At 47.7% G+C, this 144,179-nt stretch overlaps 1 protein-coding gene across 1 annotated transcript; it reads right to left on the bottom strand.

Annotated features, from left to right (window-relative positions):
* Positions 1-38,680: 38,680 nt before the first annotated feature.
* On the bottom strand, positions 38,681-116,291 carry LOC106498558 (gamma-aminobutyric acid type A receptor subunit theta). Its single transcript, XM_013959820.2, has 9 exons — positions 116,212-116,291; positions 112,072-112,160; positions 86,147-86,214; positions 62,754-62,974; positions 49,235-49,317; positions 44,410-44,547; positions 42,626-42,778; positions 39,625-39,869; positions 38,681-39,058 (listed from the first exon to the last, which is right to left on the bottom strand). The coding sequence occupies exons 1-9, from the start codon at positions 116,289-116,291 to the stop codon at positions 38,681-38,683; spliced, it is 1,455 nt and encodes a 484-aa protein (XP_013815274.1).
* Positions 116,292-144,179: the final 27,888 nt, after the last annotated feature.

Raw genomic sequence — 144,179 nt, 5'->3', positions numbered from 1 at the left:
TTCCAGTATTTCTGGAGGTTCCTCACCACCACACACAGCTTTCTACTTTGAGTGGACAGACTCTCCACATTATTACCTGGTGACCTTATTCACAGTCTGGATTTGTTTCCAGCATTTCACCTGTGAAAGCACCATTCATATCAGTGCTATTACCCGTGCACTTATCTTGAATAGGAAAAGAAAAAAAAGAAACACACACACCAAGTGCTATTAAACCTATGTGATCTCAGTAGTTATCTTTGTTTTCCACTGAAAAGAGTATCTGCACTTCACTTCTCCCTGCCCCCACTGAAGAATCCATCTTTCTCCCCCCTCAAAACCCCAACCCACCACACATTTGGCTGCCAGTAATAATTACATAATAATACATCCCTCAGAGCCCCGTGGTTGCAACTGAACAGAGCCACCCTGAATTCTGTGAGCAGCTTAATTTGGTCATCTTGGATAATCTACTTGTTTTCTTAGTGTTATGTAATCTAAATTGATTTTGCTATTATTGTGATCTCTACAGGAAAGAAAATTGGTAAATAACTTTTTTTTAAAATTGTGATAAACATTAACCATCAACAGAGCATCAGCCAATCAAACTACCACCAGCAGAGATCACTCTGTAGGAGGGAAAAGACCACAAGCTCCACAAGCATTCTCAGACCAGGCTCAGGCAGAACTAATACACAGTGAACACCACAAAAGACAGACAGCTCTCCAACTGGTGGCCCCACACCACTATGCAAATTCAGTTTTCCTTTAGTGAAAGGTTATTATTGGCCCATATGATGACAGTGTGTCCTTGCACCTCTGGGACAGTGCAGAGGCACAGGGCATAGCTCCAAGGACAACTCATTCCTCTGCTGCCCAGACCTGCACAGCCAGACGCAGCACCCAGCAAGCTGTATCACTGGGAGATTACACACTGACACCCACTCCCAATACTTGGGAAGTCACTGAGGACACTTCCCTCTGCTGCTGCCACCAAACACCATGCCCAACACAAGGTCCAAAAGCATTTCAGCCCCTGAGCACTGACAGGGAAACACAAGCCTCCCTCAACTCTGAGCTCCAGGCCTGAGACAGCCAAAGCCAACTTTTCTGTACCATGCTGCTCCCCAAGCCACTTCCTACCCTGTCTTTTCTTCTCTGATGCTTTCTCTCCACCTACACAGACTCTCAGGCAAAACCTTAGCGGCAGCTTCACATGTTCAGACCCCCATCTTCACAGCTGGACCCTTCTGCTTCACCCAACAACACCCGACCAAAACACTTACCTAAAAGCCTCTATCAGGAAAATGCACTCCAAAACCCACCACCAGCATAACAGCCCTCCCAAAGCAACTCCCTGCTGCTGGGCTTTTTCCCTTTTAACCGTAACTCAATACAGCTGTGGCAGACAGGGCTGACTGAACAGGGCTGGTGATCAGCAGAGTGATAGGCAGCCCTAGTGTAAGCAAACACCAGTTCTTCTGAGATGAGACACTCCTGAAACATGGAGGGGTGTCAATCAAACACCACCTCTTTTTTTCTTCCAGATATGACACTTTAGGAAGTCAGGGAGAAGCGTGCATCCTATTTAGAAAGCATTATTCATGTAGCAGTACTGTAAGGCTCTATGCAACTCCACAAAATATCTACAAGTATCATACAATAAAGCTCCTATTGTTGCTTGCTCCCAGGATTCAGATAGTTTGGGGGCTAGGACATAACTCTCCTAGCAACAGAGTTCCTTCTCCTTACAATTCCTAATTTGTGAGTTCTCAAAGCCATCTGCCATTTCCTGGGCTTAAGAAAAAATCCACCCTTCATTTCCCTCAAGCCAATCTAGCCATTTCTTCGCTCAGAGTAGCATGCATCCCTTCACTACACTGTTGCAGTCTGCAGCACAGCCGAATGAAGGGCAACACTTCATTTCCCAGCAGACTATATGAAGTCTTTATCCAGGCCAAATACTTTAAACAAACATTTGAAGATATGCTGGGAATTCTTCAACACAAACAGATGGATTGATAGATGCAGTAGATTAGTTTGGGTACAATGTGATCCAACATGATACTCAAGTGATTCGAGCAAGGAAACCACCTGCAATGCGCTGCTTAAAGAAACATAATGTGTTTTCTTGTCAAGACATCAAGACATTCTGATACTAACCTCCCTCATGCACCTCCTATAAAATATGCCCAGCTATCATCCATGACCAGCTGTCAGATGGCCACAAGTCCCTCAGGATTTCTTGAAGTGAGCATAATAGGATAAATTTTGTTCCCACGCACCCTGGATTACAGTGATTCAAGCGGAGACTCTAATGGAGAAATTCTAGTGAGGCCAGCGCGAGGCTGATGGCACAACCAGCCCCGTGGGAGGAGAGATTTGGAAGCCAGGCAGGGAGAAGAAGCAGCAAATAGAGAGGCTCAGTTTTATGTTCAGTCAGGCCTTCACATTTCCTTCTTACTCAGATCCATGTAAGTAACAGACTATTCCTTTCCTAAATATTTATTTGAAAATAGTTCTTGAGTTTACCCTGGGAGCTGGAAAGAGAAATTCAGAGGCTTCTGTATTGAGCAAAGCTGACTGTGCTAACAGCAGCTCAGCTTTGTCTGAAGCCAGCAACTCTCTCTCCTCAAGCAGGCTTTTGAAGAGCCATCATATTGAGATCTCTAACCTCCTTGACATCCAGCCCATGTGCCTTGTTTTTGGACATCAGTCTTTCACCCTTTGTACTCAGTGTTATTTCCCTGTCAGAGCAAGAAGAGCAGCTGCAGAAACCATAGCACTCCCAACTGCTAGGGCTGTGAGCATCCAACCTCTGTGCAAGAGGGAACAGTGACATGGTGCCAGTAAGGTGACCACTCGTGACTCTGGACTGTTTCTCCCGGCATAAGGATCATGTCCTGGCACTGACATTGCAGCTTCCCTACTTTCTAGCCATTTCAGCAAACCTTAGCCTCCTCTTACTACTGATTCCTGCAGTGTTTTGTGGGGAGGGGTAGGATTTGCTTCACCCAAATGCTTGCTCAGTTTTCCCTACCCAGGATGCTGGCAGCATCCTTTCTTTTCTCTTAGTGCTTGTCTTTTTTGTAGCACTTTTATCCCTTGGGAAAATAACTACTTTGCATGGTGGTCAGACTGTCTGATAAAGGAAAAATTACACATTACACCAGAAAGAAAAGTGAAAGTTTGTTTTCAGGGCCCTGTGTACACTAATAAGCTTTAATTGCTGGACCAGCCTTGTCTAGGATGTGATAACTGTTTGTAACAGGTAAATTCAGAAATTAAAGAAATACAAGTCACCTGATGGATGCAGAATACAATGAACTTCCTGCTCTCCCATACACAGCCCTTTAATTGACCTCAGAAAGATGGGGGGGATAGGACCACACTTGTGCGCTTGACTGTGAGTGTGCGGTTGGCTCATGTGCAAAGCTGCATTTCCAGGGTGTAACTCAGCTCTGGTTAAAGCCTCTGGCAAACTTCTACTACTTTCAATAGCGTGCATGGAGAAATCCAGAAACATCAGGTGCTCTGTTGGTGTAGCTTGATGAATTTGTCAAACACATTTTTGCATTTTTACTGTGTTTGTATGTGGTACAGAATCATGAGCTTTTCCCTCTGCGTTTGATACAGCTTAAATGCCCTGAAATGCTTATAATGGAAACCTGACCTTTAGCGTGCTGGTACCATAGCACAGCGTGACGAGGCAGGGAGTTCTGAGGTGACGTGTGTCAAGGCTAGGACTGCAAGGTGCATGTGAGTCTTGACTTGGGAAAGTGTGAGGAGCGGGGTTTTTGGCCTAGCGAGTTATATAGGTGGTATTGCTGACTTTGGGAGGGTGGGAGTGTGCCCCTGAGACTGGCAGAGAATGTCTGCTTTGCAGTTTCACAGGATGGCACAGGGAACTGTTCCTATGCCACGGCAGACTGCACAGGGCCTGTTCGAGCAGCAACAGAGAGGAGAGGACTCCTAGGCAGCATGGGCAGGCAGCAGCAAGGAGGCGGCTGCTCGCACACAGTGAGGGGTTATTGTGTCTTGCTCTGCCAGGTGGTGTAGCCTCAGGGTCTGAAGAGAGGGTAAGTGTCCGCCAAAAATGGGCACCGGAGCACCCTCCCCAGCTTCCGCCAGTAGTGGGCCTGGAGAGGAACACAGGACTTGGGAGAATGGGGATGTGCCCTTAATTCCCCAAAACACTGCCAGCAGAGAAAACAGAAATGCCCGGAAGGTTCTAGAGACTTGTCAAGGAAAACGGGAGTGAGGGGAGACAACCTGCAGTGTTGTCTGCTGGAGATTTCCTCCTGACCATCCCCGTGGCATCACCCGACCTGGGGGGGGTCGGTGCTTGGGGAGCAAGAGTTATGTGGCAGCTCCAAACACCCTTTCCTCCAGCAGCAACTCAAAGTGTAGCACTCAGGCGTCATGTTCACCCTGCTGCTGCCACCGCAGCAGCCTCTCAAGGAACAAGCACCTCTCCATGAGCACACTGGCTGTGGCTTCCTTGGATGCAACCTGCCCTGTGCGGAGCTGCATAACTACCAAGGCCACCTAGGAGGGCACTGGTGAAGCAAGGGGCTGGGGTCAGTGCGGGGAGACTTAAGGGGACAGGGACTGCACGGGTCGCTGCTCTGCTCTGCCAAAGCCCAGGCATGCCCCAGCGACCCCCTCTCTGCTCCTGGGGCATGACCTTTCCCTCCCCTGCCCTCCTTGACTTCTTAGCACTGACCTGCTGAGAGGCTCCTCGGTGAAGAGCAGGAGTTGATGCCTTGTTTAATCAGACCTGGGCTTCTCAGCCCTGCTCCCACTGAGGACACTCCCTTTCTGGAAGGAATAAAAAAGGGGGCACATTCCCCAGGCTAAGTCTCACCGAGGTTTCCTCCTCTCCCCCTTTTCTGTGTGTGAATGGTCTCACTGGCACCCTGCACTGAGGCAGTGACAACCTCCATTTAGAGGATGGAAGTAATACAGGAGACATGATCCGTGCACTGATATTTCAATAGCCAAGTTTTCTGCCCATGAACACAAACAACCTCCTGGATCCCTCTGCAGGACTTGCAGATCCATGGACTTTCAGAGACCTCCAGTGCTGCTGCTGGTCTTTATCGCAGGAGGGGAGCAGCTCTCTACATTTCTCCCTGCCCTTAAATCTATCTCGAGTTTGTGAATGCTAAAAGAAAAGAACAAGAGGGCATTGAGGAAATGTGCTTTCTTTGCACTGATCTTCAAAAGAGTCCCTCTCAGAGCAATTTTAACTTTTTTCCCCCCTTAAGTAAGGCTTTGCTTGTCAGCAGCTGCTTCACTGTCAGCAATGACGAGCAGAGAGGAGTGCAGGCTAAACATGAGGGAAGGAGCATTAATGGAGAGCAGTAACATTGCAACAGCTTGTTAGTTTTGTCATCAGCTGAACAGGAAGTGGGGATCTGGGGGAAGCAGGGTCGGGGAAAGTGAGCAGCAGAGAAGCTGCTGAACATCTCAGGTAAGACTTTGAATGGCTGCTCAGCACCGGCACCGCTGGTGCTGCTGCGAGGGTGTTTCGAGCTGTTGTTAGTCCATGACCCTCGCTAGCCTGGCTGTAGCAGTGGAAACAGGGCACTGGAGATGGGGGTTTCTCCAAGATGTGAATCAAATCCTCTGACTGCTGCCTTCAGGAGTCAGTGGTGCACGGCATTGGGGTCTGGCATGCCTGTAACTGAGGCCAGAGGCTGGCTGAACTCGCCTCTGGGCCGTAACCAAGAATGTTGTGCTGTGTTACAAAAGCAAAGCTGTGTTACATCTCTTGTCCTCACATTGTAACAAGGACATATAAGCTTATGGGGCAAGAAATCATGGCCCCAACTGTGCTTACTGTCCACTTGGACAACACTCTACTCTGCCTTCTTGTCAGGGAACAAATGACGGACTCTTTTGAGTCCATATTCAGATCCATACTGGCCACACAAGCAGATGCCATGAACTACAGAAGGAGCTTGCATGTGTTCACACAGACAGGAATTACCAGCTAGAAACACACAGTGATGCTCCGAAAGACGGAATAGCTCTGCGCTAGAGGCACCTTCCCCATCACACATAAATCCTTGTGACTGGTCCCAGCCAGAGACCACCCATGACCTTGTTAATTCTCAGTGGAAAGCAAAAGAAGTAGATGAGGCCTGGGTGCTCCTCAGGCAGGCTCTTCAGGCTCCTTCGGGAGCTGCAGGACCCCCCCCGCCACGCTCATTTCCAAGGCTAACCCTGGCTCTTGGACTCAGTGCAAAGAGCCTCAGCCATCAGGTACATTAAGAAGTAGGTTTTAATGGTCCTCAGCAGGCAGACGTGGTCCTGCCAGGCCTCCCCCAGCACAGGGAAGAAGATCAAAGCTGCCACACTCAAGTGCCAACCTGACTGATGGCTACACAGGGGAGCAAGAGCAATTAAGCAGGAGGCACAAGGCTCCATGCAGGGGCTCACCTTCTTCTCCTGATGTCAGGGAGAGTTTGTGGGAGTTTGGAGAGCCAGCTGATGTCAGCTTGGCAGCCTGTGCTGGGTAAGGAAGGCAGGGAGGATGAGGAATATGTGGAGGAGGATCTGGTCCCTGGCCTGGTTTCACTTGGTGCTGGGCAGGAGTAATTCAGCTCTCGGCACTGCAGGTCTCCAGCATCGGTGCTTCACCCATCCCTCTGTTCTGGAAACACAGCGCTGCCTCCCACCACTCTGCAGTCCCACTCCGTAACTCAGAGAGTGACTTGGCATGGGGACCTTGGGAGCTGCCCTGCGCTTGGGCCATTTCCAATTCCTCAGCCGGAGCGTGGGAGGGGGATGGGGACTTTCTCCGTCGTGCTTCCAGCTCCGATGGTGACTTTGCAACAGACAGTTACCAGGAATTAATTATGCATTATTAGCATCCATTATTCATTCCTATTATGTGTACATACAAACGTGGCACTGAATAATAAGGGAATTATGCCAGACAATTAAATGGCCCTCCACTGAGAAACAGCCTCAGGAGGAGGGAGTGCATCACAGGCAGAGGGAGGATTTAGTGAGGGGCAGCATCAGCCTGAACAGGGGAAGGAGACGAAGCAACCAGGAAGGAGGGAAGCCAGGGCAGAAGGCAAGAAATGGGATGAGATGTATGAATTACAACTGGGTTAACAGACAGTTTTTCAGTTGAGTGGCTGAACCTAAAGTAATCAGAAGACATTTGGGCCAGGTTTAATCAACTTTTCTGGCAAAACAAAATAAGACCCTAACAGTCATTAGGGTCAAGCCTAAGTGATTCTTCAGCAGTAATAGAAATATTTCATTTATTTTCTAGTCCATTCATTTTTTAATGTTAGCCTGAACAAAATTTGCATCAGTTTTGAAATTTTTTAAAAAGGCTGTTTCAAAACATTTCAGTTTGATATCCAAACAAAAATTTTTCAATATTTTCAAAATGTCCTGCCTGCTTTCAGCTGAAACTATTTGCAGAATTTGACCCAAATTTGCTCATAGATTTGGTCTACCTCAAAATGGCATTTTTCAGCAATTTGGCAAATTTGCTTTGACTATTCATGGCATGGTGGGGAGGAGAGAGGAAGGAATCACCCAGTGCTCAAAGGAGAATGACAGACCACCCAGCACTGCTCAGAGAAGCATTTAGCAGGCAGCCTGGGCAAAACACCGGAGCTGCAGCAAAGCCAGCCAAGAGGAAGCTCAGGTTTTCAAAATCCATCTCAATTGATGGAGATAATTAGAAGTGCCACATTCCCAATTTCTTCTTCCGGGAATTCTCTTCTTTAATAAACTCGTTCTAACAAATTGATCATAGCCTCTCCAGTACTCAGTGCATATCAAAGCCATTTATAAAATTGAAGAGAACACTTCGGGTGAAAAATAGGAACCAGTGCCAGACTCTGTACAGATCTGAATCTACCTTCAGCTGTAATACAATTGAATTAACTTATTCTCCTCACATGCCTGCTATGTAATATGTTCACAGGTCTCTGCTTCCTAGCCTTGGTCAGTGCTGAAACCAAAGAGTCCAAAAAATCTCAAGAGAAGGCCAGGATGAGTGAGACTTGCCCATGGGTGTCCCCTGCAGCATGTACCCAAGCGAACCCCACTGAGCTCCAGTGAGTAACACACAGCAGTCACCTACCCACTGCAGCTCGGAGATAACCCATCTCTGCAGGATAAAGTTGTGCTGGTTTTCCTAAGCACTCACCTCTGGGCTATTCTGGGCTGACTTCAATGGGCTGAGCTCAGCAGGACAGGTACGTTCATGCAAACCTGCTGGAATGGTTTGAGTAGACAACGTATTGGTTGGGTCTGAATGACTTCTCCTGCTCCTTTCCAGTTCTCTTTTCTAGATTCTCATAAAAGTGTTTGTACCAGCATAATTTTAGTGAAATAACTAGACCAAGAGTAACTTTTTCACAGGAGCATCCAACATGCTGAAGACCTTGTTTTCTAAATGAATATAATTAAACCAGCTAAAAAAAAAATCAACAAATGCCTAGATAAGCTTTAAACTTGAGCTTTTAAGTGCATTTCATTAAATTTATGCAAATGCTGTGAGGATGCCCTGATTTCCTATTGCAATTTAGTTTAAGCCCATGGGGAAAATTTAAAATTAACACCCTCCCCCCTCCAATAAACACTTCTTAACCCAAACCAAGAGCACTTGGGCAAGCACTGTTCGGCTTTAATCAGTTACTGGTTCAAGTAATGGGTGCAGACAGAACCTCAGCTACGTGGAGATGGTTGCTCTCTGCACAGAGAGCAATGACCCATCTAGCTAACTTACTTGATCCATATTCTTGTAATAGTCCTGGCCATCAGTTGTTCACATAAAGTAGAAATACAGGGATAGGAGGCTGTCCTGGATTATTTTCCTGGTGTCCAGCTTTTAAGTGCTGGCCATTTTCCAGTGCTCAGTCTTTCATGGGATTCCCCTTCTACTCTGCAAGTAAAGCTGGGGGCAAGAGACTGGTTTTCTTTCTGCAAGGAGACTGCTATTGAGCAGCTGAGGCTTTCAGTGATAGTAACATGTCCCCCAACTCACAAGGAGAGAGAGGACCCAGGAGCAGCATGGCACATTCCTCTGCTGTACCCGCAGCTGGGTTTTTGTTCCAGTCAGGTTCCATAGGGAGTTAAAGTCACCTTTCTGCAGGATGCAAGAGTGTTTTTGCGACTGCTGAAATTCCAGGAGTGTTGAGGACTGAGGCAGCTGTCCCTGCCTCCCCCCTTCTGTGTGCTCCCAAACCTGCATTCCTCATATACCCTTTCTGCCCAGGGGACGTTTTGTCTGCACAGCAAAGCTGCATCAGTTTTACGTAACCTGGTGCTGAAGCCAGCACAGACACCTGCACAAATCTGCCTCTTGGCACCCTTCCTGCAGCTTTCAGTGCCAGAAGCTCCTCCTCCCGCTCCGCGGCAGCAGCCTTACACCTCTGGGGGGGTCTCACAGCCAGCCCCACGATGGGCATGGCAGCCCCATACCTCTCCTTGCAGTCCTACCTCCCTTGGCCACCGGTGTCCCTTGCTCATCAGATCCAGGAGCGCGGCCAGGGGCATCCACCGGCATCCCCTGCCAGGCGGCCTCACGAGGGGCTGTGCAAGCCCACATCCTGGCCAAGGCTGTGACACTGCCTGAACAGCTGGGAAGGGATGTGGAGAGCAGGGCACAGAGCCAGCCGCCAGCGCTGCGGGCAGGCGCAGGCACACGGGAGCCATGGGGAGCAGTGCGCGCTGGCAGCCAAGGAGGACTCGTCAGCAAGATGCTTCTTGGAGCATCCCACTGAGATGTCAGGCCTTTGTGCGAGCAACGGCGGCATTTCACAGTCCTGGAACTGCAGGAATAAGCTGCTGGCAGACTGCTCATTCCCAAAGGGACTTCGCAAAGAGCTGGGTGGGTGGTTGACAGCCTGTGAAAGGAGCCATTCAAAAGCAGAGGGAGATCATTTTTCCCATTCAGGTGTGTTTTTGAGGTTTCGTATGCATTTTTTTCAGCCTAAACTGGGTGAAAATTTCAAATGGGAAAAAAGTTCCAAAATGAACCAAATAAGCATACCTGAGCTTTTGAAACATTATGTCCCGACAATTTTTGTGGTTTATTTTCCTGTTGATCTTTTAAATTCTGTATATCTTGAGCTATAGGTTGACATAGATAAATAAAAGATTTCACCCAGGCACTCACAATCCCTGTCTGGCTACCTGCAAGTAGTATGTAAGGCAAGGCCATGCCTATATTCATATACATGAAGGACCCAGTGGTTCCTATATCTAGACTCCCAGAGGATGAGAAGTCTGAGGTCCACGACATGAGATTTATACTAGATTAGTCAGAAAGTACTTGGTGAATCTAGGCTTAATTTCAGCTTGATAATAAAAGGTGAAGGGAGATAGGCATCAATTGCTGCGTGGAATTTACCCAGCTCTACGGATCGAAGGCAAAAAGAAAGCCTGAAGTGGGTTAAAAGCAAAGCTCCTAAAGCCAATAAAGCCTGAGAAGACCCTTATAATAGCAAAAGAGAAAACTGGTGGAAGAAGAGACAGCACAGTTGTTACAGGGCACCAGGCTGCTTTTGCCCTGCCATCCTGCTGCAGCTCCACGAGAAGCATTAGGGTGGCATCAAGAGACACCAGCCATGAAAAAAGCCAAAATGCTCTAGGTGCTGCATGAGCACCAAGGAGAGAGACTGCCCTGGCTGCAACAGGCTCGCAGCTTTGCAGCTCGCAGGCTGCGATGGTCACTGCTGTGGAGGGATGCACAGGGAGACCCCGCGTCCCCTCGGTCTGGCCACCATGCACCTGCTGTCATCACCTGCTTCCATCAGTGAGAGGTCACTGCTCCCATGCCTTTTTTTTGCTCTCACCATCCCCCAACCCCTTGGCTCCCTTTTTGGGCTCTCCATCCCCCGTTTGCTTGCTGCCACCGTGCGCCAGTCTCCCCTGCTCTTGCACCCATGCACCCATGCACCCTTTCCACCTGAGGCGCTGGGCTGGGCTGGGCTGGGCGAGATGGGGGCAAACACTCTCCAACAAAACCCCGCAGGAGATGGGTGCCTCATGCCTCCGGTGAGGGCGAGTGCCAGGACGCCCAGCTAAGCTGCTGGCCCTCAGACCTTGCCGTGCTCCTCGTTTCTACCTCCGGGCAGATTTCACTTTGTACTCTTATGAGCACCAAGAACATTGCTGCAGTCATTAAAAGTGAGCAGGACACGCTGACGCCTGACATCACCACCACAGAGTGACAAGGCAAGAACCAGCAGTCCTGGGGGAGATCCTGCCTATAAGGGAGGTGACAGGCTGGATACGGAGATAGGGAGCCCCATCATGCCCTGGAGAAAGGGGGGAAAGACAGTACCCTTTCCTGACAGAGAAATAATCAATGCAAGATGCTCACTGGAATGAAAGCACTCCATCCCTTTGGGTTCTTATGCCAGCCCAGGTCCGGCTTGCAGGGGGATTCACACTTCCTCTGCAGCAGGTACATTATATCCGAGATATGGCAAGGTCATGCTGTGCTGGTGGTGGTGGGGGGACAGGCCCAAAATTAGCAGTGTGTTAGCAAAGAGCACTAGCATAAAGAGAGAAAAGTCAAATCTATTTCATTTACTTTTATTTTGACTGAAAACATATTTGCTTTTGACATTAAGAAAAAGAAAAAGAAAAGTTTCTCCTGGGGTTAGCATTTTTGCTTTTTCTGTGAAAAAGCAGACCATTGTTTTCTTGTTTTTCAGAAATATTTTTAGATTTCTTTTCAAGCTCCAGGGGTTTCCAAAGCCAAAAATACAGTTTTGAGTTTGGCTGCTACTGCTGTCAAAAACAAATCAAAACCAAGTCCCCAAAGAAAACCTCCCCATCAGAGGAGGTTTAAAGGTCAGTTTAAAGGCTCCCCATAAGATGGACTATTAGGTTTACACCAGGGGAACCTGGTCTGGAGTTTGACAGGGTCTGGGGAGGTGCAGGTCACCCTTCTTGACATGATACGTTTCCTTGCTCTCAGCGTCCACTCGCCAGAGTCTGAAGCCAGTTGTCACTGGGCAAGAGCAGCAGTGAGGCCAAATTGCAGCATTTCTGAAGCCAAAAACCTCAGTGTCTCGCAGGCCTGAAACTGCTGTTCCCCCCCGGGTGTGCGCTGTCACGGGCGTTTGGGAATGAGGCGTGCAGGGAGACAGGGAGGGAGGAGACGACGGTGCAAATGAGTTGCAGAAGCCGTGGTGGGACATCACAAGTTCCCCCGAACAATCTGGTCTGTGCAGAGAAACTCATGATGAATTCCAAGTCCTGAATTTACATCTTTGAAACTCTCATCATAAGGAAGAAGGTTAGACAATTTTTTGTTTGTTTGTTCATTTTCTTAAGTGGCAGCTCAGATTACAGCTGACACCAGAAGGACAGAGCAATGAATCCTGGGCTAAATATTTCATTTCCACAGATGCTGGCTTGAAGATGGTTACGAAGAAGCTCTTTGGCATTGTTTTTTTTGCTTTGTTTTGTTTGCAGGCCCTTTTTTTTTTTTATACCATCCTCTGCTAAACTGTAGGATGGAAAAGAAAAAAAAAACAAAACACGTTGAGTTCAGAAAAATCAGCTTGGAGCTAGAAGGAGGCAAGTTAAAAAAAACCAAAACACCAAAAAACACTTTCATGCATTCAGCTGATCTGCTTCCTACAAAGATTAAGGAAGGCTTTGCCCTACTTCATAGCAAAAAGGAGATTTTTCCTGAGTAACATAGGAAATTGGGTTTAAATTAATGTGGAAGAGACTGCAGCCAGGGTCATGCTAGGCCTTTCAGTTTGCTGGTCTCTTCACTGTTACATATACTGCTGACGTCAAGGAGCCCACCCAGAATGTGCCGAAAAATCTGAAAGACGTGCTCTTTGGGAACACGGTGCCTCAAACATGCAGATAGCATCTTGCTTCTGGTATACTCAGCAAAGGACAGCTACGGAAAGAAATGGTGCTGAGGTGCCATGCTTCCCCTTTGTTGTATTTCAGAGGATCGCTACAAAACTTCACAAGGGAAATTATGTTTATGCTTCAATGCAGTGAGCAAGAGCATCCCATTTCCCTTCTTTGCCATTCAGGCTAAATTTGGCTCTCCCTGACACTGATATCTTTGGAATACATCCATCGAAGTTATTCTGCATTTCCACAGTGGCAGAACATGGATCCTTATTTATTTAATAAGGCTATATGGGTTTGAGATTTGCTGTTGCAGAAGGAAACTTCCTCAATATTGTTTCTGCTCAGCTGCAGAGGACTCAGTGCTGGGCACAAAACAGCAACATCCAGAGGAACAGAGCCAATTAACAGGGAGAGGGCTGCATCCATCCACATATTGCAGTCCTCTCATGCCACTGCTGAGAGTGCCAGCTTCCATGAAAGCCGACCAGGGTCTTTCCTGTCTGAGGAGCCTTTGACGTCGGTGCTGATGCTGAGGCAAGGGAGACACGGATGGATTAAAATAGCACAGCTATTATCAGCTTCACTCAAAATTCTGGTTCAATTTAAATTGCTTTGTCAGGAGAACAAGGAAACTGACTTTTCTTTGAGCAGCTGCTCTCCCTCCGGACTGCAGAGCCATCTCAGTTCCAGCAACAGCCAAGTCAAAGGTCCCTTGACAGAGGCATCGTTTAGCTCATGGGGATGCTCCCAACTTCTTACCAAACAGAACCAAATGCTGGTGGCTCAAGTTGCATGTCCCATAGGCCAGGAGTGAAATACAAGAGACCAGTCCCATCCTACTGCCCCAATTATGTTCCCAGTAAGGTACCAGCCCACACAAGGGGATGTCCCATGGGGCTGGTGCGACCTACTAGACAGGAAAATATTCTCTGAGCCAGGAACTGGAGTTCCAGTTCCACCTTGGTTTGGGGGCAAGTGGCTCCCTCTCTCTTCCATCCCCAACTGCAACAGCCATTAATAGCACTTCCCACTTTGGAAAAAGCATCAGCTCTGAATGCAATTCTCTCTGCATTCATGCTGGCTGGGGATATTTTCAGGCTCGTTGTCAGGAGCTGGCATGTTAACTTTCTCTTACAAACACCTTTAGATACTTCACATTCCAGAGCTTGGAGACATCATTGGACATCCCACTTGTATGCTGGTCTAGCCCTCAAGAGTGATCCCAGTGTCTCTTCCCTATCCCAGCTCTGCACTCCTGCCCTGACACATTATGTTACTGCAAGGATACTACTTCTCCCCCTTCCCTTGCTGCTCAAAGGACTAGATTAGTATCAAAGCAGGGACCCTCAATACAAACAAGCCTCTGAGAAAGTGGCTGAATTTTCCTTGCTCCTTCTGAAGGGATGGCATCTCTACAGAGCCCAAGGCTATTCTGCTAGCACAGGGTCGGTTGCCTACTCTCCCTGTGGTACTGTGGAAGGTCCCTTCCCCACCCAAGGCTGTGGTCTCCAGCAAGTGACTTGGTAATGCTGCTAACTTCTCCTTCTGTGCTTCCAGCCTGCAGGCTGTTTCTGTTGTTGAGTTTCAGCCATCCCCCCATTCACTGGAAGAGACCTGATGCTCACCCTGTCCTCCTCACAAGTGTGTATGGTCTCTTTGTCAGGCACCTCAGGCTTTGATTGCATGCATGAGGCCCCAGGGTGCCAGCTGCCAAACAACAAAAAGTCTGGAAAGGCTGGACTGAGTGCCCAGCATCTTTTTTTTTCTGAACACAAGAGCATTTGTTCCCCACAATTCCCAAGCAAGGAAAGCAGCAGGGATTTGACTATGTGTCTTGGAGGCAAATGCTCCTTATTCTATCACGAGCCCCATTAATCCCCAGCACTCAGAGGCAGCTGGTTCCAGCTCACAGCACACGGGCAGAACGGGGATGTGCTGACAAGCAGAAATCCAGCCAAAGTAGAGATGTAGCTGGATCCGGTTGTCCCCTGGGGACCTGGTACATGGTTTGGCCATCCCATGCACACATGCCACTGCCCCATCCATGGATGCTTTACCACACAGCCTTTCCCTGCCTCATCTGATGCTCAGCTCTGGGTTCTGGGTAACAAGCTCCCATATGTCACAGGGGTGAGACAAACCATCTGCCCACCTGTGGGGAAAAAGGGACACACATGGGCAACGGAGGAGGAAAAAATGTTGTAAACAACAGCCAGTAGGGTCACATAACCACTGCAGGCTCCCTCCCTTGCCCCCTATCTCTTCCCCCTCCACAATTCTGCTTTTTATTTTCTTCATCCCCCTCCTTTTTTCCCCAGTCATGATCAGAAGATACTTTACTTTCTCATTCCTCCCTTCCCAGTGGTAATCCTTGCAGAATTCATGAAAAAAAGATGAACGCATTTCACACACAGCTGCCCATCTCCAGGGAGCAGCGGAGTGCGAGTGGGAGCTGCGTTGCTGGGTAGGCTGTGGCTGACCGCCCAGCACCCTGCCTCCTCTTCCCCGGGGATGCTCTGGCTATGTGCTTGGCTGGGCGTGAGAAGGCTCGTTACTGACAGACGAGTCCCGCAGGCCCTCGCTCTCCTCCTGGTACAGCCAACTCAGCCACAGTGCATGCTTTGCTCCCTTCTGTGCTGCTCCAATGAGGGATTCGCCTGCTTCCAACCCCTTAAGAACTTCCTCTAGTCTCCTGCCGGCAAAGCCCAACACTTTCTGGTAACCAGGCTTGGTGCTGTGGCGTGATGTGGGTACTCACAGCAGCAAGGAATGCCTTTGCTCTTGCCGGTCCTTCCATCATGTGCAGAACCGCCAATGTCTACCAAGACCTGCAGCATGTGTCCAGGGATGGAGAACTTATGATAGGGAGCCTGGATTTTTATTTATTGCTTTAAGTACTGCTGGGTACAGACACCTCACAGGACCAAGATACTGAGCATGTGAAATACCTGCCCTCCTCCAGAGCCTGTTACACAAGTGTTTGTAGAAGAGCACTACAGCCCTCCAGGACTAATTGTCCTCCTGAGCGGCCGATGGAGCAGGCCTGCAACTCACCAAGTCCCTGGCTTTCACTTTGTCAGTCCTCCCTGGACTCTGCAGACCCCTTGCCTTTGGTGTGACAGGTGTCAGGGTTCTTGCTGGCTTTGCTCCCTGCTGTACCAAAACCACCTTGTTGGATTTCAGATGTGCTCTGAGCCTCGGCTCTCTGCCAAAAAGGAGGGGTAATAGTGTCACTATGTCAGGGGCACAAGCAGAAGGCTACCAAGAAGGACACAGTTGCCCGAAAAAAAGAAAGTGGCAGATGGCAGCAACTTTGCCCAGTTCCTTTCCACCCCTGACTGCAGCTCTCTGCAGAGCAGAGCTGACAGTGCAAATTTTGTGTGAGAATAGCTATGTTTGCCCATGAGGACACTTCACATCGTTCTTTTTGGTGATGCTGGTACCTTAATTATCAACAAAGATGGCCCCCAAGTCCTGACCCCACTGCAGAGCTGGTCCCTGCTGGGTGCTCAAGGGCAGCTGAGGTATAGCTGGAGTCAGAGGCAGGAGAACACACTGGCTGGACTGGTGGACTGGCCCATCACTAACTGCGGAGACACCACTTTCATGACTACACTAAGCTATTCAGGCACCACATTGCACATGAAGAGGTCTCCACACCATGCTCTTTTGCATTTTTGAGACCTGGGACTGTTCCCTTCCACTTTTCACTCAAGCAACCCACGCAGGATTTCTCCCTTCCAGGTGCAGGAAGCTTTCGAACAGCTATGTTGGTGTGGGAATCGCAGCCCTGCATCTACTTCATGAGTGCCAGCCATGGGCTGATAGTTGCTTGTACATGAATATATCTATGAAAAGACTCATGTGATAGCTCTTCAGCTGCCCTTTCCAAAAATTGGGGATCTTATCTTGAAAAGCCACCAAAGTAAAGGGCCCCTGCTTGCTCTCGCTGCCTCCAAGGAGTGGAGTGCCTTTCCCCAGCCTGCACACTAGCTGCAACAACATGCACACTCTTGACCAACCCATCTCATCCAATTAAATCCCAGAGCTGCTGGACCAGAGCTTAAAAAGTAACAGGGATAAGGGAAAGGGAAAGCAGGTTGGTTGCATGCCTTTGGAAAGATTTGCTCCCTAGGCAGGGAAAGCCCAGTTTTTCCTGACCTCCCCAGCTTTGGAGGAATAACCTACATGATTTTGGGTTGGTATTACCCGCCTCTCTCCCCCATTTCAAACCCTTGGGCTTGCCACACCTTTTGCACTGGAAACCAAACCTAAAATAAGTTGCAGAGGAGAAAAGGAAAAGAAAGCACATGGATCCCCGTTTAGCACAGAGTGTTTACGCAGTCAGATCTCTGTGTTTTAACTGTAATCACTACAAACTGAAAAGCAGGAGTGACAAACCCTATGGCTAATTCCTGCTGATTAAGTCATCCCCTTCTCCTCCCCTCTCAACGCTTCTGCACATTTCTTGTTTAATTCTTTGACCTCTAGATACAGCCAGCTGATAAAGGGAGCTCTCCCCCCACCCAACTCAGTTCACTTCACTGAAGTGTATTCCAGAGCCGTCTCCGCACATCCAAGCTCTTTCCCCCGGCCTGGCCTGTGTCCATGGGTCCAGTGGTGTCAGGGACAGCCCTAGCACCAAGGGCTGGCAGCATGGGAGGATGAGGAGAGGAGGAGACAAGGCAGGATCCGAGACTGTTCACAACCCCATGGAGTAATTTAGGTCTGAAGGGAGCTCTGCAGGTCTCTGGTCCAATCCCTGATCAAAGCAGGATGAGCTCTGAAGTCAACTGAGGTTGCTCAGGTTTGTCCATTCAAATTCAGAATATCTCCAAGGGTAGAGATCCCACAGCCTCTCTGGGTCCCTCTTCTGACGTTTGACTGCCCATCCCACAGAAATTTTTTCCTTTTATTAAATCAAAATTGCTTTTGTTGCAAATTGTGTCTATTGTATCTCATCCTATTACTATGAAAATTAATTAGGATCACATTAAACCAGGGAGGGAGCATGTAGGCCCAAGAAGCACTCTCAATCCTCTCTGAAGAAGAGGGTGCACAGCACAGCCTTGGTTTTGAGGGCAGCAAACACAGACCAAGCTGCAGGTACAGACTTCCAAATGTTTAGCTTCAGATTAAGATCTGTATAGATAAGTACATGAATGCATCCGACTCAAGAACCAGCCACACCACAGCCTTCCCCCAAAAGGGGCTGTGTCTCTCCAGTTTTCTGCACAAATACAAAGCTGGACCTTCTGAGATAGTTAGTCTAGAGACTGTCCCAATCCCTTGCACAGCATAGTACCACCACCTACCCTTTTATCACAAGGATTCTCCATTTGGAGCTAATGCCCTCTCTTTCCAGCCACAGACACCCAAGGAAAAATCAGGATGGAGACCAAAAATGATGAAATTTGCCTCTAGTTTAATCAACATCATCAAAGTAGCTCACCAAAAACTCCAGGGCAGATGTTGAGAGGAAGAACAACTAAGAAAGCCACACAAGACTAGCGCAGAGACCTGAAATATATTTATTAATGAAGACAGAGAAGCAGATAGGAGATATAAATTCAACCAGACATTATATGGGAATATCCCTCTGAAGTGAAGTTCAAAGGGCAGAATTACTGGGACCCCAACACTTCATGAGCTGGATGCTGCTCTGGGGTAACTGTGGCCCTGCTCAGGAGGGGCTGGCTGTTGCAGGACCTGGAAAACTGAAGGTCTGCACGACCTGGGCTGGTGCCCATTATTCCTGGTGTCTTAGCACAGGAGCCAGCATGAAATGTCAAGTTGGTCTTCAGAGCTAAGCAGCAGTGAAGTGCCACAGCTGTTATACAGAGCTCATGGAAGGGTTTTATTTGTTTATTGTTGCTTTGTATGTTAGTTCTTTTAATTGAAGGCAGGGGTGTTCTTTACCTAAGAGCAGTTCTCGGAAGCAAAAGTGCAAGTAGATGCAAGGGCTCAGCTGCCCTCAAGCACATGTCCCTTCAGGCCATGCACCCCAGGCTGAGTGATCAGCACAGTAGGGCTCATGACAAATAAGTAAGGGAAAAGCAGGTTCCTCTCTCTGGTCATCTCTACTCCCATAGGAAAAGGGATGCACAGTGTCACCTCAGCAATGCCACTTCCACTTCTGCAGGTGCTCAACCATAGTCAGGATTACATCTTGCATAGTTAAACACGTGCCTCAAAATATATCCCCTTTCTATAGAAACGATGGCTCAGACTCTTCTGTTTAGTACATTGCGTTCAAAAATACCAAAGCCCAAAACTGGGGACAATGCTGAACTTTCATTTCTTCGTGTATGTAGGGCTGTGCTTGCACAACACACTATTTTTTGTCAGTCATACTGAAGAAGCGATTCCCACAGAGGGGCAGGAGCAAGAAGAGTGTGTGGCTATGCACTGAGTCAGACATTTCATTCAGAGGGCTTAATTCTTTTTTTTAAAAACAGAAGAAGAGAAAGGAAGAAACTAAGTAGAATCACAGAACTGGGGCAGGATGAGAAATCCTGAACCCCCCATAGGCTCAGCAGTTACAACATGCAGTCAGGGTGTGGCAGACTCAGCTCCCTCATCTGCCCAGAAGAATTTGAATGTGCAGCTCCCACATCTGCTGGGCAGGCAAGGCTGCTCCCTCCCACCCATTTGAAGGCCTTCCCATTTGCAGAGGTAGCAACGTGATCACTGGCACAGCAGTTGGAGGCCGTGGAGTGCACCCCAGGTCTCTGTCAGGGTGTTTTCTGTCTGACTCTGCCCACACCTTTGTACAAGGGGGACAGCTCTACTGGGAGAGACAGGGCAGGACACAGGGTGTCCAGAAGCCTCTTCTCCTGCAGCAGGTGGAGACTGGATTTGACCCTGCACCGAGGTAAGAACCTGTGAAGGGTAGGAAGCAAGCAGGCTTGAAACCCCCGCTGCTATTCCCTTACCTCCCTTCAAAGCCTTTTTGGCTGTGTTACAGGGCAATTCCTCACCTGAAGGCATATGATCAGGTTTCCCTGTGCACCATAAGGAAAAGGTCCTGATCAGAGGAGCCTGCTGACCAGGGAAAAAAAGAGAAAAGCATCTGCACCCACCCCTACTAGTGGGAACAATTCAATACTTTTGCTCCAGGAGGAGATGGTAGAGTGATATGGCAAAATACATACAGAAGGGTGCCCCAAGAGACCTGGCTGAAATCCTGGCCCAGTAGCTATCAGTGCTAAAAATCCCAGGCAGCACTGGATCCAGGACTTTACTCCAGACTTTTATTTCCTTTTATGCCACTCAGCCGCTCTGTAACTGACAAAGGAAAGAGTATTTTCCCCAGCTGTTGCACTGCTCCTGGGAACGTGTTCACATGGGCCCAGCAAGGTTTATCAGAATTTGCATTTCAATCAAGTTTGTTTAACTGCATTAAATCCTTACGTGGGCATTATTCTTCAGAAAGAAGTCAGCTGTATTTCAGGTTAGCACACTTTGCTCTAAATACAGATGAGAAACAGTGTCCATTTTGAATACCATGTCTCTATAAGGCCTTGCCTAGTTAGGAGAGGGGAAAAACATACACCTCCCCAGGCTAGCACATCACATGTTTTTGACAAGTGGAGAACACAGCTCAGGAAAAGGACTCAGCAGGGTAAATCCCACGCTCAGGAAAAGGCCACAATTACAGCCCAGATTTCTCAATCCACAGACCAGCTGGAACTTGATCAGCAAGTCATGCGTATTTCCAGCATGCCTTGTGAGAAGTAACCACATCCAGGAGACACCTCCTCAGACCTTTCCTCCCAGATCACTAACAGAGCTATCTGGTCTACCAAGAGCCAAGAAGCAACCTTGACACTTGGCAATATCGATTCCCTCCCTTGCCTCCCAGTTAGCCAGCTGGACAGGACTCTGCTGCGAGCACACATGGAGTAATGAAGTCAGTGATCCTTTGGTGATCTAAGGAAGCCCAGCCCCATTTGCTTCAGCTGGTTTTAGCCACATTCCTTCCCACTTGCCACATGCTTACAGAAATAAATAATCTAATTAAGCAATCTTAAAGGAGAAATGCAAACCTTATGCAAGGAATAGATTTTAATTCCAGCTTTGTTCCTAGGGACAGAAATCCAATCACTGGAGCTCACCGTTCATTCATCTACATTAACAACTGTATTTGCTTCCTGTTCCAGGCCCCAACCATGCAGGTACTATTCCTGTAAGAGTTATGCATGGATTTTAACAGCTCGGTGTCACAGTTTTCAGATTTTCCCTGGCTTTGTGAGCAAAAAGACAACAGACCTCAACAGTTGCAGTATTAAGAAACACGCTATGCAAACTCTAAACTCTGGAATATTGAACACCATGAAATACATTTAATACACCTAAAGAAGTCCCTAACACACTTCCAGGAGCAGCAGTTCCAGAATTTTGAAATACTCTAGTACAAAGCAATGGAAACTCACCCTAAAAGACTTTTCCTAGGAGGACATTTGGCATCTCACCCATGCCCCTAGAGCTCACAGTATCTTGCACCCCAGCTACAGAGGGTAGGACTGCTAAGAGATCTGCTCTAGCCTTCTCAGATTTCACCTTTTTAAAGTGAAGAGTTCAGTCCTGATAATCCTGCTACTGACTGTTGCTAAATCCTCTCATGGTTTTGGTGAGCGGCAAGAGTGGGGCTGCTGCATGAGGAGGAGCTGAGGGTGACCACTGCCCCACAGTGCCCAAACAGAGCAGGACTGGCAGCACAATCTGCCAGCAGTCCAGCAATCATCAGACAAACACAACATGCAGAGACAATCAACCCCACAAACAAAGACTTGAACACAGACCCACCAGCAACACAGCTCTTATCAGGACTGGGGCCCAGCCTGAGTGTGACTGGAGGGTGTGGAGGCCCCAGGTGGGGCTGCTCAGGCTAATTAAGACCTATTGGTGCATGCAGGGCCCTGACACAGGATAGTGAACAGGACAGCTCAGGTGTGCTGCTCCGATCCCCCTTCTTCTAAACTGAACTCAGCATTGCACCCTTGTGATGCCCCTTTTGCTTTAGCTCTCTCCAGTCCGCTCTCACTGGGAAGCCTGCTGGTCCTTGCGAATGGACCTGCTGCAAGAGGCAGGTCCTGTTGTGTTTAGCATCTTCTGCAGCTCACTGGGGTAGCAGGGTAGCCTAGACACCTTCCATGGAAAGAGAGAAAAAACACCCTTCTTCCTTTCTCTCTTTGGCTTTAACATCCTTCAAGTTGAGCTCCAGTAGGAATTAAGAGATGCTGGTAAAAGGAGTGGAGAAAAGGCAGGCAGAGCACCATAATGCTCTGCATCGCCTAGCCGCTACAGCTGACAAGGGCAAGATGTGGGGTTGGGTTCACAGAAAGCTTTCCATGTCCCAAAGACAGAGCATGTCTACAAAAGAGAGCAAAGCAAAATCTCCATGGGCAAATGTTTGTGTGCAAGACCTCCGAGACAGTAGGTCTTAAAAAATTCACTGCACATAAAACAGAATGAAGCCATCCACCTTGCTGAGGCATCTTGGCCCCTGTGACCTGGTTGGCTGTACCCAGTTCTTCCAGTTCTTCTTTCTTTCCTTACTAAGTCCTGCAGTTCTTTTCCTCTTCTGATAATTGTGCATCTCCTTCTTTATCTCATTCATAGTCCTAGGAGCCTTTCTCTTCTCTCGTTTTTATTTCTCCTTTATGTTTTAACTTTGTATAATGCATCCTGTCCTCCTCACTTGCCTTCTGGCTGAAACACTTAACCATCCAAGGTTTCCCCTCCTCCTTGAAAGCCTAGAGAAGCACTGAGGCTGCAAACTTTGCCCTCACAGGAATGTACATGGAGCAAGCAGGGTTGCTGTCCTGGAACTGTGGGGGATTCTCAGGTTAATTCGTAAAATTAACTTCAGACTCAGCAGCTGCTGCTGCTGCTGCTGCTGCTGCTGCTATTTCAAGGGGGAACGAAAATGCTGATGGTAACAGCTGCCTCTGTGATTTATGAGCATTCTGCGAACCTCTAGCAAGCTCTGGAGAGCTGCATATCGAAGGGGATTTTCCTGTGAATGACTTGCTTTAAGAAAAGTTACTAGGCACATGTTTGAGGGGAAATTGCCAAAGATCCCCTCAGCAGTGAGCAGCTTCATCCTCCTTTTGTCACCTATCCATCAGCTCCCTCCCTGACACCAAAGATGTTGGTCCAGCCATAAGGAATGATGGGAAAGTGGCGTCCTAAGGACATTTCTAGGGAAGTAATCCTATTCTGTAAAACATTGTCCACTCTCCTCTAAGGTCTATGAAGATGCCTGTCGTTGTTCCCAATACCTCGACATGACTTTGTCTCAGAACTTTGCATGGTGGCAGGGAGCTGAGTGTGTGTACAAACATGTAGGACAGCAAGCAGACGGGTAAAACATCCCCTTCTGTTTTATCCTGCTTGCTACCCTTCTGTGGACAATCTTTATGGGTGACCCAGTGTGCTTCTACCAGTGTAGCACTCACATTGTTATGGGAGTTTCCCCCTAAGTTGTGCAGTGGATGCTTTATCCTGCCTCCAAGGACAGTGCAATACTTGCCCCACTCCAGCTGGCCAGCTCTACCAATAGATAAAATTGGCTGATGGGATGAAACTCCTACCTCCTCTCCCTGAGCCACCACTGGAGTGGGAACAGGCTCTTCTCTGCAGCAGGAATCCTTATAAATTCCCCATGGTGTAACTCAGCCAGACCACAAATTCTCCCTGATTGTGCCATGCTCCAGCAGGTATGGTGATGCACCAGGATGTCTGGAGACCTGAACCCTGCGCTTCTGTTTTTCTTCTTGTTTATAGTGTTCTTGGGGTGAAGTGCTCCCTCGTGCTCTGCTTGCGTACCTCCTGGGGCAGTCACGTGCTCCTCTAGTGTGAATCATCATCAGTGTTTCGTAACATGAAGCCAGGTGGAAACTTCATCCAACAAAAATGAAAAAATGAGGTAACAGTCGTGTATTTCTCTGCCACCTGTACTTCCACTGGCTAAATGGTGGTTATTTCCTTGTCCAGCACAGCTGAGAAGAAGCGTTGTTCTGAGAGAGCTCCAGATGAGAGAGTTAAGCTCTTCGGTGGGGTGTGCATGCCCACATACATATGTATTTTGCAGGGGAGGGGAGCTCAAAAGATTTTGGACTGGACACAGAAATACTGTCACAAACATTCAATAATCATTATTTTCCTTTTCTCTGCCTCCAAAATCTTGATTTTAACCTAAAACGCACTAAGTGATTAATAAACATTTAATGGTAGATTCCTTTCATTTGCCTTCTGATAGCTGGCTTCAGTAGTCATATTTATGAGCTTGTCTCCCTGATTCAAACTTACTTTTTGTTTTTACATGCAAACACAGCCCTGGATATATTCCCATGAATCGAAGAACATGTTGTTGTTTTTTTCTGAAGAAGGACTTAGAACTAGGCTCATGATTAATTCACCAAATTAAATTAAACCAGTTGGCAACTCTGATTTAAAGTTGGCTCATTTTCACTTGTCTAACTTCAAAATGGCAGAATGGATTTTGCTCAAACTTTAGAGAAAAAAGAGCTTGCCTTTGGGAACAGGGATGGAGACTAGAAATAGAAATATGAAATAGTAATAGCATTTGTGTATCTTTCTTGTTCATCCAGTATTAAGCAAAAGAAGTGACTTGTCAGCGGTTCTGCCAGCCGGTGCATGGCAGGGAAGGGATGTCTTTGCCAGATGATGCTGACCAGGTGCAGAGCAGAGACACCACAGCGATTCCTGCCCCAGCAGGAATGCGAATGGCAGTGCTCAGCAGAGTGCTGACTTTCTGCCCCTCTACTAAAAGGAGACTCTAGCTGTATATGCAGTATCCACCTTTAAACTCAGAATTTTAATAAATTGGGCAGCAGCTCTTCTGTGATCTTCACAGCTCCCTAAGGAGGGTATGTCTCTGCATAGCAACTGAAAAATGCATCCCATTGGAAATGTACTCATCATTCATCAATAAACCCACAGAGTGAGAGAATATACAGTGTGAGGCAGTGGGTGGGTGAGGATGGATCTACCCTGTGGGATTGGGTACATGTTAGTTGGGCCATCTCAAAACAGTACCTCTGGGAGCTCTGCATCATGCCATGAAGTGTTTTATTCCCACCAAAATGCTGGCTTTTTCTGCACTGAGTTTTTCCCTGTGTGCCTGTACAGCAGAAATTTTAGACTGGGAACATAAAAACCAAAAGCTCATATCTACCAATATCTGCTGATATTGTTACTTATTTCAGCAAATTATGTTTATTAACTGGGCTTGCCTGTTTATCTGACAACATCTCCTAAGAGAATGGTGCGAAGATAAAGTTGAGCTCTTCTACTGTCATACGAGTGCATGTACAGAGGAAAGGAGTGGGTAGATCGTTTTCCATACAGCGGATACAGGTTGATGTCAGGCCCTTCCTTGACACAACATGAGCTTTAGGGAAGTTCTTTTAAATTGTGATTTAGGATATTTAAGTATACAACACAAGTCAGAGTGATATTTATCATCATAATTTAACATCAGCATTTATCAGAGCTTGCTATCACAATTTGTGCCATTGTTATTGCAAGACCAGACTCCTGCACTGTGCTTAGGTTGATGCTAAAGCTTAAGTGAACCCACTAGCCAAAATGGTGCAGACCCTGACCTCATACTTGTCAGCAGCATGTATCATTGAGTTGCTTGATCCCAAACATGCTAGCAGCCTGGTCCTTTGTAGAAAGCAGGTTTTATGGTTTATTTCTTTGGCCAAGGAGACAAAGACCTCAGCTCTACATGTCTGGGAGGCAGTGGATCCTCAGTGTCATAATCCTTTGGACATGATGAACGGGTGCCTTAGCTGGAGAAGGAGCCTCCAGCAGATGTGTCCTGGGATGTGCCATCAGCTGGAATTACTTTTCTGCTGTGTTAGTGGCAGCCTGCACAAGCAGACCCTGCAGTCATGGAAAAGGCCTGTCTTTCTACACAGCCTTTTTGGTATAAGAAATGGAGTGACAGAGCTGCCTTTGGATGGGTATGTGGGCTATCTCCAGACTGTTCGTGATGGAACACCTCTGTAGGGGGAAAAAAAATCCATGAGAGGTATTCGAGGTTAAATCCTCTGGCTGACACTGCATTTCCAATGGGCTGGTGAGAGCACACGAAACACTTAATATTTAAGCTGTTGACACAGTGCCCGATTTAGACAGCTGCTTCACCGTCACCCTCATTTGGCAAAGTGTATTGTCTAGGGGAAAGCAGCATGATCTAAACATCAAGCACAAAATGTCTAGGCTCCCTCAAACCATGTGGCTGGATCATGCTGAGTCAGCTTGGTTCTTTCTTCTCTCTGAGCAGAAAATGACTTCCAAGGGCTTTTCAGCACGGGGTCTCTTTGATGAGACTTCACGAAAGAACTGGCTGGAAAATGTCAGTGAGTTTTTCTTTTTTCTGTCCAAAATTTGCAGTTTTTAAAAAAGTGTAAAAAAGTGAAATCATGGGTGATTTGAATGAAATGTTTTTCAGCTGCCTTGAAATACAATATTTTATTTCATTTCAGTTTTGGTATCCATTTTGCTTTGACTTTTTCTTGTTCTGAATTTCCCTCCTTCTGCCTTTGCCTGCCCCAAATTAGAGAGTGAAAATTGTGTAGATATAGATCAAAACATAATTCATTTTTGAACATGAGATGCTCCAAAGATATGTCAACAAAAATTTAAATCTTTTGACACCGAAGATTTCAAATACATCGAAGACATTAGACACTTGCTATTTCTCTTTTAAAGTAAACAAAAAACTGTCTTTTACTCTTCCTATGGAGCGAGCAAAGCCTATTTAGCTCGAGTCATTCACCTGTGACTTTAGTGAGAAAGTCACAAAATGCTGAGACCCTCAAGGATTTGGGCACCAAAGACTGGGGACCAGGTGTTTTTCTCATGTGGTTGGTCTCAAAGAGTATATAATATGGGGGCCGGTGGGAAGGATGCCCAGGAGGAGAGTCTGTCAGGTGGGAAAATGCAAGCAGCAACTCTTATGGAGCAGGCAGGGGGGGTGACAGCAGCTGTCCTGGGAAAGGGCAAACTCTCCCCTCGGCAGGATTTCGATGCTTTTCAATAGGAGAGCTTTTCTAATAGCTCATGAAGAAAAGCAAAAGTTTAATTGTCACGGCTGAAGACGGTAAGGTAATGATCTTATATTATAGACTTTGCACTCAGTGAAAAAAAATCCAAAGGCAAAGGAGGAACCATCCTCCCGTCCCCTCCCCAGGATCATGCAGACATTTGCTGTACGGATGCAAGCAGGTCTCAGTCAGTGCTGGAGATGGGAAGGTGACGGGATCTGGGGAGGCTGCAGCTGGGTGGCAGCAGCAAGCGCTGAGCACGCGGCAGCACCCCTCTCCCAACAAATGTGCCTTCTCTGCAGTGGAGGTCCTCGCTTGCACACTACAAAAGAGCAAACCCTACTGTTTCTTGAAGAAGTTTGGGGGCCCAAGACTCAGCCTATTAACAGATCTGAATTAAATACCTCAGTGCCTTGCAACTCTAAGTGCATCAGTCGTTTTTGAAAATGGTACTGTCTAATCTACTTTTGGTCAGCATGGCAAGGTCTAGCAATGCTTGAGTATTTTATTTGCTTGTAGAAATAGGATTTAAGTGCCACTGAGAAGGTAATCTGTGATCTTCTCTCCTCAGAGTCAGGGTAAGTTACTCACCTTTGTGGCAGAAGAATAGCGCTGGAGATTTTTTCAATTTTTTCCCCTCTGCTCTAGGCAATGTCACAGTCTGTATGTATCCCAGCTTTCCACTCTTGGCTCTCAGTTCAGTTTAGCAGAACGGTTAGGCATGCAGATAACAGTCTGCTTAAGTCTTAGCAAAGTCCTCTGGACACACAGTTCAAATGGCATCATTGCAGCTGTATTTAAACTTAAGGACAGGTTTGAGTGCTCTGGAGAGTGAGGATGACTTGCTTCTCAGAGACCAAATATGCAGATTTGGTCTAAAGACAGAGCCTTGAAAACTGAAACCTCTTGCATAAAAACCAGCAAAGAAAAAATGATTGTTTCTCCTTTAAAGGTTGTATTTTAAAAGTGTTACTTTCGTTCTGGGTAGGAAAAAAAAATCAAAACCAAAAGCCTAAGAAAGATTCCTAACCAACTGATAACAGCTTTCAAGTACATTTATGTCCACATACATCATTTGTTAAAAAAGAATTTTTTTTTTAGTGTTTTAATACCTTTTTCAAAAAAAAGGAGAAGAAATTAATGTACACATTGCATTATTTTGGCACTGTTATGGACCATTTTTAAAAACATTTGTTGTTCATGTTCGTCATGGTTTGTACAAAACTGTAAACTATTTTCAAGTTTGTTTTTACTTTTGTTCATCATCACCTTTCAAAAACTGTCACTGCAGAAACAAAAATACCCGAGACAAAACCCCCAAATAAAATCAAGGCCACTCTCCTTGCCCCTTATGGTCCTTCCCCTCGCCCTCCTGGCCACTCTCCCTAGAAGAAGACCAAAGGAGACAGTTTTTGAAAGCGCCCAGGCAGTGACTGGTGACATGCTCTCCTCGGCCTCCACGGAGCCAAGCCTCTCCTGCGCAGGAACCGCCACTCTGAAAGCAGAAACTGCCACCCATCAATCACACTATCCCACCTGTAGAGTAGACAAAGATGGCTCTTTAGGTCATTTTATTTTATTTCTTTGTTTTTTTTCCCTTTTTTTCTTTTTCCCTTTTGTTTTCTTTTTTTACAAAAATTTCTACATCTAAATCACTTTGCTAGAAACATTATTTTTCTTTCCTTTTTTTTACATTAGTTAAAGCAGAATCTGCTTTTGTGAAAAAAGACAAGGATCAAGGTCTCATTTCATGCAGAAAATGCAAATTAAAGATCATAAAAATGGGTGTTTTGTTCTGTTTTTGTTTTTTGTTTGTTTTTTTTTTGTAATGCTGTACAGGATGCAACACAGCCACTCAGAGTATGTTAAGATGGTTCACAGCAGTCCCTTTGATAATATATATCAACATTGCCATTGATCTCCCTGTCCTGTTGTCATTGCTGTTCAGTTGGTTGTTTGTCTGAATTTCTGGCCACATAAGATGTCCCCCAGTCAGAGAAGATGTTGCCACTTCTTTGTATTTGAGAGGAAGATGGATGAGTGCAGTTTGAGAGGATGATGCACTGGCATAAACGGTCCCAGATATTACTGGGAAGGATGCCCTGGCTTTCGAGGTCGAACCTCTTTTGCTTTCTTACCTCTTGGTATAACATCCCTGTGGTGAGCACAGCACGAGTGGGCATTTGTCCTTCAGAAACCAGTTTCACTTCTGAGAAGGGAATTGACTACACACAAAGACCCAATATCATGACATGTCAATCCATGGAAGGAAAAATTCCCGCAGACCAAACAATGGTCATGCCACGAGGGTCACATGTATTTTCCAACTGAGGGGATTTTTCTGGCTAACTTTTGAGGTTCTCCTTTATCCACAGTTATTCAATTATCTTCTCCAGCACCAAGCTATGCATCTTTCCAGATATTAGCAACTCTTCCCTGTGACATCCGCTGAGCCTTTCTAGGCGGTCGCTCACTAAAAATCATCCCTTTTGGTCTGCCAAGGGCACCGACCCCAACCCAGTGAAGCTGTCAGGCCCAGGTGGGATTTTCAGCAGATGAGCAGTTATCAGGGCTGCTCTCATGCTCAGTTAGGCATGGGATGGGGTTTTGCTGGGCTGGGGTGCTGTGCAGGTTTAATCTCACCCTACTTCTCTGCTAGTCCCCTCCACTTCTTGCTTCAGTGCAATAGCAACAGGGCAGGAAAGCTCAGGGTAAGCCCCTGCCCCTGGCCAGCCCCTTCCCTCACCACCACCCAGCCTTGGCAGGGCAGTGGTGATGCTTAGGGTTTCCTTCAAGAGGCTTGGGGACACAGCTCCCCACTCTCACTTTTCCAGGAGCTGGTGAGGGCTGGGGGTGGTGTCTGGCTGTGGCTTGGTAGCACAGGCATCTTGAGGTGAAATACCTTCAAGTGCTGACGCAGCGGAGGGGCAACAGCTTGCAGACAGAGGGATGATGCCTGTGGGCTTCTGGCTGCACATCTCCAGCTCCAAACGCATGGGACACAAGACTGGAGAGAGCTCCAAGGGCAGCCTGGAGCCTGCACTATTTCCTATTTTCCTCGTCAAAACATCCAAAGAATATTTTCCTATTCAGAACATCCTTGATGCGCACCCAGGTGCCCCTGCAGCAGGCCATTGGGTGGTCCTGTGGGCCACCACATCTGGAGAAACCAGATTAAGCATGGCCAGCCCTGCCAGCACCAGCTTCCTCACAAGGCGCACCTCCTCTGACATGTCATGACATTGCATGCTGGGCTGCGGTTGCAGTGAGGAGTTACCCACTCGCCTCTGTGCTCACCGTTTCAGCCCTCCCCACAGGCTCATTAGGAATGGCCATTGCCTTGGCAAGGCTTTGCACCGCCGGCCCCTGCAGCGCTGGGCACAGCCAGGGCACAGCAGTGAGAAAGAAGAGACCAACCCAATGCCCCTACTCTATGGGTAAAAATAAAGAGGATCTGCTCAAGGACTGAGCGGGGTCAACGAGTCCCTGCTGGTGTGGGGCAGAGCAGCTCAGAGAGGGACGAGGCAAAGACAGTCCCCTTCTCCGCAGAGAAGAGCTGAGATCAGCCACGGAGAGAAATGCCTCTGCTAACCTGAGCCACTGAAAAACAGACATGCCCCTTGTCTCAGTCCCCAAGCGATATCTCCATGACACCAAAGGCAATCGCATTTTCCTTCATTCCTTGCGGACCTGGCTTCTCCCAGCCCGTCGTTCTTCAAACTATTCCCCCCACCTCAGTGGCGCCCAGGCCACTTGTGCAGCTGGGCAGCGTGAGCAGCACGGCAGTGCAGTCAGCAAAGCATGCTTCAGTCAAAGACATGTCTGGGAGCGGGGGAGAAAGTCGGGGAAAAGATCTTCGATCCTCCTGCCCAGACACTCTCTCCACGGATGCCTAGCAAGGTCCCCAGAAGAGACCTGGACCTGGAGTCTGAGTATGGAAATTTACCCTGGAGTTAGCACACATCATTCAGCTGGGATAGCATTGAGAGCTAGGAGGGAGTAGCCTTACAGAAGGCAAAACAATACTGATCTACTCTTTGAAACATACTGGAGGAGAAATCATCACCCTCTTTGTAAAATAATGTTGCTCACCACTGTGCCATCTCATCCTTTCTGGGGGAAAAGTCTGCCAGTATAAATGACAAGCTCAGCCTGTGCAAATTATAAAATGTACATCCCTACAACCATAAATGGATCTACCATCTCTTATCTCCCCACTTTCTCATAAACATATTCAATGTTACTCAGTAAGTTTTTTCTACCTGTGGCATTGGAAAGTTCTGGCTATCTTAGATGGGAGCAGGCAGCCCACAGCAGAATGTTGAGAAGAGGAGGTTTGGAATGGCAGGTCCAGCATCTCTGGGATGGGATGGATGAGGGCATAAGCTTCTTGGAGCAGAGACCACATTTTGTTCCAGGTTTTTCTAGTCTATAACACAACATGGTGCAGAGACTTGTGCTCACACAACTTCTCCTGAAAAACCATTCTTGCCTACCCACCAGTCCTGCCTTGGCTGCTCATCAGTAGAAATCACTGAATCAGGGCGGTGTGGCCTGGACCACTATGGGTGCACTGGAGCTGGAGTGGAAGCTGCAGTGGAGAGAAGCTTTAGTGCTGAGAAATGACCATTCCTAAAAGGACTGAGACGTCCCTCCAATCCTGCCTTCCCTGTAAAGTTCTTTTTATCCTCGCTGCAATCAAATGGTACATCCATCAGCCCACCTGCAGAAGCCACACTTCTGCTCCATAGAGACAAGACAGTCCTCTGCTTTTCTAAAGCACTAAACATAAGACAAACAATCCATTTCTTGTATTATTTTTTTACCATTGACACCCGCCTCAGTCCAAACGAAGATGGGATTTTAACATAGAGATCCATAGATCTCAGACCAACTACCATCACCCTCCATCTTCAGCATTCCCCTATCACTCATTTCTGCTAACTGGAAGCTGGCATGGAAATCAGGTGTCCCTCAGGCCAGATCCTGTCAGCGCCCTGCACTTGAGCCCACTCATTTGTACTTCTGACCTTAGGCACTCCATACACCATTGCTGAAGAATTTGTCTCTGCAAGGCCAATGGCCACAAAAACAGACAGGTAAGCTTAATACAAGGTCCCTGCTCTGCATTCTCTCTTCCAAACCCACTCCTTATCATGTCCTCCCAAACTGCCAGCAATCCCAAGCAAAGGTCTACTGAATTGCAAAGGATCTTAAAAAAAATCCTTCCACATGGAGGGCTTCCTTGGTAACTCTTCTGAGAAGCTGGGCATTTCCCAGCACTAGTCACCCTGGAATAAGTCACAAGGCAGAGAGCAGCAGCAGCAGCAACAGCCTTTCAAAGAAAGTTCAGGCTTATACTGCCTTTACTCTATCTGCAGGTTTATGCAAGTGTTTCCTGATGCCACCTTAGTCTCTTCACCACTTTGTCCTCGGATACAGTAAGGGATAGTGCAGAGTGGCTTTCCAGGAAGAGATAACATATTTAAGATATCAGGGTCTAATATACAGTCTCCTCCCATTGGCCTCAAGGATAGAGGGATCAAACAATGAAGCTTCTTGTGTACCATCACTTCTGCCCTCTACTCCCCACCTTTTCTTTACTACACTCAGAGGTGGATCAGGGTGCCAGCCCTAAGGTCACCATCACAGTGGGCTGTGCCTTTGTGCAGGCACATGCACAGGTTTGCTTTCCAACCCCTGTGAGAAAAGTCTGGGGAAATGTGTTATAGTATCAACCTGGAGGACAGTGCTTCTTTATTACACTTGTCACCTTTCAGCTGTTCTTCAGTTTACTTCTGAATGTACAGAACCATTTTTATTTGGTTTACATCAAGACATTAGAAATCAAACATTTTTTTTCAAAAAAGAACAAAAACAAACAAACAAAAAAACAAAAAATAAAACCCAAACCCCAACACTATATACAACTCTTCCTCCCCAGTCTCCACTCCCCTCCCTCCCCCCCCACCCTTCCTCCCTCCCTCCCAGCATCTGCGTTAGGTCCTGCTTCCAACATGTAAGTTTCATATCTCTCGCCCGACCCATGGCCCCAACCCAATTTCCATGCCTACTGTAAAGACATCCCACCCTGCTTGGTAAGCCCAGTCTCATCTCCACAAAAGCATTTGGTAACCCGCATGGCATTTCTTGCCCAGTTGGCTCTGATCTCTGACACCAGGGTAGAGCTCAACCTTTGCTCTAGCTTGGGACGGCTGTGGCTCCACTGCCTATCCCAGCCCAGCTCCTGCAACATTGTCCAGATGCAAATGATTGTCCCTGCTTAAAGGGACTGAGCTCATACTGATGACAGAGCCCTGGCAGTCTTCCCCTACTTTCCTTATTTCCTGACCTCACCATCTCCCAGAGACTGGTCTCTGCCATACAGGTACTGCTGCCATTGCTGGGTTTCCTGGAATGCTGCCTGCAGCTGCACCCAGCCCATTTGGCTCAATGGAAGTTCCCAGTTCTCAGAGCTCTAGTCCCTTCAACCCTATTGCATTGCACATATATTTTCATCACCTCTCTCCTAACTGCCCTGCTTCTGAAGTAACAGCTCTCTCCCACCAACAACCTCTTCCTCATCCTATTTTCTCTTTTAGGATTTCAGTGACCACTTTCCCTAAAGCCACTGTCCTTTGGTCTGCAGCTCCAGAGGTTTCTTTTGCGCCTGACAACAGCTCAGAGATTTAAAAACCCTTCCTCCTCACCACAAAAAGAAATACAAAACCAATACAACCCCCCCACCCCTTATCTCCTCCTGCCAGGGCCTCTGGAGCAGATCTGGTCAAACAGACCAGCCCAATCAGTTCCCTGCATGGCTCTGTTTCTGGGAAGTGGATGTGCTGTCCATTGGACAGAGGAAGTGCCAAGCCTTGGCAGGTTCTCTACTTATTTGCAAGACATAAGCTGCTGGTGTGGTGTCAGATGTGCATGCAAGAAAGCTGGATGCCAGTTAAGACCTACAGTCCTGTTTGTTTCATGCACTGTGAACTTATCCTATATACACTACGGGCTGGTTTATGCTTGAAGACATGAATATAAAGGTATACATTTTCCTTTTATGTTAGTAACCAAAGCTTTACTTTCACCCATGGAATAGCAGGGGTTTGCTACCAGGACTCTTATTTTCCTCTTTCGATCTCTCATTCTCTCTTCAGTTCTTAATACTCAAGGTGAAGGGGGGATAGGAGGGGGACAGGTACGATTAAAGTCCCAAGGTCCTAGTTCCTAAAGGTCCCTGAGTGACAGCAATATACAGTATAAGAAAATGAAGCAATAGGGTTGTGTTGGCCATTTATTTATCCTGAGAGAGATTTCAATTCTATTTCTCTTTTTCCTTCTGCTCCACATTCCTCTCTTAGGCTGTTATGCATGGGAAAATTGGAAAACATTCTCCCCCAGCCCTGCTCCCTCAGGCAACCTGGAGCTTCCATCATGCTCATGTTACAGTCTTTGCCAAAAGAATGACCCAACAAGCAGCAATCCTGCCCCAAGCTGCAAAGAAACCAGGCTGCATTCAGAAGCAGCTTTGCTCCAGCACCACAGGCAAAAGTCAGCAGCTCTGCTGTGGAGAAGCACTCCTTCCTCCCTCTTTCCCCACTACTCTCTGTCTGCCAAGGCGGACAGCAGCTAGCACGCAAGCTGCAACATGGAAAGCCACTCCACCTTTCCAATAATACAAGCTTTGTACCCACGGTATTAGAGAGTCATGACTTTCCTTTCCCTATGTTTATGATGGCTTGGAACCTGTAAGCCTTGAGTTTGATTAAAGCTCCTACTTTTCTCCAGTATTTCCTTTCCGGATCACTGGACCCCAAAATGACACACTGCTTTGTTGTCTCTCTTAGGGGTGGACACAGGCTGTGATGGAGGGGGAAAATGGAGGTGCCACCTTAGTTCTGGAGGAGGGCATTTCTAAAGGCCTTCAGCAATTCTTCCCTCACCCCCATACAAAGACACATTTTCTATTACTCAGCCAACTTACAGGACTCAGTTGTTCTCCAGCATTCTGCCCTGTCACCAAAAATTATAAGGCAGTCCTTGAACTGTGAAAAGTCCTGACCACGCACTCTTTGGCAAAGATTATTGTGTAGGACCAAATAGTCCAGATGCTTGGATATACTAAGACTGACCCTATGAAATAAGCCTGACCTGGTAATGACAGGTCAGAAACATTCAAAGAGAGAAACTAGGACAACTCCTGATAAGAAAGAGAACCCAGTCAACAGAGAACCTGGGCAATAACAAAGGAGCCTGGCTCCAAATTGAACAAGCGAAGTAACCAGCAGAGCAATGCTTTTTCCCTGGAAAGCTTTAGGATTGTCGCTATGAAATTCTGGGCTCAGTCTCCAATTGGAGCCTTGAGTAGTAAATGCAGGACCTCTGTGTCTGATCTCCAGCTGCTGGAGGCCCCAGGTTGTACCTACAGGGCCTGTACTGGGTCAGTTAGTGGCTGGCAGGAGGCCCCTCCGTATGGGCTCAGTGCCCAAACAAAACGCTTAGGCAGGCTGTGCATCATCTGTGTGCCTCTGCCACTGCTAGTCATTGGGACCGTCTGAGAGAGCTCTCAGGCACCTAACTCCTATCACAGATGCATCAGGCTTTAACAAATCTACTAAATTACTGGAGTTCCTGAGTTATCTCCCTCAGTTTCGTCACTACTTTCCATGTGGTCATTTGTTCTCTCTCCAGTCTTAAGAGGTTTCTTATAACCACCTTCCTTTTTTTCCCTTCTATTTTTCTGACCAACCTTTACAATGTAATCATATTTATAAAGGGTAAGTGTTTAGATATTTTTATTCATGATCAAAGAGCTGGTTAGTCTCCCCTTAAAAACTGAATCTGCCAATAGGCAGCCTCCATCTGGGAACTGCAGCCAACCAACATGCATATTTCCATCTACATCATACTGCTGATGTCATAAAATGCAACTTATGACTTCCATTAAAACTTTTAAAGACCATTTCCAAATCAAATCCCAGTAGAAAGCATGACTTTCTTCTTTTGGCCAACCTTTAAACTTTCTGTGCATCAGGTAGACAAAGCTACCCAGTCCAGCACTAGTCCTACAATCAAGCCTGCATTCACTCCTCAGACTCTTATTCCTATCAAGTCCCATCTAGACCATAAACTGTAACAACATTGGGAAAACCCATTCACAACAGCATCTCTCTTGAATGTGAAAACCAGCAAGAGACTGTCCTGCAGGGCAGCTGGGAATCTAAGTCTGATTTAACAATTGTGCTAAAACCTTGGTGAGTCCAGGGAGGCCTGGACTGAATGTGTGCATGTACGTACATGAGAGGGAGACAGACTGGGAATAACTGAGAAGGATGGATCCTCTACTTTTATGCTTAGGGATTCTATTAGTAGAAAATGCATAAGACACATTACTGATATAAAAATAACAATACTTATTACTCTGATGGGCCCTGATCCTGCTTTAGCCAAGTCAAGGCAAAACTTCCCATAACTTCAGTGTTGCTAGGTCAGGCCTATAGTGATTCACATTTTCATTGCACTGTATAGACATAAATTAGTAAATGATGTGCATTAGATGCATCTATCATCTGAAAAACAGGAGTTTCCCTGGTCTCAGAGGATCTCTCTGCTTTCCCAAGAAATGGGAACCAAGGAGAAAGGAAGAGAATGCTACAGGAAAAATAAAGGGATGTTTGGATTCAAGGCAGTGGGGGTGGGCATGTAAAAGCCTCAATTAGGCAAGAACAAAGTTCTCATCATTACTCCAGGAATGGCAGATTGATCCTAGGGTTAAAGTTTTGCACTTGTGAAATTATTATTTTCATGGCTTTTATAAACATTATAAGGGAAATTATCATTCATCAGTGATTGCCAAAGTGGCCAGTAATTCAGTGATTTCCTGAAAGTCTCTGGCTCCTTTGGAAAATGTTGACCTTGCAATCCAAGGCCAAGTTACCCTTCTGTACCCTTTATAACAAGTGCCTGTGAATGGAAGCTACTATAAACTTAGGGACTTCCACAAGCACCAACAAGCTCAGCATTTTCATTGCAACCTTCACCCTGCCCAGTCTTTGAGGACCATCCTTTTCCAGAGGGATGATGCTCCATGGAACTCTACTGTACCCTTAGTTATGTCTTCGACAAGGGACATGGTGTGCTCTTCTCTACACTCTACATGTATTAATGGATATACAACAAGACCTGATAGAAGCAGTCTGCATCAGAGGGTGCCAGCCCTCCACTTGCTTCTGAAGTTCTTAGGAAAGGGGATAGTTATCATTTCCAGATTTTTTCATCCTGAAGCACAACAAATTTAAATGACCTCCATCCTTCCCTGGGCCTTGCAGTTGGCTAGAGTCATTCAGTGGGCTGGAGTGTGAAGTCCCTTGTCTGGCTATGTGCACACAGAGCAGATAGAGAGGGAAACGGTTGAGTTTTCAGAGTTCTCTAACTGCTTTTCTCCCAAAACTCAGCATGTAAGATGCAGGGTGGGAAAGATTAGGAACAAACCCTCCTTTCAGGACTGGATCAGCTTAGTCTACCTGGGATCAGATGCCAGCTGGGGACACTGGCACTGTCCCATGGCTGATACCCAAACCTCTCCCTCTCCTCAGCAAATATATATTTGCATGATCTACAGTCCCCAGCTCTGTGACTCTGATATAGGCTGGGACTCCAATCTCCAACCTCTCAAAGTTGCAATGAGCAAACAAAACCCTGCTATTCCCCCAAAACACTGCCGGTTAAATGTCATCTGTGTTCTCTTTCTACAAAAGACATTACAAAACCCCCCTCCCCTGCTCCCCACCCCAGAAAACATGCTTGCACACACGCATCCATATCTGCATACATACACACACAGATGCGCTGCATACACACACACATTCACACAGGAAAAACAGCTTGCAAACTCCTGAAGGTGGAAAAAGGCAACTTGCAAATGTGCCTTTGTTTTTGATAAGCTCCCTCCTCCCACCCCCCTCCCATATGCCCACATTGCCCCTTCCCTCCCAAATAATTGCCCTGTCCTCCCCCCTTCCCAGATCTTCCAAAATAAATATTCTTTTTATTTGTTGGTTTAAAAGATTCTTTTAGGCTTGTAAGCAAGAGAGAGGGAGAGAGAAAAGGAAAAGAGAAATCTTGTAGCATGAGAATGAAACCCCACCATCTCATGAATCCATGAAGGAATAAACATGAAGGGGTTAAGAGCAGAGATAGAAGAAAGATTAAAAAAATATAATAATACTGAGAAGAGAAAGATGAAATTTGGTAGTGAAATGGAAGTGAGGATAGCGCATTAGTGAGCACAGCCAAAGATAACCTACCCCCCCACACACCAGTTTTTGACTCAATTTCTTTAAATCTCCCCCCCTTTTTATAAACTTTCCTTTTTTGTTGTTTTTTTGTTTTTGTTTTTTGTTTTTGCTTTTTTTCCTTTCTTTTTTGTTTTTTGTTTTTTTTGGTTTTTTTTACAATGGTTTAAGTCCATCGGCAGGAAACCAAAATTGAGACAAACACATCCCTCCCTGAAACCAAAATCCCTCCCTTACACCCTTCTCTCCCTTATCCCCCCCTCACACTCCGCGGTTCTACATGTGCTGAAAAGAGAAGAGTAAGCTTAGAATAAATCTAATGAATCAAAGGAATAAATGGTAATGATAGTAAAGAGTAAAACCCAAACCCAAAAGACCACAACACTCCTGTGTTGTCATTGTCTGAGTGTCTGTCCCTAACTCTCTTGGAGGCTGCAGGCATCAATTTACATAGTACAACCAGTAAACAAGGTTGAAGAATCCAAAGGTGATTGGAAAAATGATTCGTGACCACTTGTCAATGGTGCTGACATCTGTCAGGTCTGGGATTTTGAGCTTCAGCTTAGATGACCGTCGGCGGAGACGGCAGTTGGCACGGTTGCGGGCCGCGGCGTGGTGGGTCAGTGGGACATGGCGGTCTAGGGTTGGGTGGTGACCAAATCCATCCCGAGAGGCCAGCTGCTTGCGGAACTGGATTCCTGAGCCTTCGAAGGACATGACAGAGTTTCGAGAGTCGCCAACGCTGCTCATCATGTCTGTGGCCAGCAGCTCATTGTTCATCTCCAGAGTGCTGAGGAGGATGTTACCATAAGGGTCAACCTAGAACAGGGGAGACAGAGAGAAAGGTAGCAAGGAAGTTCTGTGCATGGTGCACACATGGCCATGCCATCAGACTAAAAGGGATGATTTTGAACTGTTTTTGGTGCAATGATGCCACTGGTTAGGTTATTTGTGGGCACTGCACCTGGACTTCCACCTCTGAAAAGGTTGTCCACTAATGCTGGAACTGAAAGACCAGTTACCTGCACTTGCAGCAAACTTGTGAGTTGGATAATGTGATTCTGCCAACAGAGTAGGACCAAAAGCCACAGCGGTACTTTTGGGTACACCTTCCTCTTGCAAGAGGACAGTCTTGATGAGACTGGGTTCAGGATGATGACCAAATGATAGAGGACAAAAAATTCCTGGTAATCACTGGAAAGAGGTCTTTCTAGGCATTTGCCTGCAAAGTTCAGAAGACCTATGTATACCAGACAAGGGAACTGGAGTTCATCTCTGGTGATGAGGAGAAAGGCTGCTCCACAGCTCACCCAGGGTTGAATGAACAGTGGAGAGTCTGAATTCTCCTGCCACAATGAAAGAAGGAGACAAACCTGCTCTCTCACCCTCTTCTCCTCATAACGGTGGCGCTCATTGTTGGCCTTGCTGATCCGTTCACTCTGTTTCTTCTGCTGCCGGGGGCCTCGCCCGAAGAATATGTAGTTGACAAATGCATACTCCAGGAGTGCCAGGAACACGAAGACAAAGCAGCCCATGAGATAAACATCAATAGCCTTGACGTAAGGGATCTTGGGGAGGGTCTCCCGCAGATGGGTGTTGATGGTAGTCATTGTAAGTACCGTGGTGACCCCTGCAAGGAGAGGGCAGGCGCTCTGTTACCAAGGTTGGGGAGGGGGGGTCCTGAAATGGCACTCTCAGCTTCCCCATCCCTCCTCCCAGCCAGGCTGAACATCACGAGCGATGGGAGCAGCACAACTGGGAAGAAAACTGTAGTTATTCTAAGCCCAGATGTCCACTATAAATCACTGCAGAAAATAAACCAGCTGTCAACAGTGGGAGAAAATGTCCAAGCTGAATATCATCAGGATGATGGGGATCAACCTCCCACCATTCTCTAAGTCCTCCTTAACCCTTCTTCTTTCTCTCAGTGAGCCAGGGAGCATTCAGTTTTGCTCTCAGTCTTTTAACCTCTTCTCCCTTTCTTCCACTTTATGAATTCATCAGGCTTCCCTAGGCACTACTGAATGGCTCAGTACCCTTGGCATGAATTTATAATCTGCTTTTGTCTTTCCAGTGCCATGAATATGAGAAAGAGAGAAGAGATTCCCTCTTCACGGCTTTCTCTTCTTTGCCTGCCTCATAGCCTTCCATCTCTATCCTTGACCATATCAATTCCCACATTCCTTTCATCAGCTTTACCATGCTCTGCTTCAGCTATCTTTACACACGCCTCACATGGCTCTCATTCTCTCCCTTGCAGGTCTGCATCTTGAAACAAACATCTCTTGGTCTCATTGACCACCTTATTTTTTTTCACCTTCTTGGTCTCCAAGAGCATGATGCACCATAGTTATTCTCATGGCCTTCATTCCTCTTCTTGGGCTTCTTCTCAACCTCTCCCTTTCTCTGGTCTCAGGACGGCCCCAAATCTGTCTCTTCTAGTCTTCTGCAAGCTCTGAAAGGATGGCAATGGGTCTTCATGCTTCTTTTGGGGCAGTTGCTGTACCTCTTCAACCTAGTCTTCTCTTCTCTTCTCTCTTTTCTACCTCAGCTGTCCTGCTTTTCTTACTACCTTAATGATCCCCTTTTCTTCTAGTGTCTCTTCTCCTCATCTCCCTGTTGGCAGTTCTTCAGATCATATCATTTGCCTCCAGCTCCCTCAATCGCCATGACTTCATTTGTTCTCCTGGTTTCAGCTCCCACCTCTACAGTGATAGCTCCTAAGTATCTCTCTGCACATCCTGTTTCCCCCTCACCCCTACCATGTATTTACTGTCATTCCTGATAAAAGACTGAAAGAACTGAGAGTTTTCAGTTCAAACAAGAGTAGAGAGAAGGGAGATATGGCAACAGTTTTTAAATATCTAGAAATTTGGTACAAAGAAAGGGGGAATAACCTGTTCTCCATGTCAACTAAGAATAGGACAAAAAGTTCAGTGGTTTAAACTGTAAGGGAGACCTAGAACAGAGATAAATAAGAGCTTTCTAACAGTATGAGCAAGTAAAAGTGCCCAGAGGAGGCTGTTGAGTCTCGTTCTTTGGAGCTTTTTAAGGACAAGTTAGATAGAGAGCTGTCAGGAATGGCTCAGGGAGAGCTGTTTCAGTCCTGATCTTCTACAGTGTTTTTCTTCTGTCTTCTCCTGTGAATCCAGATGTCAGCAGAAATTCAACAGCTGTGCATCTCATCTCCACCCTTCTGTCTGTACTGTCACTGTGCCAGCAATGTCTGCCATGGTCTTTCTTTCTCCCCTCACTGGTAACACTAGCGCCAGTGCGACTTACCTTTATAATTTGCAATGTTCTTGTTGGCCCCTCCCTGTCTCTCTGCTCCAGCCTCTGCAAATGACCACATTCAAATCCTTTCCCTTACCCACCTTTGTACAAACCACCCTTCCTCTGACTCTATCAAAACCTCTGTCTTCTCCTAGAGCTGATTTAAATCCGCAGACCTTCTCTGTAAGACCCAGCCTCCACCTTTGCTCCATTACCTTTTTGAGTCTTTTCCCACTCACAGCTGAAATCCTTATCCCTCCTCCTTTGCCTCTTCTATTCCTCTGAACTTTCTGTAATGTTGCACAGCCTCATTCTTATATGCCAGTCATCCACCCTTTCTACTGTTCCTTCTTCAAAATTCTCATCTGCAATCCACCCCCACTTCCCTTCTGTTGCTTAAAAGACCTCGTTTTTTCTTCATGTAGGAAAACATCCCTATTTAGAGGAGCATGTGTTTAAGAAGAAATTGGACCTTAACTACTGTCCCACATTTGCCTTGATAATGAAGGTCTTCAGATGCAAAAAGTGTCTGTATGGGGCATGAAATATCATGAGAATGTGTAATGCCATTTCAATTATTTTTATCATCTTTCAGCCATTCATTCACCGTCCTTACTGCTCTTTTTCCACCCATTCTCTGAATTTATCATCCAACTAACATACTACCAGCATACCTGTTGATTAAGAGGTGCCCAGACTTTTTTCTTAAGAAAACAGGTACAAACCAGAGTGAGAAAACTAGTGTGCTCACGGCATGTCACAGTATTATATGTCTGAGAAGATGTGACCATTTATGTCTTTGTTAGAGAGTCTAAACTTGTATCCACAGAAATTTACAGTGCAGTTTTTACTGATTCCAGTAATATGGGCTAAAGCTTTGGAGGTACTGACTTTTCTAACAAAGAAGTGTCTCTGCAGGCAGAATATTCCCAGATTTGATCTCAGAAGAAATGTCCTTCCTTTGGGAAGGAATGTCTGACAGAACTATCTGATTCACTGCTACCTCATCCAAAAAAAAAAAAAAAAAGGATATTTTCTTTCCCAGAGCCGTTCTGTTCTAGCTGACTTCTCTCAGAAAACACTTTCTTCAATGTATAATGAAAAGGTACCTACCCAGCGCCACTCGTGCAGCAGAAGCATCGTAATTGATCCAGAAGGAGACCCAGGACAGGATAGTGATGAGGATGGATGGCATGTAAGTCTGGAGGATGAAGTAACCAATGTTCCTCTTAATCCGGAAACTCAAGGATAAGCGGAGATATGAACCTGTCAATGAGATATTAAAGGGAGATGTTGTCTGAGAGGAGGGCAAGGCTGTATTTATGGTAAGAGTCCAGGTTAGAAATTGAAATTTCATTTGGAAAATGTGCTCAAGAGTCAGTGATAGTGAGGAATCTCTCTTCTTTCCTTCCTTTGATTTTGCAGACTCATCAGCTTTAGGGAGAGGCTCTTTAGAGTCTGCTCAATTCGCTCAGAATATTAAGAAGAAAATAAATTCTACCTAAGTAATATTATTATGTCAGACACCATGGGAGAATGTCCGTTCAGTACTCAGATGAAACTGCCATTATGCTACATGCCAATAAGACAGTCTTACATGGGAGACTTTAACCCTATATCTGGATGCAGTGAGATGATTTTCCATTGTTTCATGTGCTAGCTTTTCCTCCGAACAGCAATGAAGATCTGAATCACATATTTCCCATGCTGTTCTAAAAACAGGTTATAGCCAGACTGGGCAAATTCATATGCAAATGGAGCACTTCAAGTTAATCTGCAGGTCTTTTTTTTTTCAAGTTCTTGCAATTTCCTCCTAAACTTTTAGCGAACCTAATGGAGGATAGTAACAACAATAAGTATTTTTACAGCCCTTTCACTGGAGCAAGGTCATTTTAACAGAAACAAACATCACCTCTCTCTTTTCTGTGAAACAGAGTCCAAGCCTTTCCTCCTTCCCACCTTTGTCCCTTCAGCAACATAGCAGGCTGCCCTGAGTATGAGTTTAACTGCTGGTTGGTGGTTAAACTAATAAGAGAACAACAGTCTTTAATGGTCAAAGTAGACTGGGAAGAAACGAGGTTAGGTCCTCTCCCCATTATTTACCTTCTGCATAACTTGAACAAGGTACTTCACCTGTTCATCTTTGTAGGTCTTAGCTATTTAGACTGCAAGCTGCTGTGGGGGCCAGGACTGCCTCTCATTGTGGATCTCCAGAACACCAAGTACAATGGACCCTTCTCCTGGCATGCCCCGCAGGCACTATTGTAACAACAGCACCATCTGCCACTGTCACTGATAGACTTTGGCAGTGATTTCATGGCATTTGGAAAATCATCCTATCTCGCAGGTGTGTAGCACACTGCTTTGGCAGTGAACTGCATGCCAGATCAAAGCGAAGACAGTAACCAAAATCCAAGCCCCTCCAACTATTCAACTGGCAGTATTTCAACCATCCAGGGTATTTTCTCCAGGCCTTTTGACTGTGGTGTGCAGATGGGTTTCTGTCATTCCATAGACCGCTTGCTTTTTAACAGAAATATACTTCTGCTTACTGTTACACCTACCTTGGCTACAAGAACCAGTTGCAAATCACATAAAAATAACACAAAGGCTGAGAACCTTCTGATGAGGTTCTGTTTTGAGCTCAGCTGGTATTTTGCCTAAGAAATGAAAATAACTGCAGGAAAAAAAACCCATCATCCTATAACTCTCTGAAGATAGGCAGTTAAAAAAGGCAAATTTGGCAGGCACAGAAGACACCTCTTTTCCAAAGGAGCAGGATAACAGTTGATGACCTTAAATTAGTGCTTCAGTATCTAAATTAGAGGAGCAAGCAGATTGACTTTGATCAGCACAGGGTTTACATGTTCCATTGCATCCTTTGGGCAGAGACTCACCTGTGGTGAAGACCACTTCCCTGCTGACCAGCCTCTGCTCAATTATGGTGAACTGGGGCAGTTCTAGCACCTCCATCCCCGTGACAGCAGAATCGTTTCCTTGCCAGAAGAACACAATGTCATCAACTGTATAACCATCTGCAGAAAAGCACAAAGAGAGAACTAAGCTGACAAGCTGAAGCAAATGGCATCCCCATTTTTATTCAGTGATCTGAAAGAGGATCCAAAGGAAAGCCCATGCCACCAGATAGCAAGCATAGCCCCTCTCCTGCTGATATTTTGGTTCATCAGCTGAGCTTGGCAGTACGGTCCCCAAGAGAAGAGAAAAAAATGGTCAGAACTCCTACTTTCGGCTAGAATTCAGGAGAAAAAATTGGGAAATGGTCCATCAGCTTTTGACTTGTGCTAGATAATCTTCACGGCTGACATGACAGGGACTTGTGCATCACAAACCTCTGTCAAATGCACCAGCCCAGCATTTTCCTTTTTAAAAACTGCCTCCTTTTACCAGAAGGGGGAGATCACACAATACTTTTTGATGTGGACTCGGTAAACAGTGCCTCTAAGTATTAAAAATTCCCAGAGAGAAAAACATTTACAACAGCAGTGAAAAAAGAAATCTGAGCATTGGAGCATCACCCTCTTCTAAACACTCTCAGTCAAAATTTGGAGCTGGGAAGTGGACAGAGTCTCTGAGATAGGTAGCCGCTTTTAGTAAGTGCCAGCTGAAAAGAGCATTAATTGGAGAAAAAAGCAGGGGGAGTCAGGCTGGCAACAAATGCTTATCTCTTTCATTTCAGGGTAATGAATTCATTCAGAGGTTAACTACACGAAGGGTACAGCCTCTTACTTTAACCCCAAACCATCCCTGCCAGGTAACAAGGGCTAAGCAGGCTGGAAGTGCTGAGGAGCCCAAATACACAGTCCCAGGAGCAGGGCTCAGAAACTCTCCAGTTGGCTCTGGCCTCAGCAGGAGTGAGGCCCATGGCAGCAAATCATGCAGCTCTGCTCTCATTACTGTGATGATCACAGCCCTGCCTGGGTCCCCGAGGACAAAGATTCATCTCCACTTGAAAATTAACACAGGTTCTGGCAAGGTAGGTTTTGAAGCACCATGGCTGTTTCTGGACAAATCCAGGGACAGCCTTTTATTCCAAGCAGTATGCCAGCATGCAGAGCTGAATGGGAGCACCTCTATGCATACACAGCACTAAAATGAGGAATGCACAGGCTTTGGTACCTCACTGTGAAAGGTTTCATTTAGAGTGTGAACTTTACCTATGCCCAGAGACAGCTTTTATTCACAGTCAGCACAGCAGCCTGCCTAGTCCATAAGCCCTTGAAGCAGAGACGCAGTTGGCTAGCAATCCCTGGCAAGGCTTTTTGCAGGCTAACATCCACTACAGAGAGTTGCCACCAAAACCAACACCAGTTTATTAGTGAGGCTGGTGGAACAAAGAGCTGTTCAACGTACCATGGAGGAGGAATTCCTCTCCCTAGACTCAAAGGCACAAGGTTCCCCTGGATCAGAGCTGAACTTTTCAGAATGGTGCCACACTGCAGCTCCCTAGTGGATAGAGTCCTGAGCTACCGGTCTGATCTCAGAGCTGAGCCTGCTTTGAGCAGGGGCCTGGATGAGAGACATCCTGAGGTCCCTTCCAAACTGAAATTATCCTGTGACTCTAGTCTCCAAACCTACATTCTGCCTGCACTCTCAGTCATTACTGCACTTATTCACAGGTGCTAAAAAATAATAACAATCCTCCAAATGCTAAGCCAGATCTGCTCCTGGTGTAGCTCAGCTAAACCAGGCCTCCACCTCCTCCCCACTACTGCCTGCTTCTGCTCCCACTGCAGTAAATGGTAAAACACCCACAGGCGTAAGTCCACAAAGATTCAGAGTTTCAGGCCAGGAAGGACCTGGACCAGGAAGGTCATCTCATCTGTTGCAAGCACTGGGGTGTCACACGCTGTCGGACTGCCTCAATTACCCCAGTTTTGTGCACAGGAACTGATATTTGTGTCTGGCTGAAGTATCTCTCCAAAAGCAAAATATTGAGACCAAGGGTGGAAAGCATCAAGAAGCCATGGAGCCCCCCAGTCCCCCTGGTGGTTGATTCCAGTGGCTTAAACACTTGTAGCTAAAAATGCCGTGTGCAATTTTATATTTGAATTTATCTGGCTCAGACTTTCAGACACTGGTGGCTATTCTGAATTTTTCTGTTAGGTTACTAAGCCCTTTCCACCCAGCATTCACCCTCTGCAGAGGTGCATGCAGCCTGTAAACAAGTCACCTCTCCATCTCCTTTTCAGTAAACAAACCAGATTGAGCTATTTAGGTTTCCTACTGCAAAACATCTGCTCTAGCCTTTGAACCACTTTTCAGCATCTTTTCTCAACCTCTTCTGACTTCTCAACTTCCTTTCTAAATTATGGAAACCAGAATTAGACATGGTCCCTTTCCTAGTCTCACCAGCGACATACACAGAGGCCAATCGATTCCCTGCTCTGACTCACTGCTCCCCTGGTTTACATAACCAAGGCTCACTCCAGCCTTTTTTGTCAGAGCCCTGCTATGAAACCTCCAGCAGTGGTACTCAGCCACTGCGATTCCTTGATCTTTTTCCCTGGTGGATACTCCTCCGGATACAGTCCCTCAGTCTGTCAGTCTGGCCTGTGTTCCCACACCCAGACACAGGGCTCTGCATTTAGCTGTATTCAAATGTATTCTGGATGCATTCAAATTTGGATGTATTCAAATGTGCAGCGAGCAAGCCACGCAGACTGCTATCTTCATCATCCACAAATTTAACAGCAGTGACTTTAAATTTACTTCCTGATCAGCAATGAAAATGTCAAATTACAGTAACTAATTTTAGATCTCTCAGTTAACTAGTTCCTATTCCGTATATTCTATGACCTGCTGATATCAGGTACCTATCTGGTTTTCTGATCATAGCATTATGCAATATGAAATCAAACATGTTTTTCAGGAAACCATTTTTTAAAGTGATTCTAAAGGGAAAGGTTGTTCATTCTAAAAATAAATACTTCACTTTGATTTCCAGCTTTTTAAAGAGAACCAAATTTCCATTTTACTTTTAAAAAGTAAAAGAACGTTCAAAAAGACAAGTCATTTCAAATATAAATACCATAAAGTATTGATATAACATTTTAAAATGTCAGATTAACAGCCTGTTTGTTGCCTACCTCGTCACATTTTTCTGTCTGATCAACAGATCATTGATAGATAAACCTACATTGGCAATGTAGGTTTATCTCCTGGATATACTCTCCTGTGATCCCCTTTTAGCATCATTCACGTCACCTGGCTGTACCGTTGGCCACTGTACCTTTTGCCACAGGCATTTTACAGATTTTGGGGCCAGGGAGAAAAAGGGAAGGTACCAGTGCCAAAGGTAGTGATGGGACGAGGCAGGACACCCAAAACATCCAGAGAGATGAACCACACAGCTCAGGGAGGATTGCCATGCTGCCCTAGGAAGGCCAACTAACTCAGGTCTCTGCTGTTTTGTGAGGGGGGATGGGGTGAGCCAGGCCAATTTGCACAAAAACAGGTCCCACAGCCACATGGGAGCCCTCCGCATTCGCCACTAGCTGCTGTGGAGAAGGAGACTCCTGCCACCCACTGCTGCTTTACAAATCCATCACACCAACACCATTAAAGGGTTATTTTGGTGGATTTTTTTTTCTTTTTTTAAGCAAGCCATGAACAGGACTATTGTTCCAAAGCTGCGTGGACATGGAAACAAACAAAATGGAGCCCTGTGGATTCAAATGTGCCAAGTGTGTAAGAGGCAAAAGCTTTGAGGAAATAAATGTTGAATCTCTTCATCTCTGCATGGATCTTAGAAATATTGTAAGGAAACATAGCTTCAACTAACAAATTGGCTTGACATGTCCCATTAAGAACAAAATCACAACATGGGGAACTGTGGGTAATTCTCTGCCTTCTGTTTTCTTGGTTGTACGGTAAACTATTCTCAAAATACTAAAAAGTGCCAGAAATGACATGTCATTAGTGCCTCCAGCAAGACCTAATTTACATTCCATTACCCACCACGCCAAGTGCTGCAATCGCTGCGCATCCTAAGCAACCCAAAACACGAGCGGGAGCTGGGGCTCCCAGACACAGTCAGGGCTGTGAAGGCAACACAGAGCTTTCTGACTACAGATGCTGTGGGACCTCTTTTATGAAAAAAGCAATTCTCTGATAATCACCACTGAAGCTGCATCATCATTACTGTGAGATCTGCTGTTTTGGACCGCTCCTGTGGGGATACTGCGATGCATTTTTATGAGGGAGAGCTGGACTTCCTTCACCACTGTGGTCTGGAAAGGCTTTTTATAGGAGTCAAAGAAAAATTCACGTGGGAAGGGACCTCAGGAGGTCTCTAGGCCCACCTTCTGCTCAGAGCAGGGTCAGCCACGAGGTCAGGCCAGGTTACCCAGGGCCTCCTCAGCGTCAACAGAGGCTCCTACAGCCCTCTTGAGAACAAGGAGGATTTTAATGCCCAACCCACCGCTGGAGCTCAGTTCTCCTTGGCTTTTCACCCGCAAGGCTCCCTCAAGGGGGAGCTTGGACAAGGGGGCCTGGGTCCCACCCGCAGCCCCTGGAGTGCAGGTCTCCAGCCGCTCTCAGCTGGGATCCACGGGGCTTGGCGCGTGTCCTCGGGGACAGGTGGCCTGTAACGCCCCCGGGGAGGGAACCCCTGGGCAGGCAGCCCTGGCTGAGGGGTGTTTGCACATGGCACTGCATGGCCATCATGGGGTGGTGCAGGAGGAGGGCGCAAAGCATACGCACAGCTCTCAATTTCCAGCGTGCAGTTCTGTTGGTCCAGGGGGTACCTCCTCAGATCCATCATGCAAGCGGCTGTGGTGGTGATTCTGAAAGGGGAAAAATACATATATATTAAAAAAATAAAATAAAAAAAAAAAAGGAGGGACGAAAGGCAGACGTGAAAGGCAGCATTTGGGGCTGCTGTTTCCCTGGTAACCAGGGAGAGCTGTGGTGGGAGGGAGGGAGGTGTGTGGGGTGGGGGGCTGGATGCGGCTCACCCTCAACTGCATAGCTTAAATCTTTCGTGACTCACGTCAGCAAGGCAGAATCTTTATTAACAAGGTGGGGAGGTATTTGTGTTCCTCCTCTGTCTATCCATGAGGGAGACAAAGAAACTGGGAGTAGGCAGGGCTATGGACAGGGGAGAAGAGGAGAGATGTTTCTATTTGTAAAAGAGAGACAGAGGACACATGTCTACAAAACAAAAAATGTGTTGATTAAATTGCTCTGCAGTGAGGTATGCAGAGGAATAATTTATCATGATATCTCCCCCCTTTCCTCCCCAGTTGCCCTGATAACCCAAAGCCAGCCCCCCATCCATACCCTCCCCCCCCAATTACATCCACCTTGCAATCACCGAATGTGGATACCTGGAGCCACCAATGTGGCCCTCCCTTCCCAGTGAAGTGCATCGCTCCTGCTCCGTCAACTCCTGGCTCTGTTAACAGATTCGCTCTTGTGCAAGTGATTTCACGTTCAAGATTTGCCTAAGTTGGGAGGGGTGCACTCCCTTCCCCCCTCCTCCCCAAAATACACAGAGATTGAGAAGGGAGTCCATGCTGCTTTGGGGGTGGACATGAGAGCACACGGGGAGGGCAGAGCCGTGTGGTGCCCACAGCATGGTTTTGCACGGAGCGTACAAAATCAGTGCAAAAATTTTGCGTGTGCCAATGGCCGCACCAGCAAGGAGAATTCACACAAGCACGTTACGCATTGCACACGAAGCAGCATTGTTCTCCAGGCTGGGGTGTTTTTTTGGAGGGGGTTAGATAGGGAATGTGGGTGCGAAGCAGCAATGGAGCGAATCAATAGTTAACTTACCAGCTTGGCCATGCTGCCCTAGAGTTAACAGGCTGCCCCTATTTCTCAAATATACTGCTCCCCTCACCCTTTAATGCAGTCTTCTTCCTGTGCAATGTGTGTGTGTAGCGCTGAAGAGGGGGGAGAGACTGGTGCATTCACCCCCCTCTTTTTTCAATTAACCATCTGGAAGGCATTAATCAAGCTACACATTTTTTACTATGTAGGCATAACCAGTGAACTGTTAACGAGAAAGCTTTGTTATTTTCTGAGCCCTGTGGCCGGGGGGGGGGGGGGGGGGAAGAAAGACAAGAAAGAGCAGAGAGAATGAGATGGTGAACAAGCAAAAAAAAAAAGCGGAGCAAACCAATAAAGGAGGAAGAGACAGATCAGAAAAGGGGGTAGGTGAAGATGGACAGAAAATTGGAAGGGATGGGAGAGGAGCAGGAAAGATAAGCACTCATTTGAAACAGCAATACATTGGGGCAAGGGGAACAGAGGCAAGGAAGGCGAGCGTGCACTGCTGAGCAGCTGTCTCTTTAAGAAATCTCGTGTGCTAAATTTATCTCTCTGCTGTCTGTGAAGACTGTTTGTAGGAGATGAAGCCTTGAGGAGAGCCTTTGCCACTGCCTGCCATGCTATAAATAGATCCGAAGAGACGGAGGGAATTTATATATATTCTCACTGGGTCTAGATACAACATTGCAACTGCCCTCTCTCGGAGCAGGGGGCCTAAGTGAGCTCTTAACCCTTTTATCTGTAATGCAGTTAGGGTGTAGGAGAAAGCACAGAGTGGGAGAAGGATAACAGCATGGGAACCACTTAAAAATTATCACAGTGGCTTTGGGATTGCAAGTATTGGTTTTACAGCCTCCGAATTTGGCATCTCTGGGAGGACTGCTTGAAATACAATACCTGTCCCACCCTAATCCTCCTGGACCAGGGTACCTGGGCACAGGATGCCGTGGTGGAGGAGCAGCTATGAAGGTACACCTGGGGGTAGCTATACCTTGACAGGATAGCCCAAAGTGGCAGGTGCAGAGTCCGCCATGGTCAGGCACCGAGACCAAAGAGTCACGAACAGGTATGACTCATTCCCTCAGTGCCGCACACGGCATATACTGTATATATTATACTACACCCGTGGGAAATAGCAGCTACAAATGCATTCTCCTATTTTCCCTAAAGTGCAAGACGCAAAAATGTATTAAACGAAAAATTTCCACCCCATTTGTGGGACCCCGTGGGCTAAAACTTTTCCATAGTGTCTGTCCCAAGATTGCTGCCTGGCTGGCTAGCTTTGCCACACAAAGGACATTTAGAGGAAGCCTTTTCTGGCATGAGAGGGATCCTCTAGCCTCTCAGCAGGATTTGCTTATCACCTGCAGTGCCTGTTGGAAATGCAGAGCACGACACAGTGAGCTACGGCTACCACACTCCATGCGCCAAATCCTGCTCACACTAACAGCTAGCATAAATCCAGAGCCACTCCACTGATTTTTGCAAGATCACACCAATTTACATCAGCAGAGATTTACATCAGAGCAGAGTTTAGCCCTGTTGATTCAAAACAAAGAGAATCTAGAGACAGTAGAATGGAAAGGAGAAAAACAGATTAAGATGGCATCAACCCCCAGAGAATCAGGTAACATTTCCCCTTTCTCAGTATTAAAGGGTGGGCGTATCTACACTGTATTGTTCAGCATCCTTCAGAGACACTGCAGCTGGCTCCAGGTGCAGAACTTCTACCGATCTTACTGCAACACTGCTTGGGCAAGTGAGAATTGGGAATATCTAGCTTGCGTTTTATTCCAGAGCTTGGGCTAGCACAACTGCGCACTGCTGTCACCTGCTTTTTCAGAGCATTTCTGCTGCAGTGCCATAGCCCACAGTGCAGACGTACCTAGAATGGGACCAGCAGCATGGGAACCACCTGGATCTGGAACTCCCACAGTGTGATAAGATGTGAGGGGCAGCTGGCCTGGGGTGCTGGGTTCAGCTCGCATCCTGCCTCTGGGCTTCCTAAACTTTAATAAACCAGCCCTTCCTGGGTTAAAGCAAATGGTATCCCAAAGAGGAAGGGGATTTTTAGTTCTTCAGGTCTCAGAAGCATCCTAGACACCTATTGCCCTTTGCCATCCCCTGCTCAGGGTCTACAGGTGAACCACAGCATCACAACCCCATTCCCACTCCCCCAAGGCAGGCCTGGCTGTTGCTGCTTCATGCAGCACCCATCAACTTCAGTGAAGCCTGCAGCCTGGCTGTAACCTCACCACCCACTTGTTCCTAAAACACAGGATGTCAGTGCCCTAGAGGGACCAACAAGAGATTTTTCTAGCTCCTTTGGTGGCTGCATAATATGGACTCATGGGACCCAGCAAAAAGATGAGAGGTTCTGTTCACCTCTTACAGCCAAAAAAGGACTAGAGCAAGACTAGGGTACACCAGTGACCCCGCTGGGTCACTGCACATGCCATGCATACCTCGTCCAGAAGGCCATGGGACCAATCTCTACCTAATGCTTTGATGGTTATAAATGTATTATCTTGATATGCTCTAAGTTGTTGCATAAAAAGATGTGTTTGCTTGGCACACATGACAAATACTGCATGGGGAGGACTGACTGGATAGATGTATGAGACGGTGGCTGCACAGTAGGGGACCACAGGGTGGCAAATATATTTAAGGGCTGATAGGAGAGTAAGAGGTGAAAAAATGAGAAGAGGAAAAAAGAGTGATGACAGAGCATTGATAGAGGAGGCAGGAGTAGAGAAGAGAGACAGGAGAGCACATAGTAAAGGACAGGAGGCCACTGGGGTAACAGAACAGAGGAGAGAAGAGGGATGAGGAGAACTAAGGGGAGAACAAGCTGGGGAAAGGAGAGCGGGAGAAGAACAAGAGGTTAAAAGACAGAAAGCAGAGGAGGTGTGAATACTCACTCTGTGAGAAAGCAGATGAAGAGACAAAACAAACCATCCCCCTGTAAACAGTTTCAGACAGGGCACACTGCTTCCAGGAGGAGAGAAAAGAGAGAAAGGGAGAAAGGAGCGTGGGGGGGCAGGTGGGACACCGGGGAATGATGTCATGTTCCCTGTAACATTAAAAACGGGCACTGGAACCTGATCAGGCTGCGTCTTCTCCTTTTTTCTCTTCTCTTGCTTTTATACCCATCTCTATTCCCTTTCATATTTGTGTGGTGTGAAATTTCATCCACTTTGATGGGGATTCACAGAGACACTGCCCATCAGAGGCTTGCCTGCTTTTTGCATGATGCACTCAATGAACTAGTCTGCTTTCCCAGCCTCCCACCAGCTGCTGACCCCAGCCACCACCATCCTCTTCTCCTACCAGCTCCCCTTTACTCCCTCAATCTTTCACCCATTAAGGATTCAGAATCAACCCCCTCGTATGTCACAACCCTTCTACCTCCCCTCCCACAAAAAGGACATACTCATGCTCTTGCCCTAATTACTTCTCCTCAGGTCTTTCAGGCAGTCATGTTATCAAGCAGCCAGGTCATCTCTGCCTTGTTACTCAGCTGCACTGCTGGCAAGGTGGCACAGTTCTTCTGGGGGGAGACAGGGCTATGGAGAAACCACCATGCATCTCAAAAAAAAAACAAAAAACAAAACAACAAAAACACCAACAAAAAATAGCATGCATTCATGGGATATCAAGCAGTTCTGGTAGGCTGGTAGCTGATGAACATCCCCCTTTTGTGTCAGCACCCAGAGGACCTGAGTAGAAGCCTGAGGTAGCCCAGATACCTCACTGTGGAGAATATCCTTCAACCCAACAGACAGATAGGGACCATTTCCAGAAAAGCAGGCACTGAGCCACTGAGTCACACAGCATGGGTGCTGGGTCCCAGCTTGTTACAGCAAGGAAGCAATGCCCACCTGAAGCTTGTGTTGATATAGCAGCTGTCAGCACAGAAGCAGCAACGCAAACTCACCCTCCTATTCCACAACCAGCCTCTGAGAGCTGAGCCAGGCAGTGGGGTGGGACTGTCCCACCACATCTGTAGCTCAAAGAGTGCTCAAATTTCTCCTGCACACCAGTCTACCACAAATATTTCAGTTCCTCGCAGACATGCATACCATCAGCCATTTTATTCCCCCTCTGATTCTCTTCATTGCTGTTTACTTATTAATGGCTTCTGCTGTCTTATTTAGAATGATTATATAAGATCACAGACACAGAGCAGCATAGAGCACAGATCTGCTACTAAAACCTGCCATGGTTGAATCTCTCCTTTCCATCTTCTTTTTAGCCTGTTGCTTACTCCCTTCAGCTTCTCTCTCATATGGATCTGCCTCTAAACTTCTACTGTGAAGGTCCTCAGCCACCATTTCATCCTCCAGATATTCAACAGGCCAGGAGAAACAAACTTGCCAGCAACAAATGTAAAGGGAAAAAAATTGCTTCCCCCAAATACCATCTGATTTCAAAAGCAGCAGGTCTAGACTCTCCAAAGAGGACTGGGGTGGGAGATAGGGAAAGTTACGTACCTTGGAGGGATTCCTAAAGCAAGTGTGGTCCCTTTCTGCTTAAGCTCATCCTTTCAAAGTACAATACTAAAATATGTGCATTATAACTGTGTCTATACTAGCAAACTAAACATGTCTAGGAACGGCTTTTGGTGCCACTGTCAGTTAGTATGGAACAGCCTATGTCTATGCTTTTAAATTCTTACCCTCCACAAAAAGGGTCTGGCTGTATGCAAAATGCATATTGAGAATGGTCACCAGCCTCTGCTCTGCTGTAACTGGGAACTACCTGAGAGACTGTTAGTGGACACAGATCGAAACCATGTGACAATTCAGCAGTGTGGTCCACTGAGGTCCCGTGACCAGGAATGTTCCCTGATACTTAATTTACTAGAATAGATATAAGTCAGCATCATCTGCCGACTGTACCTTTAGCTTCAAAAGGATGCGATCTAAAATTCAGTGTGGATGAGAATAGGAGGAAAATAGCTCATACGCCCCCGCCACACCTCCTTCCTAATTCAAAGGGAGGCACAACCAACAGTTCAGGTCCCTACAGTTTTGTGCAGGTATGGATTAAATTTTAGTATCCAGCAACTAGCACACTCAAACACACCCTTGCAGGTGTGTTTGCAAAATAAATATCAAGGTTCTGGTTGCAACTTTCTGGATTTCAGATTTCCCAAGAAGCTGAACATGCTACTGTCCCACAGGGATACAGACTCCCAAAGCTCACAGCAGTTTGCAGCAGCAGCAAGGACGATATAAGCAAACGGCTTAGGTTTTGCAGGACTTGCATGGGCTAAGCTCATGGAGCAAGTTAGACTCCTAAAGAAATTCCAGTGACTTTAAGAGGAGAGAGAGAGAGAGAGGCAAAATTGCTGTTTTGCTGAATGTGGGGAAAAAAAACAAAATCAAATTCTTACTCCATACATTCTCAAGGTCAGTCATAAAAACATGCTGGTAAGTGTCATCTTCCGGCTAGCAGTAAGCACAAACTTCAAAGGGCCCAGAGGGATTTATAAACCCTTGGTGAATTTTGCCATTCTTTTAACATGATCTGATCTTTGCAAACTCCTGGAGGTCATTTTAGAGCCAAAAGCAAGGAAAGGATATGGACTACTTTTCCTCGAGTCCATTCACCTAAAACTGATTCCATAAGCCTTGGCACAATCCTGTTAAGGTCGTTCCATTTCCAAAAACATCAGTGCTTGCATAGGCATCCTTTGATAAGTAACTGTATACACTGCACTCAAATTAGGTGTGGGAGAAAAAAATAAAAGTTCTTCTAGGCCAGCACACAGGGCACCAATCACCTAAATCAACCAGTTCTTCACGCTGGGAGAATACAAAGGAGAATTGCCGTCGCTGCAAGGTGTGCTTTTCAGCCTCTTTATTCTATTCCACCTGTGCTGTGTCTGGCAAGCTGCTAACAGGAGTGGGGGGCAAGAAACATCCAAGTGGAATATGTTTAGAAAGAGGTTTATCTGCTGCAGTTGCTTCAGATAACAGTGACCTGCACTTAATGGAGCAGAAGGTCCCTTCCTTCAGCAGCACGAGGCTGGGATGAAGTTGAATTAATAGGATGGTAACCCATGATTTAAATCTTAGGGATTTGGCAAGAATAGACAGGGTCCAGCAATGGACTTGGATCAAAAACTGGGATAGGACAGCAAACAGGAAGACTAAGAGGCATTTTCAGAGCTGCTAGGGTGAACTGTGGGTACAGGCCATGTAAGCCCTTCCAGTGGCTTGTGAGGAGACGGTGGGGATCAGCTGCTTCTAGATATGCCTTGCCCTCTATTTTGTTAAGATATGGGAGATGTGGCACACGCAGCAAGTCGAGCCAGGTGCTGGTGAGGCTTGTCTGTTTTTTCAGCATTAAGGGTTGAGGAGCAGCTCTGGCTCAGTTTTAGCTAGCTCCAATTTCTTCCTCAACTTCTAAGATATTATTCTGAAACTTCATATTTTTCTTAAACTTTTTCTTTATTAAGCTTCTTTCCAGTGCTTCCAGCTAAGCACCTCATCCCAACCATGGGGGCCAAAATACACATGGGGATCTGTCCCTAACCCCAAGTGGGGAACCAAGCTCCTAATTAAATTCTCTCATTTCCCCTCACCCTCACCTAATTAACTCTTCTCCCATCCCCACTCCTGTTCCTCCACATCTTTCCACTAAGGCACTGACCCATAGTAGAGCTCCATAGTGAGAACAGTACAAATCTTCAGCACCAGCTCTGAGGGACCAGTTGACTGGACACAAATCCACTTTGTGCCCAAGCTGCCAAAGGAGAGATTTCTGTTGTCTAAACTACTGAAGGGGAGCAGGCAGAACTTCTAGAGGTAGGGTAGAGCCCAAATCACCTCACTCATTTCCAGAGAAGCCTCTCTCATGGAGGGAAGGGAAAGCAAAAAGGGAAGTAGTAGATTTCTTCTCTTCTGGCCTGTAAGATGGGAGCAGAAAATTTCTCAGTGGCCTCGCTGCAGAGAAAGAACAATTCTCCAGTCTTAACCTACCAGGCCTCTACTCTGCAAGAAATCAAACAACATCCATGGGGAGAGCAAGGAGAGAGCTGCAAATAGAAGTGGGAGAAACCAGCCAGAGAACTAGTAAGAGCTTGGGATTTGGGGAATGTAACGCAGACAGAGTCAGGTCCTGATCAAGAGGTGGGTTGGAGCTAGGACCTGTGAAGCAGAAGCCCCCCCAGAGGAGCTCTAGCATGGCTCAACCAAACAGCAGGGTGGCATGGGGCACTCTCATCCCCAAACCAGGAGCTCTGCCAGCCCTACCACCTAAGCAGTCCACATACCTGAGGGACAGAGGGGCTCTCAGATGCTGGCAGCATACCATGTTTTGGAGAAGTGGCTGGGTAGGATGCTAGACATGGCTCTGTTAGCCTGTGTCTATTCGCTATGTAAAGGGAGCTAACGGTAGTGCTCAAGTTGCTGCCTTGCCCAGGAGCTTGATCTTTCCCGTGCGCAGGTCAGCAGTAGCTTGCTGCAAGGCTAGGGCTGGCTTTCCCCAGGAGCCACTGCCTTTCAGGGAGCAGCTGACTGATGTGAACTTACCTCTCTGACAAGCAGAAACCAAGTGCTGCCAAAGCAGATACACTTAGCTTTTCTTATTTTTAAAATGCAAATTTTTAGTTGTCAGAAGTATAACAACTCATTTTCCCCCTTGCTTCAAGCACCGAACATTTACACTGATGAGGATGACAGGGGTCGGCTTTCCCAGGAGAACGCTCATCGGTCTCAGTGCCCTGCTTTGCCTCAGCACCTTTGCATACATCCAAATTGCACTGCTGTTGCCTTGTCTCTAAAACACAGCTCGTTGCAGTGACTATCGTGGGCACGAAAAAAGCAAAACTCACACGCACACCCCCCACCACCACCTTCGCAGGAGATCCCTTATTCTCTCTGCACAGGAGAGAATTTCTCTCCGTCATCAAATTCCTCTGCAGTTTTTCAGTTGCTCAGTTTACATTGTCTGGGCTCCTTGCCAGCCAGGCATCACATCTCACTTGCTGTCCACTCAGCTTCGTGCCTGCTTCCCAGCATCCCAGCCCCTCCACTCCCCCTGTGAGCTGGAGGATGCAGTTGGAGCTCCTCAAAGCACCTGTTTTGCTGGAATTCAGTTCTGTCCCTAAGTAGAATTAAATCAAATAGCTTCAAGAGTACCCTGAAGGATGTTTTTAAGCTCATTTCAGAATGTGGTTTCAGATTACCATATGAGAATTTCAGCATTGTTACAGATTTTCTATTTTTAGGTCTTTGAAAAGAGCAAAATATTGATTACATTAGCATTTGACAAGCATCAACTTGTTTCACCACCATATGAAGGCAACATGGTCTAGAAAAGGAAATAATCTCAGTCCATATTATATACTAGTTGCCTTTAATGACTTCAAATGTAAAAATTCAGAATGTAAAGCTTTTTGAATATTACAGCAGGGGTGGGCTAGACAGTCTCTGGAGGTCCAGAGAAAGTCTTTGATGATTCTGTATGATACTCAAACGACAGCTGTGGTAGTACAGACATCCTGAAATAGTGAGGGAAGTATTGACATAAAAATGAAAAATTCTCTGCATAAAATTAGGAGTGAAATGTCAACATTTTCTGAAACATTTTTTCTTAAATGAAATATTTCTCCCTAATTTTTTCTGTTTAAAATTTGATGAAACCAATGCAATTTCTGACAAAAAGCCATTGGGAGGGAAATACATTAAATTCAACTGGTTCTAGCTGGCCTTTCCTCACTATTTTATCTGCCTAGCTCCACTACCCTAACAACTGATAACTTTGTCTTTGTGGGTAGCTGCTTTAAGCCTCCCTTCATACTGCAGGCTTTTTATATTGCTTTAGCACTTTCCTGCTGTGTGTCACAGGTGACACTTCCCTGTGCTTGACAGGCACTTTTAATTCCAGCAAGGTGTTTGGGGGCTAGACAAGTTCAGACGCAATCATGCCAGGTTATGCTTCCCTAAAGCCCTGACAGCTCAACTGGGTTTGTATCCTCCCATCACAGCCTATACATCCTTGCCGACCGCTTCTTGTTCATGGAGATAAGAGTGCCTTCTCGACTGTATCTGGGCTCAAGGCCCCCATTTGGCCTTCCGGGATTCATGCCATCTGCTAACTCATACAGGAAGGAGCTAGGAAATACCAGTCCCAACTCCCATCCATGCAGCAGCCCCAGAATTGCCTCCCCTGATTCAATCCATTGCTGTTTATGCATCCCTTTTGTTGGAGACCTGGCAACCAGCTTTTAATCCAAGCCCAGTGTGAATTAATTTTGGAGTAAGCTTTTGTATCGCATGCTTTCCTAAGATGTAGTTATATTACATTTGCTGCACTCCCTTCATCCACTTATTTGCTAATTCTGTCAAAAATAAGCATATGCTTCTTCAACACAGAACTTTCACAATGGAGCAAAGTGGAGGAAGAAAGGACTTCATTTACTCATGGAAACAAGTTATCTGAAGCCTGATGTTGTCTCATTGGAGTCAGAAACAAAATACCCGTCAACTTCTGCATGAGCTAACTTGAACTTTGAGGTCTGATCCAGGGTTTGAGGCTGATCCTGCAGGTTGCTGGAACACGTGCTCAGAGCCAGGGCCTGCCAGGGTGTCATCTTCCCAGGTCTCTGACATCAGAGACTGCTGGAAAGAAAAATGACTGTTGTGCCACAAATAGCATGATTGAGTCACTTTGCTACAGGATCAGCTCAAAGGAGGGGGAAGTGACTAGCAAGAAGGTAGCAGGAGAAGAAGCAGAGCTGTGGTATCTTGCTTGCGGAAAAACAAAGAAGCAAACAAATGAGGAGAAACAGAAATTGCCTCCTTTGGCCTTCTTCCATCAGGACAGCTCCATTTTAAGAATCCTTCCAGAGGACGCTAGAGAAGCCAACAAGAACAGGGAGGATCTGCATTTTTCCTCCTGTTTGCAGGACAAGCATAGGTACAGTTTTACAGCAATAAAGGAAACACAGGCGAATATATGGTCACTGTTTTCTTACCTGCTTACACCTGCTGTGCATGTGTCTATGTATTATTGAATATATCACAATTATTTGCACCTGCAAAACTGCTCTTAGGACTCCTATTGTCAGCAAAATCACAGGTGCAGGAGTCAGTGCAGAAAGGAAGCCCTAACGAAAATGTTGCCCATACCCCTACGAATAAAGCTAGAGAGAGTTCTAGCATTCAGGGGGGACCTGGCTTGTCCCTCAAAACCCAGCATGCTTTCAGGATAGGAAATGCAAGCCACCTTGACCTGAGGTACGGCCCCAGGAGCTCCCACTGAAGAGAAGAGTAGCTGAAATTGCTCAGTGCTTGGTTTTTGCAATTGCTGTTTTCTCCAGGGGCAAGAGAGCAGCTTCCAGGAAAAACAGCCAACACAACACAGGCAGCTCTTACTACAGCCATGGAAATAACAGGGACAAAACAGCTGTCATTTTCTTCATTTTGTCCTGAATGCAATTTTCCTCTTGTCACACCTGTCTACACAGGCCATCCAAAGAAGTGCAGAGTTCCCCTCTCAGTGCTGCCGTGACCCCAGGGACTGGTCCTGCCATGGATGGAAGGGAAAGGTACAGGAGGTGCTTGCGCAGGCTTCCTAGCTGGAACTAGCGCGAGTGCAAACTCTCCAAGGACTTCCACTGCTTGTCACCTGTGCTGCAGGTTTCACACCACTCATTATTTGAGCTGACTAAATTGAAGTTGATATTTATATACAAGCGTTTCTGCTTCTTTTGCTGTGCAGGTGTACGCTAAGGCTTCCTGCATGCTAGGGGAGGCAGCTCTTTGCTCAGATGGGCTAACTCAGCAACAGAGAGCAACCTGAGCTTTGGTGAAGCACAAGTTTAACATCTCTTTACCCCTCCACCCTGAGTGGCTGAAGTTAACGTTCCTACCTGCCCCAAGTCAAAGCATTTTCTCGCCCTGCCTTTGCTCTTGTTTTAACACAAAATAGGAAGTCTGTGTTAGTCATCTGGGTGAAGGCTACATGTCTTTTGCTGTGTAAGCAAAGCTTGCTCAGGGCACCTTCGCAGTACAGACCAAACAACATCACTGTGGTGGTCAGGGTAGAGACACCTGGATGCTCCTGTCCCAGGAAGGGAGAGGCAGAGCTGGGACAGAACCATGGAGTTGGGCTTGTCGCACCTTCTGCTGTCTCTGGGCCTGGAGCAATGGGCATCCGCTAATCGGAAGGACAACTAAGGACAAACGTCACCCCATGTACCCCAGCCTGGTCCTCAGCAGCAGGAGCTGCCACTGCTCATTCGGCTTTCCAGAGCTCTGCCATAGGGAAAATATTGAGCACAGCCACCTTGCTGCCCCAGCAGGATGGTGCCCCGGGCAGCCTTCTACTTTGTGATGCCTACATCCAGCCCTACCCTCCCAGAGACAGCCCTGCTAGTTAAAGAGGAGGAAATCATCATAAAATCAGACTTTGCCACAAAACACGAAGCAGCAGAGGAGCTGATACTGTAAATGGGAAGGGTGGGTGTACCCTCTCTGAGAGAGAAAGGTCTTTCCTCCCCCTTTGCTGCACTGGGATGTAAGCCCAGAGCTGCTATCGCAATCATTTGTGAATGTGGAGGCAGGTCTAAAAGCCAGCTGTGAATTTTGGTAGTCGAAAAGGAGAAAAAAAAAAAACAAAACTGTGAGAAGTACAGCTCAAAGCAGACAAATAGGGGATTGAGAAAATCACTGCCTAGATTTCAGCTGTAGGGTCCAAAACCTGCATCTAAATCTTACCTACAGCTGCAAACTTCCCTTTTAGCCCTCTGCTCCTTCCCATTTAACTTTCCTATGTACCCCGGCATTTCACACATCCAGATAATAAAGTAAGGCCAACCTTTGCCACCTCCATTGCACATCAGCACAGCACTTTCAAAGGCTGTGAACTTGGCTACATTAATTTATTCCAGACACCACAAAAAGCCTCCTCACTGAGGATTATTTCCCTACCAAATATCAACTTTCAAGCCTCAATCTTTAGAATTGCTCTGGTAAAGACAAGCGACATTTTTCAATAGTACAAAAACATGCCTCCTATCTCATACTCAAAAATGACTAAAATGATTTGACTCAAATGCTATGAAATTCAGCCCTACATACCAGGCTAATGAAGTCTCATCTCCATAGGCCAAACTTGCAGAAAATTATAAACAACTTAAAATGAGTTTCAAATGGAAGTGTTATGCAACATGAGTGACAGTGACCTGAAATGCACAGAACTGATTATTCCCATTTCCCATACTTGTCTATAGCCGTATGGGGAAACAACCATTTCCAGCTTGGAGAAAGAACAGATGCTAAAAACTGAGTAACATTCGAGTACCTTTTGGTCTTTTTGATCCTTGCCTGTGCTTTAAGAAAATGCCAGAATCTCTTCAGAAATAGGTGAAAATTTAAATGAGATGTCATTGTTCTCAGCCACAACCAACAAAAATTCCCCTCAGACTTACCTCAGGCCATACAGGACAGTCCCATCAGGATGGAGCCGAATCATGCGATTCTTCACTGTCACCCCATGCAGAAAGGACTTCTTGTCGTTCAGGAAATAGGTATCAGGCAGCCACAACTGGTCAGCCACCCTGTTATCCAGGGTCAGGTTGAGAGGAAGGTCGCTATACGCTAGGCGTTTGTCCCGCCAGCTCTGCTGGAAGTACATGGTGATGGTGTAGTCCTGGGAGAAGAAACATGCAAATGTCAGCTTGGCCTCAGGGTAGGAACATAACTCTCAGTCTCTTCACTCCTGCTGCTGCTGAGACCTTTGTAGGTGTGCAAATTCTTTGGCACCCAAATGCTCAAGTCTGCACCTCCATAGGCTATGAGAACTATGCTTTGCTCTGGGGAAAAAAGGAAACAAGCCTTAGCCTTGTAGGGGACAAAATGACATTACATGCCTCCAATTAAGCACACATCCAGTGGAGACCCAGAGGCCCTGAATCAGTTTGTTCAAAGATACAGTATCACAGTACTGTACTACAAGAACAATTATTTCCTCTTGGATATGCTAGTAGGACAGAAAGGGGTTTGGTACACATCAGTGACAGAAAATATTGTCACAACAGGTCTTAAATAGGCTAGGAGTCAAGATTCTTTTGCTACAGGGGAAGCCTGAGTGGCTAAAACAGAGCTAAGAAAATAAGGTTGTAGATTAGGAAGTGTGCAGGGTAAGCAGTGGTCTCAAGTTCTGTAAGGCTTGGCAGCAAAAGTGTCAGTAATTTTGCACAAGTCCTTAAATAAAAAAGCATTCTGCAAATGAACTTGTACAGTAATGCCCTGAGCTAGGGGATACATTATCTCTTCATAAGCAGATACCTACAGTGCCACAGGGCTCCTCCTGACCATGTCAGCCTGTACAGGGGGCAGCAAGCCTTTTTCTGCTCCATGCATGCAAGCTCTGTGCAAGGCACTGGTGAGGACCTCACATGTGCGTCAACAGCTGGGCTGAGCACAGAGCCATGCTGCCTATCTTCTCCCACTGACTTCACTTGAAGCCAGGTTTATTCAGCATCTCCGAAAACAAGCTCAAATAATCCCACAGTATTGGTATGCCAACTTCGGGTATCTAACTGACTCAGAAATCTAGACCCACACGCATATCCAAAAGGTCACAGAGTAAATCCTTGGTGGAGTCTGGATATAAACGCTGTATCTGTCATCTTTTGTATTGTATTGAAAAGAACAAAAACACAGTGACAGCTTTTTGGCCAGGAAATTGTTTTGCTTTGCTTTTTAAACGGCTGTTAAATTCTTGCCTCAGAAGCCTGACAGACCATCTTTCAGAGACCCCAACATTTTCTTGTTTGGTCAAGACCTTGCAAAGGAAAACATCCTCCCCACTACCCCTCCCAAGGGGTTTGGGCCTGCATTGCAGTGAGAGCACAGAGCAGAGCGTAAGTGCTTGAAGCCTCTTACCCTTACCGTACCTGCTCTTCCCTCCTCCAGTGACACTCGGCTCAAAGGCAACCATTTCCATCCTCCCCCTCCAAGAGCTCCACAGCACATTGCAGCAAGCTATATCACTGACCTGCATTTTCTTAATCCCTGACAGAGTTCTGCAACACCTCTGCCCTCAACCAGGCTACCCTCCTGTCATTGCAGGCTCCAGCCAATCCCCAGGAGTGGCAGACAAGAGGTTGCACTGACCTCCAGAGGTCAAAAAAGGGTGAGCTGCTTACAAAGTAGAGGGTCAGCAGCACCCAAGAGATACGCCTTCTAAACTCACTTCTTATAGACTTTCAGGTTTGATGGGAACAAAGTCAGAAGGGTATAGAAGTAAAAGCCTAGATCCGATCCAGTGGGCTAAGGATGCTCCCCAGGTACAGAGACCTTTCTGGGGAACAGCAGCTAGCCAGGCCCTGGGTTGAGCCCTCTCCATTTCTCCGACTGTTCCTGGGCTTCTTTACACAACACATTTCTCTGGACAATGATGAAGTCTGGAGCACTTGATAATCATGGCCCATCTTGTATCCAATGCTGCCCTTCACCCTTTTCTCTCCCCAACCCCTATTTGATGTTCTCCTGCTTACCCTACCCCATCCCTCAGCTCTGTCAAACAGTGTACAGGATTTCTAGGCAGAAGCAAAATAGCTGGGCAAGTGTCCAATACACAGAGGTCAGAGTCCTCCCTGGGAGGAGAGGTGTCACTGATGTACTGACGGGTGCCGCACTAAGTTCAGGGAGGAGGAATGCTCTGCCTCTGAGCCCCTGGAAGTGTCCATACACAGAGCAGGGGACCAAGAGCAGCCCAGAGAAAGGGGTCTCTGGCTGTCTTCAGAAGAGGCAGTTATATGACCCACTACAGTAGGTGAGAGGCACCAGTGCCCAGGAGAGAAAGTGCCCTCCCTTCATCCCCACATAACCTGTTCTGACAAGTACAAAGTACATCTATGCCCCCGCTCCAGCATCACCATCTACTGGCAGGCAGCTCTGTCAGTCCCATTGGTTCTTGCCCTGCATACACATCCATGCCCTTCTCCTCCCCATCACACATAAGTGGCCAGGCTCCACAGCTGATGAGATGATCTTAGTCAAAGCCTCCCTTTCAGAGGCAGATAAAATAGTAATCAAGAGTGACATCGTTCTTTAGGAGCAGAACAGCCAGACAGAGCCAATGCATGCAGTGTTTCACAAGTCCAGGAATCAGAAGTAATAAGCCTGATTTTCCTCCAAGTCCTGAATGATTATCCCTTTGTTCTAGGGTTTTATCTGCCAGTTACGCTAATACGAGGCTTTCCCAAACCTCCCAGTAACCATTGACATTCACAAGCCTACTGTTTCCACCAGTATGCCACAAGCTGGTTCCCAGCCTCACCAGCAGAGAAAAAAAAATCAGCCCCTTTACCAGAAGGCTCAAAGAAAAACTTCAAAACCAAAGAGGCTGGGAGCCCATGGACCCCTCCAGTTCTTTCCTTCCAGCTCAGCATCGAAGCATATTAGTGGGACATCACAGCTAAGCTTCCTCAGCTGCCTGTGCCAGGGATAAGCAGAGGAGGCCTGTCTCTCCAGACATGCATACTCAGTAAGCAGTTTTCTCCACTGGTGCTGCTGCTGGAGAAGTGACCTGGCAGTGGAGACAGAAATAGGAATGTTTCCACACCCCTTCAAACACTGTTATCAGCAAACTAGGCCTTTTCCACACTGCACCAGTGCAGCACTAGTGGCAACAAAAATGCTTCCAGGTTTCCTATTATTGAGCCTATTGGTTCTTTCTAGAGGACTCTAGAGGTGCTCAGGAAGGGCAAGTCTGACTCAGGCCTGTCATTGCTGTGGCAGGGATGGAGAGCTTTCCACTCCAGTTTGCTCTGCTGAGAGCACTGTCTGCTCTCTGCACTGGGGGAGGAAATGAAGGAGCTGCACTAGGAGGGAGCGCACATGTACCAGGCCACCCTGTGCAGCCTCCTACTTCATTTGATGGTTGCTGGGAGGGGAGATGCAGATGAAGGGGGAGACCACTCCTCATCAGATGCTCAGTGCAAGTTGCATTGCAGAGACCTTAGAAAATCATTCATTATGAACTGAAATTTCAGTTTGAAAAAACACTGAGGCTGGGACAAGCGAAGGGGAATGGATCTACTCAGAAGTTACATGCCTCCATACCTGGTCCTTCTGGATTTTCCACCCCCAGGAAAAGTAAGCTTTCCAGAGACACCTGCAACCTTTCTCTAGCCAGGCTTTACTACTGTAGCTTGCCTTGCCATGTCTGCCCACTCTTCCCCTGACCAGCATCCCACTGCAGGAAGCTGAAATGCTGCAGTCAACAGCCTTGCAAAGAGAGCCTCTTTCGGACCCAGATGAGCCTTGCCAAGTCTGTCTGACCTACAAACCCCACTCTGCTTATGCTAAAAGAGCATAAGTTGCTCCTCTCCCCATTTCCACCAGCACCTCCACTCCATGGTGGACAGCTCCCTTGGTTTGCTCCAGAAGCCAGCACACAGTAGCTCACAAGTTGCATGTCTCCCTGCCGCTGCGTCCAGCCCTTTTATTTACCACAGCACTTCTGTGCTCCCTCCCTGCCTCGTAAGGCTGCCTCATGGCCCAGCCGCGTGTGGGGCCGTGCTCAGCAGTACGGCTCCCGTTCAGCCTCTCACAATGCCGAGATGGCACCTGAGCCTGCTGGAAAGGTTGTCAGCATGACTGTCCCAGTGGGATCCCCCCACATTCCTCCATTCAATCTGCTCCAATGAGCAGCTCTGAGTGAGCTGCCAGCTCCAGCCCTCCTCGCCTCCCCCGCTCCCCAGGCTCAGGTTTTGCAAAGGGTTTGCTCTCTCTTTTTCTCTCCGCCTTCTTGCCACGTGTGATGCACGCACAAAACAGAGGTGAGAGCAACACATGGAGCAGGCAGACATTTGTGTACCAGAGCTGCCCCCCTCCGAGGAAGCAGGACAACTGGTTTAGAGACCAGTAAAAGCTCTGGAGAAGGATGAGAAGCTCACTTGGGGGCCTCACATGCTAAAACAACAGTGCATCCTACCAGCTCCTGAGCACAGGGCTGTTAGCATCCATCTCCAGTCAGGGAAAGGAGGCTGATAATTACAGTCCTGTCAGTTACCTCAGTCTTTCCTGAAACTCAGCAGAGATTCCAAATCAAAGATCACATAAGTGAAAGGCTGAGATGTTGACACACAAAAGGCAAAGAGGAAGATGTTTCCTGGAGAACCACAAAGGCAACAAATTCACAGTGAAACATGCACAGGTGTTCTCCAGCTTATCAAGGGACATGGTAGGTATGTCTAAAGGAACAACAGCCGGGGCAAAGCAAGAAGGGAAGTAGGCTGGCACCATCAGTTAGAATTCAAGAATGAGCATCCATCAGTTTATATCCCAAACATCTTTGTTTTCCTCTACCATCCAGGCTCCTTATCTCCTTCATACAGTGCTCCTTTGGGAATTCAATGCTCATCCCTCCTCAGAGAGCAATCTTTGACTTGCCCTGGACCATTCCCCATTTGTGCTGCATGTGCACTTGGGGAGCAGAAACAAGCCCTCCTGCCACAGCAGCCCAAAGCTGCCTATCAGACCAGAGGAGGATGCCAGATCTCAGCCCAAGGAGAACAAACCTGCTTGTGCAAAATCTAAGGAGCCCAAGTCAGTGAGAGGACATAAGCTTCCAGGAATACTTCAGGTTGGGGAAGAGAAGAAAGGGGACTAATAAAGGCGAGCTGGGACACTCCTTGTACTGTGATCACAGCGAGGCCCCACTGAAGTACTGACAAACCAGAGGGCAGGAGGAAGTTGGAGTGCTTGGGGTAGCAGATGCTCTCTGGAGACACCAGGACCCAGGGAAGGTCATGGGCATGTGGCCACTTCCTCCCTGGGCCAGCCACATGCCTTGAGGAATATCCAGGGATGTGTCCAGACCACCAAGAGAAGTGATACCTTGGGGAGTCAGTGGAGAGGTGGAGATCAGAGCTTTCTGATCAATAGACCAGCACAGGACAATGAGGGGTTGAGCAGAAAGAGAGTTAAGGCACCTCAATAACAAAGACAGCACTTTGCAGAGAGCAACTTCAGTCTTCTACTGAAAAGCCACCCAAGGCTCACTGCATCTCCACCAGCCCACAGACATGTGCCATGGAGAGCCTGAACTGCTCTGAGATTAAAACTCAGGGTTAAGTCCAGGTCAGATCCAAGGTCCAGATCTGAGGTCCAGAATGTGAACATTCCATCCTACCTGATGCATAGGGGAATTACAGACTCTTACACTCAGGCAGCTCTTCAGCCATGTCATACCTCCACGTGGCTGTTTCCAGCCTGACAAGTCAGAAGCATTTGCTTTCAGTACCTGAGGGTCCCAGTAAGCAACAGAACCCAGATGGAAATCCTCGCCCTCAGAGCTCCTTGTCCAGGTCAGACAGGCTACTCCAGGTTTGCTCCTACTACTTTAAACACAGTGACACACACAGTCTCCGGGCTCAAGGATGCCTCTTTGGAGGACAGTATCATGTGCATGTTTCTGTTCACTGCAGACAGAGATGGGGACCCAGAATCAAGGGCTTCCTTTTCCCCCTTTTCTCCTGCCTCATCTCATGTGAGCATGCAGACCACAAATACGCCATATGTCCCAAGTGGTTTTCCTCGCAAGAGCACTTGGTCTCATCTTGGAGATACACACAGCTCTACTGTGTCAGACCAAAAGTCCTTCTACATTAGTATCCTGTCACCAGTAACAGTCAAGACAATAGCAGGAAGAAATATAAGCAAAACAGCATGTATGTTTTGATACTTCCTTAGAGTTCTCTCCAGCTATCTGAGGCTTACAGATCTTGCGAGCCAGAGATAGTATTCTCTTAATTGAAGATCCTCAGTTTCTCTTCTGAGAGTGTCTCAACTCTATTCAGCCTTTGGCAGGTGCAATCTTGTGGCAGTGAGTTCCACAGTTTAGCTATTCACTGTATGTACACCACTTTAAAACAGATATATAAATGATATTGACTCTTCCCTGATTCCCTGTAGTGTTCATATTGCAAAATCCAGTAAATAATCCTAACTCTATGCTACTCAAGGTTCTAGAGTTCCACCCTTATTTAGATACTTGAGGGCTACTGAGCAGAGTGGAAATAACTAAATGCATTCTCAAAAGCAGTAGGCAAAGCTTTGATAGAGGCAGGAAGCAGCAAGAAGCAGCAAGATGGGAAAGAACTGTTGTATGGGTTAAATGCAAAATACAGACAGAACCGAATGCCCACGGTATCTGACTTTTTGCAGAACAGACTGAAGACAAGGTAGTGGAAATAATTTTCCACAGAGCCTTTGGAACTGGCTGCTATGAGCACATTGAAGTCAGGAGCTTAGCAGTACCCGGAAGCTCTAGGCACTAAGGTGGAAAACATCATCATCTGAGTTAGAAATGGAAGGGATTAAAAGGAAAGAATAGCTCAAAGACATAGAGCCTCCTGCTGCAAGGCAAAAGCTCCAGCTTCTAACAAAAAGGCACCAGAAGCAACCTTCCTGGGCAGGCTGCTTCACAGAGGCCTCTGCACAGCTCCTTGGAGTCATGGACCGTTGGCAGGTTGGGTCAGACTAGTTTCGTCTGTGCTCTGACTGTGGAGTCCTCAGTACTAAAATAAGCCTCTTGCCCAGAGACAAGAAGTGTGCACACTGATTGGGAGCTACAATAGACTCAGAAGCCAGGATTAGAAATGGAGGGAGTAATGTATATGAAACAGCATGTTGTGTCTTTACTCAGAAGACAGCATTTCTGGCTATACGGATGTCTCCTTTGCTTAGTCCATTTTTGTCCATGACAAATGACTCTGATACCTTCACTTTCAAAGCTTTTCCTAGAAAGGTAGCTACTCCAGGCTGCTAGTGGAGGTTGCATTTCACCAAGCACATTTGTAAGCTACTTGGAAGCAATAACTTTTCTGCAAGGGAGAGCGCACACTACTCTTTTGGTGCTGCATTACTTGGGACACAAGGGAAAAAGGAGATTTTGCAATTTACCTCTCTAGTCAGCTGTGCCATCTGACTTTTCATCCCCCATTTCCCCTCCACCCCGATTTCGATAAAGCACCTCCTTTTTAAGGGAGAAGTCACCAAATAAAAGTCCTACCCCATGCAAGCAAATGATATATGGTCTCCTTGTCCAAGATCATAAAAGAACATTAGGAAAGCCAAGATGCTCTGGAAAGAGGAGAAAAAGATGGAACATCTTTGACTTGGTGAAAACCAAGCTGCCACTGCCAGCCACTAATGAACAGTTTGTTGGCTTCAACTTCTTTGATGATTAAACACCAGCTCCTGTTCCCGTCATTCTTGGGAGAGAAATTAAAGGACAAAGGAGTCCTTAAGTATGTTTCATTTTAAAGAGGGGGTAGGGGAAATAAGAGGAATTATTTTTAAGGGTAGGAGACAGGACATGCTTGCAACCAACTGCAAAGAATCGGAGCAGTGTAATACATACAGGAGAATGCAAGGACAGAGCAAGAGGGCCACAGTTCTTACATGAGCTTGCTAAGTAAGCAATCTGCTTTGTCCTCTTAATGGATTGTCCATTTCTACCCAGACAAGATAAATCAGTGGATTCCAGACCTTAACTAGCACCAGTGAATCTGACATTAGTAAAGACACGATAGAAATCTTTTCAGCTCTAAGACAGTTCAATCTGTTCAGACTCTCACCTTTGCCTAGGGCAGGAGGCAGCAATCCTGGTACTTACTATGTTTTCCTTAGGGAGAGTGTTGCTTTAATTTCTCTTTTGGTGACTGAGTTACAATTCTGAAGTTCTGCATGACAACTGTTATAATATCAGATATTGCTCTTCTCCCTAAGCTTCAGCCCAGCAGGTGAGAAACTCAGACTCTCTTCCTACCTCTCCTCCTTTTTAAGGGTAACCAGATGTCAGTGCTGAGTTGGGGATCACGAAAGGCTTTTGACAATGCAAGGCCCTTCCACCTGCTATCTCTCTGCCATTAATGCAAGGGGACAAATGTACTGGTCTCTAGGATATGCTCTGTGCAGCAGGTCTTTGTGCTCATGAACTGATTTTCTTATAGGACCTGAAAAGTAGTTTTCATGGAGATATTACCCTCACTGATTTGATCTACTTTTGTAGTAATTTGCATGTGTTTAATTGCTGAATGCATGTCCAGAAACTGGGACAGATACCAGCTGTATTCTCAACAGGTATGGGTGTGCAAGTAAACTGTCACTTTGTTGCCCTATTTCTCTCCTGCCCTGTCCCTTCACTGCAGCACCTGGGTTGGTGCTGATCCTGCTGGCGTAAGAGAGAGGACACACCTAACTGGGTCCTAAGCCAAAAACAGGTTGATTTGCCCATGAAAAGGCTTTCAGATTTCTGATTCTGTATATCAAAGCTCCATCTGAGCAGGAGGCAGCACCAGATGTCCCCTGCTTAACAGTCCCAGTCATGTTGGAAACAGAGGTTGAGGAGAAAGCTAGAAGTGACAGGCACAGGGATGAATAGCACCTGCCCCACGAGCACATGCAAAACAGCAATCTCGTTCAGTGTTAGAGGCAGCAATCCCCAAATCACCACCTGCAGTATGCCATGCTATTAGAAAACAATGCCTGGCAGTTTCTATTCTTAAGCTGTAAAATCTGTGAGCTGCTGAATACTAGTTTCTGCTGTTCTGGTTTCCTAGCTCTGCTCCCCATGAAGGCTAGTGGCTGGGCAAATCTCAGAGCCCATTCTATCCCCAAAGCAGGATGGTTTGGCCTTCCCATTCCTGAGTCACCACCTAGCCTTCACTCCAAACCCCACCACAACTTGAGAAAGTGCCCTCTTTTCCAGGTGGGAGCCCCTTAGCTGCTGATCAATCCCATCTTATCTAATATTTGGTGCTAATACCTACCATGCCAAGCCAACATAGCAGAAGGGCATGCTTTGCCCAGACTGCCAGCTGAGATCAAGAAGCAAGGTAATACATTAAGTTCAGTAAAAGGCAAGGCATCAATTTGACTGAATTTCAGCCACAGAGTTGAAGGGACGTGTTTACATGACCTTCTCATTGATAGATGGGCTGGAAACTGGGGTAAGGACTCCCTGTAGTATCTGGGAGACCTAAAAGCAGATAAGATGCCCACTTAAATCAGAAGGTAGTTCAGGCAGCAAGTCACCACCTCAGCAATCCCTTTCAGGGGAAGGGCAAGCTAGAGGGTGGCCTTGGATAGTGAGGGAAGGGGAGCAAGCTGACACTCTCCCTGAGAAGTACAGTGTACTGCTTTTCTCAGGCAAAGTCTATCCAAGGAATGACTTGACCAGCACAGCACACAGACAGCCCCCGTAGCATAGCTCGCTCCACCTCCAGGAGATAAAGGCTCATTACATACATCTTCTAGGTTCTGCTACTGCATCAAATGTCTCAGAATGGCTTCATCAAGTCCTTCCAAATCCCTACGTTAATTCTTATCCTATTTGCTTAAGGCAAAATCTTAACTTAGAACCTTTTCTTAACACACTATCTCTGCGAAGTCTCAGAGAAGTGTTATGATCAACCATTGCATAGCTGCAAAAGGGAGGTTGAAGTCATACTTATATTACAACATGCTTTCTGGCTTGGAGTCCTTGGTAATTTAAAACAGATTATGCTGTGTTAGGCTTCTGCTGCCCTGTAACAGGAAAACACAGTGCTTTCAGAAAGACCATCTTCACCTTTTACTGCTTGCTCATACTACACTAGCATGCTACGTATCTGCCTTCAGCACACCTACAACAAGCTAGAGGATAGTGCTAGTGCCTGTAGCCCACCTCTTCTTCTCCCATCTCCCACCCAGTTTCTCCCAGCCTATCTTCTGGTACTTTGCTCTCCTGCCCACTACCCTTACTGCCTTACAGCATCTCTGTTTCCAGTGGCCAGCTGCATACACATGCAGACATATCTAATAAACAACCATTAAAGCTCAAAAATATGTTTTTAAATAATCACTTTGTATTTAATTAAACATGCAACAACTAGCCTATTAGGCTAAATTAAATTTGAGCAAGACATTTAAACAGTGACTGGGGAAGATATCAGTTTCTAAAGCCTTCAGAAGGGTAAAGAAAGAAAACTGGATGGTACCAATGGAGAGGTGATATAGGAAGATCACTGATGCTACCTACACCCTTTCAAAGAGGCTTCATAGCCTTGGTGCATACCCTCAGAGAATTTTTGCCTTGTAGTTGCTTTCTTATCTCTTGCTTGCTCAGAGATGCTCACTTTAAGTAATCATCAAAAAGCAAATGCTTTCTAGCAGAAGCAACATGGCAAGGAACAAAAGCAATTTCTCTAAAATATTCCCAGAACTCCACTTCCCTGGGCCTATTTTTGTTTGTTTGGCTGGTTTTTAACCGAACATCTTCACTATCTTGCCAATAGTCTTACTGGACACCAATCCTGTCAAACCCTGTCCCAAACAGAATAGGTTCTGCAGTCCTCCCCATAGACACTGACCGCCAGAGAGCATAGGACAGAATACTGCAGGAATGGGACAGTAAAAGGGAGACTTACAAACACTTAAAAGCCCATTGGGATTAGGCACTTTAGAAATCATCATCTCTGGATATCAATTCCAGCACACCCAAAGCTAATTCTCTAGGAGTCCTTGGGCACTTTCACCTGTCTCGTTTTCCATCTGTAAAACTAACACACTGATGCTAACTTTCCCCCATGCAGCACTTTGGGATCCCTAGATCTCAATGCAAGTGCCAAGTGTGTAATGCACATCAGAAACTACTTTTTCTCCATGGGAAAAATATTAACCAGAGCTTGTAATTCACTGTGGCAGTCAAAAAGGCCAAGGCAGTTTTGGGCTGCACAAAATAGCTTGACCAAAAGGTTAGAGAGGATGGTGCTAATTTCCTGTAGAAGACTCAAGAGTACGATCATGGAGAAGGGTTAAGGATAACCGAGGGTAAGCAGACCCAGTGGTGTGGAAGCAGGTGCAGGAAAGGCAGACAGAAGAGTAGAACATCTTTCTGGCAATAAGGTTCATTACATCTAGGGGGAGTCTGAGGAAGAGGATGGCAGCCCCATGGTTTGAAAAACACGGGGCCATTTTTCAACAAGCCCATGCAAACTGCGTCTGCACAACTGTACTGTTAAATATCCCAAAACATCTGCATGCACAGAGACCCAGTCCTATGCCTGGGGTGGCCACTTCTACACACGAACACTGCATAACCATATCTGTGATCTCTAAGTTGACAGACTCAATAAGATTGACTTATTGTTAGAGAAAAGGGGTGGAAATAAAGTGCTTCAGCAGTAGTGCATCTCAACAGTGCACTCTGTAATTATACTAGTATGACTGAAAAAAGGACAAGAATATCAACTGGATAATCTGTTGCAGGGAAAAACTTCTATTATCAAGCGTATTGACCAAATGGTGTAATACAATAGAAATGGTCTCCTTCTGCCTCTGGTTATGGATTAGTCTGCCACCAGCTATGCCAGGATAAAGCCAGTGGAACTGGTCAGGATTTACACCAGCATCAGTGACCACATAATATGTCCTGTGCTACCCGTCTTCCACTTTAGCAATCCAAATCTTGGCTGCAGGAGTGCAAACCTGATGGGCAGGTGCAGTGTGGTTAACTGGCAATAGCATTTGAGATACAGCTGGGTGGGACATTCCTGATTCTGCTGAACAAGTCAAGCTTGTTACAGGATGCATGAAGAAAAGAAGCGGAGACTTCAGCAGGGTCTGGAGGTCCACAAGCAAGCAGACTTTGACTTCACAGCCAACTGGATGGCAGAAAACAAGCTGCAGTCCCTGTCCGTGCTGAGTGAGTGCTCTCTGCAGTACCAGGACCAACAGTCCCGGAGCCAAGGAGCTCTATTTGCAGAGCTGGCTGAAAGTTATTGGCAGAGAGCCCATGTGAGCTCGGTAAATAAAGTATCCAGATAATAAAAATACCCAAAGGCACTGTTTAATTTTTCTGAGGGTTCTGATACAGCCAGCAATACTGAGAGGGAATAGAAATCTTGCAGGCAGGAGCAGGGGGCAGAGCTGCCCTTCCACAAGAGGAACACAAGACACCTGGCAGGTCTGACTGCTCACAGCCTGTACAGCTAGATACTTAGCACTATGACTTGCAGGGAGACAGCTGAAAGGGAAGGAGGTCTCTGTTCAAGAAAGAGACTGGCACTGTAGAAAGCCAGGCTCAGACAAGAGCTGGTGTACTGTAAACCCTCAAGTACCCTTGAACCTCAGGTCCAACTTTGTGATGGACAAAAGGGTCAGTGTTTTGTGCAAGTGTGACCTAGCCTAGAATGCATCAGACCAAGGCAGTGGATGGGCAGATACAAGCCCACAAGCTGTCTTCCTCTGTAGTCACTGTGGTAGCAGTTTGTGGCAATGAAAGGCAGAGATTAGGTTCAACTTGCAAGCTGTGAGCATGTCTTGGGTTTGCTTCCCTCTTTACTAGAGCTTCAGATTGGAGCTCAGTGTTTTGCAAAAAGGGAGGAAGGATGTATAAAAGGGCATACTCCAGCCCAGTGACCCACTGCACCCTAGCATAGACAGTAAGAGGCCAGCTGTATATACCCTGCAAGTAACAACACAGAAGGGGACAGTGGCTACAGAATCTACTCTTTTACTCTTTCTGCTGCCATTTTTCTGGCAAGAGCTGCCCAGAGACACCACTTCTACCAGGGCAGCAAGGACCGCCTGCATTTCATCCCATGTGCATGCACACCATCCCTTCCCTAAATGATTCTTTTCATCTTACTAGAGGGCCTTTCTGGACCTCCAAACAGCTCAGCAGATCCTCTCCCTTTTACCATCCTTTTTCCTTGAATGTTCATTTTTCTCTGTAGCCTAGCAACTCAGCACAGACTCAGAATATTAACAGCTCCTGTCCCCACACGCAATCTTCTCCAGAGGCCTGAAAAATGTGATAGCAGAAAGGCTGAGAGGGGTAGGAGCAAGCACCAGAGATGTAGGGAGTATGCAGGGAACCTCTACCAGGCTCTACCATTTGGGAACAGCAAAGCTATTCAGATGTCATATCTGCCACCTTCACTTAACATGTACATAACATATAGAGCTATATATAGCCCCATTTATTTACATATTCAAATAGCAACACAACATGCACACACTCATATTTGGATCTAGATTCTATATTGAGGTGCTGGCACTCTTGTGCACGTACACTCTATTGCTACACGCTTTAAATATATGTATGACAGGATGTCAGCAGGTCAGATCCTCAAGATCTAATCTAGCTTTCAATCAAACCAAACCAGATGAAGCTTTCACTTGTGGAAAGATACTTTAGCATTCTGCAGTAATGCTCTCCAATGCTGCAGCATTGCTATTGAAACAGGTGGCAGTTTGGAACACTACTCTCAAATACAGACAGCTTTTTTTAAAAAAAAAACAGATATATATTTACATATATAATATATATATACATATATATATAGGCTGTGGGAGTTCTGCCTGTGTAAAAACCTGAATAAAATCCTGAATAGAAAAAATACATTTTCATCCTGTGCAAAGTCTTCTGCAATAACAACTCTAACTACTACAGGAATGCTGGAGTGCAAGCTGAAGTGGTTCATACCACTACCATACAACACTGCGGAATGTTCAGATCTAAAGATAACTTGGCTGATACAGGAACAGATGGGGCATTGCAATGCACAGCACTGTTCAGCCCAAAGCATGCTGCAAACAGACCAAGGACTCTCATCCTCTCCAACACAACTTCTCTCTTCTGCCATGGGGCAGAGTCATATAAGAAATTCAGAGTGAACTTATTCTCTTCAGAAGAAGCACAGAAGTGTTCTCATTTGGGAAATCACCTGGTGAGTAAAACATTTGAACTTTGTTTCTCAGTACTGGAAGCAGGTTTGACTCAGTCCTCCTGAGGCTCGAACTTGCGATACTGGAGGACTTGCAGAACTGCTCCTTAGGGATAAGAGCATCATGGAAAGAGATGTGCAAGGGGAGATCATTTACAATAAACATTGCCACCAGATTTTACTAGTGCTGTAAAACCTAGGGACTAGTCTAGAAATTGGCAAGTCCACTCACCAACAGCTTACCCATAACCAAGCATTTCCAGTTATGCAGATAAAGACCTTTCTCCAAACCCTCCATTAAGATACTGAGTGAATGCTACAGGATTATTGGGAGCAAACCAACATGCTAGAGTAGAAAGTCTCATGGGGAGGGATTTGTTTCCCAGTCCAGCAGTTCCCAATCTTTTTTTCAGCTGAGAGGCACCTGAGCTTTTCTTTCAGCAAGGTTTTCACAGCTCACATATCTACTTACCTAGGCACATGGCAAAATCATTCACTCAGCCAACAAAAACACTTCATTCATGGACGTCAGTAATGACCAAAACATTCAGAGCCCTTCAGCACAACCATACGAAACCCCTTGATAGAGCTAGCTATAAGGCTGTCCACCCGCTTATGGGAGGACACCTCCAGGCAGGACAGTGGCCTGCCAGGACTGCTCCTTTCCCAGGCCACCATCTGCCACACATGCACCTAAACCCCAAGACCTCCATTTCAGAAGAAATTACTGGTGCTTTGTGCAGATCCTATTTTATAGCTAGCCGCAGCATCTGAAGAGCCTGTATGGTGATATTGGGGTTGTTACTTAGCAACTAGGCTTTGTGAGATGTAGTGAATTTACTAGGCTGTCTCTGCAGAGTCAACCACAGCCAAAGTGATGGGGAAAATTCTGCCATAGGAGTGGGATAATCTGTGTAATATCCTGGAAGATATCAGAAAGAAGATTTTTTTCCCTTCTACAAGTTGCCATAAATGCAGTAAATATTGACATATGAGTCACATTGACCTATTTTCTAGTTTCTAAGGCAGGACAATCTCTAGGTAACCAATTTCAGAACCAATGAATTGGGAGTACTTCAGGCCACTTCATAACTGTTTGCTTTATTCTAACTGTTTTTTGCAAGAGCCCCATCCTATTGTAGAAGGACCATCCCTGTCTTTGGGGCATAAAGGGGACCCCTGTTTGTTCAGACCTAAGCTCCCACTCCCCCATCCCATCACACTGCAGAGCTCCCCTGAGACCAGAGGCTTTATTTGCCTTCATGCACTAACTTAGTTCAAGAGATCTTTCAGTACAGTCAGTGGAATTCCTGTTAAAGAAAGGTATATTCAGTGTGGTGCAAGCAGATATGCAAATCTGACTCTTGGCTTTTAAAACCATATAGGTGCTGGTGAAAGTCACCCTGAGTCCCAGCACTCCATCACAGGATGTCAACACTGCAAGGATGAAGCAACCTCGAATCCAGCAATAGCAGAGAAGATGGGTCACTGACATTCACATTGCCACAAGGATGTTTCTAGGAGTTCTGTGGATTTCTACCCTTATCATTGATCTAGATGAACCACAGAGCAGGCAGTTATACCTCCTGCCTGCAGTAGAGACCTGCTCAGAGATGGTATGTCTAGAACGGTTTGGAGGTTCCTCTCTCCCCTTCCACAACCATCTTTTATTTCTCCAAACACCCCTTTGGCAGACGGAAAAAGCATCAAGATGCTGTTGCTAACCAAGAGGCTGTGTGTTTATGCACAAGCTTGCTATTGCTGGAGAAGACGAGACGTGAAAAGGCCACCAAGGTGACTGCATAACTGATGGCAGTGTGCATGGCTGGATACTGCACATAGGAGTTGTGTGGGACTGCCCTTTGCACTCCCTGTTAACTCTCCCCTGCAGGAGAAGGTTGTTTCACATGTACAGAGCAGCCTCTGTGCAACTTCCCAAGCAGACAACCACCCAGTGAATTACAGCCCTGCACACAAGGACTTAAAGTGACAATAATTGCATGACCTAAGTCGTACTAAAGTAGTCATTGCTAGAGGAAGGCACAGAATTGCCAGCTCTGAAGAAGCCAGCTCTCTCAGCTGCATGCTTGCAATATCTTGATTTAAATCACAGCACATGGAAACCCCTAGCATATAAAAAACACATAACCTCTACCTGTTCATGCCAGCACAGAGTCTGTGTGGATATCTTACCCTAATTCAGGGCTGTACCATTTTTACCATATTACACTAGAAGGATCCAGCCCCTGTTCAGCACCGAGGCACCACTGCATCCTTTGCTACCTGCGACACTACCATCTCAGGAGCCTCCAGCAATCCAACATGACTTCAGCCCCATAGTACCATCACAGCACACCATCCACAGTCCATCAGCTCAGCAAAGCTGCCGTTCAGCTTTACCATATTTCAGCAGTCTTCAATATTCAAAAGCCTTAAATACTAACTAGGATGTTGTGTATACACACGCAGTTCAGATACCACAGGGTGTCACAGGGCTGAAGATTCCTAAGGAGACAGGGAAACAGTTACAGCACCAGAATGTCCTGTCACACTTGTATCTTGTAGCACACAAATCCAGAAACCTCTGATTGTAATAGTCAAATGCTTTAACCTCTGTTTTAAAACTTTTGGATAACCAGGGACAGAACACATTTACTGGAAAATACCTATATGCCATTTCTCCATTAAAAAGAGATAGCAATAAAATAGAATATTTTCAGTTAAAAATAAGAAAAATGCTGATATATCTGAAGAGAATATATGTAGCAGAAACGTCTCCTTAAAATTTTTGTTCTTTAAACTCAAGACACTGATATCAATGGAAAACTCTTTTCAGGAACATATTGCAGCAAAGGTGTTTCCTGTCTATTATTGCAGACATTCAGAGGGTCTGCTGAGGACACTCTAAGGCTCATGTCAAAGCTGCTTCAATCTCAGGGAAACTAGGGGTTTGTGTACACAATTTGACTGTCAAAGAATTAATCTTCAATCCATTCTCAATCTCACATACAGATCAGTGACCACAGTTACGTACATTTTCCTGCCTTTCCTTTCCACTTTTTGGAAAGGTTCAAGGACCAAGAGTTCGGTCTCTGAAAAAGTATAACCTCAGAGACTGGTGTTGTGTATCAAAGAAAGTCGCTCTACAGAGTTTCACCATCTACAATGCCTATTTTCACCAACCATGTCCAGCATACAGCAGTGATGCACATGTATTAGTGTACATGGGTTACACTGAAAATGAAATCCAGTTAGGTAGTGCACATTCATAACCCAGTGAAAACAGAGAACTGCAAAGCCTGACTGGGACAGATCCCTCTACAAAGACTGTATTTCAAACATGCCTAATGGATGGAAAATTTGGCATAATGTAAGAAGTGATGTCCTGCTGGTGATGGCACAACAGACAGTAGGATGATCTTTCCTAGTCAAGAATGCCCTTACCCATACCCTGATCCACCTTCTTTTGAGTTGAAAGCCAATTTAAAACTCTTGCAGCTCATAGCTTTCTTTACATCTCTCCTGAACAGGGATAACTACTTTTCCAAGCAAGACAGAACCTGGTTTTCAAATAAGCTTCTAGAAGTTGGGAAACAGCAGGCACAATGGTTCCTTCCATAAGGCCATGAGAGACAGTGCAGTCTGCCAACTTCAGTGCAGCCAGTCCCACAAAGACAAACTGACAGCAGTGTGGCAATAGGCTCACACAAGACCACAAAGGAGAATGCAATGAAGGAAAGCATCAGGGTTAGCTTTGCAAAGTATCCTGCATCAACCACTAACCTGTCTGCACCACAGACTGTCCCCCAGCAAAAGGAGACATCAATCCCACCAGCAACATTTCTTCAACAGTGTATTCCTGCAAACATTTCCATTGGAAACCTCTCTTCTTATACTAGCCCTTCTACAATAATCCACTTGTAACTTTTCAACTTGTTACCAGGTTTATAAAACTTTAAAGCTGGTGCTATAACAAACTGAAACAATGTTATTGCAGATGTAGGAGAGCATCTTGGGATGAATAAATTATAGGAGTCACAAAGAAATCATGATGACAACAATGGCTGGATGCTCCGAGCTGCCTACACAGGAAGGAGCAGGTTTAGGACTGCACAGATCATAGGGCAGGAAAATTGAAGCGTTATGAAGGGTAACTCTCTCTTATTTTAAATGCATACAAAGCTTTTGGTTGTTTTTCCTCCTTATTCAAATAGTTCATTAATGCTTGAAAGGAGCTTGAACTGTCCGGTACCAGAAAAATATGACCCCTGTGATTACCTAGAGAGAGAAGGCTACAGCTGGAAGTACCAGCCTCTCCTCCCACCACCAAGCAATTACAGTCTATCCTAAACAGGTCAGTCCACAGCTGTCCTTTGAAAGGACACACGGGAGTGGGAGGAAGATTTCCAGCTCCTTCTGAAACAGTCACTGCTGGATACTATTAGAGATGGATCCACCGAAGCAGGTCAGTTGAACCAGACCATTAATCTGTTAGTGACTTTGGGCAGCATTCAGGCCACGTACCACAATGACAGAAATGTCTGTGTGCCCCTTTGACTGCAGAGTGACTCAAGGTCTGGGCTGCCAGTGCTCTTCATTCTCCAGAGTCAGGATGTACTACTAGATTCGTAAGTGTCTTGGATACCGTAGTGAGAGGTGTGAACATAGCACTGTCCAGATAACACCATATACCAACAAGTTTCTATAAATAGCGGCACATTGTTTCATGCTTACAACAATTCAACCATCTGTAGCAAAATGACATTTGCCAGATAATTTGTTCAGCCCATTTCCTTAAAGGACAATTAGTAGATACCATGCTTCCATTCTTTGCAGATCACATGAGCTACAGATCATCATCATGATGTTTCTCCTTTTGCCCTACCTTCAAATCCTCAACTTGCAAATTCATATGGAATCTGAAAAGACTCCAGCTAGACCTTTCATCTTCACAAATCAGCACTTCCTGGACGGTCTGCTTGTGAAACATGCCTTCCCCAATACCTATTTGGCCTGGCCCATGGCAACCTTTCCCAGGCATTTCAGTTGATGTCACTGATCTTGACTCAGCAAATAATCCTTCTAATCACTGACAAGAACAGAGGCTGCAGCTCAGCGTTGCTTAGTAGGGCTAAGATGAGTACACAGTAATAAAGCATTACTCTAGCAAGTGAGCCTGAAAATACGGCTGACCACACACAGGCAGCAAGAAGGTGCCATTTTGGGGGGTTTTGTCCATCATCACTGAGAGAACATTACAATGCCAGCACTGCACCTAGAAACTTCCTGCACTATAGCACAACTCCATCATCTGCACTGTGTCATGTCACTGCATCTGGGCATGGCCCTCAAGGAGACAGAGACGCATCACCTTCATAGATAAAGGCGTCAGGGTCCATTGAGCTTGGATAGACAATTGCAAGCCACTCTGCATATCACACAGTATCCGGGGACTTCCAGCATAAAGACATAACTGCATTGCCTTTGCTCCAGCAGAAAACCCTGTAGCCTCCAGGATTAAATGTCACCACATCATCATTCTGGGAACACAGTTCCCATGGGAGCATGGGCAAAGAGTGCTCTTTAGATCACGGATGGAGCTATATTACTCCACAGCACTGCATCCAGCTGGAATCCTATGGGAAACAACTTTTTGAATCAAGCAACAGCTAGTCACTGGCAGCACTTGTTCTCCCTCCACGGGTGCAGGCAGCAGGCTCCAGGGTCCCAAGGAAGGGCATGGCAGAGCTGAGGGCTCCCCTCAGCCTGCCCAGCCTCAGCAACAGGTCCATTGCTCCAGGAAGGATGTCTAAGGATTAATTATCTTACAAGGGGCAGTAAGTAATAACACTCCTTGTGTAACAATAGAAGCTATTTGGTTGCCATGACAACCCCGCTCCACTTGTGTGCCTTTAATTTATTCATTGCACAGTCCCTTCCCCAATCACACAGGATGCCAAAAAAAATGCCTTGTTTTTCTTGCCAGGACCTGTGTCCGGAGCAGGAGTAAGACGCAGACCTTTCTCTGGGGCATCTGTCACACAGAAGAAAGAAGCACGTAAAATCCCTTTGGCCTGGAAACTTGCATCACACAAGAACTCTTTTCCACTCCTTAAATGTGTGTTCTTTAAGATGATTCTGATTTCTAACCCCTTTTGAAGCTGCCTCCCCACGACACTTGTAGATCTTGATCTTGGGTAAGCTCTCATGTGTAGCTGTTTTCATCTTTCCTCCCTCAAACATACGCAGGAAGGATGACCAGGAGATTATGCTTGACAGGTTAGAATACGGGCTAGGAGGGATAATCAAAAGCACAGAAGTGACATGCCTTTCAAACATCACCGGGAGAGTGGTAGAGACACTGCCTGGTGCCCAGTGTAGTCATGAACGGTACCACAACTATCAAAAAAACACTCAGTATGTCCATCAGTGCTTCTGTCACCAAGTTATATAAGATCCAGAGCAGCATGTGGATGAAGGTCCATGCCGGGGTCCCAGGAGGCCCATCTCCCGTGTGCCCAATAGAGATTTGAACATTGCTCTTTCCCTCCAGCACTAGATACACACATCCCCCTAGAGATCCTGTGGGGGAGGAAAACGAGTGTCACTGGAAAGGGGGGAGCATTGCCTTCACGTGACAAGGGTTGAAAAGTGTTGCTAAGAGAATGGCTGTGCTAGTACTACTTGCCTAGTAAACTGCATGCCTGATCACAGTTGCTTGCAAGAGGTGTATGGAAAAGCACTTGATTACCCTTTATAGGCAATGGACATGTTTCCAGCAAAAGATTCATCCTGAACCTGCCTCCGCATTGCCCAGTTTTCTTCTCACATCTGTGGAGGAAGCTCAGGGCAGTTATAACAACTGAGCTAAATCTCTCATTCCCTCCAGCTACATCTATATACGTTTGTGTCTTGGTCTCAGACTATAGGCCCAGACCCTGAATTGTTCATGCTGGCTCTAGCAAAGACAGTGACAGCTAGCTCATCACATAGGGAATTTCAGGTCCAAGTTGAGACTGGGAAAGGAAATGACTAAGACTTGAGTCCTGCCCTGAAAGGCAAGATGGATGTAACTGGGTTAAGCCATCTGGCTCTTCTATGCTGAGCCTAGACTCAAACACAGCTACTCAAAGCAACAGGGACATAGGTCTGTACCAAGGTCTGAATTTCCATATGTGCATGCTGTCCGGTGTCATTGTCATTAGAGATTGAGGTGTAACATGCTATACAGGTAATTATGATAGTGGGGGGACAATAAGGGAGATTCTATGCAACTAGCAATCTGTTCCATAGCTCAGATCAAGAAGAAATAGCAATTATTTGGCAGAAGTTTAACCTGTAGGTCAGTAACGCTTATTCAAACTAGCATCCCAGGTCTTGGTTTGACTCCTCCTCTCCCAAGCCTCTTGTATAAGAATATGCAAAACAAACAGTTTCATTTGAGAACCTGAAAACTCACAGTTGGCCCTTCAGGCTGGACTGTATCAACAGATACATTCAGAAATTTCAAGCAATTTAGAACCAAAGCTACTAGTCAGATGATTACTTCCCCTCCTCCCCCCTTAAAACAGCAAAAGAACTGGTGGGCCAGAGAAGCAGGGCAGGAGAGTCCAGAAACAGAAAAATAGGACAGTAGCATTGGGAGACCAAGGTTTTAATTGATTTGATCAGCAAGAGCTCTAGACTGACCTAGGACTCTTCTACATCGGTCAAGTATAGAAGAATGGGGCAGGCGCTGCTAAGTGTGGCCCCTGCCAGCTTTCCACACCACTCAGCTGTTCAGAAAGCAGAGGAGCCTGGAGGAAAAGTCACTCGGCAGGAGAGAGGAAAGAGGTCAAAGAACATGTCAGCGCTGTGCGCAACCTCTGCTGAGTTCTAAGGGCTTCTCCTAGACAGACAGAGTACAGGCCTGGGTGTGCACCCATCCCATGACCAAAACTGTTAATAGATTTCAGCACCATTAACAGATTTCACACCCAAAAAACTGCAAACTCAAAGACCTTTTTGTTTTCAGTTGTGAGAAAAGCTCCAGCCCATCAAAGCCAGACAAAACCAGCAGATCCCTGTTACATGGCTTCCTCTCCTCCCTCTTCCAGTACCAATCTCCAAATAAACGCCAAATTTCCACCAGCAAGCCTGCTAAGTCACCGACTGCTTTTCAACTTGGCAGTCATGAGCTGACTGTAAAGCTGTCATTGCCTTTTTGTCACTGGTAACAAGCAGCAAGCATCTACTGTTTCAAGGCATAACCATTAACGGCCAGGAGAGATGTCCGTGCAACCAGGACAGAAGGGTAAGGGATGAGCATCTCTACTCCAGATAAGGAGCAGCTGGCACCAGAGATGCCACTCAAGATCCTCCATCCACACATTCACAGCTAACAGCAAACATACTTAAGTGAGCTATTAATAGATGCATTTACTAACCCTACTAGAATTTACCTCATGTCAAGAAGCTAGCTATAGTCTTTCAGTGTGTTCATTAACATTGCAGATACCACCAGCAGAAGTAGGCATGTAACACATGAGAGGTCCCTCATGCCTGTCTTGTTTTGCAAGGGTTTAATTTCAACATTGTTTCAGTCTGGATTCGGACTGAGGCTGTGGAGCCAACAGACATCCAGCCCCAGTGACACAGGTCAGTCAGTGGATGGAAGGAGCAAGTCTTCAAGACTGAAATCAGTACAATGGGAAAAAAATTTGGAGAGAAACTCATTTACTACAGCCCAGAGAAGTGTTTAATTTTCTTTTTTGTCACACTATACATGGAGAAATTATACTTGAATTCCTTGCACTTTATTGAGGAAGAATCCTGTCTTTTAAATCAGAGTTCCCATCATCCCACAAAATTCTAACCATCTCCAAAGGAGAACAACAAATATACTTATTCTTTATCAGGCAAGTGCCACTCTTTCTCCAACAACTGCAGGAAAGATTTGCAAAAGGAGCTTAATGAAGCAGGTGTCAGCACCCTTCTCTTCAGAAGTATACCCTCAGACCTCAGGTGACTCCAAGGAGCCACTGTCTTGGATTTGTATCTCAAATGGAAAATGGAAGAACAGTTTGCTACTTTTTTTTTTTTTTTTAACTCACCATGTTGACTTCTGAGATCTGGTCAATGCTGGAGATATGGATGCTCATTCCCACTGTGACAGGGTTACCTGAAACACAAAAGAAGCAGATTAGGACCATATTCAAGCTCTCTTCCCTTGCCTGCTATTACAGCATTAACTAGAAGTGCACGGACATGATTTGAAGCAGCCTCAGATTCCCCAAGTCTCAAGGATTTCCAAGTCACATGTGCTCAAATGATTACAGAAGAGCAGATTTCTCTAACTCCCAGCCTTACAAACTCACTCCTAGGGGTAGTGCAGCCTAAGCTTGATTCTCCAGTTCCTGGAAGTTAATTACCCCCTAGTTATACAATTATCTCTGGTTATTCCAAATAATGCCTTCAGAGACATCACTAGGCTCCCAGTGGGCTTGCATAAGGTATTGCTGATTGACCATACAAAGAACATAGCAATCAAGCCCATGCAACACATGGGCAGGAAAAATAATCCAGCTCATTCCTCCTTCACCTTGTCAGCTCTGCAGTACTCAGCTTGAAAACCCAAACGAGTTTTAATACCCAAGATACCAGATGAGCACAGGGATCAGACCTGTGGAGTGAGAAAGTACCATTTTTATAGTGGCTTTTCAAAGCAGGACTGCACTTGAATCAGGGATCAGATTCCCCATTTTACTATTGGCATCGGGGTGCACATCCCCCCCCACATCCTCTTCCCAGCAGCCAGTGAGCTGCGGTAGACATCTGTGCCCCATTTTCCTGGGGAATTTAGCTATTCCCTTACCAGTGACCAAGCAATCCTCACTCTGCAGTAACCACTGCCTCACTACCACATGTAAGATGAATTTGTGAAGAAGCACGACGCTGAAAGGCAGTTGCAGGTAGACCTATTGCCTTCTCTTGTCCAAGTGCCAAGAGATGTATTACTGCTTCCCACAGGCAGGGTAGAGTCAGGGCAGAAGCAGGACACTTCAGCCCCTACTTCCAGACGTGCAGCATCTCCAGCTAGATCCAGACCCAAACCCAGTTCTGCCTAAGCCCCTCTGACTAGCATCTCCCATAGTCAGGCAGTAGAATAGCCCTTTCAGTGGAAATTAAGCTGTTCAAAACTTTCTGCATTCAGTACCCAAACCAGCAAAGGGCCTTCTGCAGCTTGAGTCAGGGTTTCCAAGTGCCTCCCCTTGCCCATCAGCATCCCAGCTTCAAAGCCAAAGCAGAAACCTATCCTACTGCAATCAAAGCCCCTTTTCCTGAACATGCCAAGTGGGAAACAATTCCTTGAGATGCAGTACTAGAAAGGGAATGGCAAACCTTTATGCCACTCAAGGTATTAACTCTTCGGTGGACTCATTAGCAGATTTCAGTGCTGAAATATTTACGGATAATCATGAAATGGCTTAGAAAGTAATTAGGAGATTGGGGGAGAGGGGAGAACCACACAACTGGAAATGAAGTGATTTTTTAATTATGTGTTACCAGAAGTAGGGAAGTAGTGTCATTAGGGTTTCCTTGTGATTGGGTGTACTGTTAACTGAGACCCTCTGCTGCAAATTAAGCAGCATTATCCTTTAATGGAATATGAACAACACTGAAAACATCAGAATCAACAACAACTGTAATTAGACCCCACTATGCAAATCTTCTTAAAGAGGCAGTGCTCTTCTCCAGCACTGACAGCTTACTGTCAGCTGTGCAGGAGACAGGTATTCTCAGGCAATCTAGTAGAGCCTCCAAAAATCCCTGTACATGGGGCAAACTCCTAGCCACATCTTTGCTGTACTGCTGCATTCATCTTCACAAGGGATCCAGGTGTGAAAATAACCAAAAGTCATTCCCAGAGAAGGACTGTGGGAGAGCTGATTCTCCCTTTATTCTCCCTCATGCCAGAGGCTGACAGGGATACCAATAAACCTTTAAGAAATCTAATTTTTGATAGTTTGTCTTTTTTCCTGGAATCAGGGCCTTGTTGTGATAGGAGCCATAGAAAGAGGAAGAAATAGTCCCTGCCCTGATGAACTTACAGGCTAACTGGTTACACGAAAACAGGGCCACATAGCAGGGCTGCAGCAGACTGGGGATGAAGCCAGCTCTCCCAATTCCTGAGCTTTTCTGCCATGCAGCTTTGCTACCTTCAAGAGTTGCCCTCCTGCCTGCTTTATTCCTAGTCTGTCTGTGTCACCACTGGTAATTGTGGTACTGTGGTCATGTGCCCACTCCTTCCTCAGTGAAGAAATAAATGTTTCTTCCCCACTGCTGTATAAGAGACCCACTGATACAACTGGACTGGGTGGCACTGACAAGGATGGTATACAAGTGTTTGTCAAATGCAGAGTCTATTCAATCTAATCTATCTGTCTAGACATTTGTGCTGTGTTCATCACCATGGTATCTGAGTGCCTGAGGTCATGCAGTGACTCAATGTCGAAGCTGTGGATAAGATCCAGACCTCCAGCTCCAAGACGAACAACAGAGTTGAGATCAGCGGAGCGCTGCTCCCCACAAGCCTGGGCTCAGCTCAGCCCAGCTCATGCTCACTTAGCAATGTTTCCTGCTCATCCACTCAAGGCACTGCCAAGACCTCCACTCCCCATCTATCATGGCTAGTGGGAGACTCTGCTTTTCCCACAGGCAGGAGCACATGATCTTCATACGAATGCCAAAGATGAAGGTATGTGAAGTCCTGCCTTTACTGGATCTGTTCTCAGCTGGATCTCAGGGAAGCCATTTCATCTTCTCTGTTTCTGTTGCAAAGGCTGGCTTGCAGTCTCCTCAGGATAGTGATGAGTGTGCAAAGCCAGCAGGGAAAAAAGCATGCCCTACCTCCCACCACAGCCCAAAGAGAAACTAGACCGGCTGGTGTCCAACATTTGGGCTCTAAGTAGTACACAAAACAAACAAAGGACATTGAATCTGCCAATGTTAATAGCTTCAGGGAAGAGGGATACAAAAAGTAGGGTAGTTAAAACACAAGATAACGTCATCTGAATCTGTCCAAAAGGCAGAGCTCTGCATTTGTGGATCTGAGAAGAGGCAAAAGAAGTAAGCCTGGTATTAAAGACCTATGCTCTTATTATGCCTGGCCAATGTGTGCATAAACTAGACCTGTTCCCCCCACCACACCCCCCCACTGGCCCCTTAAAGAAAAAGCTTATGCCTGGAAAAGATTTGTAGGCAAGTTCACAAATGAGGGAGCGTGAGAAATTCTGCCACATTCACCAGTGAAAGGCACCCTAACACTTCCCCATTTCTCACCATCACTAGAGAAGTCACCAACATTATGTACGGAAAGCAGTATGATGCCTGTGAAAAATGTACTCAGGGGAAGTTGAGAGGGAAAGTAGACTAAATAGTTAAACAGTCTTTTTTCTGCAAGTGATACTTGTCAAATACAAGAACCAAACAGCCCAGGTAGGTAACAAGTTGTGCTAAACTGCAGTATTCTTCCAACAACTGATTATTGCTTCCACTTTCTATTTTATCATGATTTAAAGTCCCAGAATCTAGAGTCATGTTACTCTAGAAGTCATTCTTACTTCACTGTTGCAGGGAAGAGGTGGTGTTTCCACACCTGCGTTTGCCTGCACTGCAGCCAGAGGTGATGGCAGCATGGGTCAGTACCTCCATTCTAGATTTCATCCTGGTAGCTCAGCTGCAGAGTGCAGCAGAGATAACAGCACAAAATGCAGTGTGTGTAGTAGATCTCTCGAGACATTAGATGCTTACTTGGGCAACTGGTTTGTATGAAGGGCTGTGCTGCCCTCTCCACTCCTACCCAAGAAAGCTAGACTACAGTGAGCTTGGGTTTCTCTCCCATCAGATTTCTAACTGCAATACAGATGCAGCCAAAAAGACTCAAAAAAACAGTGAGCAGATAAATAGAGAATGCATTTCTTAGTAGAGGATAATTCAAGATTTTTTATGAGCCACAGTCAATATTTTGAGGTGTCTGGTTTGTGCTTTTCTGACCATGTGAACTTGGCAACACCAGCTCAGCCAATGCTTGCAGTTGTTAAGGGACAGGCATAAGCCTCAAACCTACCTGTCAGCCCAAACTGCAGGAACAAAGGGCTGACAAGGATCTCAGGAGGCCATACAGCCCAAATCCTTCATGGAAGTGGACCCAAGTAGGCTTAGAGACTCTTTAATGGAGGTTTTCTTTAAAGACATCAGAATCAGAAATTGCACACCTCCCCTGGATGATCCTGCATTTCACTACACTCCAGAAAGCTTTTCCTAAGTATTCAAACTAAGCCTTCTCTATGCTGTAAACATAGTTCGTTTCATCTCATCATTCCCCCCAAATGATTGCAAAAGAACAAATCAATCATCCTTTGACAACAGCTTTTATGTACTGAGAAACCATGACATCCCCCTCCCCCACCGCCACCAGTACTGTCTTTTCTAGATTAAATGCACCTGATTTCTTCAACCTTCTTCTCAGAGGTTATGTTTTCTAAACCTCTGACAATTAGTGCTCTTCTCCTCTGGCATCTTGGCAATTTGTCTACATCTCTTTCAAAGCATGGTACCCAGAAACCAACCACTGAAGCAAAGATGACATGTCACCAGTACAGAGAAGAGAAAAAACAACCTCCAATATACAGCATTCTCTTAAAACCACTTTTGGTGAATTCATGACAAGAAGTCTCCCCAGACTCCCTGCACCCACCCTGGAAGCTGCTCACTTTGTGTAGGAGGTTACAGATGTTTATGGAGCAGTTTGCCTGACTTGGGAACGAGCAACTTCCCTGTGCCTGCAGCCTAGCTCCTAGTGTTACAGAGAGCAGCATACATGCAGGAAGAGTGAATGCAGCACCTTCTCTTTTGGCCAAGAGCAGAGATTTTTAACACAGTTGTACACATAGGCCCCAGCATCCTCTGCTTGGGCCCTGCCTATGGGACTACCTGAGGTGGTCCTGGGACCATCCTTGGACTCTGAAGGGTTTCAGAGACCCCTGTAGCAGCATTAAAGCTACTTCAATGTCTTCCACTGAGTAAATAAAGCCTGCCAGGGAAAAGGAGAATTTTCAGCCACTAAGCCTACATATAGAATAATTCTGTGCCTTATACCCTACCATGGTACACATCCACAGGCACAGACTCTGATCATGTAAAACCTTACTCTTTACCCCCAGCCCTCCAGAAGCTGGAGGACAGCAGTGGCACTAGAGTCCAGAAACAGCAAGGCCCAGTCAAAGCTGCCCTGCACTGCCTGGCAAAACTGCTTCTGCAAAAGCAGGGCGATGCAGGCAGACACAAGGAGGGTAACCTTAGCTGATGTACATGACTATGGGACTGCACTGCTTTTTCTTTGTCACTTGCATTTCCAAGGACCCTCACTCCCATCTGGAACAGCAGTTAGTTCATTCTCAGACTTGTCAGAGGAGAGACCAGCACACAGATCAGTCTCACTCCTAGGACTTTTTCCTTCAGGGCTCTTATCCCTGTTTTCCTGGACCAGGGAGAACTCTTCAGTATCTGCATGCTCCTTCTGCACAGAAAGGTTTACCCAAGCCACTGCCCCCACTTTGTTCACAGTACTGAACCTCAGAGCAGCCTGGGTTTATGTTTAAAACTTAAAGCTATGGTCCATGTCATTGCTACATGCAACAGTGAGTTGATTTTACAAGGTCTGACAGACATGGTTAGTTAGGAGGCAAGAGCTCCCAGGTAATCAGGGGTGCAGGACACAGCTCAAATTCAACATTAGGCTTCCTTGACTAACAGAGGAGTCACTAGCCTGGATGCAGCAGTAGCAGTCTCCTAAGAAATGCCACTCTATCCTTCCCAAACCAGATCCTTGTTTTCAGCCCACAGACTGAAATCCTGAGCCATGGTGGGGAAGAAGCACCCCTGAAGTTTCTTCTGAAACATCCCCAGAAGGTAATGCAGAAGCCAGCCTGCTGTCAGCATGCTTGAGTTCACTTTGGAGTAATCTACACCTACCTCCCAGGAGAAGGAGACTGAAAATGCTCCTGTTTTTTCATAATACAGGTGGATTTTAAGATTCAAATTGCTATCAACATTATGGCTGTTCTCATAGATCTCAAGCAAGAGCAGGGCTCTGCTATAGCAGTTTAGAAAAGCATTTCTAGGAGACGCCATCCTAGCAGGCTACACAGAAGCCAAATCAGAAAGAAATTTCCAATACTAAGTTTCTGGTTCTCTTCCTTTTTTAGCTTAGGTACCTTCCCCCAGCATCAAGCGCAAACACAGCAAGAGTTAACATTGCTTAAGGAGCAAGAAACATTGGTCATGTATTATGAAAGAAGAAGTCTTTTGGGAGCTGCTTTCATCTAGCATGGATGGAATGGGCAACACCTTGAAGCACTGAGTTCAGCAAGGTCACTTAAGAACCTGCTTAAACCTTCCCAGCAAAATCTAGCTTTAAATACTCATTAAACACTCTCCAAGCTTTCTTCTACTTGGTTTTTACTCTTATTTCAATGACTCATTGCTGACTTCTCCCCTACTCCCCAGCCCATAGCTACACAGTAAGCTTGCCAGGCTCAGCACAACAGCAAGAAACATCAAACACAGAGACTGATATCAAAGCTCTCCCCCTACTCCTAGTGGGTCACTCCATGACATTCATCGGATTTATAAGAGCAAATCATACCATGACATTACACTTTGGGCCACTGTTGTACATTGCCAGAAAGAGGAAAGACGCTCCTATGGGAAGACAGCAAACATGACATTGCCTTCTGGTATCTGGGAGCACAGGGAAGATAAGGGACTTGCTGCTGCTAACAAGTCTCCTTACTTCAAGTGAGGAAAGCAGTCTTGTGGAGCTGAAAGATAGGGCCCTGATCTCCAGGACATATGGGGCTGTCAATACTTTCTGCTTCCACAGGGATTCATTGTTTTGCAGGGGCAGGAGGAGCATCTACCACTTATTCTCATGGAGACTGCAGCTATTCTCCAAGTAAGCCTGGCAGAAGACAATTCCTTCTGCCTGGAAGGTTTCCTTCCCTTTGCCATGCTTCTTTAGGGAGTGCTTGGCACTTTTTAAGCCATCAAGCTTGCACACAGAACAGGATTGTGCCTAACCTTGCTAGGCTTCCCATCCATACACATCAGACCAGACACAGCATAATCCCGTGCAAGGAAGCTAATGAAAGCATAATGACACAGGCTGGAGGACTGGCTTTGGCCTTAGCCAGGCAGATCACGAAGTTTGCAAGACTTATTTAACAAGGTGGAATATTAAGGACTTCCCTGAGAAATGGAAACTTTAGAGCAAGTTCTCACCAAAACAGTGATATCAAGGACAGCACACCAGGTTTGATGGAACAGCTAAAGGAGGGGGGTAACCAAACCACATATTTTAAGTCATACCACCTCCTGGTCCCTGGCAGCTCATGAGCCAAGAGAGCTGGGCACAGCACCTGAGCAGATCCTTGAAATATGAAAACACCAAAAAAATGCATGGGCTTCAGTAAGACACAGGCTTTCCTCCAAGCAAGCAGTGAAGCCAGTTCTTCAGGCAACACAGCACTTGCTGAGGAGACAGAACTGACTGCTCAAGTACCACTATCTTGTGACACTCTTTACAAACTTACAGGTTAACCTTGATGTAACAGCCACGTTTCTGGCATGTTGTCAACTGAAGCTGTCCCTGTAGATTTGAATAGAGAGGATTTTTTTTCCCCCTCCCTCTCCCAAGCAAGCTGTACCTGCCTGTGAGCCAATGCTAGAGGATCCTTCTGGAGGAACAATGCTTTTCCAGTGCAGATGTAGCAATCATTTTGTGGCTGTTCTAGGGAAAGCAGAGAGCTAAAGAGCACAATCTGCAAGGCACAGTGGATTACCTAATCTATCTCATGGGTATTTTTAATGGATTAGTAGGTATTAGAGCGGGATATTGCAAATATCCCATGGAAATTTAGAAGTTAGAGAGAACAATCAGCTGGCTGCAAGAACAGTGTAAAGGCTGTCCCAAAGGTATTGAAGGACTACCGAAGAAGCTAAATCAAGGTTGATTTTAAAAGATGGTGGTAGACAGCTACCCAAGCTGAATAAAAACAAAGTCTCATAAATACAGCCTTAAAAATGGAACAAGAGAGTAGACACCAAGCCTTTACAACATCTGTACTGGTGGACTCAGTTCAGCAAAGCACTCGTACATACATGCACAGGACTTTCAGCATTAAGAAAAATCACTGATGTCTCAGGATACCATCTGCTCTTGGTAGAGGCCTAGCTCAATATTCAAAAGTCAGAGTTTTAAAGGTGTTTCGTCCTTAGTGATGAAGAGATTTTTCTCAAGCCTTCTGCATGCCTAATTATTGCCTGGATGAAATACACTTGTTAAGGTTACTGCAGATTGAGGGGAAAATAAGTTTCCAGAATTATCATAAACTGGATATGCTTTGCAGATATTTGTTCTCATTCATAGACATATACAGCTGCATCACCTTACCAGACTTGATCGTTTCCAACCTTACACACCTTACACGTCCCAAGCAGTCACTGCTTTAACAGTAAGCTTACTAAGAGCACCAAGATTCCCAAATACCAGCTGTCCTTTGGAGGAGGCAACACCTGGCCCGGATCACAGCAAGCTGCAGACCGAAGCGTCCTTTGCAGGGGCTGCCACAGGCACAGGTTTCTTTGCCAAAGCAGGGCAGCTGCAGGTGCAGACCCAGCCCTCAGGAGGCAAAGGCAGGTCCCCACCTGCTGGTGCGCTGTGCTGCTAGAGCAAGGATCGCTCGCCGGCCCCCCTCCGGAGGGCTCTCCTCTCGGTGTCCCACCAGGGCACCCGCACACACCAGCTCCCTGGCTTTGCAGCCTGCAGCACACACGCTTAATTTGGAGGCTTTTGCTTTTACACCCCTCCCCCCCCCCCCCCCCACCGCATAGTAGGGCGTTTCTACAAAACATTGCATTTCCCTGTGGTTACACTGAGCTGCCCGGGGAAGAGCAGAGACACTGAGCACTGCAGATCCCTTCAGTGCTTTCTTACTCTCCACCAAGAGCGATATGCAGGCAGGCAACAGGGCTTCCTCAGCAAATTATATAGTGTGTTATAACAGACCGACAGCAGAACAACATGTGCCAGGCACTTTTCCTCCAGGAGCAACATCAAGTACAAGACCCGCGCTGATCAGCGCCCCCACATTTCTCCACCTGAGAAGGCTCCCTCCCACCTCCAGCAGCACCCTGGCGGGCGAGCGCATCCCCATCGCGCTTTGCCGCTGCGGTGCTGCCCGCGACGCCGTGCGGGAGCCCAAAGCGTGCCAAGGACGCGCTGCCAGCGCCCACCACCGCCTCGGCCAGGCCGGCCTCGGAGAGCGGGCTGCGAGCGGCACCAGCACCGTGCGGGGCGAGCCCAGCTGCGCCTCCTCGGTCCTCGCTCCCACAGCTCTTCGCGCCCTCCCGCTCCTGGCTGAGGTGCCCTGCTGCCACCGTCACCTGCTCACCACTCGTCACCCTGCTCACCCCGGCTGTCCCCAGGCTCCCCCGTAGCCTGGGAAACACTCTTCACAACCAAAACACTGGATTTGTGCACTAAGGCACCACAAACAGCAGGAGCACAAGCAGGGTAGGGCTGAGGCAGGCACTGCCCACCCTGACAGGCCCAGCTACATGTGGGGCATCCCAGCCCGGCCCAGCCCAGCCCATGGCGTCGCTCCGCAGGCGACAGACACGCGGTCCCACCACCCGGGAGCCTCCAGCACCCAGCTTGGGCGGGGCAGCCACAGGTTATGGCCGCTGTGGAGACGGGGCTGGTGCCGCCCGCTGGGGCGCACCTGCTCCGCGGGCCCGGCACGAGGGCGCGGGCCCTCTCCTCGCCTCGGGGATGGCTTGTCCCGCTACGCGGAGGAGGCTTGTTCTTGTCGTGCCCCCAAAGCAGTGTCCCCCAAACAGCCGCAGGCCTGGGCTGTGCTTGAAGACGTGACCTCTCCAGGAAAACACTCCTGCATCACCGAAGCCTGAGCCATCTAATCCCCTTAGCTGAAAATGAGCCGAACCAAATTAATTTAAATGGGTTAACACAAGCTCCTCCGTTCATATCAAATCCATTACTCCACCTTGGAAGTATTTGTAACAACAACAAAATATCTTGACTTGTCATTTTTATCAAAGTGACTACAGGAAGGTGTTTTCCTTCCCCCCCCCCCAGTTTTTCAGTTTTAATGAGTTAGTCACACCTCCTCGTCACTGTTTACAGACTCCCGGCTGTAAAGGATGCCACACTGTCTAATTCCTGGACGTGATCCCACCAGGCACACGCGGCACCGGGGAAAAGGAAGGGACGCGGTGGCCAGCCAGGCCAGGCCCCATCGGCCTGGGACAAACGCGGATATTAGGGCCGGGATGCCCGGAAGCGGCAGGGGCAGCCCCTGCCATGCCTGCTGTGGGTTGATTTTTTGGCGGTGCTGGACACCCTCCTTCAGCCCCCGACACAGCGCAAAGCCTGTGTTCGCAGAGCCAGGGCCTGGGGTCACCTGCGCGCCCACGGCTTGTGTGTGGCGCTGGTACAGACAGCGTACGGTGTGAGCGTTACCAGTGGGGAAAGTAGTGAGTCAGACCTGAAAATATCATGACATTCACGATAAAAGCATGAGCTTGAGTTAGAACTCATGAGAAGAAAAGCACACACATAAACAAGCCTCCCCCTTTCCAAATGTTATATATGGGATTATATGTTTCCATCTTCCATTTTCTGAGTCCCCTGGATGTGCCATGTTCAGGTTTTTCTGCTTTTCCTCCACAGTCTCAAGACTGAGAAAATCTGACTTAGCTCACTGATGACTGAGAATTGCGAGAAGGGTATAGGAGGGATATTTCAAGTTTGTAAATCAGTCACTTTTGAACAATTGGCCCCTTAGGCTGGTGTTTCTATCATTTCAGCAAAGATCAGTTTGCAAGAGAGTCCTGGAAATTCACCAAGACAAAAGTTACCAGGCCACCTTTTACCCCAGCACCTCTTATTAAGAAATGTAGCTAACTGTCATTTGTTCACCAAAATAATTGCTTTCACTCAGGATGCATGGATGAGCGAATCTTGCAGGGCTTTTACATATATATTCATCTCCGGCAATTCATCAACATAATAATCACGCATTATTAACTTGAGTACTCATCATTTTTTTCTCTAGCTTCAAATACTAGCAAGGAGCTATCATGAAAAAGGGAAGAAAAACATGTAGGGGAACTTCTGATCAATGCTCTTCTATTTTTGTTATGAAAGGAGGATAAGAAGAAAACTTTAGCTCATAGCCTACCCTCCCCCGCCTCCAAAAATTTCCTACCCAAGCTGAGGTAGATCTGCTGAGATGTTTTCATTTTTAGTCAACATATAGAACCTCCTGACCACAAGAACAGAGCAGACGGTGTCAGTCACACCTTTGATCCCTGCTGCCTTTGTTCTCCTCAAGGGTCTGAACCACACATTTTGGTTGCCTTCGGTGGACACTAGACAGGCCCTCTCTGCTCTAAAATAGAAAAAGTATCTGGACTGGGTCAATTGCTCTGTCAGTGCAGTCTCAGCCTGGTAAAAATTCGTCAGAACTTTGTTCAAATAGATGCTACATGTGGAAGCAGCATTACTAAAACAGATGAGCAAGGACTGCAGATATGCACAAGGCCTTGCAGGTTTGAGGCCAGATTAGGGGCTTGAGACGTGTAGGCCCACATTAACTCTGAACCCAGTGGGAGTTTTACACATACTATCACTAGAATCAGCATGAAGCCAAGGCTCTGTGTTTTCTAAAAACCCCTTCCACAGAGGCCAGCGCACAGGGCTTTCTATCAGACATTACATACAGCCCAGCTCCCCAGCAGTGCTTCCTCTCCCCAGCTGGAAAAGGAGGATTCCTCCTCTGGTGACAATGTCCCACCAGTAAACTCCAACCTGTGACCTGGCTGGCCTCCTCTCCTGGGGTGACCATCACCAGTGTCCCACCTAGAGCTTTGCCATCTGCAGTGGGGTGTCCCCTTCTTTATGCGTTCCCTAGCTGAACTGCTCAGTGTAGCCCCACAATACCTTCTCCGAGCCTAACCTTTCCCATGGCACAAGCTTCCCCCAACCTGGAGGAGTCATCTGCTATGGTCTCACTAATGCAAAACTACTTAAAGAAAGAGCTGCAGGTGGATTCTCTCACTGTGGCTAATGTATAAGAGAAGAGTATCAAGGAACTGCCTGGTAACTGATAACAGGTGTTGGAAAGACCTCCAGATCAGGAAACCAGGCCTGGTTCTGTGGTGTTGCTGCAGTTATGACCCATACTAGTGGAAGTGAAAAGGGCAAGTTTGGCGTACTCACTTCTCTCCTGGCTGAAATGGATGAGCCTTCATTTTAAATGCAAGCATTTGACGATAAACTGTCAGAGGAACCAAGTAAGACAAGCTACTTCTGGGTCACTGCTCACTAGTAGAGGCCAGTCTGCATAGTAGATAAAAGCCTAAAACTGCTTTTAGTGGCTGAAATGACCCTGCTGGCTCTGAGAGCTGAGGCCTACACTGTGATATGGAAGGCCCTCATGTCAGTTCTTGTTGACAGCCTGTGGTGAAACTCATTACAGAAGCATATGAAGAGTAAAGGTTGGAACTAGTGCAATAGCGAGTACACCCTTCCCACTTTTCCTACTATATGACATGTTCATACACAGTGAATATATTATCTTCCACACATCATTTTTTAAAATATTCAGCCAGCTCTGAGATAACTGAATCCATTTCCTGAAATGGATGATGGGGAATGCCCTCCTGCCCCATCCATCAGAACGGTAACTATTTGTGAACACACTTAATGCCCATTGCATGTGAAAGACTTTCCTGTGGTTTTACCCCTTCCATTTCTCTGCAGTGAGAAGTGGGTACATGTACCTGTTCCCTTTGGGGATTTCACAGGCTACTGCAATCGAAGAAAGTGTCACGGTTTGGTGACCAAGCAGTGGACCAGAGCACTGAAGGTGCTCAGGTCTGTTCTTGTGAATAAAGAGTAATAGCACGAAGCAGAACCTCCCCGTTCTATCCGTTGCTCTGCCACAGGTTTTTCTGTGTCAGCTCAAACAAGTTGGCCCCCTCAGTATCCCCTAGGTGTAAAACAGAGTAGTAGTAGTCATCCATCAGCCCACAGGTAGCAGGGAAGACCTGTTAGTCAATGTTTTTACAGTGCAGAAGCCTTGCTGCTATCTGTCACACAGAGCCAGTAATGCTACCTGAGAACAAATTATATTCGTGCATAATCAAAATCACATCCCGTTCAGCTCTGATTCCAGAATCCTTTCTGGCTGGTGATGATGTCCAGAGCAGAGAGAGCACAGCTTGATTTCCAGAGCCCAGGCTGAGCTGGCAGAGCTGGCAGGTAGAAATATCTTGTTTTGACTGGTAAACTGAGCAAATTTGACATGGAAACCACTGAGGGAGAATAAATATGGAACAACAAGATGTAATTTTTACAGAGGCTCTTTTCCAGCTATAGCTGTACTCTGAGCCATCCCAGACTTGCACTAAGAGGTCCTGAGGTCTGGGGAGGGAAATTCAAGCCACGCTAGACTGGGCTGAGGCTCACCCCTGTCACAAGCACAGACGTCTGTAAGTGCACAATTACTTAACAGCACTATTCCACCAGGACTGCAAAAAGGAGAAAAGGAAAGGGGGAGAAGAAAAGATCAGAGAAGAAAAAGAGTTTCTGACTCTGACACACAACCAAGAATAAATGCCGAAAACAGAAGAATAGCCTGTTGGAATTGCATGTGCAGTGTTTTCCAAACCATCCTGAAATTCGTATCCTGCTCAAAGCAAACAGCAGTGCTCCTACTGACTAGTAATAAGGAATGACTGAAAAGAGCTCTGTTGTCTTCCATTTAATAGGAACAGGAGAAATCACTGGATCTACAGAATCACAGAATCACAGAATCACAGAATCGCTGAGGTTGGAAGGGACCTCTGGAGATCATCTAGTCCAACCCCCCTGCTCAAGCAGGGTCACCTACAGCACATTGCACAGGATCGCGTCCGGGCGGGTTTTGAATATCTCCAGAGAAGGAGACTCCACAACCTCTCTGGGCAACCTGTTCCAGTGCTCTGTCACCCTCACAGTGAAGAAGTTTTTCCTCATGTTCAGATGGAATTGTCTGTGTTTCAGTTTGTGCCCGTTGCCTTGCGTCCTGTCACTGGGCACCACTGAAAAGAGTCTGGTCCCATCCTCTTGACACCCTCCCTTAAGATACTTGTACACGTTAATAAGATCTCCTCTCAGCCTTCTCTTCTCCAGGCTAAACAGGCCCAGCTCTCTCAGTCTTTCCTCATAAGAGAGATGCTCCAGTCCCCTAATCATCTTTGCAGCCCTTCGCTGGACTTGTTCCAGTAGTGCCACATCCCTCTTGTACTGGGGAGCCCAGAACTGGATGCAGTACTCCAGATGTGGCCTCAGCAGGGCTGAGTAGAGGGGGAGAATCACCTCCCTCGACCTGCTGGCAACACTCTTCCTGATGCACCCCAGGATGCCATTGGCCTTCTTGGCCACAAGGGCACATCGCTGGCTCATGCTTAACTTCATGTCCACCAGTGCTCCCAGGTCCTTCTCGGCAGAGCTGCTTTCCAGCAGGTCAACCCCCAACCTGTACTGGTGCTGGGGGTTATTCCTCCCGAGGTGCAGGACCCTGCACTTGCCTTTGTTGAACTTCATGAGGTTCCTCTCTGCCCACCTCTCCAGCCTGTCCAGGTCTCTCTGAATGGCAGCACAGCCCTCTGGTGTATCCGCCACTCCTCCCAGTTTTGTATCGCTGGCAAACTTGCTGAGGGTGCACTCTGTCCCTTCATCCAGGTCATGTCCCTTCATCCAGGTCAGCATACCTGTTTTTTCCACAGATCTATTCATGCTGTAGGGCTCCACTTTTTAGCATTTCTCTTCTTTTCATGTATGTGATGAGAGTTCCCTGAGTGGGCCTTATGCCATCATTAAGCAGATCATTTGTCTTGTCCATGTTTCTAGTTATGTTTTAACAAGTGCATGATATTTCCCAAGTAATATCAAAATATAAATAAACACATAACAAACCCCATCAAAGGCTGTCTGCAAGAATGGATCTTATAGTCTTCCACACCAAATACTGTCACTACCACTGAAGAACTATATTATATTAGTTCAGCCTGACACTTTAGTAGCCTTTTCTTTGAATCAGACATAGGTGAGAAAAATGACATGCACACACAGTCTGTGTGTTTCATGTAGGACTAAAGCTACAGCATATCACTGGGCCTTTATGTTCCATGCTGTGCAGGTAAAAAAAGATATTTTTCTGCCTGACTGGGATATTGGTAGTCTTAGGAAACAAACAATGCAGATATGTAAAGCTATTCTGATGAACAAATTTAGGACTATGGAAATATATTTTGACCAGTCAAAGACTCATACTAACAGGTTTTGCACTCTTTTTATATTTTGCTTTCAATGACAGTCCCCAGAAGACAAGTTTACTGGCAAGAATATTCACAGAAATGGTGAGTGTTATGTAGATATTAATCAATGAGGAAGAACAACACCGCCTGACTTTAGTGTCCAAGTAAGATGGTGCACATCCTCCAGACTGGCTCTAAACAACAACCCATTTTTAATCTGTTAATTAATTAATTAATTAATAATTATTGGAAATATTCTACTAATCAATAACACAAAGATATTGTATTCAATCATAAAAAATCCGTGCCTAAGAAAAGAGGCAAAATTCATGGAATAAATGCTTTGTTAAAATTATGATGAGGTCTTTTATTATGGAAAGAGATCTCACAGCCCTTCATTAGCTACAGTGCACTACCAGGGACTAGCCCCAACAGCACTGGAAAGTGGCTGTGTCCAGGGTGGAATGGAGTGGTAGGGCAAGGCTACAAAAACTAATGGTGAAAAGGAAAAAGGAGAGCAACCAAATGCAATTGTACTACATAGGATTTAGCGCAGACATGAGAATCAAAAACTTCTGTTATTGCAGAAGTATAGTGGCTTAATGGATGACAGCAGGATTGCATGCCCTCCATTTGATATCAAATCCAGAAAACGCTTGGTGCTACCAAGCACTGCTCTCGGGCATTCATGCAAATTGTTTAGACACCCACCTCCAATTTGACTCCAGACTAAGAGTCAAGAGAACTCATCCTCACTGCTGTCTTGGTCACACCACCCAAAACTCCCTCCACCACTTTATGTCAGAGCTTCCAGTCTCTGAGGGAGGATAATAAAGATCTTGTGGGTCCCCAGTTGAATTCACAAATATGTTCAACGTGCAAAGAGAAGTTCCCAAGCTTTATCACACTGGAGGAAGGAACTGGTCTAATGTCCTAAAATATTGTTGCACCCAAAAAACTGCATGAAAAGCAAGCTCTCAAAATGTACATCAGATGTAAGGATGCCCATTTCTGAATGGATGTTATAGAGGCAGTTCTTAATTAAACAATCCACAACATCCTTGTTTGTTCCCCTTTCTTGTTCGACAGAGGATGAATTTGCTCTGTGGATGACTCAGGATTATATAGTGAAAGAGAGCATTTTCAGTGGGGTTCCTGCCTGATTTGCTGAAGAAGCTGATAGCCATGCAGTGAGTGAGGGGCAGGCCTCCAGGAAAGGGAGGAAGATAGTTGCTGAATCCTGTTCTCCAGGACTGGAGGTGTCACAGGGTTTCCTACATGGTGCTACACAAGGCACCTAAACGTCGCAGGTTTTCATGAACTCTGCATGTTTCTCTCTTGGGGCACCAGAGCTGAGCACTCACAGCTGTGGCTGAAATCAATAGGAGCTGTGCTTTGAACATACAGTGTGCTGAATATAATGCTGCTAAATATTCTGGAAAATCAGGTATTTGACTGGGCACCCCACAGTGGGGGATACTTTTGACTCCTCAGAGGGGAGCTGTGCACATGTTCAGGCTGTACTGGTGTGCTTGACAGCAGTCATAAAAACAACTAATTCTGTGTTAGCAGCAGGTCTGAATACAGAGCAGTCAAGAAGGTATGAGTCCCAGCTGGTCTTTGCCTGCTCAGCCCCAGGCTTTGCATTGGACACGCATCTCACTCCGGTCTCTCCTGGCTCAACCTGTCTTAACTGTCTGCCATGATCTCCGCACCTAGTCCCCACTGCCATGCTCCCAGCCTGTCCCCCTTTCTAATGAGGGGAAACAAGAAAGAACAGCTCCCTAAATAAATGGTATGTCCTGTGTGCTCTGTGAGGAAGAGGTGCTCAGGAACAGCATGCGGACCTTGCCTCCTGATGCACACTTACAAGGGGACCAAACACAGGTCTAGGAAACAACCTCAGTTCTGACGTTTCTGAAGTCTTGAGTGTTTGACTTTACACCCTCAAAAATCCTTTTAACAGTATGTATGTCCTATAAAAAGAGCAAAGTAAAAAAAATAGAAATTCCATCATGTGGCAATGTGTTAACATCCGCATATGTCCCAAGAAGGACTGGATCCTTTCACTTCCTGCCACTTGAGTTAACAAAGTAAGACATAACAGCAAGAGGTTGTCATTTTCCTTCTACATTAGCCCTAGAGATGATGTGACCCATGGTCTGGGGCCAGAAGTCATGTAAATGAGGGAGGAAGTGGGGGCTGTGCAGCTGCAGCCAAGTCTACTGACCAAGAACACCCATTCCTTAGCCTGTCAAATGACAGGAGAGCAGGGCTACTGCCATACCTGGTAGAATATCCACATTTGCTTTGGCCCTGGGTTACACTGGCATTTGCTGACCATGGAAGAATGGTGGGACTCAGGAATATTAGGGTTCTTCTGAAAAGGAATGCAATCCAGCTGGCCCAGCATCTTCTTCTAACCATACCCTCCAGGGTGGTCCCTTCTGTCTTTCAGGTCTTTTCCTACCAGCTTATTTCTGTCACTATCTTCTCTCTCCTCTGTGTTGGCTCTTTCTCTCCCTGACTAACTGGTGTTGCCCTTCCTCAGTGCAGGCCAGTCACAGGCTGCTCAGTCTTCCAGGCCCCAGGTCCCTCAGTGTTCCAGCCCCCATGTTCCCTGGCAGGGAAAACCCTCCCAGGTGAAGTCAAGGCACGAGGTCCATACATCCCCATTTACTCACCCTCCTTGGACCAAATACAGCTCACCCTCTTCCTCCCTCTCATGGGTTTCTCAGATCCTCCCACTCTCCCTCACAGTCTCTTCCACTTCTCCCCTCTTCCACTTCCTTCTGCCCTCTCCAGCGGTGTTTATGTCTTCCTTTCCTGTGCCTTGTTCCACCTGAGATGCCTGCTCTGCCTTCCACCAGGTCCAGTCTCTCCCCAGTCCCCAGCTGTCTCCCCATGAAATGGCTCCTTAAACCCTAGCCTACTTCCCCAAACAGTCCCTGCCTCTCCTTCCTCAGTTACTTCTTCTCTTCTTCTGATCCACATTTCATCTCTCTGCTTTCAAATCCTGAGCTGCTCTCTCCTCCCTGCCTGGGTATAGGAAAGGAAGGGTGATATTTCCCACTCTAGTAAGTCTCTGTGAATTTTGGATTAATTCTGTATCCAAGTTTGAGCAGTTTCTGCTGTGGACAGTGGAGGTGAAGGACATGGCCCTGGTGGAAGGAGTGCCTTCCTGCTAAAGTCTCAATTCCCTGCCCCAAAGCGTGGGAGAGAGTTGGCTCAAGGCATGTCAGAAGCATAGGGAAAAATGAATCTGGCTGCTCTGAGAATCAAACAACTTTGCCACAGAAAGGGAGGGGGAGAAAGATGGAGAGCTGTGGGCAGAGTTCTGGAAAGGTGGGCTTGCAGCCCCTACTACCACCGGGGAGGCAGGTGCATAGGGCCAGAGTCCGATGACCTGGGGAGGGATGCCTCCTTCCCACAGCAAACTCCCCAGCCCCACAGACCCTGGCCCTTCCCTCAGCAGCACCAGCCAGTCTGGGATGTTGCACAGTCAAAAAAGATGGTGGGGCCACAATCATTTTGCCAGCCCAGCAGCTACTGACCCTGGGCACCTGCCTGCTTTGCATGCACCTGGGGCCAGGCCTGCTGAAAGAGCTGCCATTTTGCAGCTCTGAAACATTTTGAAATAGGAAAAAAAAAATCATGTACATGCCTCGGCTTGTTCTCAGAAATCCCTGAATCATTTTGCCTAAAATCTCCCCCCACCCCCAAAAAGTCAAAGCAAGCAAACCATAAGGAAAAAAACACAGCCAGAGTGGCTGATCATTATACGCAGTAGAAAACAGGCTTCTAGGGGACATTGTCAGGGAACCTTCATAACGTGCAACACTGCCAATCTTGACTATGGTAAGATGCCAAATTCTTATTCCTTATGGTACAGCACCACTATGGTGAGATCTCCCCTAGCAGTCCAGGACTGGTCAGCCAGGGCTTGGTGTCCTGCCTCGCTCCCCCTCTGCCTCCTGCTGCATTACTGACAGCCAACACAGATGCCCAGACTCCCAGCCCCACCGGTTTCGGAGCCCTGAACTACTGACAATGTTTCACTGCAACACTTTATGCATCAGCAATCATTTATTTTTACAGTTCTGACTTTCAAGTGATGCTGTTACACAGGAAATGGCTGAGGACTTCATCCCATGTCCATTGAATTCTGTGTAGCCCTTGCTGTCACCTGAAGAAGAAATGCTGGGGAACTAGCAGGGAACAACCAAGATCCGGGGTGAGGGACACATGTGAGGGAGGGGAGAGGGGCTGAGTACAGGAGGGTCAGAGGAGAGAAAGCAGGGAGGCCTAGATATTGCAGCTAAGGAGGGATTTGACTCTCAAAGGAGAGGGGTGACACCAGGCGAGGGTAATGTGAGAGCTCAGAATCCAGGTCCCTACTGCAGAGCAGATGAAGAGCGGAGCACAGGCTCATTTTTGTCCCTTTGAGGAGCCAAGACTCCCTAAGCTCTAATTCTCTTTAGGGAAGTTTGAGTCAAAAATGAGGCAGGGGAGGCTGCTGGACCCACAGGCATTGAAATAAGGATTTATTGTGTAATCACAAGGGCTTCTGATCATTCCCTTTTCACCAGGCATTTGCAGACACTGCACACATCACCCCAGGAAGAAACACCCAGGAATCCTGCACTGTCTAGGTGGGCTGGCAACAAAGAGCAGAGAATGCCCTCAACTTGCTTTTAGCTAACAAGATCTGTAAAAGATGCTGGGAAACCATACAGAAACTCCCTTCCATCCGCTGCGGGAAGCAGAGACTTCTGCCTGAAACTCTTGCAAAGTTTTGGACTGGAAATTTTGCACCAACAGAGAGCAGCTGAGTCACTGAGCTCAAGTGGGATCCTCCTGCCATTCCTTCATTGCCTTCTCTACCCCAAGGCAATACAGTCTTCATTTGCTTTTTCTTTTTTATTTTTTTTTTCCTCCTATGGAACTAATGCTTCTGAAAGTGAGAGGCTAAGAGCACTTGCAATAACCAGGGTGCTGCTCTGAAAGCTCCCTCTCTCCCTCACCCCTGGCTCTGCAATGCTTCTGACATCTGATCTGCAGCATCCCCTGCTCATCCAGTCCTAAACTGTGGACATCCTGCTTTCTGTACTGTGGCCTGGCTTGTGACACATCGCTTGCAACACACCTGCCATAAAGATGCATTGGTCCCCACGCTGTCCATTTCCCTGGCCAGGGCCGGCACGATCCCACACACCTGCCTTTGATCACCCTGTGAGACATGCTGCCCTGCTCCCCCAGAGCTGAGAGTGCTTTCCAACACGCCCTGCCAAAACACCTCGCACCTCACTGTTGCTGTTCTTGCAGTACCAGGACAGAGATCTCCCTCTTCAACAGACCAACAGCACTGGCCAAATCTTCCCTCTACACTGCAGATCCCTCCGTCAAGCCTATTCAAGATCCTCCCTCACAGTCCTGACCAAAGTCCTTATACCTGCTCTGCAATAACCCTCTGCCTATTCATCTTCAGGCCACCTCCTCGCTCAGCCCATGAAAACTGGGCTTCACATCCCCTCCTTGTCCCACAGGGCCCTGATGCACTGCTCAACACCCTGTTACTCTTGCATGCTCCTCTAGAGCTTGGGGGCAGAGGCTGGGAGGGAAGAGAGGGCAGCCCTGGACTGCTGGAAGGGTTTTTCACCTGCACCTCAAATCATGAACATGGTGATCCCAAAGCATCCCCTTCAATGCCGTCGCCTTGCTCCTGAACCCCTTGGACTGCCTCAGCTGAGCCAGAATGGCTTCCTGGAGGAGCTGATCCCAGAATTTTCCAGCACCCCTGCATGGCTCCAACTTTGCCCCTTTCTTCCTTGTGTCCCCCCAGTTCAGCTCAGTCCCCAGGTGAGCACGTTACACTCATTGCCACAGCACCACCCCTGAGAGCTGACCTGCTCATCGGTCTAATGGGTTTCCAAGGGGATGGGGGAGAAGGGAGGAGAGTAAGTGGCTGACGCTTCTCAGCCACTCAGCTCGGCCCAGAGCTAACGAGGCATCTCAAAATTAAAAAGTGAACTGCAATCCCCAGCAGGCCTGTCCTCCTTTTGGCATTAGTCGGAGTTCTCTTTCTTTCTCAAAAAAGAGGACTGGGGAGCTGTGAGTTGCATTTGGGGCTGTGGAAGCACCACATCCCGGGGGCTGTGAGGAAGCTGGCATGGGGCGGGCCCTTGTCTGAGGGCAGCAGTGTAGGAGCCTTCAGTGGGCCTGGAAATCATTTTTTTCTCCAGGGAGAGGAGGGAAGCATCACCACTTTGAGGCCAGTGGGATGATTCCTGCTCCCCCTGCTTGCCCATTTCCTGCAGATCCTAGGCTGGCATTGCAGATGAGCTGGGGCCAGAGCAGGGCTGTGAGCAAGGGACAGATCAAGGGAGAGGTGTGAGAGTGAAAGAGAGGAACTAGCTTCATAATGTGGGAAGGCAGAGGAATTTCAGCTGGAAGAGAGCTGGTGAGAGAGCAGAACGGTGTATGGTAGCTCCACAACCCCAGGCTGGGAAGGGTAGAGGAGGATGGATAAAGAAACAGATCTACACCTGGGCAGCCTGGGCGCTGCTGTGCTGTGGGAGCACAGGCTCTCTTAAAAGGCCGTGGGGTGCGGGGGCAGATCTGTCTCACCGTGGCAAGGAGCACAGATGGTACCGGGAACATGCTCTCCCAGTGCCTCTACACCCAGAGGTCCACAGCTGCCTCCCACTCTGTGGGCAGCAAACCATGGGTGCGTGGAGGGTGCACCCCAGGGGGCAGAGGAGGCAGCCTGCTCTGCAGCGCTGAGCACGCACAGGGAACAGCACAGAGGGGCAAGTGCCCCCAGGCACAGGACAGCGGGATAAGACAGGAAGAAGGAAATAATGCTGCTGGGGCAGAAAAAGATGGGGAAAGCAAGCAGGGAACGGAAGGAGAACAAAGAAGGGAGGAAGGGAAGGCAGTCTGGTTTATTACTTTTGTGGGTTGCATTTCTCAGGTGGCAATCTGTCTGGTAGGGACAGGAGGGTCCACCCCTGCCCTCCACATCCAGGTGTCCAGTGCCAGCTGCACTGTGCTGCCTCCCCCAGTGCCCTTGTCCTCGAGTTACTGAGGGCCGAGGGCTCTGGCTTGTGGAGTTGCTCCCTGGAGCAGAAGAGATGGAGCAGCTCAGCCTGGATCACAGACAAACTGAGACCTCCTGAGTGGTGGCCACTTTCTTCCACTCCTGTCTACCCTCTGCAGGCAGCTACGTGTCCAGATGCACCCCTGGCTCACTGCTGAGCCGGCCCCTGCATGGCCCTGTGCTGTTTCTTCAGGCAATATGACTCTAAGTAGGATCTGCACCTCTCCAGGATGCTGTTCCTGCAGTTCTCAACTTACCCTAATAGGCACTTTGGTCCCTACATCTTCCTGGGGCTAGAGCAAATGGGTGAAGAATGAATGCCTTCACCAGCAGTGATAGCTTGGGCTCATCTTGCCCAGCTTCAAGGGTAACAAGTGGACCCAGATGGTGGAAGGGTTGGAAGGCTGTGGAGGGGAGGAAGGACGAGGTTCACGGTGTAGCAGCAGAGGGACAAGCTGCTGTCACAGACAAGCGTGGAGCACAATGTGCTGGCCAGCTACAGCCACTCTGGAGCAAGGCGCTGCACTAGGGGAGGACCCAGAGGAAGGAGGACCAGCAAGTTCAGAGTCGGCCTGGCCACCACCACGGGGGGGCTGGCTGGAGGCAGGGCTGAAGGGCAGGTACCATCGCCCTTTCCCTGAGAGAACAACTCAGCCCACTGAGCTTCTGTGACTCGGGTTTGGTACTGCTCTCTCTGCCTCTCACCTGAGAGGTTAGTTTTGCACCCAGAAAGCTTCTGAGGCTTTGCCCAAAGCGTGACTTCTCCAGCTGCACGCACCACTTGTGGGTGTACAAAACTTCACCTTCTCCATGGCAGCATTGCAGATGAACTAGAAACCACAAGGGGTTAGATGAGCTCCTGGAGCGATCCCACAGGACTTATCCTAGCAATGGATTTGGCCCAAGATCTCAAAGAACTGGTAAACTCTGGGGACAGTAGCAGTGCAAGGAAACTTCCACCTCTTTTTCCTGGGCTTATAATGATAAAGATTTTCAGCTTTCAGACCCCCTTCTCAGCCCATCCTTCTCTTATCTGTAAATGCTGCAGTGGCAATTTTGTCCAGAGAAGCTTATCCTCCAGGGTAGAGGGCCAGACTTACTGCAGGAAAGCCAGTGCTGTTCTCTAGGGCATCCCTGCATAGCGAGCACCAAAGGCACCCATCGCTGGTGCTGTCAGCAGGGACTTTGCACTTACAAGCAGAGGGAAGGACAAGAAAGGGTGAAAGGCAACAGTGAGATGCATGCAGAAAAGAGGGTTACTGTTGTCTTTCTCTCTCTCTGCTTGAGTGAGGAAAATGCTGTTTGTACTTTGGGAATTCAAAGTAAATTGAAATAAAATGCGATGTTTTCCCCAGAAACATCCATCTTGCAGTCAGGAGGAGCTCAGTGCCTGCCTAGCCCAACTCCTGCACTGCACAAGGCTGGCAGGGTCAGGCAGCAATGCCTGCACTGAGCCCTGGCAGCCTTGCCCAGGCTGAAAGAAAGGGTGCTTTATGTCCTGGTGGACAGGCTGGATGCCCATGGGGAATGTGTGCCCAGGACCAGAGCACGCAGGCTGTGAGCTGGGACCCCTGTGCATCCAGGCAACTGGACCCCAGTTCCATGGCTCCCCACTGCATCACCCTTCACCCCTCCGCTTTGTGCCTGTGTGGAGCCAGATCACCTACTGCTTTACTGTATCATAATCATCTCAGTAGCTTATGAGATGGTTTTCTTGCAGTTTTTTATGTCATCTCTGCAGTTCTCCCCCTCATAAAATGTGACTGCACCAATTTCTGTGATTGGTGCTGGTCAGCTAGTAGGGACATTTGGTGTTTCCCGGACAGACCCTTTAAATCAAATCCAGCTCTATTCCACATTCAAAGGAGAGAAGGGAGAAGGGGGGCTCATTGCTACTCATTTCCTTGCTGAGCACTACAAGCCTCCTAAAAGCTGTATCCCACTGCATTGAAGTGAATTCCCAAATGCACCAGCGTGCGCTACAGAGGGATCCTGTCAGAGGGGCGAGCATCTCCCACAGCCAGCTTTGTGCTGCCCTCCTGAAAGCCCCTGCTCCACCGTGGGGAAGAAGGAGGTGTGGAGGACTGTGGGGACAGTGTGCACAGAGAGGGAGGGTAGTCTCTACTGGAAGGTAAGCAAACAGGGAGTGGATGGGGGCAGGTTTGTGTGAAATGCAGGGAAGCCTGAGCTCAATGTACAGGGGAAGATGGTTTCTTTTATGGTGTCACAGAAAACTGGAATATACAGGGGCAACTTCCAAACCTGCTGAAAACAGTGGGGATATTTCCCCCTTCCCTGACTTCAAGAGCTCAGACCAGGCCCTTCATAAGAAAACTCTTCTCTTGCACCACCATTGACTTGGCCCTGGCATATGTCCCTCTTGAGACCACAGGCATGAATCTGCTTCCCAGCAGTTGTTTGGAGAAGAACATCTCAATATGGTTCCTGTTCTCCTACAGCCTGAAGATCCTCCAAGTCCACACTCCTCCTTGTGAGGAGGAAATAGCATTGCCCAGAAAAGACCAAAAATAGCCAAGCTTGGCAGGCTGAAGCCAGAAGTACTCCAACCCTCTGTTCACCATGTGGTCAGCTGTGGGCTTTCCACAGACTGCTTCTCCAACAAATAGACCCAGTGGTACTCTTGAGTGGGATAGGTGACCCAGGAATTATTTCTACAGATACCAGCATCTTCTACCAAATAGCAGCAAGACCACCAGCTTCCCAATTAATATTTCATCCCACATGGTTAGTGAGGGGTGCATCTTGACAGGGCTGTCCACTGCAGCCCATTAGATGCAGTGGAGACAGACTGACTGACAGCCATGCCAGCAGCCACCCCGACCTTCTGGAGGGAAAATAGCAAAAGAATATGGCATCAGGAGCACCAAAAGTGGTGGAGGGATGACCTGCTATCCATGATGAAGTCTGAAGCAGAGAAGACCAGTGTGTCTCTGTCCCAAGTAAACATCCCCAGACACATCCTGCCATGGGGAACTCCCCGATCACTGTCTGTGGAAACTGCAAATTTGGGATAGAATTTTTTTTTTTCATGTTTCTGGTCTTCAGTGAGTCTCAGCAAAGTTGAGCCTGGAACAAGGGAATTTTCCTGACTGACTCATGCATTACAGAGCTGAGCGCTTAGTGTGGGACCGAGGAGACGATGACATGCTTTATGGGTACCACGGAGCAAGGAAAGGAGTAGACAGAGCAGGGTGGGAGAGGAGGGGATAACAGAGGGAGGAGAGGAGGTGGTGGGAGAGGAAGAGAGAAACTAGGAGGCAAAGAAAGAAAACTGGGGAAGAAGGAAGGAGGAAGAGGAAGGCTGACAAACAGCGGGGTTTTGGGAGACATAAGTGTGCAAAAGGGAGAGTTTTGCAGGCTGATGAGTGTTGCAACCAGCCAAACTGGCAGCAGCCCCCGTACTCTGCTCCCCACTCTTCAGCTACGCCAGGGCCCAGTGCCGGGGCAGCACGCAACCAGGGGTCGCCATACCTCCAAAGTCAGGCCTGAGGCGGACGTCATAGCCCTTCAGCAATTTGTCCACAATCTCTTTCACCACAGAAATATTCCCAGTGGATGGGCTGAAATACAAAAGAAGAGAGTCCTCATCACCGTGGGCCCCAGGGCAGGGTCCTGCTCAGCAGCCAGCCATCTGCCACGGCACCACCTGCACGACCGCGTGCCTGACACACACGGTGTATGGGCACCGCAGCTGCGGACAGAACCTCCCCTCTCCTTCTCACGCATATCTGCCCGCTGTGGTGCTGCTCTCGGCCCCCAACCCGCATGTACTTTGCACAAGGACCATGGGGCTGCCCCAAGCTGCTGGGCACCCACGGTCCTGGGTGGTGGCACAGGCGTCCCAACAGATGTTTTGGCTCCTCTTCCTGCAGTCGCCCCCTGCCTGGGCTCCCCAAAGTCCCAGGCCATCCCACGGGGTTGGTGCATACCCCTGCATGGCCCTGGTCACCACATGGACCTCTCGTGGCCACCGACCTGCCACGCCAGGGCTTCTTACTGCTCCCTGCCCACAGATGGGGATACACACACACACACACACGCAGGTATGCATGCACAAAATTGGCATTTCTGTGCACGGGGCTGCTGCAATCTCTCTTTTGCAAGGCTCACTCCCCTTCCCCACCACGCTGGGCACTTTCTCCCCATCTTACAGCACACAAACGCAGACGCGTCATGCAGTGAGTTCCCCAATACACGACTCTCCCCCCCCAACACGTGTACCCTACACTGTCACGCATCCCAATGCAACCTCTATTTCTTTTCAGTGCACCCAGATATTTCTTCATGTTGTTGAAGTAAAGGTAAATACCAACACTCCTTCTCCTACAACCACAACATACAGCCAATCTTTGGCATGTAAAAAAATTTTCTATCACTCAGCATCACTGTGGCTTCTTAGCAATGCAAACCAAGAGAGAGCGACAGGGAGAAGGAGAGTCCATCTTTGGCTCTGTATGCCAGGTCAATGGGCTGCTCTGTCCCCTGCCCTCTGCCCTGGCATACGGAGTGGGGTGGCTTTCCTCATTAATGCTCTTCCAGTGCCTCCAGCCATTTCAGCAGGAGGGGAGCTCCCTCTGAAAGCAGCCCAAGAGTCAAAGCAAATTTAAGGGAGGGAAACCAGAAAGCAGAGGATGCTAAAAATATTGAACCTACTCAATGCTGCAGGGTTTATAGGTTTTCTCACCTTAAAATCCAGCCTCTGTGTCACCCTCTGTCCCCTACTTTCCTTGAGAACAGAGATCCCAGGCCAGTGGCAAACACTGCTCTTTGCAGTCCCCCACCAAAACAACATACCTCCCTGTCAGCACTGCCTCCACATCAGTCCAAGTCGGGCTGGAAGGCTGCACCACCGCACTACCTCTGCTCGGTGTCTCACCAGACATGGGGGTTTGCGCTGACATCTCCGTACAGGTACAAACATGCACACACACACACACACACACACACATCTGCATGCTCTCCTGGCTGCCCGGTGGATGCACAGACTCCCCGCATGTGAATGCAGATTTGCAGGCACATGAACACTCTGGAGCTCAAGGGTACGGCGCATGCGACACATGTGCACAAACATGTTTGTGCATGCATGTGACAAGATCCAGGTCCACGTGGAAGTGAGTGTGGGTCCAAAGCCTGCTCAGTCTGCAGATCGGGTGTGGATGCTACTTATGCAAGTGCATAGAAACGGATATTTGTGGGTGCCTAACACTGGGTTCCCAGGTGCTCAGCCTCTCCACGCAGGTGTGGGTGGGGGAATCTGGGACCGCTGGGAAGTCTGGGCATGCATTCAGGCTCTGGATGCCTGGGCTGTGCATGTGCACAGATTTTTCAGCTGAACAGCTGATAGCAAATGTGAGACAGCACACTTCGCAGGGCCCGGCTCTGGTGCAGGGACAAACTGTTCAGCACTTGTGCCTTTGGGGCAGGGGAACATTGTGTCTGAGCAGAGATCCTGCATGTGCACCCTGTAGAGGTATAGCTCTTCATCACATTGGTTTATTCACTGTAAAAGCAAGGCCACAGAGTTGTGCACAGGTGAACATTTTCACAAAACTGTGCCTATGCTTGCAAAGTCCTCTTGCACCTGTGGATTTCTAGGCAGGTATGTGAGTTTTTGGACTGTGTTTGTGCATATAGGTTCACTGTGGATTGATAGTATGCATCAGCATTTGTTCTTCTCTAGATATTTACTCCTGGGTACATAGATTTCCATATACCCATATGCATAGTATAGACACAGTATGTATGTCTTACGGAGATTTAGACACTTCTATTTAGCCTCACACAAGCTATAAACTGAGGAAGTGGTGTTACCCCCTTCCTAGAGGTAAGGAAATGGAAGCAGAGAGAGCAAACTGTGCCAGAGACCCACAGGTGGGGGCAGAGCGGAAAGGGGGATCTAGGGGCCCTTCCTCCTTATCAGCTACAAGTTAGACCAGGGAGGCCATAAACTGGCATCATGATTAAGGGCAAAGTCTCTTCTCTCTTGGTGCTTCCTTTGATCTGTAAGGCCACCTCCCTCTCAATGAACAGCCAAGTCGTGTATTTGCCCAGTTGTGGGCAAGCAGCTGCATCTAAGTGCTATTCCCAGCAAATGTGGGTCTGCATCCATTCAGGGAGCATGTGCATCCAGCCTGTGAACTGAATTTTTTAATATTGTGTCCCTGACTCTGTGTGGGTGTGCATGTGCTTTACATATACATGTATCCTTGCAGCCAAACATCTACATACATGCATAGCATGCTGCTGGCTGGGATGTGTGGGAGTAGAGGAAGGCGTGTGCACATGGGAAGAGTGCGTTCTGTCTGCAAGGTGTGCAGAGATGTGCATGTGGCTATAGCTGAATCTCAGTCCTGCACATTAGCGGATATAAACGCACACGCAAGGACATGTCTGAGCAAATGCTATTGATGTGGACTCTGCTCTTTACACATTTGGTCAAACACTACTTCTAAGCATGTCTCTGTATGCGTCTCTGTGTACAGCGAACCACACAGGAATGGTGTAGATAAGGTGGGCACGAAGCTGCGCATGTGCATGTTTATAAGTATGGGAGCATAAATCTTTGTATATACAGCTCTGCAAGCTGGAGCAGGGACCTGCATGCATGCATCGGGAGCGCACCGCTCAGTGTGCACGGCTGAGCAGGGAGATGCCAGAGATACCTCCCCAGCAGACTTCATGCACTCCATGAGCACGCAGCTATAAAGACACCTGCCCATATGTGTGAGAGCGGAGTGTGAGGGGGAGTATGCAGCCCTGCGCCTGGGTGTGAAGGCAGTGGGTGAACGCCTGTGTCAGAGCAAACAGGTGTGCTCTGTACACCTTGTCCAGGCTGGACCTGTGCCTCCACCCCTGGTTGCTTGGATCCCTCTGAGTGTTCAAGACATATCCCAGAAACAGCTGCATTTTGGGTGTGCAGTGTATCAGCACAAACATTTGGATACATGCAGAAGCAGGTGAACCATGCTGTGCCCTGCAAGTCTGCTGTGCTACACGTGTGTGCAGCTGAATGGGCACGGATGAATGCACATATGCAGTGATGCATTTGATTGACTACACACACAGATGATTATTTTGCACACCGTAAAGCAGCATGTAGGCATGGATGTAGGCATTGCCTCCTGCACACCGCAGAGCCAGGACTTTGGGGACAGGCACAGCATGCTTGGATGTGAGTGTGGCTGCATGTGTACTGTGTGTGCAGGCACAGGCATGGCCAAGGCAGCCCTTTGCCCGGGTGTGTACGCACACAGCCTGGTGCCATGCAGTCTGGCGGCTCCTATGGACACCATGTTCCCCAGCAAAATGCTTCATTTTGCCATTTTCCCCCTGGCCGCTTACGGGGGAGGGGGGGGGGGGAGGACATGCTGCAAGTGGGCTGAGGTGGGCTCTGTCTGCAAAGAGCTTGCTCCACATCTCATGTATGAGCATCCCTCCTCCCCCTAAAACGACACAGGCTGGGAAATAACAACAGCAGGCAGCAGGGGAAGCAATTTGGGGAAAGAACCCCCTCCCCTTTCACACACACAGATCGATGAAGAAAACCCCAAACAAAACAAACAAATCCTGTATTAGCCCCCCTGCCCTGCAGCCTGGGATCGCAATCCTTACCTTTGCGCACAGCAGGCGAGACAAAGCGCTGCTAAAGCAGAGACAATTCCACTCAATCTGTCTGCCTGAAATGTCCACATTTCCACAAAGACGGAGGATGAAAAAAAAATCTTTGGAGGGGAGGGGAAAGAAGGACGGATCTTCTGAAATCCCCCTCCAAAAAAAGGGGGGGAGGGAAAAAACAAACCAACCCCCCCCCGTTAATGATTTCCTAAAGAAAAGGAATAATGAAAAATACTAAAAAATGTGGGGGAAAAATATCCCCCCCTTCAGTGCCAGTCAAAGAATTCGTTTCTTCTTCCTTTCAGCATCCTCTCAACAAGAGACATCCTCTGGCAATGGAGAAAATCCCAAGAGAAAGAAAAATAAAATGCCCCAAAATGGGCTCAGCAAAATGTGAAATCAAATCTCACAGGTACACAGAAGAAGGAGAAGAAAAAAAAAAGGAAAAAGAAAAAAAGAACTCTGTGTCCCCTGAGCACTCCACTTGGATTATTTTTCCTCCTGCTCTTTTGCCATCCGGTTCTGCAGATGTTGCATGGCTCCTGCTACCCACCTTCAGAGAAGAGGAGGAGGAGAAAGAGTGTGTGTGTGTGTGTGTGTGTGTGTGTATGTGTGTGTGTGAGGGGGGGAGGTGTGAATTATCTAGCAATGTGATTTTATTCTGGATTTTACCTACCCTTGCCTGCTCTCCCCTCCCTCTTTATTTTTTAAGGGGGAAGGGGGAGCATACCAATCCCACCACACTATGTTATTTTATTTTATGGAATTCTGACGCTTGTCACTTGGATGGTTTGGGGATTTTCTGAAAGGTTTAAAAAAAGGAAAAACAAATGCAGCCCAGTAAATATATAAATACATATATGCATATGTAGAAAATAAATAAATTCCCGTCTGCGGAAAGCAGCTCTCCAAGAGAGAACTGTATGTCTCCCTAATGCTGTTGCCGCAGCTCCTGTGGAGTTTTGCTGCTCATTGCAAAGTCACAAGAGGAGAGGAGGAGAGAGGGAGTTTGTAGATGGGGAGGGGGACTCTTCGAGCAAATTGGGATCTTGACGTCATGGCTGACAACATTAACCCCTGCTGGCTTGCAGAGGGAACTTTTTTTTTTTTCCGGAGAGGTGGGAGCAGGAGAGCGGATAGGAAAGGTGGCGGTGCTTTGGCAAGCGGAGGGATGCACCTGGGCAAGAGCGACTCAGCTGCAAGAGCTGCTCGGTGCTGCGGCTCTCTGAAATAGTGTGATGAGCAAAGTCTGAGCTCTTCAGCCAGATAGAGCTAAAAAACAGGGTGATTTACTCAGTGTCCCTGCATGCCACAAGGCAGAGTGGCCTGGCGGCATCCTTGTGGGGAGCTTGGGAAGATTTCCTAAAGTCTCCAGTGAGGCTGAGGCAAACCCTGCATTTCTCAGGCCAGGGAAGCCCAGCTCAGCTCTCCCTGGAGGATGTTGTGTTACAGGCACAATAAAATTGGAGGGAAAGGGGGTCTAAATCTCCGGAAATGCTGTTGGAGATCAGCTGGATCTTGTGACTTTGCCCACTGAAACAATAACGTCAAGCATATCTTCACAGTGACAATCTCCTATATCAGCAACTGAGCGTTATCTTAAAAAAATACGATAATTGAGGAGCTCTGGATCAGGCATGTAGTAATGTACTTCCATGGAGGACTATTTCCTGAGAAGAGGAGGTCTGGGCAGTGCTTTGAATGCAGGGCTGCAGTCGTGGCCTGAGGAGGAAGTGCCCAAGCCCTTGTGCCGGGAGAGTCCCAGCTCCCGCCTCCTCCGTGGGCACCTGGCAGCTCCATACAGAAACCTCTGGCCAGGTAAGTCCCTTCCTCCCTCCTCTCTGAGGGGCTCTCTTACACCCAGGTATGCCGTCAAGGCCTCGGGGGCTAAGCAGGAAGAGCAGAAGCTGCATGGCAGCTGAGCTGGACGAGGCTCCAGACACCTCCAGCTCGCCTCGAAGAGGCCCAGGACAAGGTGCGGAGTTGCTGTGGGGTGGCTGCCATGCGGCAGCATCGTCCAGCCCTTCCTGCCGGGAAACCCGCTCCCACCTCCCCGGTCTCAGACAAGCAACTCTGCAGCTGCAGTGCTGGGGCCCCTTGGGCGTTTGCATCCCTCTGGTTGCAAACCCCTAAAACCCCTGCCCCACCCCTGCCCCAACGGCACTTGGAATGTGCCCCAGCAGCAAGGACCAAGCAATTGGGAGCAGGGTGAGGCTGCTTTAGGCGGGCGACCCATGGGCAGGCAGGGCGGGCAGGGGGAGAGGCTTGAAATTCTCATCTTCCGTCGCTGGTTCAAATCCCCTTGGCCCAGGAGAGGCAGAAATGGATGCTGCCTTGCGGGCATGAGCAGGATGAGCTTGGTGACGGGGCAGACTGGGTCTACAGAGGGAGCAGTGGCTGCTGCAGGGCGTGGGATGGCCCGGCTCCCACACCCCGGTATGGCCTGGGCACCGAGCCCTGCCAGCCATGAGCTGCACAGCCCGGCCCGCGCCAGGCAGACCCGTCCAGGATGGACTGGAGCAGGAGGTGGGTGCAGGGGGTTGCCCTGGGCTTGGACTGTAAACCCACGGGCTCAGTGCAGTAGGCCAGGGAGTTGGGAGGCTGCAGGTGCAGGCAAGGCAGGGAGCCGGGACCTGGTGGGAGCAGCCCTTTATTTCAGACCTTTCTCAATTTCTCCCTGCCTCAGGGAGCTCAGAGCAGTGATCTGCCCCGGGTTTCCTCTCAGGCCAAAGCACAAAAGTGGCACTTGTCACATGCCAGCAAATGTGTCTGTGCGTGCAGGGTCACGTGCTGGGAAGAGCCCCGGGCCAGGATGCAGTGCGCTGCCCACAGACTCCCACATGGACCGCTTGCTGCTGGTTGCAGCTGGACACAGGGGCTCAACTGCAACGTCCAGCTACGGCTGGTGCTGCTTCATCACATCCCAGTCTGGAGCAGCCCCGCATGCCTGCCAAGGCTGTCGCTGCCAGGCTGGGCACCCTAAGACGTGCCCTAGCTTTAATGTCACCCCTGTGTCCTGAGCAAGAGATGCCTTGTCAACACCCCTAGCAGCTGGTGGCACCACAATGTGCGTGGCTTGGGGCTCACTTTTGCTAACAGATGTGGGGAGAAGGGCTGAAGCCACAGGATTTCCCTGGGTGCCTGTTGCAGAGAAGGTGCCAACACAGCGGATCCAAGCTGTGCTCCCTCAGGCTCTGCCTCCTGGCTTGGAAAGTGCCGTTTCCACACGGCAGTTTTTCTCCTGCATGGCGGCTCTTCACTCATCCGGGGTTGCTGGGACTGTGGTGCAGGGCACAGTCAGCTCTGGCGCAGATTTGTGGGGACCCTGCAGTATCCTCCCACGTGTTCACGTACCACTGGAGAGCCCTGAAATCGCATTAGCTCCCTGCCCTCGCAGGCAGGCCGTTGCACAGGTATAGGACCAATCTCACCTCCTCCACTGTTACTACTGGGGCACAGTCTCCTGGCAGCAGTTTGGTTTTGAAATGATTGTTCTGAATTAAGCTGCCAGGTACCAGAGCGGAGCTCCTGGGGAGAGGTGAGAAGCGTTTGACTCTGCCATGGCTCTGGGCTCTGGAGGCTCCATGTAGCCCCTCCTGGGCAGTCCTGCTCCTCCCTTTTCTGGCCTATTAGTGCTCTCTCCCACCAGTTGTGATTGCATGTTACTGGCTAAAAAGGTAAGTGGAAAAAAAATGTCAGAGGCATACATGAAGAGGAAAAATTATGCTCACAAAGGGTGACATTTGTGCTTGCAAGTTCATCTAGTCAGGAGCAGAAACCATGTCACATGAATTATCTGACCACTCAGCCGCAACGTGAAACTTTGGAAAGCCAATTGCTTAGCAATGAATGCATTCAAAGAAACCATTGTGTACTCTTGAATAATCTACCTGAAGCGACATTCACAAATAAATGACTGCTTTGGAATTAGTCACCCATCTCTGCTGAGGCTCATTAAGGCTGATGCACATTTGATATATGAAGATGATAATGGATGTTTTGTTTCTTGCTCTCTGAAGATAGGGATCCTCAAGTCCCTCCCAGAATCCCAAAGGCTGGTTTTCTCTCCCCTGCTTTTAGGCTGCTCTCCTCCTTGGGGGCTGCCTGCTCCCCAGCGAGAGCAGGACAGCAGGTTTTTCTGAAGTTTATATTGAGTCCCAAAACAGCCAGACTGCTGGAGGCTGCCAGAAATGGCACTCTATGGCTGTAATCACTCTGAAGAAGCCACAGACGATTTTGTTCATGGCTGTTTGTTATCCTCCACTATTAAATTGTTCATTTTCACTCTCCTCTTACTCATTGCTCCATTGCAAACCCCATGCCCCAGCATCTCTTAGTATCTCATGGCCACACCTGGCTCCAACTCGCAGTCAGTGTTGTGCCAAAAGCCTAACACAGATCATGACTTCTGGTCTACAGCCACTATAGGAAGTGCAGTCTTTCCTTTCCTCCATGGTGTCCAAAAGTTCAGCATCCTGATGTTCACATGAATGCTGCCTTCACCTTCGGGGTCACTGCCTGGGAGAGAGGAATCGGTGAGACTGAGTGAGGCAGTGAATCATATTGTGTCTACCTTTCAGGAAAAACAGGGAAAAAGAGGGAGACTGAGCATTGCCAATAACAAGTCATGCTTTAGACCTCTTCTCCAAATACACAGACGCACCCAGCAAATGGATTCTGGGTAGATATTTCAGTAGGAAGTAACCTACATTAGGTAATACTATAATTAGAGCTAGCACTAAGGAGCATCCAAAACACAACTTGCACCAGGACTGCTTAGCTGTGAAGCGTCGCCTCCAACCCTGAAGAGGTGTCATGTTGCCCTTTCGCAGGAGGAGAGAACAAAGAGCTCTTTCCCTTGCCATCATGATTATCATGTAAGTGCCACTTTTCTCAAGTGCCTACATCCAGGGTGGGAAAGCTTCTCCCCCACCAGTAGGAGAAGACAGAGCTGGCACTTCCATCAAGCCAAAAACTTCCAGCAGAAGATGATTGTTCTGAAAAATGACAAGAGAAGAGAAAGCAAAACAAACTGGGCAATAAAACAGAAGTGCTTATGTAATAAAAGCCCTGCAGTCAGGGAGAAAATATTCAACCTCAGAGCTGGCATTCCTGTGTGGAAGGTGGAAAACTCCCTGAAAATAAATGAGCTGAAAATAGAGAAGGGCAGAGGTGAAGGAAGATTTCTCCACCTAGTGTAGCACACGGCTTCTGTCTTCCCACTTGCGCTGCAGCTGCATCAGGCCTGACCTCACCAAGCCAGAGACCCTTTGCCATTCCAGCTCTCAGGTTCCCAGCAGGAAAAGGTTTTCCCCCAAAGCCATCCCACAGGGCAAATGTTCCACCATGTCATCACCCTCCAACAACAGCCCTGGAAGAGAAGACTGCAAGTTGTCATGTACTGATGGGGTTGTCAGCCACTAGCAACTGGCTGAACATCTAGGACTGTCATTTCAGGAGCTCTACCTGCATGCTGGGCCTGTGGTGCATGGACAGTCTGCTCCAGCCATACCTGAAGCTGCCCCAGAAGGCCAGTTATATGGTAGGTAGGTGAGTTCAGTCTCCAGGGCAGCCTAAGGGCTAACACGCAGCTTTAGCAGAGCTGTGGTACCCAGGGAGGTCTGAATTTGTTCCTGCATGCATGCTAAGGGATGTAGAGCTTAAACCCTTAACCATCTTGTGTGTGCGTGTATGGCTGTATGTCCCCTGGCTGCTGACTGCTGTGCGGAGATTGGGGCCAGCTCCTCGGCAGGTATAAGTCTGCCTGGCCCTGCTGACTGCAATGACGTGTCATTGACTTATCCCACTTGCAAGTGTCACCTCAGGGCTGTAAACACAGACTCCTGGTCTGTGGCAAAGGCCTGCTCAGGTTTGAACTTAACACATGAAAGGCCCCAAGTTTATTTTCTCTTTGCATTTCCGTGGTTGTGGTTAGGAACAGCAGCGATGCCCTTTGGGACTGGCATTTCCGATCATATTATGACTGCCAGTGTGAAGGGCCCAAGGCAAGGACAAGGCCCTTTAGCCCCTGCAGACACTTACAAAGTCCCAGAAAATGCCTCCCTACTCATTACTGCTTATGGTAGAGATTTGTTCTGACACAGAGTGTGTCTGTTGGGCCTGAGGCTCCCACAAGGCACCCCAGTTTTAAAACGTGTAACACCTCTAACTCCCATGGCTCTTCCTTCTCGTTTACACCAGCAGGCAAGCCCCTTTCAGAGCCAGAGCTGCTGGGTTTAGTCACGGAGATCCAGGAAAAGTGCCTGGGCAGCAAAATGGATTGCAAGGGTCTATGTAAAACAATGTGCTCCTGAGCTCCACACTCAGGGGTGGAAGGCTTCACCCCCTCTTTCTCTTTCCCAGGCACATGGAGCCATGTTCCCATCTGTCCCCACAGCAATCCTGCTCTGAGGAGAGCAGTGACCCAGCACCATCATGCTGGAGGTCAGAGGAGCCAAGCAATACACAGTCCCTGGCCCTGCGGGCACTGTGGACAGGTAGGTGTTCTCAGAGCAGGTCTTGTGTGTGCCGCCTGGAGCTACCTCCTCCCAGGCTCTGCAGTGTCCATCTCCCACACCAAGGGGCTGCAGCAAAAGAGATCATTCCTACACACCGCAGGAGACCTGGGCTCGGTTCTCTCTTCAGCCTGAGGCAGCTCGAGCCCACATCTCCCACAGGCACACTGGAGTGAGTGAGTCCTTGTCTGTAATTTATCCCATGACAAAGCTCAGGCAGTCTCCTCCAAAGGGCAGTGCCCCAGTGACTGAGAGGGAGCCAGGCTCTCGCCTGTGCTGTGCCTCCTCAGATGAACCCTGGGGGAGTATTTGCTCAGTAAGGGAGGTGGCAAGCTGCCCTTGCCCTTGCTCTTCTGAATGGGAGGAGGGTATAGACATTGTGTGCAGAAGACGGCAGTGAGCCCAGGTTAGTGCTGTGGCCCTCGGGAGTTAATCACCGGTGGGAGGTATCTGCAGCTCAGAGTAAGACGTGCAGGCCCCAAAGGACAGGAGCTCAGGCACTTCTCCTACCTGGGCATTTCCTACTACCTACCTCTAAGCAGCTGCCCTCTGAGCATGCCAATTTAAGGCAATTACCTGGAACCTGCTCCAAGGTGCCTACATGCCCTTGGTTGCTGCATGGGGAGCCTGTGTGCCAGGGCTCTGCAGTCTTGTTGCAGATGCCTGACTTTGAGGTATCTACTCCTCTCTTAGCTGAAGTACTGAGCTAATGCTTCCCACCTAATCCTTCCTGACTCCACAGGGCCAGCCCAGCTAGGAGAGCCATGGTTTGTTTCTCCTTGCACCACAAAAATGCTCTCCAGGTCCAACATATTCAGTTTTTCCTCATCTGAGGCAGAGGGACCCCAGCATGGTGCTCAGGCCTGGGGTGAGCCGTTTGCTCTTTGCTTGCAGACCGAGCCCACTTGGTCCAGTCCCACTCGTAGGAGAGACCATGCACGAGGGCCACAGAGGCAGGGTCACACTCCAGACATCGCCAGAGGGAGGTGGCCCATGAGGTCATGAGGTGAGGGAGGAAAGGACTGGAGAACAACAGCCAGTGACGATGTCACTGGGGCCACAGAAGGCACTCGAGTTGCACTTTACTGCATCCCCAAGGCCACAGAAGCTGCCGCATGAGAGGCAAATGCACAGACGCCCAGGCTGGGAGGTGAGGGTCACTGGTGTTGCACACATCAAGGTGCCCATTGGGGCTTTCTACTGCGAGCAGAGATGAAAGAATATAAAACTGCTGTAAGAGTTACCAACTCTGAATGCAGAAGGAGCAACTCTGCTCCTTTGTTCATCATAAATTCTTGTTTTTATTTTACAGGGGGGAAATAGAGGCAGATACTAGCTTAGTTACTTGCTTACAATGCACAGAGACCTGATGACAGGTCAAATTTCAGTCCTCTAAAACTCCTGCCTACTTTTTAACTATTAGACAAACCTCCGTATAGAAGATTAAAAACCCTGGACCTTTGTAAGATGACAGTCAGGATTACTCAAGACAGGGAAGAAGGTCAGGAAGAAAGAGAATTTGCTGGTTTAAACTGAGAGCCTGGAAGTTGGTTGTCCGGGGGCAACTCTGAGGGCCCAGGAACCCAGGAAAGTGCACCTGGAGCAACTCCACGTTCCAAAAGCTTCTGAGCCCCAAACCAAATTAACCCATGCAGTCAAAAAGGCAAAGGTTAGTTCTTTGGGTCTTTCGCTCACTGGGATATTTCAGTTCACTGTTAATTTCAGAGGGGTTTTTAATACATTGTTCAGGTTTGGAATGAAAAGTTGACATTTTCAGTGATCAGATGTAAAAAGTATTTCAGTAAGGGAGGAGAGGTAGGTGCCATGTCCATGGCCTGAAGAAGGTTTAGTTTCTGATTTTGTTCTAGGCTACAGAGACAGGGCTTAGGTGGTTCTTTATGTGTTCCCAGTTACCAACCAAGTGCTTCTGCACAGTGTCCTGGCTGTGTGGGATGGGGCAGCCAGTCCCTGACTTCCCCAGTTTTCTCTCATTTTTGACTGGACACCTACACTAACTGGCAGACTTTTTTTCTGTGATGAGTGTAGTTCTTCTTGAGTCTGGCTTTTAGTGTGGAAATGCAGGAGACACATGAAATATGCTTTCTGAACGCATATGCCGCTCTGGAAAAAGCATGCTACCTCCATGAGTGTTCCTGCCTGGGCCAGGGTATTTGCAACCCATTTCCACTAGGATTTGCTGTGTGCTCCAAGTTAATTCAGCATTTTATGTGGGATAATATTCATATGTGCTTTTGCATGATGTTCAACCACTGCAGTGATTGCAAGGATGACAGCTCTGAAACAGGTGGCCAAGAGCTGAGTGACTTTTGCAACCTGAGAAGGGTGATAATTGTGTCAAACTTTGCTCTCAGGAGTGTGATATTGCTGTCACGAAGTGCAATTTATACATTATAGGAAGGAAGACAGCAAGACGTGTCTTGCCCCTGAAGTAGGTATGACAGTCCATCAACCTGCTGACAACTAGTAAGCTCTGGACATGCCTCAACTTCTGAAGTTATTTTAGCATTCGCTCTGTAGATGCAAATGCAAAACTCTTGTGTGAGTGTCCAAAGCCACAAATAAAAGCCTGCAGACAGCCAGTACCATGCAGGTTGAAAGTGGGGGACCTGTTAAATGAATCCCTGGGAAAGATTCACGTTGTTGTTTCCTACTGCTCCCAAGCCTTTGGCTTCCAGCCCCACAGCAGGGCTGTGGCCAGAGGGGGCACCTGGCTTCAGTCAAAACTTAGTGCAGGGCTTCGCAGGAGCACTGTCAGCAGCAAAACTGTTGCAAATGAGAGCATAAGGGGGGAAATGGAAGAAAAGAGGTGTTCTGTATCAAATACACCTACCTTGGATGAGAAAAAAATCAAGATGAATTCTGTTATTCCAGCCCCCATTCCTTTTTATGCTGTTGAGACTCTGGTGGAAACTGCCTTGATCTGAACTGAATTATTCTAGATTTGCACCAATGTAACTGAAAACAAATCGCTGGTCCCCCAGGTTGGCAGAAGTCCTGCTAGCAATTGTTTATGGCTTTCCAGTGTGGGCAGGAAGATGGCAAGTGTGGGCACTTCAGGGCTCTCCTGGGAGGGAGAGGACACAGAAATCACAGCTTGTTTCATCCCCCGTGCTGGCTCAGCCACACTGGGAGAGTTGTTCCTGGGGGACAAAAGCCAGCAGAGCAATGGCACTGTGCCCTGCTGATCACCAGCTCCCACATCGTGACCAGACATGCCCGGGTGCCTTGGGAATACCTGTCCAAATGGGGCCAAACCAGGCCCCGCAGCTCAGCAGGGTTCAGGGGTTACAGGGTGCCTCATCTCTGCCTACCTCATCCCGCTCTCTCCCGACCTGCACACCACTCTGCCAAGCCTCTGCATCAAGCCCCAAGACTTAACATGAACCCAGATCCCTTAAAGCCCGCTTTGCCGGTGACAGACCTGTCACTGTCCATCACCAGGTCTGATTTTCCCTACTCAAGGTTTGAGGATCTCCTTCCAGGGGGAGCTGCTGGGCTGCAAAGTGGGGAAAACCTGAGCACCAGGAAGGTGATCAGCCAGGCTCTGGTGGCCTTGGAAGCAGAGGTTTTGCAAGAGAGCGAGTCTAGTGAATACAGAAGAGCCATGGCACCAAGCAGCACTCCAGCAAAGCCAGCAGCCAACAGCAACCACTGGAGACCCCTCTGCCTCTCCAACTGCTTGGTCCCTGAGCCTGCGAGGTCCCTCCCTGGAGGAGCAGAGAGGAAAACACCCTAAATATACATTTTATTTAGGAGGTTGGGAGTGAAATCCATGTGATGTCGTGTTGCCTGGCAACAGGCCCGGAGTGCCAAAATAGTGCAGGGTAACTCTTTTCCAAGGCTGCGAGTGGAGAGGATCATTCCAGGATGCGATGACTGCATGCATGTGCAGGGATCAGAAGGAAGGAGCTAGCACAACAGCAGAGGGGGGACATGTCTTGGAGTGAAGGCACAGAAACAAAAGCAAGAGAAGGACCAAAAGGGAGATGAAGTCCAAGTGAGGATGGAGAAGAGGGAAGACAAACCAAGGGAGAGGGAAGGAGCAGAGGAGGAAGGCATCTGAGCAGGTTTCGCTGCCAGGACTCTGCAATCACTGCACGGCTGTCACGTCGCAGCTAAAGCTGCAGTGTCTTGTTGGATATGTTGTAGCTTCGATCTGAAAGACTTCACGGAAAAGTCCTTCCTGCCTGCATCCAGCTCCTCTGAGACCCACAGCATCTATAGCCCTGGAGGTGACCCACATAGCCCTGCTCTCCTCACAACCCCAGACACCTCAGACAAGATTCAAAGTCAAGCACATTGATTTGGGCTAACATACTTCTATTCTGAACAGTGAACATCCACACAAGGGCTTCACCAGGAATAATTCCACCTTTTAGAGGAGTCCCTGAAAGGATCCCACCCCCAGTTTGAGGGGACCCCAGTCTGAGGGACCATGGGTATGCTCAGGCTCAGGGGATCAGACTTGGGCAACACAGAGGGTGTGAATCTAACTTTCATTTCCTTTAAAGTACTTGAAAATACGAAAGAAAAGGAAACAATATGCCTGGGGACAGACAGTCCTATTTGACATCAAATGGGACTGGGGGAAACAGGATTGGGAAAAGCAATTGGTTCCCCTCCCCGAAGGCCACAGGTCACTCTGCACTTCTGTTCTCCTGTTTGCGCCCAAGAACAACATTTTGGGGGATCCCCTACACCTCATCCACACATATTGCAGGGAGACTTGCTCCCCAGCCAGCACTGTGGCTCAGGGAGGGAACGGCACGGAGGGTTTATAGCCAAGCCTGGGGCAAGAGCAGTCTCTGCACTTTGTGGGACCTGGCTGGATGGCTGCACAGGCTGGGGCTGCTGTGGCACAGCACGGGAAGCCCAGACAGCACTGGTGTCCTGGGGAGGCTGGAACTGGCCGCGCACACCCTTGGTCTTCCCATGCTGCTCCCACCCCGCATCAGGCAGCACCTGCCAAAGTGATGCTGTGTCCTCTCCCGCTGGCAAATCTCAGGCCTTTGGTATGTCATGCCATCCACTACCCCTCATTCCTCGTGGGCTGCATGGGCAGCCTCCTCCACTGTAATTCCCTTTATCTACAGGGACCATGAATCCTGGGCTGAGCCTCTGCCCCAGACATCCCCAAAAAATTTTCTGGGGTGCTGTTTTGTCCCAAGTCATAGAAACAGCAATATAGGGCCAGTAAATGTCCTGCAAGCACGTCCCAGGATGTGAGGTTTCCTTGCCTCTCCCTGCAGCATTTCAGCCTGCTCTTGGCACCAAACGGGGCAGGAGCTGGAGACATCAGCCCTCTGTGTCAGTCCCTGACGCCACACAGAGGCTGTCCCCGCAGCAGAATATGCTGCAAAGAGGATGTCAGCCATCCCTTCGGACACCCTCCAGCTTTCACTTTTTGTTTTTCATGTAACCAGACTCTTGCACAGTGTCCTCAGGAGGAGGCATTCATGCATGTAGCCTCTGGGAACATAAGACATGGTATCTTGTTCACGCTTGCACAGCAAGGGAGTAGTAGGGCTGGAGTAGACTGTGGTTTCCCTGTGCTCAGCTCTACAGTCTTAATAATTAAGATAAACCTTTTAGCTCAGTTCTTTCCATCTTGATGCTTTTCCACCCAGCCTGACTGAAAACAGCATTGTAACAGGACTTCCATCCTGTAGGAAATCCTAAAACTGGTGGTTGATTTATCCTCATTTGGGAAGAAGAGACAAAATACTTTTGCTAACTACAGCTGTTTCTGAGATGTTCAACAGAAAGTTTTGTTTTAACTGTAACTCTTTCTAGCCATTTCTAATATGACATAATACTAAATTTAAACTGATAAGCACTGCAGCACTTATCAGAACAAAATCTACCAATAATCTTCTATCATGAGCATGGAGAAAAAAAAAATCTCTTTCTGCAGAACATTTCCATTTTGTACCATAAGTGTTTTATGAGAAAATGAATCTATTGCTATTTCTTTAAAAATTCAGGTTCAGCATTCTTTTGGGGCTGAAGGTGGTGTTCACAGGATGAAGCAGTTGAGAGACCAGGACATGCACTGATAACACTGAATTTGCCTGTGTTAGCTGTGTTGCTAAACTTGTCTAACCTTGCCATAGCTTGAACTTCATTAAGAAGAAAAACTTTTTACAAAGTGATAACCAGAAAACTCGACAGGGAGGAGGGGATACAACATGCTCCCTGCACGGGGAGAAGAAGAGCTGTGACTCCCTTCCAAGCCTTCCACGTGCCGGGAAGCTGGCCTTCTCACTCTGCTCTCCTTTTCTCAGGTGGAAGAGTCCCTTTCCTGAGGAAGACCTGTCTATAATTGAAACAATAGCTGAACCATCTGATTCTCCACCAGCCAACACCTCCTGCGGCAGCTAGCACCAGCCTAAAGTGAGTGCAAAGGCATAACACTTTAGTAGCATGTTACATTCACTTTTTGCTGGTGCCAGTTGCTGCAGAAGGTGGCAGAAAGTGGAAGCTAGCACTTTTGTAAAGCCATTGACTTAAATTTAGGCCATATCTATGTTGCAAATTGAGGCAGGCGCATAGGGGTGCAAGCCTTCTCAGTGCATCTCCATTTCTTCCTTTCCGAAAATGCTAGTAATTATTTCTAGTCATGTTCCAAACTGACATTTTCTCTGCTCACAAAATCAAGGGGGGATATGTTTTCATCCTAAAAACATTCATGGGGAAAATTAACTTTTCTTAGAAACGCTGCAGGTAAGCAGGAGTACAAAGCAACTGGAAGGGGAGCTGTAAAGCATTCATGGAGCACTGCTCGAGTGCAAACCTCTTCTGGGAGGAGCACATTTTCCTTTGTGAATGGGAAATAGGAATGGCCAAGAAGCGCATCCTCCTTGCAGCATGTGCATGTGGGTGGCTCGCCCAAGGAGGAAAAGATGGCCGGCTGGTCCAATGAGCAGGACCACTGGCTGGCCCACCCCCAGAGCCCAGACGAACCCAGCGGGGCCAGCACAGGGGCCTGACACCAGCTCTCACTGGCCTCTGCAGCTTGCAGTGCTGACAGGGTTCATTATTGCACTCCTGCAGGCAGCTGTTTGTGCCTGAACTCCCAATTCCCAAAAATTTCATCTTTCTCTTTTCTTTCTTTGAAGTTTCTGGCCCTCGTCTGAAAACACAAGTCTAAAGAAACTAGGCTCAAAAATCCTAGCAGGCAACAAGAGAGCAGGTGTCACTCATTTTGCTGGGGCTTGGGTCATGACTTTCCAAAGCCAGCAGCTGGCCACACTGGACCTGCAGATATCAGTGAGGTATTTTGTTTTATTTCTTTAACTGAATAAAAGCAAGTCCCGCTGCTGCCTTCCCTGGACCCTCCAGTGGAAGTGTATCTCAAAGCTTCGACAGCCCACAGCTCAAGCTGACTCCAGACCGTTCTTGGGCTCCCCCAGATCAGGCTCGGCACTGAGCACCTTTCAGTCCTGCTGTCAACTCGCTCTGTCTGTTTGCCATCTCCAGGGTAGCATTTCTCCTCTTCCTCTGTTTGTCCGCCCCGAGCATCCCCAGCCTTCCCCTCCCCAGGGCCTCTTTCACGCTAGACAGTGCAACACTGCCTATACTGAAGTGAGGTGAGCTGTGTTTCTGCTGGTCCCTTCCTCCTGCCTCGTTAGTCCGTTACCCAGAGCAGGGACCACTTTGCTTCTGCATTTGGAGAGGCATGGCACTTTGCAGATGCAGCTATAAGGCCTTCAGAGGCAAACTCAGAAGAAAAGCCAGAGCTGGATCCCAGTGTCCCCAGGGAGCCTGCACACAGGCCAGCACTAGGCCAGCAACATCCCAGGAAAAGCAGCAGCTTCCCAGCCTACCTCCTTGACCTCTGGTGATGAAGACATTTTCACCCACCCTCAGCATACAACTCTTCCAGCAACGTCTGCCCTGTTCTGCAGAGAAGCCTGAACCAACAGCTCAGTGATGCCCAGAGACTTAATCACAGAAACGCAGGTTGCAAGGGAGTGCTGGAGGCCACCTAGCCCGACCTCCCCTTGGCTTGCAAGGCATCCATACATTGTAGCCTGTAGGCAAAGCAACAGACGCTCCTGATCCAAACACAGAGATCTTTGTTTTTCCAGTCTCAGGTAAGTACTCGTTGGCAGCATGTCATTTCTTTCTCTCCCAACACAAGCCCTGCACTCCCTTCCCCAAATTGACTGTGGTGATGATTTTTCCTCAAGGGTCAGAAGGGAAGGACACCCTGGTGTGTGTTGGGGACCAGGCAGGAGAGCCACTGCTTCTCTGTCCTCAGAGTCATCCAGCATCCGGGGGGAGGCAACATCTCCTGGTGATGGCACTCAGATTTACCTCCACACTCATCTTCAGGCATCTTTGTCCTGGTAGAAAGCAGCAAAGATCATCAAACTTTCTCTCCTTTGTTTCCTGACTAGCTCTACAGGATGTTCCCCAAGGAGTCACGCTCTTTAAACACACTCTGGAAGAAACCACAGTGGCTTGGGGTTGATCAATTCAGCTCTGCCCGCAACTAATGCTGCTGAGGAAGAGGAGACGATAGCACAGCAATAGCATGAGCAAAGAGGAACTCCACTGCCCGGCCAGCTCCTTGAGTCCCCTCCATCTCATGCTTACAGAGACCGTCCCTGGCACCCCACGGCAGCACCCGGCAGGGTGAGGCAAAAAGGCATTGCAGAGAGTGGAAGAGCTGTTTGCTGTATTATATCGAATTTGCAGTGGAAGCACAGGGGTCAGGAGAAGGCTATTTATCATGCCAAGATGTCCTGATTAAGTCAAGCGCCAATGACGACATCTTAAAGGGGCTGACGAGGGGTAAATCATCTCCCAGCACTGGAAACTCTGGGGAAAAACAACCCAAAAAAGCCCTGGTGAGGGGTCAGCATCAGCTGGGCACATGCACATCCCTAGGTGCCACCCGCAGCCCCCAGCAGAGCGGAGCATTCCCACACAACACAGGGATGACAAGCTGTCACCACGGCAACACAGGGATGCTGTGGCAGTGACAACCAGGCAGGAGTTTGCAATTGGCAGAACAGGGAAATGTTTGATAGATTAAAAAAATGCCAACCGCACGCACTCTCCCTCCCTCACTCACTCACTCCACCTTGTGCTGCCAAATTGAATAACGATGTTATTGTGGTGGGAGAAAAACAGCATAATCTGTGCCCAAACTGTCAAGGAGAGGGGAGAGAATGGGTTTAGCCACTTTTCTTCTTGATAACTCCCTGCTCTCTTCCCAGCACCTCCCCCGAGGAGACCCTGCTGACCAGTGCATAGGGAACTGAGTACAAGCGGGAGATCCAGACTCAGTTTGCACTGTGTGACCTCCTGCAAATCTCATCACCACCCTGGACCCTCAATCACAGGGTGGAGTAGGTGACTCTGAATTAACTTTTTAAAAATGATTCAAGATTCTGGGCTTGTTAAGCATTAGGTAACTCTGGTTCGCTATTAGAAATTGTGCAGAGAGCAGTGAAGAGGTAGAGGGGTTATAAAAGCAGGTCTATTTGCATGGCCAAAAACCTCACTGCCTCCACGTAGGAGCTATGAAGTGCTTGAAAAGACACCAGGGTTTCCTGAGCAAAATGTCAACCACACCAGTTGCTGTTGCCACCCTGGAAATGGCCCCAGCCCCAACCCAAAGGGCTTCGTCCTTGCACCCACAGCAGATGGGCACACGTTACCCTCGCACACATAATTTGTGGTGGTGTGACTGTTTTGCAGTCTTGGCTGAAGCTGGGCCAAATATTCTGCTGCTTTTTGCCCAGATGTCTCAAAGCCAGGGATGCTTCAATCTGACTCCCAAGCAGGTGGTCCAGATTTCTCCCTGGCTGGAGCAGGGGGCTGCAGACTGGCCCTGGTTGCGGTTAAGGTGTGTTGGAAAGGTTCGTGGAGGTTTTCCCCCAGCCACCAAGTGGCACCCTGCTATCTGAGCCATGGCTCTGTGAGTCTTTTTCTTTACATCACCATTTTGCCTGCTGTCCCTTTTCAAACCACAGAACAATGGCACAAAACAAGAGGTGACAATAGGAAAAGTCACCTGTGGGTGCTAAAAATGCCCAGCCCCCAGGACACAGCCATCCCAGAAAGTTTTGCCTTACTCTGTTAGAGCTGGGTGCCAGGGCCCTGAGTGCACAAACAGGCCCTCCTGGGGGCCTCACTTCGGACCTCCACCCACACACCCTCTGACCATTGGGCTTGGGCTCCCAGAGCTTGTTTGAGCTGTGCTGTACCTGTTCCTGGGTTTGTTTCTGTCTCTTAGATGGCTGTCACGCTTGTTTTGTAACCTTGCCTCTAACTGGATTCCCTGAACCTGACTGATCATCTTTCCTTGTGTGGGACCCCTGCTCTGCTAAGATACAGTGGGGCTGCACCCTGGTTAGTGAGGACACTGCCTGTGCCATGGTCATCCTTGGCTCCCAGCTTGTCCCTGCTGTTGGAACAGCTCTGCTCTTGCTGCTTCCCAATACTCAGAGAATGGTCCTCTGAGGACCCCTGTCTTAGCTCATGTTCAAGGAGGAAGGCAAATACCAGATCTCTTCCTAGAAAGGAAGTAACAGTTGAGCCCCCTACTCTGTAATTTCTATCCCAATAGCTCCAGGTGGGAGCTGGTTCCTGCTCTTATGGAGTTTACAGGCTGCTAAGGAAAGATCTTTCCCTTGGGAAAGGGAGTAGGGACTAAAAAAGTGGAGGGAGCCTTTCAAGGTCACCCAGGAGTTCCATGTCAGAGGCTATCAGTGTCTAGCCACTAAAATACCACTTGAACTTGAGGCGGCGTTTTAGGCCATAATATTTTGTACTCAGCCATGGATTGGCACAATCCTAACTGGGCAGGTAGACAGTTATGTTCCCCTTTCCCAAAGTGGAAAACCCTGATGAGAAAAACAGTGAGGAATTGTTGGTGGAGAGGACACAGGTGTCACATCTCCTGGGTGCCTTGAGTGCCGCTGCTACACATGAGGGACTGCAGCAGCTTTGCAAGAAAAGTCAGTGCCTGGGTGTCCACCTCAGTGGGGGCTTGCAGGCAGCTGAGGGCTGCCCTAGGCTGGTGGGTGGCTGGGGAAATGTCTCAGGGCCTGCAAGAGGCTAGGATGTTTTGGCTCTCCCCAGGGACAGCCTTTGCACTCCTTCCCCAGTGTGCTGCTGGCAAAGAGACCTCCCCTGCAGGCTTGCAGACAGGCTGAGCACAAACCCTGGTGGGTTTCCTTGAAGACAGGTCCTTTGGTTTTGTGCAAGTGGTCCACTCCAGCAGGGAGCATCCCCTGAAGGCAAGAAAAGGAGTCCTGCTCCTTTGGGGGAGTGGAGGGGGATGCTATTTTCCTATACCTCCACCACATATGCGGAGAAAAGAAATCTGCTTGGCAGCTCGTCACTGTGCTGGGACCAATAGCAGGCGGCTGAGGGAATCCCTTTGCTGGGGAAGCACCACCAGCCCAGCCAGCTTCTGACAGGGAGCCTCCAAAGAGCCCAGCAAGCAGCATCCTGCCTCCCCCTTCCCTGGAGGAGCCTCTGGAGCTTGCACTCTTCTTTCTGCTCTTTTCTGTCTCCCCCAGCACAGTCGCCTCCCTCTCATGCATTTCTTCTGCCTCACTCCACGCAGCTCTGCAGCTTTCTCTGCTCAAAATAATTTCTGCTCAGGGAATTCCTCTCTCCTCCCTCCCTCCTTGCTTTCCTGCAGTATTTCTCCCTGGCCTTTGCCCTGGGAGATGTATTTGAGCATCAGTCCAACCATCTCACTGGTGATTTGGAGCAGACTAGATGACTTTAAGCACAATGAAAAAAATCCTCCTGCAGAAACTGCTTTCTTGCAGGGCATTAGAGAGGCAGGCTTTGCTCTCCAGGCAGCCCAGGTGGGATGTTTGCTGAGGAATTATTCTAAGCACTGATTAACTTAGCAAAGTGCTATGTTCACCCAGGGCACTTCCAGCCTGAGCAGGAATAAAAACTTCAGAAATGGTAGGAAAAATATCTGAGCAGGAGCAAAATCTCAGGCTGGGAGCATCACTCAGCACTGCTGCTAGCATCAGTCACTTCTCCAGACACAGGGAGATGCCAGCTCCAACAGCCAACCATGCCCACCTGTGATCCCATAGGGAGCCTCTGTATCCACCCCACAGACTGCAGTAAAATCATCTGCAATTAGTCACCTGCTGATCATAACCTGCATATTTACTGATTGGTAGGTACTGTGCTTTTGTGGGAGGTCTCAGAGGTTTGACTTGTTTAATCCTTGCAGTGAAGCTAGTGGTATGGAGGAGGCCAGTGTGAGGGACCTAATGTTAACTGGGCAACCTGATGCTTGCGGTGGCAGGGGACCAAGGCATTGCAGAGCTGGGCTTTTTGTGCCAGTGCTCTAATTAGATGTTTTTAGCCTCCTCTGTCTTTTCATTTCAGCCTTCTGCAGTGAGTTGCATCTCAGTTCCTCTGCTGAGTGTTGAGGCAGTATTTGCCCAGGTCCCCTTGCAGGAAACATGTTTGGTTTTTGGCTATTAAGCTCCTGCCTGGACCTAATCCCTGACCAAGCCTTAAAGGAAAAACAGTTGCTAAGGTGCTGTGTGCTAGAAAGCATATGTGTGCAGTAGCTGGTGGTCATAAACCTGAATAGGTAAGAGAAGGCAGCTGTATGTATAACCTTTCTTTTAAGATACTATAATGGTCTAGCATAAGCTTGTGATGGGGGTGGAGCAGCTATTTTTAGCAAAATGCTTCAGGTGAGTCAAGCTTCCCCCTTTCTGTCTGTGTCTTCAAAGCACTTCTCATCCCCACTCAGCCTGAAGAAAAAGGACTAATAAGCCTCTGTTGCTTTTCAGTTCTCCTGGCAGTGAGTCTACTGTCTGGTAGATGCTGCTTAAAATTTGGGCATGGTGTTCCAGTCTGCACTGCTTTGTATTTCAGTGCTAGGTAATAAAATGCAGTTGTATAAAACTATCATGGCTATAAGAATGCTGGCAAGCCTTGTATGTGGCCTTTTCTTGAAAACAGGCTGGGATGTGTTAGCAGCAGCTCTTCAGGGTTTCTGTGGAGAGTGACCTGGGTTAGTTTAGGGCCCCTCAGAGGAAGGGGATGCTAAAACTTTTGCTCCTATGGAGATGTGGGCTGTGATAAGGGTGAGGTGGGGCTAGGAGAGCAGCAGCCTTATGCTTTTGGTTGCAATATGCCCTCAGCCTGTTAGGATAACCTGGAGAGGGCTGAGGGTGTTGGAGCAGACTAGATGACATTCAGTACAATTTAAAAAAACCTCCTGTAAAAAAACATTTTGTTGTAAAACCAGGGTGTTAGAGGAGGGCTTTGCTGTCCAGGCAGCCCAGGCGCTACACCAGCAGCTACCCAGTTGGTGTGTTCAGTGGCTTGCGGAGGAAAACTGGCCTGGTGAAGGGTCATGACTCAGGACTGGAAGGCTGACAAATGCATTGGATAATGTTGAGAATTGCTTTGGTTTCCTTTTGAGAAGTACTTTTCCCCCTGGTGGTTGGCAAAGTCAGCTCTCCAGGGAGAGTAGCCCTGTCTAACCCATCTTTTACAGCATCCAGTTAATGCAATGAACCTCCCTCACTCTCTGCCAGCTTCCTTGACACATCCCTGGACAGGCATGTGTCTTCAAAAAGACAGTCTTGCCATCCATGCCTTTATTGGGCTGATCTCTTAAACCCATCGTGTATAAGCAGCTATGTTCCTGGAAGAGCTATCTTGCAGTTTGTGTTCAGCTAGTAAACATAAATGCTGTCTTTCTTAAGGAGAATAGCATGTTCCTATTTTTGGTAGTTAGCTAGTGGCTGTGGGAAATGGTTTATTATACTTCATAACTTAAAAGGGTTCAGGAGGGTTGAGCTCTTGGAGTTTGAGGCCCAAAAGGGTTATCTGATAAGCTGTTCTGCTATCCAGGGTGCCTTTCAGCTAGTTAATGCTCTTCAGTTGATGAGCCCAATGACTTCAGCTGGACAAAGACAGTGTGTTCAGAGGAGTGAGTCTGTTAGAGGATGTTCTTATTTGCAGACCTCTTGCAAACAAAAGCCCTTGAAAAATGGGAATGTGATATTTAATTACTCTTACTGTTTGTGCCTTTTTTCTCAGTTAGCTTCAAAGGATTTAAGGGCTTTTTCTTCTGGTAGAAATGTCACAAGTCTTGTTTTCCCCCCACTGTTTGGCTAAACTAACATAGCACTGGTGACTATAGAGGGATTTGCATTTGGAGCCCAGTTCCCGAAGATGGCAAGTACCTGTAGGCTCCCAACATCAGTGCAAAGTGTGGGAGTTTCTTAGCTGAGAGAGCAGGTCTGTAACTTATGGGAGTATTTATTTGGCATATAAACTCTCCTCACTGATAGTTGATAAGGATGTCCTGTGTTGGACCTGAAGTCCAAGGGATTACAAATGATCCTGTGGAAGTCCTAGGGTGAATGCCAAGTAGCCTGTGCTGTCAATGTGATGGGATATTACAAATGCAGCTCATTCTTACTCCAAGGCTGGGGTGGTGTCTGGAGCTCAAGAGGTCAGTTGAGATTAAAGAAGCAGAGAAAATCTGTGGCTAAAAATCCAGCTAAAGGCAGATACTCATTCCCAAGGCTGCCACAGATCCTGGACTTGATCTGTAGCAATCCTGTGCCTGGTTGTGAAGTCCTTACCCCAGCTGAGCTGATCCTGGGGGGCTAGAGCTTATGGGGCCTGCAAAATGAGGCTGGATGAAACTGTCCTGGTTATTTCCTAGAACCGCTGTCCCCTTCCCCATGACTGCTGGGGTGTGATGGAAAGGTCTCTTCTTGACTGGGCTGGGCTCTGTACCAGTGCAAAATGGCTGCTACAGGGAGCTTTCCTAGACTGAGCACTGGATCCCTCTGAGTGCTAGACCAGCTACTTTCTGTATCTTGTTAGTAGTGAATTTGCATTCATTCCAGGCTCCTTAGTCTGCAGCTCTGCCTTGCCACTGCCTGAATGAAATGGTTATATTTGTGAGGTAATGTGCTACCCATCATACCTTGTGCCAACATTTGGTTTTGAAAGGTTACTTATACAAAATATAGCTTCAACTCCATCTTGTTGTGCTGGCTGCTCTTTCTGTCAAGTGACACTGGGGTATCATGTACTTAATCTCTCTTGCCTGCTTTTTCTGAGTCATCAGCTAGGTTATGTTGACTCTTTCTGGACAGTTCAAACCAGAGGGTCAGGAGGCTTAAAGTATGGACTTCAGACCAGTTTGGTCCATTCTGGCCTAATTGTGCTATACTGGTGGTGTAAATGGGACAAGAAGCTTTTCCAGTTCAACAGTTAGGCCTTGCCCTTGGGATAAGGATTCTGGACTCGCAGAGTCATAGGAGACCCCCTTCTAGTGGCACTGCTCTCTGGTGCTGTGCTGCAGACACATCCAAGGGGTAGAGCTGAGGGTGGTCATCCTTGGACGGATGTGGAGCTCTTGGGTTGCTGCTTGCAGGAGGTGAACGCTTTGGAAAGCATGTTTTTTTTCTATCTTGCTAGTGATTCCAGGAATGTCAATAAAACCCACCTTGCAGTACCTTCCCAATTTGTCTGTGCTCTGCTCCGCTGAGTCAGATACCTCACCATAAACAGACAGGTTATTAAGATGGGAAAACAAGTGCTTAATGGAAATGTGGACTTGGTTCAGGGCATACCATTTCAGCTCATCTCAGACTGCACTGGGGAGTGAGCTTTCCTCTGGGCTAGGACAGGGTGTTCTGGGCACAGAACATGTGAGTAGGAGAGGAAATGGATTAATTGCTGTTTGACTGAAAACTAACTCTTCTTGTGATGTCTTGTAGTGGCCCTCCAACATCTTCCTAAATACCAGCTTTGAACAGAAGTGCTATGTCAGTTGGCTCTAGCAACTGCTTTGTGTTTGCAGGCAGGATGTTGCTGTCTCTGCTATCAATGACCATGTGTGTTCACAGGGACATATCAGTGGGAGATGAGGACAGGACCTCAGGTAGCACTTCCAGGATAAGGAAGTGGCTTTGTGGAATTTAAGATCAATGTAGAGTAGGAGGGCTGAGAAACAGGACCAGAATTTTTTTCTAAAAAACTTCTACCTGCTTCCTTCCCTCCTGCTTGACTGAGAGCATACTAACAATGACAGAAATCTGGCTCTTTAGCTAAAGAACTTGATTTTCTGTTAAACAGAATACTGAAGGAATATGAACTCCTTCTACACATTCCTTTGCTCAAAATCCCAGTTCCTTATCTTGGAGGGGTTTTGATGGCAAGTTCTGAGCTGGAGGCTGCTAAGGGAGGTGAGGATGGTTTCTTGACCCCTCTGCAGCACACCTGCCTCTGCCCAGCTTCATTAAGTTCCACATCTGTGGAAACTGGTATTACTCAAACTCAAACCTCAGTAAGGCCAAAAAAGCACCAAGGGCTGGTGAGACGTTGTTGTGACACTTTCCATGGAAATATATATAATGAAGGCAATTTATGCACCTCTATCATACCTGGTAATATATATACACATTTAACATGGGAGAAATTGCCTGCTCCATGGGGATTGAGGGCTGTTTGGCAAAGTAAGCACTGCCATCAAATGAAGAGATCAGCTATGCTTGCTGGAGCCAGCAAGTCTCTCATATTTAACCCAGCAGTTTTCACACCAAAAGAGTAAGTACACTCTTTATATCTCATTTCTGTGCTAGGTGCAATGCTGCGCTGCAACTGTGACAGAGGTGACACGTTCCCCATTAACACCTTCACAGGCTGCTTAGCACATGTCTGAGGCTCCCAGAGGCCAGGAGAGAGGGAGACAACAAAAGCAACTGCAGAGCTTACAGCCTCTGGACTTGGCTTTCTCTTGTCTATAATTAAGCTCTCCTCCCTGGCTAGTTCTCTGTGACCTTGTTTCAGCCTGGCAGGTAGTGGAGCAGAGCAAAGACTTGAGCCCACTCTTCCACTTTAAAGTGGATGGGAGAGACCAAGAAAATGGGAAGGAAGAGGTGCAACATCCCCAGCCAGGTGGTCTGGGGCAGTCCTTCTCTGGGCTTGGCTGATGGGGAGCTCCTCTCCTTTTTTCAGACTGGCTGGCTTGAGCCCTGGTGGTTTCGGTAGATCAAGTAAGAGCAAGCAGGGTGGGGGACTAATCCCTGCAGTTGTTTTTGCTACCTCCTTCTTGCTGGCCCTCCCATGCTGTGCCAAGTGCATGGCAAGGCTGGGGACAGCAGTTTTCTGGGAGCACTTGGATCTGCTCAGAGACTGCTTTCAGAGAGCAGAAAGGCATGAGGAGCATGATGCAGCCTCCTGGAAGGAGGGATTTTCTAGACCTGGCCAAGGGCTGAGCAATGGAGCAGTGAAGGGAGATGAGTGAAGGCACAGATGCTGGTCCCCCTCTCTTCCCAGAGGAGAACTGTCCCTCTGGGCAGGGCTGAGGCATGCTGTGCTAAAAGCACAGGCAAAGGGGATCTTAAATGTCACGCTGCTCATTATTTCTCTGTACCCTGGGGGAAGGTGTAGCATCTGAAATCTTCAATTAACATTAATCAACACCCCTTCTCCTCATGGAGAGAGAGCAGAAAGGGAAGCTGATGGGGAAGTGCAAGTGGATCCAGAGTGTGAACTGCCTCTCGTGGTCAGCAAGGCTGCACATGGGGATGCTGGCTGGCAATGGAGCAGAGATGGGCAGACAGCTCTGTGCGGGATGGGGACCCTCACTCCCTGCATGGCCCCTGGCTTCCCAATCCCTGGGGCAAGGCAGAAAGCGAGGAAGGCCTGGTCGTTATAAGACTTTTGCTCAACTATGAACTCATCTTCTATCCTTGGCACAGTACAGAATTGCCTTGGCAGCAATCTCCTGCCATGTGGAGGGTCAAGGCTTTTCCATCCCCCCACCTGTCCCCAGTTGCAGGGTGCCCCTAGCATGAGTAGCTCTGCTCTTACAGATTTGCAGGGAGAGCTCAAAATGCTTCACAAGACGGGGTTATAGTCTCAGTCTCTTTTCTTTAAATAAAGGGGGGGAAATGGGCATGGTGGCACAGCAAACATGCTCAGTACCTGCTAGCAAGCCAGTGGCAGTCAGGATTCCAGATCTCATGTTCTTCCCCACCTTGGCAGGGTGAGGGCTGCAGTAGCTTTATGAGCCATATGAGCTTTAGGGCCCATTGGAGCAGGGTTGGAGGAATGGCTGGGGAATAAATCTCAGGTGTGGCAATGGTGGTAAGTGTGTAGGAGAGATGCATGGCAGCAGGGTTTGGAAATCCCTGTGAATAGGAGGCTGGCCAGATGCATGTTGTGAAAAGCAGCATGTGTCCTGGCCAATAGAGAATCACTATTTGATAAATGGGATTGGGGGCACAGGGGGTGGAGATGGGGGGGAGGGGGCATGCTTGCAGTTTCATTTTGTGTTGATGAAAATATGATTAACAGTTGTAATTAACTGATGAAATGGTGGCTAGTTCTTTGCCCCCTCATGATGATTTATGTACAGAGACTGCCTGTGTCCATGGTTTCTGCTTACAGCAGTACTATGCAGCATCTCAAACTTTCTCCCTCTAACTTTTGCCCAGGTGGGGGGTGGGGGTGGTGGTTCTGTGGCTGTAGCCACCAAGACCTGCATGGTGCTCCTCTGCACCTCCTGGGCTTGCTGACCCTGGTCTTGCAAACCTGGGAAGCTGGGAGGTTTAACAGAGGGGAAGGAGATAGATGTCCCCTCTCAGTGCCTGCCTCCACACTCCAGCATCTATCTGTGTGATAGAGCAGCTGCTGAGCAGCAGGACCTGAAGGGAAATTCAGCCTCAAAGGCAGCTCAACAAAGAACTGGGGTTGTTGTCTGTGCAGCTGGACAGGATGGGGCTTTCTGACCTCAGGAGACATCTATCCAGGTTATGGCCAAGAACTGCAGAATGTGCTGAGCCTCAGAGACCAGGGGTGTTTGTGCTCAAGTGGGAGATGATGCCTTGGGCTCCACTGCAGGCTGGGGCTGGGCTGGCTGAGCAGTTGCCAGAGATTTCCTCCTTGGCAGGTCCTGCACTCGTTCTCCCTCATTTGCCCTGCACCAAGGGCTTGGATTATCTTGTTGCTCTGTGCCAGCAAAGACCTGCTGGTGTGACACAAGCCTGCCCTCAAACTGCTTAGGGGTTGGGAGCCTGTCTCACTCTCAGGAGTGACCCTCCCAGGCTCTGCCTTGTCTGTGCAATTGCTGATGGGCAATATAGTGTCTGGAAGTAAAAATACCTACAGAGGTGAACTTACCAATTTAAACATCTAGGAGAGTTGTTCAAGTATGAGACTAATGCTACGGGAAAGGGAAACACAGCAAAACACTGTACATATGAAGTATTAATGTGTAGGGCAATTCTGAGTGACAGGAAAGCAACTTTCCCTGGTTTACTCCAGTAGGAGGGTAGTATTTGTCCCTACAATAAAGACACAGATGGCACTTCTGGTGCATGTGCTCAAGGCAGATTAAACTGGTGCGCTGTGCCCATCTGAACAGCTATTGCTTTTCCTCAAGCCATCAATGGTTAAAGTATGTTTGAGGCTGTGAAGGAGGGAGCAGGTGAGCTATATTTTGTTTTTTTGACTGCATACATGTGATTAAAAAAGTGACTATCCATTTCTCTAAGGGTACCTGATGAGCGTTAAAAATACAATTGCAGGAATAATCGGGTCAGATTTCAAACAAACCCAGGGAAGCAGATCTGTTGAAGAAATAGATACCACTGTTATGTTGTATTTTCTCTGAATAGTTCTTCAAAGCTGATCTTCCTCTCAAAGCTCAAATCGAGGTTTTTTTTCAGCCCAGGGATTGAACCCCATTGTCTTTCTCACAAGCTGTGAGTGACCAAGGCATTCTGCTAGGGAAGAAAAGTGAAATGTGGTTTTGTGGGCCTGCCCTGAGGCTGCAGCAACACAGGGCTTGGGAAGGACAGGCTTGCAGTGAACCCATGCCTTCATAGCTATGGTGGGTGCAGACCCTGGGTTAGGGCTACAGCTGGCCAAAGGGGAAAGGACTTCTGAGGCCAGTCCCCCCTCACTGAAGGAGCTGGGCACTGCTGCTTGCTTGGAGTCCCTTGTCTGGGGAGAGGTAATTCTTAGCCCTGGGAAAGGCACAAGCCTGTTCCAGTGAGTCCATGTTGTGTTTTTAATAGCACAGCTGGCAAATCCTTCGTGCAACTTCCTGGCTGTGCAGGACAGAGCGGCATGGATCAAGCAGACTCACACTGGAGCTCTTCCTTTCATCAAACCAGGGTTGCATGCACTATCTGCTCTTGGAGGGGTATGTCAACACAGGTGTTGGCACCAAACTTTCCTGTCCCTCCTTAAATAACAACAATTAAGATGATGATTTCTCAGATGTCTAGCCTGGACACTGAGAGTCATATAGGTAGGAAACTTCTGCAGATCTGCAGTTGCTGGTAAGGGATTTATAAAGCTAGTCGACCCACTGGCTTTGGTCTTTACCCTGCTGGTCATGGGGTTTACAGACTGTAGTCCACCCTGTCTGGGGCAGCAGAGCTTGCAGATTAAACCCTAATTCTCACTAAGAAGCAACAATTTGAAAAAAATAACTATACATAGTTCATCTTAAATATATTTATATATACACGTACAGAGGAATGCTGTCTTATGGTCACTTTACCTGCAGAGGACACTTTTGTGTCTCACTGGAATGCAAATGCTTGAATAAGTTTCAGTTTAAGATGGGGAAGTTCATCTGGGAAAACAGAGGTTTCCCATGGTGTGTCCACTTACTGTAAATCACCAGCTGACCTGAATGGCTGCAGTACATGTCCATAGGTGGCACTATTATTGCTCTACAGTTTTTCTTAGCATGCGAACAAGTGATTCTAGCAAAGACATTCTGGTAAGCAGGTATTAGAGCTGCCGGGGTATTTTGTTTAAAAAGAAACTGAGAAGACAGGATGGTGTCTAACTGGAGGGTTTGGGTTTTGCTGGAGTCCAGACAATAACTTTTGAACTAGCCTGTCCTGAGGAACCAGATATTGGTGGTGATTTCTGGAAAAAGATACTTGCTTGCTGTTTGACTGCTTTCTGCAGGAAAAATATGCATAAATAAAACAAGCTATGCCTTCATATGCCCAGATCACTGCTACTTGCTCTCTGCAAAGCTCCTCTGGCAACCTGCTATCACTCTTGGAGGTGCAGGGGCTCCTGTCACACAGGTCCTTTGGTCTGAAAAGCAGATGAGCATTTCCCAGCCTGGCTGGTGCGTGCTCCTCTGAGCTTTGGTGACTGGCAGGACTGGTGGGCAGGGCTAATGCTTCCCTACTGGCTGCTTTGCTGGTTTAACTTCTGGATTTTGACACCTGCCCATGTCCGATTCTTTTTAGCTGCTGTTTCTGGCTCTATTTTTCCCCTTTGTTTCTGAGAAGACCTATCCAAGTCTGGTAGAAAGTGTTTCATGCAGCCCCTCTGCTGCTGCCTGCTGCAGCTGGCAGAGGGCAGCAGAAGCCACGGAACTGGCGGCGGCAGCCTGGTCCTGGGGCAGCA

Source organism: Apteryx mantelli, chromosome 13 (genome assembly GCF_036417845.1).
Source record: "Apteryx mantelli isolate bAptMan1 chromosome 13, bAptMan1.hap1, whole genome shotgun sequence".
Classification (NCBI taxonomy): Eukaryota; Metazoa; Chordata; class Aves; order Apterygiformes; family Apterygidae; genus Apteryx; species Apteryx mantelli.
Note: the sequence above shows the minus strand (reverse complement) of the source record. Positions and strands in the feature narration are given on the sequence as shown.

Excerpts from the sequence above, each read along its gene's own strand:
- LOC106498558 (XM_013959820.2), bottom strand. The coding sequence starts at position 116,291 with ATGTGGACATTTCAGGCAGACAGATTGAGTGGAATTGTCTCTGCTTTA. Across the intron at positions 62,975-86,146 it reads AGATCTCAGAAGTCAACATG|GACTACACCATCACCATGTA; the intron begins GTGAGTTAAAAA and ends TTCTTCTCCCAG. Across the intron at positions 39,870-42,625 it reads TGCTGCACGAGTGGCGCTGG|GGGTCACCACGGTACTTACA; the intron begins GTAGGTACCTTT and ends CTCTCCTTGCAG.